Here is a 144,179-nt window from a genome sequence, read left to right on the forward strand (position 1 = left end):
AGCAGATGTTTTAAATTTTAATAAAGTCTAATTTTTAAATTATTTTATGGATTGTACCTTTGGTGTTACATCTAAAAGTTTTTGTTATACCTGAGGTCATCTAGGTTTTCACCTATGTCTTCTTCTAGAGGTTTTATAATTTTGCATTTTATATATAGGTCTGCAACTTATTTTGAGTTAACTTTTATAAAGGGTATAAGGTCTGTGTGTAGATTTGTTTTTGTTTTTGGTTTTTTTTCGTTTTTGTTTTTGTTTTTTGGCTTTTGGATGTACAGTTTTTCCAGCACCATTTGTTGAAAAGACTCTCTTTGTTCTGTTGTATTGCCTTTGCTCCTTTGCCAAAGATTAGTTGACTTTATTTATGTGGATATATTTCTGGACTTTCCATTCTGTTCCATTTATCTATTTCCTATTCTTTCACAGTTACTATAATGTCTTGATTACTCTAGGTTTATAGAAAGTCTTGAAGTCAGGGTGTCAGTTATCCAATTTTGTTCTTCTCCTTTAATATTGAGTTGGCTATTCTGAGTCTTTTGCCTCATGTAAAATTTGAATCTGTATGTGAATATCCACATAATTTACTTGGATTTTGATTGTGATTGCATAGAATCTATAGATCAAGTTGGGGAGAACCGACATCTTGACAATATTATGTCTTCTTATCCACAAACATATACTATTTCTCCAATTATTTAGTTCTTTGATGTCTTTTATCAGAGTTTTATCGTTTTCCTCATATAGATCTTATACATACATATTTCATTAGATTTAAACCTAAATATTTCACTTCTGAGGGAGTTAATATAAATGGTAATGTGCTTTTTATTTCAAATTTCACTTGTTCATTGCCAATATATAGGAAAGTGATGAACTTTTACATATTAACCTTGTATCCTGTGACCTTATTAAAATCAATTATAAGTTCCAAGAGTCTCTTTGTCTATTCTTTCAGATTTCCTGTATCGATGAGCAGGTCCTCTGCAAACTAGGACAGTTTTATTTTTTCCTTCTCAGTTGGCATACCTTTTATTTCATTTTCTCATCTTACTGCATTAGCTAGATTTTGCAGTAGAATGTTAATAGGCAATGGTGAGAAGAGATATCCTTACCTTGTTCCTGATCTTAACAGGAAAGCTTCTAGTTTCTCATTATTAGTAGGGCATTAACAATTTTCATAGATTTTACTCGTCAAGTTGAGGAAGGTCCTCTGTATTTCTAGTTTTCTAGGAGTTCTTATTATGAGGGAGTGTTCGATTTTTGGCAAATGCTTTTTCTGCGCTATTGATAGGATCATGTGATTTTTCTTCTTCAGTCTGTAAATGTGATAGATTACGTTCCTTGATTTTCAAATTTTGAAATGGACTTGCATACTTGAGATAAATCTCACTTAGTGTATACTTCTTTTTACACATTGCTGGATTCAATTTGCTAGTATTTGATGGAGAATTTTTGCATCTATTTTCATGAGAGATACTGGCCTGTAGTTTTCTCTCTTTATAATGTCTTTGGTTTTGATATTAGGGTAATGCTAGCCTGATGGAATGAGTTAGAAAGTATTTTATCTGATTTTATATTCTGAAATAGATTGTAGAGAATAGGTTTAATTTCTTCCTTAAATGTTTGGTAGAATTCACCAGTGAATGCATCTGAGCCTGATGCTTTCTATTTAGGAAGATTATTTGACTACTGTTATTTTATCAATTTCTTTAATAGATATAGACCTATTCGTATTGTCTATTTCTTCTTGTGTGAGTTTTGGCAAGTTGTATATTTCATGGAATTTGTCAAATTTGTAGGCATAGAGTTTTAATAATATTTCTTTATTATTTTTATTGTCCATAGTATCTTTGGTAATAGCTTTTCTTTTGTATCTTATAATAGTAATTTGTATCCCTTTTTGTTAGTTAGCCTTACTAGAGACCTATTAATTTTATTGAAATATTTTAACGGCAGCTTTTGATTTTATTGATATTCTCCATTGATTTCTGCTCTAATTTTTATTTATTTCCTTCTCGTTACTTTAAATTTAGTATCCTCCTGTCTTTCTGTTATACTATGGTAACAGCTTAGATGATTAATTTTAAATTTTTCTTCTTTTCTAATACTGTATTTAATGCTGTAAATCTCCCTCTAAGCAATGCTTTCCCTGCGTTCCACAAATTCTGATCAGTTGTATTTCATTTCCACTTAGTTCAAATCGTTTTTAATTTTCTTGAGATATTTTCTTTGACTTATGTTTTATTTATAAGTGTGTTGCTTAATCTACACATATTTCAAGCTTTTCCAGCTATCCTTCTGTTATAAATTTATACTTTAATTCCATTATGGTCTTAGAGCAGACATTGTAAGATTCCTGTTCTGTTAGATTTGTTAAGTTGTCTTGTATCGCCTAGAATGTGGTCTATCTTGATGAAAGTTCCATATAAGCCTCAGAAAAACATGCTTTCTGCTGTTGTTGGATACAGTAGCCTATAGATGTCAATTATATACAGTTAATTAATGGTGCCATTGAGTTTAAGTGGTAAAGTGATTATTGATACAGATGGAGTAATATTACCTTATATTTTCCTGTTTTCTGTGTGTTGCCCTTACTTTTTGTTCTTAATTTTGTCTCCCACTGTTTTCTGCCTTTTATAGTTTCAGTTAACCATTATATGTTTCCATTTTCTCTCTTTGCTTAGCATATCAATTTTACCTTTTAAAAAACTTATTTTTTCCTTTTTGCCATTTTTAGTGGGTGTTAAAGGGTTTGCAGTATACGTTTACAATTAATCCAAGTCCATTTTCAAGTAACACGGTACCACTTCATGGGTAATATGAGTAACTTGTAATAAAATGTTCTTAATTTTTTCTTCTTCCTGTCCCTGTATCATTGTTTTCAGTCATTTTACTTATCTAAGCATATATTTGCATATAAATATACACAGCATACTTAATCAAATACATTGTTGATGCTGTTATCTTGAACAAACTGGTATCTGTTAAATTGATGAAAATTTTTTTAAACAAAGTTTTTATTTGTTCTTCACTCATTCCTTCTTCTCTGCACTTCCTTTCTAAAAAATGTATATCTAAGTTTCTGTCCTGTATCATTTTTCTTCTCTCTGAAGCACTTTTTTCTTTAACATTTCTTACAAAGCAAGTGTACTGGCAAGGAATTTCTTCAGCTTTTGTTGGTCTAAGAAAGTTTATTTCACATTCACTTTTGAAGAATAATTTCATAATGTACAGGATTCTAAGTTGGTGAAGATTTTTGTTCTCAACACTTTAAATATTTCAGTCCACTTTGTTCTTGTTTGCATGGTTTCTGAGCAGTCAGGTATTACTTCAACTATTTCTTCTGTTCCATATTTTCTTTATTCTCCCACTGTTGTGTGGTTTTTGTTTTTGTTTTTGTTTTTTTCATTTTCTTATATTTCTTGGATATTGTGGGGTTTTTCTCCAGTTTTTTTTTCCTTTGCTTTTCAATTTTGAAAGTTTCTAATGCCATATCATCAAACTCAGAGATTCTTTCCTCAGCTATGCTCATAATGAGCCATCTAAATCACTCTTCACTTCTGTTACAGTGTTTTTGATCTCTAGAACTTAATGACATTTTCTCTTAGAATTTCTACCTCTCTTGTATTATCTATTCTTAGATGCTGTTTACTTTTTCCATAAATCCCTTAAAATATTAATTATAATTGTTTAGAAATTGTGGTTGAACAATTCCAACATTTCTGCTATATCTGACTCTGATTCTGATGTTTGTTCAGTCTCTTCAAATTATATTTTCGCCATTTAGTAAATGTCATTTTTGGTTGAGAAATGGATGTGATGTGCTAGGTAAAATAAACTGCTGTTATTAGGACTTTAGTAATGTAGCAGCAAGGTTTGTGGGGGAGGGGAAGAAGTCTATATTATTACGACTAGGTCTCAGTGTTTTGGAGAGCCTCTGCCTCAGACCGTGAATTTCACTAGCACTTCTTGATTTTCTCCCCCTTAGGTGTGATAGGATGGTAGAACCAGCTGGAGACAAATATTCCCCTTCTTCTGGTGAAATTAGGCCCTGATAAAACCCCAATGGGTTAGATTCTGGTAAAATGGCTTCTCTTGACGGCAGACCTTGTTTAAGAACAACAGAAAGCACTGTTATATTTCAAAATAGTTACTTCTCTCCTCTTCCTTCTGGAAGCATTGTGGAACTTTTCTCCCCAAAACTATGAGAACTGGTACTATGAGAAGCTGGTAGAGCTCCCAGAGGTAAAACTCTTAAAAGTGTGGGGGCCCTCCATGACTGGGTTCCCTGAGAGTTTTTAACTCTCAAACTTGTTCACCCATAGCCTCCAGCAATTCATGAATTATAGTTCGGGTTTTCCTATCCTGATACTGGTTCCTATGAAGGCTTCTTCTCATGGGTTTCTCCTGTGGTGAGCTGTCATTCTTTGCATTTGTCTGTTTCTCCAGTTTGAGGAACAGAAGTTTGCCCTGTGACCTCACTCCTCTGATGGATCTAAGAACTGTTGATTTTTCAGTTTGTTCAGGTTTGACTTCTTAGAACGGGGTGGCAACCTCTAAGCTCCTTACGTGCCAGACCAAAGGCAGAAGTCACCGTGCCTCCTTTTAAAATATTCACATTTATCTGCAGTATCGGTGGAGTCCCATCAATTTTGGCTATTGATGACTTACAGTAGACAAGGTTTGGGTTTTCCCATTTTGCAAAGAAAAAATAAAAGGATCATCAGGGATATTTTTGTTATATTCTAGTACATCTGGTTCTCACTCTGTCCTACAAACTAAAATAGCGAAATCCTGATTGTCAGCCTCTGAGACAGCAGAGGTTTCATTGTGAGGCATGACTCTGCCTTGCCTGTCCCTCCCAATAAACAATTGCTCACTGTGGGCTTGGGGTCCACACCCAAGGTAAATGACTCAGTTGCAATTTCAAAAATACCATAAACAAGCACAGAATATTTGTACAAGGCAATAGAACAATAAAGCTTACTTTAACCAAGTTGTCTCATTTAATTACTATGGCATTGAATGGCATTGAGCAGAAAGCTAAGAGCAGTAAGAATAAGTATTGCCATAACCACTGGAGATACTGTTGAGAGTTGAATTTTTGCCTTTAGCACTTATTTTTATTTCCTTCCTCTACAGATTTGGTCCCAGCACTGGTTAGCCTGTGCAATTATTTATTCCACAGACATTGCTTAGCTTCAATCTGTCCCCTCTGAGCTGTAGGAGCTCTAATAAACACTTCTTTTGTTTTGGATTTCAATGTTCACCACTGAATTTCTGAATCATAGAACCTCTGGAGTTTCATCCTTCTAGTTCCAAAAATATTTAATTAACTATGGATTATTGAACAAGAGAGTCATTTAGAGTGATGTTAGTCAGAGGAAGCAACTTCAGAGGAGGCTCATACCTGGAAGGCCCATCTTTCACCTTCCCTCTCCCACCTTAGCAAACATCTGCAATGCCTTCCAGACTTGGTTCCAAGGTCACCTACTCTTTGAGAATGTTCTAAACTTCCCCTGTAAATGGCTTCTCTCTGGCCCACAAGTCTCTGCATATGACATAGTGTAGCTTACCTGCACACATGTCTGCCTTCTTCCATATACTGTGAGCTACACAAGAACAAGAGCCATCTCACCCACCTTTGAGCAAACAGAGGTATCCTTCCTATAATAAAAATATCACTTGTTTATATCAGAAGCTTTCAATAGTTGATAAATCTTATATTTTATGAATGTTCCATATATATTATATATATGTTCCAAACAAGACTGTAAGTGTCCTCAGTGAACACACAATGTGTGTGCCTTCTTTTGGTGTTTTCCTCAGCTGTGGATATACGTGCTCAGAAAATAGATGCTATAATTCCCTGTATTGGAATAAGATAGATGGCAATATTTCTGATGAGCCTTTTCTTAAGAATTCCCCTGTTTATCACCACTGAAAAGCATTTATTAATTTACTTATACTTAGCTCGTATATAGAAGTTTAAATGGTTTAATCTTTGATTTTAGACAGCTAAATACAGGCACACAATTGTTAGCTCCTGGAGGGCAAGGAAGTTGCTAGTTTATCTTGCCTTACAGAGTACATTAAACAGTACAAAGTATTATAGCTATTTTAAAAAAATACTCTTTTATGACAGGGCTGAGTCATGGGGCCACGGAACTGATGTGAACAAGCAGTGTTCAGACTCAGAGGGTACAATGCAGAAATACTTTTAGTGTCATTGCACATTTTCCATTCCAGACTCTACTGCAAGCTCTTTCTTTGTGATTTGGCCAGCCCAACAGAGAAGAACGTTGAGAGGATTTCTTTCTGCATGTTCATTGGCAGTAAGTCCAGTGTTAATCCATCCTCAGGCTAATGGCCAGATGGGACCAGAGGTAAACTACTAGTGGCTAACTATTCAAATGCAAAAAATGGTTTGCGACATTGTAAATTCTCAGGTAAATTCATTTACGCAAATACAGGCTAAGTTTCTTTTTTTCCTAGAAAACCATAACAAGGATTGTAATCAAATCATTCAGGTAATTGCCTTAATATATTTTGCCTTTGTGGGAAGCTTTTGACTTTTTACTTCTTGCCTATTTGCTGATGATATGGTAGTAAACTCTTAGAAGACCTAGGCACCTGGCTGGCAGTCATTCTGTCCACCCTCTGGCCTGACATCATCCTGGGTGACTCCCACTGACAACTTCACCTCAAGGTTCCTTGCCTGCTTCAGCTTCCAGAACTTTCCTCCACCCCAGGCACCCACTCCATGGTCACACCCTAGACCTTATCACATCCAGATTGCACCACTTCTCAAATAAAGTAGTCAGAGGCATTGTTAACCATGCATTCCTCACCATCTCTCTCACTTTCTTGTTCCCAACACCATTTCTTTGACTTTAGTGCTTTATTTTATACAGTCCCTTGTCCCTCTCCCCATTAGGTCCCTCCTGTCCTTACTTAGCTCCTTATTTGTTTCATTACTTCATCCTTGTGTTTACCAGTTTGTTAAAACCTCTTATTCTGTGGTCATTCCACCATTCCTCATTGGAGAAAACCCTACAAACCTTAAAACATTCGACTGCTACATTTCCTGCTTTTGCATGCAGCTCACTGACATTTCGAGAGAAAAATCATACAGTGGTCAGAATTGGTCCACTACGTATTTGTGTCTTTCATTTTGATGGGGCACTTGTGGCTCTCTAATGCACTACTATATTTTTCCTGGTCAACACACAATGATTCCATGTAGTATTTCAACAATACCTATGCCTCTCAAAAGTCCATCACCTACCCCAGCGGCCCCCCCAGCTATTAGCCCGTGATCTTCTATTTAATAGAGAAAACAAATACAGTAATTTTCTCAATTTACTTTTATACAATTCAATAGTTTCCTTCTCTTCCCTGTCAAAATGAAAAATATTTTCTTCCTTTTCCTTCTTCTTACAGGCTGAAATCTGATTATTCCCTCTCACTCTTTATTTTTAACATCTTTCTTTACTGGCATATTTAAATATACATATGTATTTCCAGTGGGGGTGGGCAACTCCCTCCCCCTCCACTATTTCTCCTTCTAGTTTTCTGTACCTGTTTGGAACACATCTTCTGAAAAGAATTGTCTTACTATCTCAACTGTCCACGCTCCTATCCATGAGTCAACTTAGCCTTTCATTCTAATTCCTATACTTCAGCAGATATTTAAAAGACCACAAATGATTTCTGTGAGCATTTGTAAGTCTTTGTCTTACCTAATCTCTCACTAATAGAAACCCAACTGATTGCTCCCTTAAAAATACTTTCTTTCCATATTTTTATGTCACCACACTGCCCAGTTTCCTCCATGTTCTATGTTCTTTCTATGTTCATTCTTTCTATGTTCATTCATGGTTCTATGTTCATTCATGGTTACCTTGCTGTTTTCTCTTCCTCTGTCAATACCTTTTAAGTTGATGTGACTCCACAAGTGTTTCAGATGCTTTTCCTATGTCATTCCACACTCATGTAGGAGGCAGAGGAAGAGCTCCTTTCCTAAAGATGTGCTCATTCTAACTGCCAGAATCTGTGAATATGTTGCCTTACATGGAAAAAGGAACTGTGCACATGTGATTTTGTTAAGGACCTTGAGGTGGTAAGATTATCCTGGATTATCCAGGAGAGTCCAATGTAATCACGCGAGTCCTTATAAGAGAAAGATAAAGGCCAGATAGTCAGCAAAGGAGATGTGATGATGGAAGCAGAGGTCACAGTGATGAAGGCGCCTCTAGAAGCTGCAAAAGTCAAAGACTGAGATCTTCTCCCCAAGCTTCTGGAAGGAATGCAGCTTTGCTGACACTTGACACTGTTGAGATCCACTTCAAACTCCTAACCCCCAGTACTGTAATAGAACACATCTGTTATTTTAAGTCACTGAGTTTGTGGTAATTGGTTAAAGCAACAATGGATACTAGAACAACCATTTATCTAGACAATCTCTTCTGAGGCTTCAGATTTTATTCTTTTTCCATCTTTGTTCAGAAAGCTAGTTATGGTAACCTCATTGTGTTAACAAACTCACCCCCTAGACATAATGGCACATTCATAATATGGTTTAGATATCGCTTCTATAGCAATATTGGAGAGATGAAAAAGCCAGTGGAATGGCTCTTCTTTCATCATTCAGTAACTCTGGCAAACAGAGGTCCTACCTATCTTCAACATTTGATTTAAAGACAGAAAACAAGCATGGAAAAAAGACCATGAAACCATGAACATGGAAGGTTTTTACAGATATGGCCCATAAGTGGGGTGTTTTCCTTCTTCCCATCATATTCCACTGACAGATTTTAGTCATATGGCATCTACCATCCAATTAGAAAATGTACAGGGAAATGTAGTCTACTCGTGAGCCTATGCTAACAGAAAATGTGGGTTTTGTTCAGCAGCTTTTTGAAATACCTCCCAAATCTATAATTCTAAGTCTGATCTATTTTCAGACAACTGGAGCCCCATAGCCAACTTCTTACTGAATAGCTTTGCTCTGAGGCGTCTAAGAACCTTGAACTCAACATTTCAGAATTTGAACTCATCATCTTCCCAATATTGTGTCTCCTCCAGTGTTGTTATGTCAGTGAAAGGTGGCTCTGTTACCCAAACCAGAAACCTGGGGCCATCCGTGACTTCTCTCTCACTGCTTAATCAATGATCAGGTCAATAAACAGTGAATAGAAGAATTACGTTTCAATTCTGTCCATCTTTCCATCATTATTACCGCAACCCTAATCCATTCTGTCACTGACACTCACCTGGACCATTAAAAATACCTCATTATTTAGATTCTTCCCTTCATTCTTAATCTCACAAATTCGTTTTTCACACTGTACCTCAAATGATTTTCCACAAATGCCAAAACCACAGTTCATATCATTCTTTAGTTCCAAACATTTCTAAACTTTCCCAGTATTATTGACATCAAAATATAATACGATGTGCAAGACCCTCCATGACCTATCTTCTACCTGTGTCTCCTGCCTCACCTCTAGTCCCCATACGCCACTGTGTACTGTTGTCACACCAAACCTTGCTGTTCCATCAAGGCTCCATGCTGCCTCTTGTTTCTAGATCTTCATACATCCTGTTCCCCTTCCTGGCTCCTTCTCTGTCTCTCCTGAAACTTTACCAGTCAAGTCCAATTTGTTTTTCAGATTTCAGCTCAAATGGCCTCTTCTCCGAGAAACTTTCTCTAATATCTCACAAGAACATATGGCCTATAGCACAATCCATTGTCTGTCTTTCCTGAGGTTCTGCAAGTTATGTGAAGTCTAGGAAAGAGTCTGCCTTATTTTTATTCTGAAGGTCTGCTCTACCATCTAGAACATGGTAGTGCTGAGTAAATATTTGTTGAAAGAAAGAAAAGATCATCATGTATGTTTATCTAGGGCTTATAAAGCTAGGTAAAGAATAAAACATTTATATTCTCATTACTGAGGTCCAATTCCCACTTTTACTTCTAATTTCTTCACTGGTTAAAATTAACATTAATAAAAATAATAACTGCGATGATGGCATAATCCTCAATCACAAAGAGCGGTTACATTTTATATGTACAGATATAGTTAGCAAATTAACTCATTGCTAGTGCTTCCAAGGGACACAACAGTAACAAAAGCCACCACTCAATATAAGACTACTTTGTGAATAAACGCCAAAGCAAAAGTTGTTTTCTAATTCAAGAAAATGCTTGCGTGTGTGTGTTTGTGTGTGTGTGTGCTGGCAGGGGGCTATCTTAGTCTGTGCTGCTATAACAAAATACCTGAGATTGGGTAGTTTATAAAGATCAGAAATTTATTTATCGTACTTCTAGAGTGCAGATAGTCCAAGATCAAGGTGCCAACAGATTCAGTGTCTGGCGAGGGCTGTTTTGTGCTTCCAAGATGAATCAGTGCTGCAGCGACCTCGCACAGCAAAAAGGCATATGCTGTGTCTTCACATGTTAGAGGACTGAATGGCAGAAAGGGCCTACCTAGTTTGGTCTAGTTCTTTTATGAGGTTGCTAATTCCACTCATGAGGGCTTCACCCTCATCATTTAACTTAAAGCCCCCACCTCTTAATATTATCACATTTGGTTTTAAGTTCCAACATACGAATTTTGGAAGGACATATACACACAAGCCATAGCACATGTATATCTATGTATATATACACATATTTTCTTTGTATATAATTTCCTCTTAACCCAACCTCATGAGTTTATAGCAGCAGAAAAAATATATAAATTTTATGATTCCTAAATTACTACCTAAACTTGAGCCATCTTTTAATTCAGAAAAGACCTAACATAGTACCAGTAAAGAATTTGGTCCAACACTCTTCTATGTGACTAAAGGAGAATAATTATTTGTGAAATCATCATGGTCAATATGCTCGGCGTTTTACTAACTGAAAGTAGATTACATCATCTGTAATTATGGGGGATAAAGTGCATTTTTATCTAACTTCAAGCTTGCAAGCATTTGTTATGTGGGAATTCTTTAAAGAATGCTTAATAAATAATTAAATATATTTTAATGCCTCTAAGTATTTTAATATCAGGTTAAGAATAGGATTTCAATTACACCAAAGTCCAAAAGCTCAGAATTATTATTCCCAAGGAAATTATAATCTATCTCCCTGGTGTACAATTCTGTTTTCATAAGAAGTTCTTTTAACAAAAGACAATGCAATCTTATTTTACAGATGAAGCAATTCAATAAAATATTATAGAAGAGAATAAATCTATGTAAGATTTAGGGGCTTTGATTTGCATTTAAATGGCATAATTCCTGAAAACTTGTCTGATGCCATTTCCAATGGAGAGTTTAATAAATGATGGAAAAATATTACTGACTGTAAAAATATGTATACAATAAGTCTTCAATGGAAAATGTAGAAAATTTTTTATTGGCAGATGAATAGAAAACATTTTTCTGATGAGGTCAACCCAGCTAGTACCCCCGAGTCAATTTCTCCTCCAAGTAATTTGGTGAGTAGTTTGATGTTCTTGTCTATGGTAACATTCTCACAATTTTCTTTGCGTTTGGGACAGTAAATTGTTTAATAATAATAATCAGATTTTTAAAATTTGTTCTGACTTGGCACCTCTGAACTGCTTAAGGGAGCCACAGAAAGATCTATTCACAAAGAAGGCAAGAGCAAACAAATGAAAATTAAAAAGTGGGAAAAAAGGCTTTTAGGAAATGAGGAGAAAGAATGAAAGAAGTAGAAAGACCAAAAGAAAAAAATGGAACACTGCACTTGAGTAGGGTAAAAGTCCACCTAGAACCTCTTTTGATTTTTCTTAGTAGCAGTAGTTCTAAAGATTAACTACTTTGGATCTGGCATATCAAATACAGCTTTGGAAGATTCTTGGCTCTGCCTAGGCTCTCTGCAGTGAGGTAAGGAATGGCTATCTACTTCACCATTGCAGGTCTAATCCAACAGACCCTTGGCTGAGCTAATCAGCTCTGTTCCATCAATGTGGGGACAGAAAGTCGACTGAGTATGAGTATTGCTGAACTTGCACTGAGGAATTATCCTAAAAATTATAGTGAAAATATTCATTTGCTTAACCATGATTTTTGAGTTTCCAACATGTACCAGGAGTATAATAGATTTTTGGAATTCAAATAAAAATAATAAACACATACATAGCATTCACACTTGCCTAATATTCTTCTGAACACTTAGTATAACTCACATAATTCTTGCAATAACCTAAAGAAGTAGCTGTTGTTATTGTCCCCATTTTATAGATGAAGAAACTGAAGCACAGAATGGTTCCACGACTTATTGAAGGTAACACAAATAGTTGAATGGTGGAGGCCTTACCAAGTGGGACCAACCAGAGAGACACAGAATATCACATGCAGTGTGATGGCGGATATAATACCAATATGCGTAGGTGGTGACAGAGAGGCAGAGATAATGCCCCTAACACAGAATGAGGGCGTCAGAGAAGACTTCTTGGAAATAAAGTGCCTGATCTAAGTCCTAAAGAATGGAGAGGAGTTCGATAAGTGAAGAATGAAGAGAAGACTTTCAAGGCAGACAAAGAGCGTGAGGAAAATCCCAGAAACCAGAAAGAACACAGGTGTTTGAAGAAAAGCACAAGTGACTCTGGAACAAGAATATATGGTGAGAAGTGGGGGTGGAGGTAAGAAATGTGGTAGTGAAGTGACTACCACCCAAGCCCTGAAAAGCCTTGTTCACCATTCAGACCACTGGGAGCCATCAAATGAATTCAAACTGAGAAAAACATATTTGGCTCTTAATATTAACATAAATACTCAATATTACTGTTGCTTATTTGTTAAAAGAAGTTTTAAAGCATTTAGTCAGATCTTGGTTTTAAATCCTGCCTCCTACTTAATCTCTGACAGTGGGTGAATCACTCCCCTGGGCTTCTACTGCCTTTTTGTAGAGGCTAATTATACAGCTCACGGCAGGATGTTAGGATGAGGTGAGATCATGCTTAGAAATGGCTTAAGAAATGGAGATGCCCATGATGTGTATGACACATCATAGGAAGAAAGGATAAAAGTAAAGAGTTTATTTCAGTTACTCAGCTGTGACACAATGATGGCCTAAACAAGTGATTCTCAATGAGTTGTAGGTGGGGTTTATTTTTCCCCTTGTAGGGGACACTTGGCTATATTTGAAAGCAGTTTTGGTTGTCACAACTAGGGGTGGGTGATACAGCCAGTGGGTAGAGTGCAGGAATTCTGCTAAGCCTTCTACAGTATATAGGGACATCTCCACACAAAAAAAGAATTATCCAATTTAATATACCAATAGTGCCAATGTTGAGAAACTCTGTTCTAAGCTAAGGGAGTAGGAGTGAAGATGGGATGAAGTAAGGAGCTATTGAAGTATAACGAAGCTAATTCAAAAGGCCTTTGTAATTGTCTTGATGGGGAAGATGCCATAGTTCTAAGAATGCAGTCTAAGTAGTTTATCCTAGCACCTGTATGCCTTACACCTAGGTGTTACTTTAAAGGATTTATTGAGTGAAAGATGGAAGGAATACATGAATGAACAAAGAAACAACAATAAGGAATGACCTCCAGTTTTTTGGCTTGGATCATTCAGTTAATGGTGATGACAGCCCCTGCAACATAGGACTTAGGAAGAGGAGATGGTCTTGAGAAAAAAATGGTGAGTTATGGACTGAATTTGAGATGTTTTAGACAATGATTTAAAAGCACATATGGACCCATATGTTCAATTGTTCAATGCCTCAACTGTTGAACTTACCAAATGAGATACAAATAAATTTAATAGAAATCTTCATTCAAAAGAGCCTTTGAAAATAGTATTGGATATTTAAACGATATAACCAAGAATAAATTCAAGTTGTTTTTATAGTTAGAGAAATCTACATTTTTACATTTATTAATTTTCCTAAGGAAACCACATTTTAAAATGCAATTTGTGGTCTTTGGGTGCTAAGTATTTTCTCTCATCACTCTTTCTTGTCTAACCTCACTATTTTGGCTCTGAAGTGAAGTTTAAAAACCTATTTATGCCATTTAAACACTAGAGACAGTGTAATTTCTCTCACCCACAGATGTGTTTACTTGTGACATCTCTATGCTAATTCTTTCCCCAAAGTCATGTTGTCCTCAAGGACCTATATGCCATTGACCAATGGCCCCTACAATCAGAGTAGAGACATTTGTCACAAGCACTCTTTTTGCCCACACTCAGAGGCTGCCACTCAATGACCTCGTTGAATAGTTTCTACATCACTGATAAAGCACAAGAAATCTACAGATTCTAGTGACATTGAGGTCAGTGCCACTGCTCTGTCCATATCCTTGTCACTTCCACTGTGGTCATATGCTGTTCTTTACACTTGGCTTTGCCATAAAGCGAATGTAGCTCTTTCTAAGCCTCTTTTTACTCCAAAAGCCACCTTGCTCTTTCAATTTATAAAGCATTACCTAAAACCATTTAGGGAAGGTTCTGTAGAGCCTGGATCAGAGTGAACTTGCAAAATGATGCATACCACATCCAGAAAAGAACTCATGAATCTTGAGTCTTCATATCTCAAAGTGGGTTCCTTGCAGGCTGGGCACCTGCTGTTGGGTGGATTTTACCTCTCCTTTCTGTTCAATGGTGTTAATCTCATGACTTTTATGTGGCCAGAGATCTCAGTGATCATCAGTTCCTTCTTATTACACTTTCTAGAAATTTTTGGAGTCTGTTTTTCTTCTGTAGACATAGCGCATGCAGCTTGTGTAACAGTTAAACTTATTCCACATACACATCTTCCAGAACAAACAAATGAGCAGATCCAAGCAAGCTCTGTCCTGGCCCCTAGCTGCTGAACCAATTGTTTATCCATATGGTGACAGAATAGAGGAAGTAGCTTGCTTGGAAAGTCTGAGGATTCTGCCAGGAGGCTGTAGGCATTTGGGCTATGGCCTAGACAATCAGAACTAGTATGTCTGCCCAAGCTGTTTGGTCACTGTTGGGTTTCTCTAGGGAAGAATCCAGGGACAAAAAGTTTTAAAGTTGTAATGCAAACAGGACATAGGAGAGACTGGTGATATCTCAGCCTGGTGAAGGTGGACATCCAGCACACCTGAAAGTTCAGCACACTGAAAGTCCAGCACACCTGAACTTTCCTATGTAACTTTTAAATTAATTATATTTTATTCTTCCATTGGTATTGGCTAGAATTTTATTCATGAGCTATCTGCATCCACTGACTCTTTTTTTTTTTTTTTAATTATACTTTAAGTTCTAGGGTACATGTGCACAACGTGCAGGTTTGTTACATATGTATACGTGTGCCGTGTTGGTGTGCTGTACACCTTAACTCATCATTTACATTGGGTATATCTCCTAATGCTATCCCTCTCCCCAACCCATGACAGGCCCTGGTGTGTGATGTTCCCTACCCTGTGTCCAAGTGTTCTCATTGTTCAATTCCCACCCATGAGTGAGAACATGTGGTGTTTGGTTTTCTGTCCTTGTGATAGTTTGCTCAGAATGATGGTTTCCAGCTTCATCCATGTCCCTACAAAGGACATGAACTTATCCTTTTTATGGCTGCATAGTATTCCGTGGTGTATATGTGCCACATTTTCTTAATCCAGTCTATCACTGACGGACATTTGGGTTGGTTTCAGGTCTTTGCTATTCACTGACTCTTAAATCCAACAGAATTAGCTATTTAAAACATAGCCATAGGGTCACTATACATCTTACTTTCCATTGTCTGTATTACGTACCTTTAGGACACTAAGTGCTGTCTAGCAGAATCTTCACAAACACATTTGAAAGGGAGTAGTGATCAGACCACATTCTTTCATTATGGACTAAAATTATTCTTGGTCAGACTTTTAAATCCTAAATCCATCGTGTGATTTCTGTGGTCAGAGGATTTAACAATCTTGCTTTTCAAAAATATTGAGGCATCAAGGAAGAAGGCCCTGAAACTCATACAGATGTCAGCACCTTTATTTATAAGAACTCACACTGCCGTCATGGAAAACATGCTAATGCCAGAAAGAGGGAGGAAGAGATTAAAGGAGCTCGGAACAACAAGTTGGAGCTGGATTTCTTGGTGGTAGTGTGTGCATGCACACATAGAAGGATGTCAAAAGCATTTTTCAAGTTTTTAAAAAATCTAGCAAAAGAACATTTTATCCATTTGTCAGGACTGGGAGCTCTGCTGCCTCAATTGCATTAGCTTTTGTTCATTTGTAAGTGACTGAAATGATGCAAACAAGTTCCTTGTGAAGTCTCGCCAAGAAGCATCAGGGAAAACAGTATCTGTTCATGTATTGGATCAGAGTTCACTTTCTGGTGGAGTATTTTCATGTCAAAACGAGTATCTCTGTGGTTATGAAGTCTTCTTTTTGTCAGCTATTCAACTGCTACCAAGGACTACAGGTTTATTTTTTTCTGTTTTCCTTTTTCATTTTAATAATGTCTTTCATTGAAAGAAAGTAAACAAAACAAGTCATTGGTTTAACAGAAATCCTAACACGATACTGAGAAAAAGATGTTTTTTGTGATCACATGATTGAAGTTCTTCCCATGAAGGATTAATCTGGTTCTGGGAATAATTCTGGGTTTTTATATTCACTTTTGTGATGTTTAAAGAGGCTTTGGTATAACATTGTGCCTCAAGAGGCCTGTAAAGTTGTTAAAATATTAAGAAGGACACAATTGTTAAAAGACTAGTTCTTAAACGAAATCCCTCTGGAATATGCAGCTCTTTAAAGGCTACAAGGCCACAGTGATGCATTGAGGACTGATGTAGCTCAGTTCATTTAGAACACACCATGAACATCTTAATTATGGGAATTTAGTAAAAAATCTTATAATAATAGAAAATATTTGGCTTTATACTGCAAATAAGGTGATTTTTATCCAATTTGTTAAGATCCTTCAGAGATTCAATATCCTGCTCAGCCTTAATGTGAGTACTATAGTAAATACGTGATTTGAAAGAAAAAAAAAAACCGTGACGTGTAGTTGAATGTAATGTGATCTCTCATTTTGCGTTGGACTCTTTGTTGCTCACTGGATTAATTTGATGTCATTAGGGAACACAATCCAAATCCCAACCCTGAGCTGGTGCGACATGGATAGTCTTTGTAGTGAATGTTGATAAAATGAGATTTGTCTGCATTCTGAATCCCCAAATGCAAAAAGAGGAATCTGCTGTGGCATATGCAGCAGGAACATTTCAGTCAAACACACAATCAATTAGTGTGGACTTTGACTCCAAAGTCCAGTGAAATCCTGAACTTGCTACACTTGACTGGACCACGTGTCAACCTTTGAACTATCTAGAAGCCCCTAGCTTTGAACCTAGATTGTGAGCTAATCCAACCAGCCTGGTTTATTGCTTTTGCCTGAGAACTGCCCAGTTTTAACTGGTATTTTAAAAACTCCACCTGTGTCCTTGGCTTATCTTAAAATCTTTTTTTCCTGAGAGGTGTGTTCCATTGGAATAGAACAGAAATGGTGAAGAGCTAGGTATGATGCAGAAACACTGAGCAATCTCTAGAGTTTAGAGTCTATAGCCACACGCCTCTCAATCTAAGACAAGATAATCAAATTGAACTTTGAGCATTGATGGGCACTGGGTTGACCTTTGGTGTGCCAGTGCTGGGGCAGGGAATTCAATGTACATTGAGTTGGTCAAGGCTTCCTTTCTCTCCTTGGCCCCTTGGACTCTGCTTGCTTCCTCTGAATCTACATGGGAGCCAAGATTTTATCCTGTAAGTCAGGAGAGTGACATGATGAGATATGCATTTCAGGAAAAGGACCTAGAAGTTTTCTGAGTGACAAATTAGAAGGGGAAAAGACTGGAGCCAATGCAATCAAGGCCATTAAAATATTTCAGGTGAGAGACCCAAAAACATCAACCAGGCAAGAGAAGGAGATAAAAGAAGAGTTAGCAAAAAATGACTCTCAAAACGTGGTGGGATATCTTCAAACATGGGGAGAAGGGCTTTTATTTTCTGATGTTATCAAATGGCATGGAACAAAAATGCATAGGAATGCAGTACACCAAATATCTAATGTTAAAAATGTTTCAAAGTACAGCAAAAGATGGTAATAAGATGTAGAATAATCCAAAATATAAGGAGTTTGCTGATGCCTCTTTATACTCTCCCTAAAAACTCAACTGTGACAAGTATTGATTTTACATTACATAGCGATAACTCTTCCCTTTGCACATATTTTGATAAAGTTCCTCCTGTAACATACTATATCTAAATTATTCATTAGGTTGCTTTGGTTCTCCCTGCAGCATTTGCTCTTCCGTGGTGGTTTCTACCATCTGAGATGGTGGTTCCCTGGCACATAAAAGCAAGAGATCGTTATCACCATTCCCCCAGGTTCATTATTATTTCACAGGATGGACTGCCAAAGATAAAGTATAAATATCCCTTTCTTACTGTTTATTACCAGTCATATTTTTTCTCATATTCAATTTTCTTCTTCCCTTCCAAGAAATCTGAATAGAAGTAGAAATTGATTTTGGAAAAATGTTCCTTAAACGGTAAGAAATAGAAAACTATTCCCTGAAATATGACATCTAAATCTTCATTTGATGTTTTTTAGATAAAACAAAGATCTATGATTTGTCTTTAGGGGAACAAAACAGGAGATGAGTATTTTGCGTTTAGCAGGAAAAACAATTCACCATTTTTCAGTGCCTAAAATGAATAAAACATCTAAGATTTCTGGCTTTGCAAGACCCCTTTACAGTTTAGCAGAATCAAGAGAGGAAAACTTCACCTGTAATTTTTGATACTCAACCTGACAGGACATGGGCTGCAACTCACCAAAAAAAAAAAAGTCTGATTGAAAGATTTATCTTCTGGAAGAAATCCATGCAGATAAAGTGGTTAGATAAAGCAGGATGGAATAGCACACAGTTGAAACCAGATCTTATATTTTTCACGTAATGGCATTCTTTTGTTCTTTGTATTAAATATTCTAAATAGTCAGTTTCACTCTCTTTATTAATTGATGGAATTAAAGCAGGCTAGATTTTTTTGTGCCCACATGTCATTTCTGATTGGCCTACTTTGAAAGCTTACTGGGGCATGAAAAAAAAATCATCACACACACAATGCTTTCTTTCTGGGCAGTCTAAGGAACACAAGACTGGAAACAGAAAATGGGAAAGTATTCTGAAAATCACATTAACAAACTATCATTTTCAGAAGTAAAAGCCTAGAGTTTAGACTCAGTATCTCCTGTTTAACCTCATACAGAAAGCACATCATATTGAAGCTCTCTGTGGTCACAGAGAACGTTGCTGATGGTGTGATACTTCCTATCGGCAAGCCTGAAAGGAAAGCCTGATTTTTGTGATTCAGTCTTTGCCTGCAGACAGGGCCAGCTTCATGGAGTAGTCACTCATGGCCCAGCAGCTAGAAGGGCCCTTTTCCTGGTTTAATGCTCTGATGTTGCTGAGTATTAAAATTCTGAGCAATTTTTGAACAAGTCCTGCATTTTTATTTTGCTCTCGGCCCCATGAATTATGTAGCAAGCCTGCTATGATTTTGCAGCTTAGTCCTTTGCTTCATAATGGCACGACATCTTTTCGTTTTTACCTTTTTAATTGCACAGTATCACTTTTTGGGCTGATTTATTTGTACATATGAACTTGAACCACTCATGGCTTCTGGATACCAGGGTGTTGTTTTTTATTCTATTTTTTTTTAATTGGAAATAGCTTTCCCTCCCCTCAACATATACACAGTTTAATAACGTGGCATATTAGCTGTAGGTAGTGATGTGAAATAGAATTCTAAAGCTGACTTCTATCATAAATACTGAATACATTCCTGTGACTTTAGTCCTCTGATTAAGATAGAGTCTCTGTGCATATTTCATATATTCTAACTTGCTTTTTACCTGATGATCTCTCAGTGCTTACTTGCTTCGACTTTTAGGCTGTGTCTCAATGAGCTAGTTCTATCAAAACTGTGCTTCAGAAAAGACTTAAGGAGAGAAGCCAGATGCTCAGAGACATTACGATTAACTTCTTTTTCCTTTTAAACCACTTTTCAATTTTAAAATGCTTTCTGTGAAACAGACTTAATTCTTTACCCAATAATGCATCATTTGAAACAAGATGAACTGAATTAAAATCAAGTAATTGTCTCTTGTATATCTATTCAGGGACTTCCTGTTGCTGAAATGGTTAATGCTTTGGAATTTTCTTAGATTACAAGGTTTCTGCTAATTAGATATAGTTAATTTACCTGTATATTGGTTTTTTAGAAACTGAAATAGCCTTTTACATTTTGACATTGATTTAAATCAGCTTCTGAAACTCCATAAAAATACCCATTGGGATTCTGATTAGGAGTACAGGAAATATATAGATGAGTATGTGGAGAAATGATCCTCCTACCCTAGCGAGTTATCTAATTCATGAACACAGTATACTATGTTTCTCAGTTTCACCTCTTTTATACTATTGTTAGATACAACCCTAGATATTTGAAATTTTAATATTATTGTAAATAACATTACATTGATTTAAACTTTTATTTTCTAATTATTTGTTGTTATTTTATAAGAGTACAACACATTTTTATACATTGACTTTGTATCCATTTGCTTTGATATGTTCACTTATAGACTAATATTTGTCTTTTGGATTTTCTATGTCCACTATCATGTCTTTTAAAATAGAGCCCCCTTATCTGTGGAAAATACATTCTTAGACTCTCGGGGAAGCCTGAAATTGCAGATAGTACCAATCCCTATTTATACTATGTTTTTTCCTCTATCTGTATACCTATGCTAGAGTTTAAATTATAAACTAGGCACAGTAAGTGATTAACAACACTAGCTCATAATAAAATAGAATAATTATAACAGTATACTGTAATAAAAGTCAATGAGGTTTCTCTCTCTCTCAAAATATTGTACTATACTCGCCTATTAGGTACGTGAAAAAGCAATTTTGACGTTAAACATAATGACAAAAACCACAATTTTGCATCAACCTAACAGTCAACTATGGCTAACTGAAATCTTGGAAAGCAAAATCACAGAGCACAAGGGAATACTGTGTATTTTATTTTATTTTTCTTCACTTGATTGCATTGACAGGACTTCCAGGACAATGTTAGATAGAAATTGTGATGGGGCTATCCTTACCTCCTCAGATATCCATATCTTGCAAGAAAATTTTCTGATATTTTATCAACTATACTATAAGTTTTCTTTGAACATATTCTTTATTACATTAAATTTTTTTAAATTTTTTGTTTTGATAAGGGAGATTGTTCCTGTTTTGTTTTGTTTCAATCATGAATATATGGTTCCTTTTCTGTTTTTGCATTATTACTATGGCTGCATGCTTAATTCTGTTAATGTAGTTAATTACACTGATTCAGAATGCAATCAATTTGCATTCCGATTTAAACTCAATTTTGTGGGGATGTATTAGCCCTTTTCCATATTGTTGGGTTCGATTTGCTACTATTTTAATTCATATGTTTTTGACTATATTCACAAGAGAGACTGATATATAATTTCCCTTTTTTATGTTTTTGTCAGATGTTGGTGGCAAAATTATAATAGCTTCTTAATAAGTTGAGAAATATTCCCCCTTTTCCGGACTCTAAAATAGTTTGTACAGAACTGAAATTATTTCTTCCTAAATTTTTTGGATATATTCTCTTTTGAAGAATCTGGGCCAAGAGTTTTCTTTGAAGAAAGGTTTTTAATTTTTAATTCAATCTCTTTCACAGATAATAGCATCATTCAGATTTTCTATATTTTTTTGTATCAATTTAGTAAGTTGTTTTTTTAAGGAAATTTATCTAATTATAAAAATTGATATAAAGTTGTTGATAAACTCTTACTATATTTTAATGTGTGTAACACTGTTTTCTTTTTATTCCTGATATTAATAATTTGTTCTGTCCAGGTGTGGTAGCTCAGGCCTGTAATTCCAGCTCTTTGGGAGGCCAAGGCAAGCCAATCACCTGAGGCCAAGAGTTTGAGACCAGCCTGGCCAACATGGAGAAACCCTGTCTCTACTGAAAAATACAAAAATTAGCTGGGTGTGGTGGCATACGCCTCTAATCACCCCCTATTCAGGAGACTGAGGCATGAGAATTGCTTGAGCTTGGGAGATGGAGGTTGCAGTGAGCCAAGATTGTACCACTGCACTCTAGGCTGGTCAACAGAGTGAGACTCTATCTCAAAAAAAATATATATGCTAATAATAATTTGTTTCTAATATTTTTCTTACCATTTTCTTGATCAGTACTGCAGCGGAATTATAGATTATATTAATGTTTTCAAAAAACAACTTTTGGCTTTTTTACTTTCCCAGTTGAATATTTTTTTATTTTTTCAAGTACTGTTCTTTAAAAAAAAAAAAAAAAAAAAAAAATATTTTTTTTTTTTTTAAAATTTTTTTTTTAAAAAAAAAAAAAAAAAAAAAAAGTATATTTCCTTTCTTCCTCCTATTTGTGCTTAATTTGTTCTTTTTTTCCAGATTGCTGAACTGGATGCTTAGATCATTGGTTATTATCTTTTCTCTGCTCTTCTAGTACATGTATTTAAGGCTTTAAAAATTCTCCTCTAAGCACGACATTTTCTATATTGCACAAATGCCTTTCAGTTACAAATATTTTCTAATTTCCTCAATTAAAACTTTGATTTTTATCTCTGCAGTGCAAGGAGAATACTACAAACTCTATGCCACTGTTTTCTGTTTTGCTTCTGCGTTCTGTGCCAGAAACTAGCCTGTTCCTCAAAGGCTCATGGGGCTTACCTTGAAGTATCTCCCTCTTCTCTAAAATCTTGGCTCATTCCGTAAGGATTCAGGATCTTGAATCCTTAAGTACTGGCTGCATTGGTTTCTTTCTGTAACCATCAAATAACTATTTATTTTATTTTATTTAGAACAGATTTTACAGCTGTTGAAACAGGAGTTCCTCTCCAATGTGTTAAAATGTTACCAGTAAGATCTATTTCACCTCTGCTTATGTTACAGTACATATTTGTTCAACTCATTATTATCTAGAGAATGGCAATCTAGAAATAGCAAGATTATTTTTGAAAATGTTTTGCTTGAAAATTAGATTAGTTGTACTATTTTCCCTTTTTGCGTTGTGTACATGTGTGTATTCCTTTAATATCTGGTCTTCTCACTTACAAAATTGTAACATTTTTGAAGTATTGCCATGGCAAAAACTGTGTTTTGGAGAGGTCTCAACCACTAATCATTTTGGGATTTCATCAAACCTGTGTATTCCTTTTTTGGTATATCAATATGTGAATTGCTGTGTAAGGGGTGACAATTGAGAATTCCAACTAAGGAGGTTAAAATTTCAGTGAAATGTTCTCTGCTTCATAGCTGTAGGTCAGCACCTTTAAGATGTTTTTATTTGTTATACTGCAAATTTTTTCTTCCTACTGAAAACATTTCAGATTGCTGTTGGTTGGTGAGTAGCATTATCTTTGCATAGAACGAATAATCCTTAAAAATTTTCAGTACTGTAATGCTACTTTTGGGAATGTCTCAATCATAAAACAGGTCATTTATCCATCATGTACAAATCAGTGAATTATGATGTGGTCACTTGGATTTCGGGTCCATTTGTGATTATTTCCTTTATTCATTAATTCAATAACCAGGAAACAAGACTTTTGCTGCCAATGTTTTATGCTCTTTCTAAGAAGCAGCAAGCTTGTATTTTCTCTTCTGTCCTGGCTGGTATAATTTCTGTCTTTTAAATCACGTCAAATGACTCTTTGTTTATTAAGTTTTGCAGACTACTTTTTCTCCCTGGAAGACCCTAGATTCAGGATAGCAACCCTCTGAGTGCCTTCTAAGCCATGTTTTTGTCCAAGTGTGTTCAGGTTATACATACTGAACGTCAAGGACAGTCTTGAAAGAGAAAGGCCACAAAAAATAATATCATGGTGTCTGAGGAGTAGAACTGGGAAGAGCCAGGTATCTTGTCAGTTTGTCTTGGGCCTGAGGAAGGACTTATGTTCTGGCTATGTATGTTGAAACTACAGAGTGATGAGACGTATTCAAGAGGTCACTCAAGAAAATCATATTTTTCTTGCCACGTCAAATAGCTTTAGGTCCTTCTTAGGAATGGACATCAGCGGCAATTTCTTCTTCTTCATTCTGGAAGACTGACTCCCTGGGCCAGCTATGATGGCCCCCATCATTTTCCACCCAGCTGGAGCTATGAATGGAGGATCACTGTGGGAACAAGGTGCATGCAGATCTGGTTAGGTACGGCTGGACAGAGAAGGCTTAGAAACTGAGGATAGGCATGGCATAGAGAAGCTTCCATGGCATAACTTTGACAATTATACTATTTTATTCTCTAAAATCATTATCATTCTCCTATTGAAACAGATCCAAAAGAGACTTCATTCGTTTCTTCAAAAGCTTTTCCACTCTTGTCACTATACAACCCAAAAACAAAACTGGTGATCACGCCGTAGAGCAACTGGGGAAAATCGATTGTCAGGATGAAGACAGGGGAGAAAACATTATGAGAAAAACACAGGTTGCCTTGTTGGGACTGTTTTTGGAAGAAAAATTGTTTTGGAAGGTTATAGTCAGTGATGACAGTGTGAAGGATGAATCAGAGGAGCCAGTGAACAATTGCATCTGACCAGGATGTGGCTAAAGTAATAAAGGAAAGCCAGGGATGCTGCATTTTGTTAATATTACCCCTACTGCTTTCCAACATTTCTAAAGGCTGGGATACTTATATATGAAGTAAAGCCTAAATAGTTTGGATTTTTATGGAAAAACATAAACATGCATTTAGCAAATGCATAGTGCCTCTAGTGAGGTTGCTGTTCATCAAGTATCTGTTTACTTCTATAGTTCCCTTCAAAATAACTAATGAAGATGCTCGCTCCAAGTCCTTCTTCCTCTGCTCACACAAATGGTGACAAATTTCTTCTATTATAAAATAAAGTTTTTAAACTAGACAATCTCTGAAGACCTGACAGCTTTGATAGTTGAGGCTCTGCTTTTGTGAAACCTGAGGTTTTGTGATTTCTCATGCAGTTTAAGTATCGAGTGACATTTTCACCGTGCTCAGAGACAGCTCGGGTGACTTCTGGATCTTTGTTAATTCCAGCAATGATGAAAACTGCCAGATGCTTAACATTAAGCTCCACTTTTTCCGAGTGGATGCCAATGCCTTACAGTTCGAGATCACAATTGCTTTTTGGAATATTGTGTGATAACTGATACCATAGCAGTGCCAGCCATTTCCAAAGAAATGTGACACTTGTTACTTGCCTCAAGAGGGCAATTCAGGGACAGGCGGGGTGGAACTTACTGGATTAAAATGAAGCTTACTGATGAAGGGTAACTCACAAAGCTTATGCCAACTGTTTTATTTTGGCAGGTCACCAGTGCCACTTAGCTCTCAGTTTAGCAATTATAGATGGTAATTGCTTTGAAGTTTATCAATCTACCTAAAGGCAAAAGCAATCATCTGATTAGTTACATTATTACTCACATCAAGATCATTAATGTGTCTTTGCCCATCAGAATAATGTGTCGTTTGGTAAAATGAAAAGAAACTCGTGTTAGGAGTCAAAGATCTGGGACCTAGAATTTCATCAGTTATTTGCTGGATATCCTTGGAAGAAATTATTTGTTTTCTCTGAGCCCTTGTCACACTTAAAATTTAGCATAATCCCTATGCAACTTTATTTCTATTTTCTAAGATTATTAAAAGAATACATTACTTACAGCTACATGTAATAGGTTATTTAATGTTTTAACAAATTAATAAATAAATATACTTTAAATTTTTTTCACACAAAAAGCAAGATTGTTAAAAGAGCCAGAGAGAACACCTAGTTTTACCCTCTAGTTTTATAGGTAACTGAACTGAGACTGAAAGAATTTCATTAACTTAAGCAATGTCTTCACGTTAGTGGAAATAGAAATCCAATGTGCTTTCCATTAGGTCATATTTGTTCTATTTTGAAGCTCAAAAGAGATAATAGATGAAATCTATAATATAGAAATGATAATATACTATACTGAGTATTTGAATAGCACATTGGCAAAGACGAGTAGGTAATGGCATCTCTATTTTCCAAATATAAAGCAAATTCATAGGTCAATTGAAAGATTACTGGGGTCAGCTATCAAGGGATAGAAGTAATGGGTTTTTGTTGCCTCTCCCTGATAATATACAGTTTGCTTTCAGTAGGGACTAAAGTTACTAGTCACTAAGTGGCAGCACAGAATAATGAAAAGAGCATAAGCTCTCGAGGCAAGCAAAGTTAGGTTGCAAACCTGGACCCATCCCCTACTAGCTATATCACTTTGGGTAAACATTTAGCATCCCTGAATATGGGATTCCTCAGGAAAAAAAAAAAAAAAAAGACATATCTTATTAGCAATGATACTACTAAATATTTATGGAATATGTATCATGTGATAGTTACTGCTTTAATAGTTTACTATTACTGTTTTAAGAGTTTTAAGTGTATTAGCTCATTGAATCCCCAGAATAGAATTATTGTGAAAACTTTGTGAGAAGATTAAATATATAAAGCACCTGTTATAATCTTCTTTCCTCTTACATACTACCGGTAAGTTTGATATTCATGCTAGTGAACATGGTATGAATATCAAACTTACCTAATTTGAGTCCCTGTTGAAAGAGTAGGGGACCCATATGTCGCAAGCATATGGCATGGCAAATGGGTCCCCTACTCTTTCCACAATGACTCAAATTAGGATGCATAAGAATGGGAAGAGAAAATATAAAGATGGTGATTGTTTCCTATATATCACAATTTGGAGACAAATAATTGGCCTTTAGTGTTTTTCCCGAGCATTAATGACAGTAATGCCCTGGCATTGCTCTGCTGTAACATCATGGTCATCTCTACTTGATCTGAAAGAAAAACATCATTTCCATGTATGTGTTTTTAAATTTGTGTTGTTGTTGTTTGTCCATGAGTAAGCAAAAGTATCTCTCCTCTAACAAATGTCTTCTAATTAAATATAGGCAAACCACATTCATTATATAAGCATATATCATCTGATTCCTGCAATTTGATCTTTTCTTTAAAAAAAAAAGTATAAAGAGAAGGATCAAATTTTAAAAAAATATATTTTTGTCAAGAAATTATATCCTATAATCAAAATCAAAATTGACTTTCCAATTAGGAAAGGAATTCAGGTCAAGTATGTGACCTAGCAGTTTCAAAACACGACCACATATATGGTTTAGAACAAATATTAAAAACAAACTCTTTTTTGCTGTCCTATTTACCAGAAGGTCTTTTCAGCAGTTTCTGTAAATTCTTACCTTGTTGCCAAAGAGTGATTTGAGGTTCAAAAGCAACTAGAGAATAGAGCTATTATTTCTTTGACTTTTCATTAATTCTGGGCCTTATGGTGACTGAACATCTTTCTTTCCAGAAGCTCAGAGACATTGTTTACTGAGCTGCTATGCTAATTTGTACTTTGGAACAAAGCTTGAGCTAGTACTTATTTCAGAGATGGTGCAAATGAATTGAGTAGAAGCAGTGGTACCCAGACCTTGTAGTTTTGGAGATTGCCAAAACCTCAACAACAAACTATTTGATGATTACTCTTAAATCTATACCTTTAGTCATAATCGTTCTTCTGAATTCTAAATATATTAACTGTGCATAACATCCTCACCTAGAGGTTCCAGAGACACCTAAAATTCAACTTGTCCCATATGTATTTGTAATATTCTACTCCGAACCTGCTAACCCTTTGGTATTCTACATCTTGGTTAATAATTTACTTATCCACATAGAAATCCCAGCCAGAAACCTGCCATCATTGTTGATTCTTCCTTTTGTTCAGCATTTATACCCAACGAGTCTCTCCTGACCATCAGTTCTCCTTCCAGAGAGTCATTGAATCTGCCCGTTCTTCCAACCACTATCCTCATTTTCTCTCTCCTGGATTATTGTCATAGCTTCCTAATGGGTCTGCCTGTCTCCAGGGTAACCACTTTCCATTCCACCCACTGAACTGTGCCAGAGTGTGCTTTCTGAATAACAAATCTGATCTTGTCACTCACACAATTAAAATCCTCCAGTGGATCCCAGCCACTTACAGCATGAAAATTCAAACTCCGGAGCACAGCCTACAAAGACTGTTTTTGATCTGGCTCCTAGGTCTTTCATCAGCAACCCAGGACCATCCTTCCTGAACTTCTCACAGTTTGGCCCCCTGTAATGCTCTCTTGTGTTTCTCTGGCTTTGCACGTGCAGTGTTCATGCCTGGAACAGCCTTTCTCTTTTCCACCCCCTAAACACCTACTCATCTTCTAGATGTAGTTCAGTGGCACCTGTTCTGTGTAGCTCTTCCTATGCTCCTCTGTGCATATTCTCAGCAGCAATCACACGCACATCCATATAATAGGTTTTACTTCATTGTATTTTAATTCTGTTTATATATTTGTTTCCCCCTCCTTTCTGTGAATTCATCTGAGCATTGTCTTTGTATTCCCAGCATCTAGCAGAGCGCCTGGCAGTAGTGTAGGGACTCAGTGCATGTTTGCTGAATATGAATGAATACGGAGGCAGCTGGTCTCAGTCAAACCGCGGCAACCCTGGGCATGCGGCTCAGCATCCTCTGAAACTCTGTCCTCATTTTGCAAATTTAGGGACGACCAGACCTATCTTCCTGTCCTATCATAAGGATTAAAGAAGACATGGGAGTACTCTGTGTACAGTAAGTTGATACTTGTGTAAATATATTATATGTAAGATCCTGTAATTGTTGTGACCCATTACACACTGAACAAGATACTTTTAGAAACTGATTTATCAATACACATGGCACGTAAGGACCCTTCACAAAATAGACATACAATGTACCTGCCTTCTACTTTCATCTTGGTGGACTTATCCTCCAAAGTCTCGCTTCAGGGTTCGAGAGTCTCCCAAGCCTGTCCTGTCTCCTCCCCAGCAGAACTTATCATGGTCCTCTCTAGGCTCCCTGTATATCTGATATATGTTTCTCTTATAGCTTGCACCACGGCATACAGCTTTTGTTTATGTGTTTGTCTTTTTCCTATTCTACTGGACCTCCTCAAGATGCTATCTAATTTTCCCAGAGCTGTTACATCCCTTTTCTCAGTGATTACTCCTCTGCAAAGTGGCTCTCATTCCAAATCCCAGAACAAACTGAGGACAATATCCCACCACAGTTCCCCGGATTGTCCCTCCCCTGGATGAAGGGTATGCTGCTCGGGGAGGTACCCCTGGGTTCAGGGGTTATTCTCTGAATTCCCCTTGATGGCTGCCTAACTTGTACTTCGGGCTCCAGGGTGTATTGGAGGTTTCCCAGGCATTTTGCAGCATGATTTATTTCAGAGCTTTAAATGGATGTGTTGTCCTTGCTTTCCCTCTCAGTATCAACTCAAGTCTCTGTATGAGGTTTGGCACATTCTCTTTACTCCCCGGTTTACTCTCTGCTAATATGCTGAGCTTTGCTCAGGAACCCTGAGCTATTCAGGGGCATATCTCCTGGACGACAACCAACAGCCGTCCTGGATCTCCTCCCATTCCTCCCCTCCTCTGCTCTCCTTCCTTCACTTCCTCCTCTCTGTCTTTTTTTCCCTCCTCCTCTTTCTATATTAAAATCGTTTTTTAAAAGCAGCCAATTGTCTTTGAAGATTTGCTCAGTGCCAGGCCTTGTGCCAAGTGCTGTACATGCATTATATCACTTTTCCTTGCAATAAATCTATGAGGAATTCCTATCAATGTCCTTTAAAAAAAAAAAAAGAAAGAAAGAAAAAGAAAAAAAGATAGGACACTAAAGCTTAGAGAGATAAGCTGACTTGGCAGACATTTCAAACCAATTGGGTCTGCTCGAGTCTAAAACTCTTGCTCTTGATGCCGATGATATTGTGCCTCTGAGTCATCACTGACCCCACCTCTCCCACTCTTTTCTGACTCCCATACCTTCCTCTGAGGCCTCTGCCCTACCACTGGTGGCACAGTTTTGCCTGCCTGTGACTTGGAGGTTTATGGTCAGCTGCACATCCATGGTCAACCCCCATTGCATCTGCTGTAAAAATCTCCATCCACCTCCATAGCCTGCCTTTCTTTAAGTACCACATCTTGTTAACCTCACCTCCTGACATATAGCAAAAGTCAGGAACTGTGACTTCTTTACTTTATAGTCCTAAATTCTCCCGCAAGTGGGCCCCAAACAAATCTATTCAACAAATAAATATATCTTTAACATGAAAATAGTAGGTAATATGTGAATAAAAATAATATCCAAAATTCTTAGGGCCACTAATTATTTTAAACATTGTCCATTTTATATAGAAATACTCGATATGTTAATTTGCATTTTTTTTCCAAGAAGATTCCTCACAGCTGACTAGTAGGCAATTTTGTTGGTTTGGATTGAATTAAGGCAATATATTTAAATTTAAATGTGGAAAACTGGTTGCTATGGTTTGGATATGGTTTGTCCCCACCCAAACTCATGTCAAAATGGGAATCTCAGTGCAGCAGTGTTGGAAAGTGGGGCCTAGTGAAGGTGTTTAGGTCAGGGGAGTGGATCCCTTGTGTGTACATTAATAGCCTCCCATGGGGTGAACTCTTGCTCTCAAGAAAGTGGGTTATTAAAAAGTGTCTGGCATCCTCAATTGCTTTATTTTGCTTCTTTTTCTTACCATGGGATCTCTTTCCACACAACTGCTCCCATTCTCCTTTCTGCCATGAGTGGAAGCAGCATGGGGCCCTTACCAGGTGCAGCTGCCCAATTCTGGACTTTTCAGCCACCAGAATTGAGAACTAAATAAACATTTTTTCTTGATGAATTCCAGTCTCAGGTATCTGTTACAGCAATACAAACTGGACTAGGAGACTAAGTTTTTTTAAAACTGGAAAGAAAGATTTAGCCCCACAAAAATATTTATGTAACTTCTTCCAAATCTTAACTTCAGTGTTTCATTATAAGAAGCAGCAATCATATTGTTTGTAATTTCTCATGATTTTGATCATGGGCAAATCCTAGTCCAGTTTTGGACTTTCAAGGAGCTACTTATAAAATCAGATAGTTGGTAGAGCAAAGCTAGTTTAAAGTCAGACATTCAACTTTGTGATCATGAGCTGAAAAGTGAATGCCTTTTGTTTTGTGTAAAGTAACCTAAATCAGGAGTTTTATTCCTTGAGCTCTGAGCATATATGAGGAACAAAAGAAATAAGTATTCTTTATTAGTCAAGAAAGATATTACTTTAAAAATAATTTTTGGATCCATGAACCAAATTCTGCAAATTTCTATTTACAGGTTTGCTGTCTATTATGTTAATCCTATATAATATGTCAGAAAAAGTGAACACTTATCTGTCTAAAAATAGAGTAGCAGTCTAGGCATACCTCACTTCATTCATTGTACTTCACTTTATTGCACTTTGCTGATATTACATTTTTTATAAATTGAAGGATTGTGGCAACCCTGCATCTATCAAGTCTATAAGCACCATTTTTCCAACAGCATATGCCCACGTTGTATCTCTGTTTCACATTTGGTAATTCTCACAATGTTTCAAACTTTTTCATTATTATTACATATATTATGGTGATCTGTGATGAGTGATTTTTGATGCTATATTGTTATCATTTTGGGGGTGCCACAAACCACACTATATAAGTTTACAAATTCTATTGATAAATGTATGCGTTCTGACTTCACCCATTGGCCATTCCCTCATCTCTCTCCCTCTCCTTTGGCCTCCCTCTTCCCTAAGACACAACAATATTGAAATTAGGTGAATTAGTACCCTTCAATGGTGTATAAGTGTTCAAATAAAAGGAAGAGTTACACATCTCTCACTTTAAATCAAAAGCAAGAAAGGATCAAGCGTAGTAAGGAAGGCATGTCAAATGCCAAGATATGCCAAAAACTAGGCCTCTTGCAGCAAACAGCCAACTTGTGACTTCAAAGGAAAAGTTCTTAAAATCAAAAGTGCTACTCTAGTGAACACATAAGAAACAAGAAATAATAAGAATAAGAAAGTGAAATAATCTAATTACTAATAGGGAGCAAGTTACAGTGCTCTGGATAGAAGATCAAACCAGCCACAACATTCACTTAAGTCAAAGCCTAATCCAAAGCAAGACCCTGATCTCTTCAATTCTATAAAGGTTGAGAGAGGTGAGGAAGCTGCAGAAGAAAAGTTTGAAGCTAGCAGAAGCTGGTTTATGAGGTTTAAGAAAAGAAGCCTTCTCCATAAGTAAAAGTGCAAAGTATGTATTGATGTAGAAGCTGCAGTAAGTTATCAAGAAGATTCAGCCAAGATCATTGATGAAGGTGGCTACACTAAACAATAGGTTTCTCATATAGATGAAACAGCGTTATGTTGGAGGAAGAGGCTGTCTAGGCCTTTTATAGCTAGAAAGGAAAAGTTAATGCCTGGCTTCAAAGCTTCAAGGAACAGGCTGACTCTCTCGATATGGGCTAAGGGCAGCTGGTGACTTTAAGTTGAGCCAGTGCTCATGTATCATTCTGAAAATCCTGAAGTTCTTAAGAGTTATACCAAATCTATCCTTGCTGTACTCTAGAAATGGAAAATTAAAACTGGATGGCAACATATTTGTTTACAGCATAGTTTACTGATTATTTTAAGTCCACTAGTTGAGACACACTGCTCAAAGATTCCTTTCAAAATACTATTGCTCATTGACAATGCACCTGGTCACCTAAGAGCTCTTGATGGAGATTTACAAGGATATTAATGTTGTTTTCATGCCTGCTAATTCAACATGCATTATGCGGTCCATGTATCAATGAGTCATTTCAACTTTCAAGTCTCATAATTTATGAAATACCTTTTGTAAGGTTATAGCTGCCACAGACAGTAAATCCTTTCATGGATCTGAACAAAGTAAATCAAAAACCTTTTGGAAAGGGCTCACCATTCTATATGCCATTAAGAACATTCATGACTCACGGTAAGAGGTCAAAATGTCAACATTAACAGGAATTTAGAAGAAGTTGATTCCAATCCTAATGGATGACTTGAAGGGGTTCAAGACTTCAGTGGAGGAAGGAACTGCAGATGTCCTGAAAATAACAAGAGAACTAGAATTAGAGGTGGAGCCTGAAAATGTGACTGAATTGCTGCAATCTCATTACAAAACTTGAATGGATGAGGAGTCGCTTCTTAAGGATGAGCAAAGACGGTGATTTTCTGAGATGGAATCTACTCCTGGTGAAGATGCCGTGAGCATTGTTGAAATGACAAGAAAAGATTTATAATATTACATAAATTGAGTTGATAAAATAGTGGTGGGGTTTGAGAGGACTGACTCTAATTTTGAAACAAGTTCTACTGTGGGTAAAATGCTATCAAACAGCATTGCATGCTACAGAGAAATTTTTCATAAACGGAAGAGTCAATCAACGTGACAAATATCATTGTTGTCATATATTTTAAAATTCTCACAGCCACCTCAACCTTCAGCAACCACTATCCTGATCAATTAGAAGCCATCAACATTGAAGCAAGAACCTCTACCAGCAAACGTGACAACTTGCTAAAGGCTCAGATATTAAACAATAAGGTATTTTTAAATTAAGGTATGTACTTTTTTAGATATAATGCTATTGCACACTTATTACAGTATGGTGGAAACATAACTTTTATATGCAGTGGGAAACCAAAAAATATCATGTGACTTTATTGTGATATTTACTTTATTGGAGTGGCCTAGAACTGAACCTGCAATGTATGCCTGTATTTATTCGCCCCACTGTACTGTTATAATGGCTCTACCAATTCATCTAGACTAAGATTAGCAGTGACGAGATGCAAAGGCAAGGATTGAATTAGAGGGAGAAATAGTTCCACACTAAAGGTTATTAGATAGTTCAGTCTCTAGAGCAAAATGAATTGTCTCTTCTTGTCATTCATAAGATGATCAAAAATGGCTTCTACCCAGATCTATAGTCTAATCTTTACTGTTCAACTAAGTGAATTTTTTTGAGAAACTACTTTAAGGTTTAACATCACATGGCAAATGTGATAATCATGCAGTTCTTTTATTTAATATTCACAAATACACTGAATGTATATACTTACATAAAGCTATAGAATCCACCATTATTTTAATTTTTGTGCATATTATAACTGATCTTTTCCAGTTAGTTTTGTAGATTAAGCAGCTAATACAAAAGATGACTTAAAAAAATCCACATCTCAAATATAAATTAGTACAATCATTATGGAAGACATATGATGATTCCTCAAAGATCTAGAAGCAGAACTACCATTTGACCCAGCAATCCCATTACTGGGTATATACCCAAAGGGATATAAATCATTTAATTACAAAGATACATGCACACATATGTTCATTGCAGCACTATTCACAATAGCAAAGACATGGAATCAACCCAAATGCCCATCAATAATAGAATAGATAAAGAAAATGTGGTACATATACACCATGGAATATTATGCAGCCATAAAAAGGAATGAGATCATGTCCTTTGGAGAGACATGGATGGAACTGGAAGCCATTAGCCTCAGCAAACTAACACAGGAACAGAAAACCAAACACTGAATATTCTCACTTATAAGTGGGAGCTGAACAATGAAAACACATTGACACAGGGAGGGGAACAACACATACTGGGGCCAGTTGGGGGTGGGGGCAGGGTTAGGGAAGGGAGAGGCTCAGGAAAAATAGCCAATGCATGCTGGGCTTGATACCTAGGTGATGGATTGATAGGTGCAGCAAACCACCATAGCACACATTTACTATGTAACAAATCTGCACATCCCGCATATATACCCTGGAACTTAAAATAACAATAAACACCCACTAGCTAGTCAGTATGTATTTATGGGTGCATTTGAAATGCACTTTTAAGATAAATAGAATTTTAAAAGGTAGGTTTGCCAAAAAAGATGAGTTTAAACCAATGAATGAAATGTATTTTGGTCTTTATAAAAATGTAATTTTATCATTTTTTAAAATTCATGCAAGAACAATCTGTCTACTCTGCCAAATCTGCCACCTGAGATTTCCTCATTCATTCATTTAGCACATCATTACTGATTAGCTGTTTTAAACCATATGTTATTCAACCCTGGAGATGTTTATTAAAGAGTAATGTCTATGATTTATCACCCAGTGAGGACAACGTTTATGTCCTTTTAGTAATTCTATATGTCAAGTCTCCAAGCCCCTACTTTCCTGAATAATAGAGAACTTTCAGGGTTGTATATGTGGAACCAGAAAGTAGTCTAGAAGACACCAATATTCATGTTCTTGGTAAGATTAATTTCCAATTTGTCCACAGATCCATTGAATTCATTGCCAAATGCTAAGAGGCAGTGTGTCTCTCCTTTCTTAACTCTGGGAATCCTGTAGAGGGTGGGGTGTGGTTTTATATGAGCTGCTCAGGTATAGCCACAAACCACTTGTTCTCTGCTTTACAACCTCTTTTTCTGGTTCTTGCTCTCACCATCCATTTGCAGCTGATGGTCCTCCAAGGTGTCTCTCTGCCTTTGTGCCACAGCCAGGCCCTGTCCAGACAGTCATTCATTTTTCCATGTTATTACCGCTCTTGCCTTTTGCATACACTGTACTCTGCTAAGTCATCTGTAGTAGGCAGAATAATGTTCCTCCTCCCTCCAAAATACATGTCCACTATCAAATCAAATCCCTAAAACTTGCGACCATTAGGTTACATGGCAAAGAGGAATTTAGTTTGCAGATCGGATTAAGGTGGCTCATCAGCTGATCTTAAAACAGGGAGCGTATTCTAGCTTATCCCAATGGCCTAATGTAATTATAAGGGTCCTTAAATGAAAGAAGAAGGCAAAAGAGGATATCAGAGTGAAGCAATGGAAGGACCTGATGCACCTTTGCTGGCTTTAGATGGGGCCACGGTCTAAGGGATGTGGGCAGCCTCTAGGAGCTGGAACCCTAGAGCCTGTTTTAGTGTTGTTTTAAGCCACCAAGTTAGAGGTAATTTGTTACAATAGCCACAGAAGTAAAATGCAGCATCCCTCTGATGGAGATGTCTTGTACAACTTCTGGAAAATGGGACATCCACACTCTCCTAGAGCATTCATATATTGATCTTTAAGTTTTGGTGACTGTCTATCCCCAGACAGGAGGACATCTCCTACCTTTCTCAAATCAATGCCTCTTCAAAGGCAGGGTCCTGCGGAGAAATGCCTGCACCTCTGGTGATACGCTAATTTTATTTATTAAATGGTCTTTTCCCATTTGCGGCACAGATATTCCAGACTTGTTGGAGAATACTGAGTGAGGAACTGGTCAAGCTCACCTCACTGGTACTTTAAGTGACTGTTTCCTTTTATGCATATGCCAAGCAGAGGTGACAGGCCCGGCATGCCAGACATGATGTTCTTGCGGTGATTTGTCTGGTAAAGGCCCATGGATTTTTAGTGAGTCTGGCTCCTGCTCCATCCCCACCCCCTGTATCAGATATGCCGGCATCTACCAAACATGAATGGCAAGCAGGTCCCATGCTCTTCCCTGTGGATATTTGGACCCCCAAGAAAGTCACACATGTGCATAAAAAAAGAATGAGATCACACCCTTAGCAGCAACATAGACGAAGCCGGAGGCCATTATCCTCAACAAACTAACACGGGGACAGAACACCACTACCACATTTGCTCAGTTATAAATGGGAGCTAAACTTGGAGTATGTATGGACACAAAGAAGGCAACAACAAACACTGGGGCCTACTTGAGGGTGGAGGGTTGGAGGAGGGTGAGAATCAAAAAACTACCTATCAGGTACTATGCTTATTACCTGGGTAACAAAATAATCTGCACACAAAACCCCTGTGATGTGCAATTTACCTACGTATAAAACCTGCACATGGACTCTTGAACCTAAAAGTTAAAAAAATAGAAGTAATAAATAAATAAAAAGAAAAGCAGGCATGCAGCCAGATTATTGTTTTTGTGCATCACCTCATAATCTGTGATGGGTAAGGAGTCTCCTGAGCATTCTAGAACAAAGAAAGAGGTGTATATGCATGAGCATTGGTCTGCTGTTCTAATTCAGCTCCAACATAACCAATATGTGCTGTCACATAAATCAAATATCTGTTAGCCCCTGTCCTCAAGATATTCTCTCAATACCTATTGCAGAGATCGACACAGTATCTTCTTCGCAGCAGTAGATACTCAGCCTGTGTGCACTGGTGCTGCTGCAAGGCTCAGGTCTGCTCTGATCTGGCAGGGCCCCTGGCATATTGGCTGTTAAGTGTTTTGAATGTGGGAGAACAGTGAAATTGAGCTTAAGTCCTCTTCAAGGTGGAATGGAAGGCTATTAACAGAGAAGAGGCAGGATCTTGAAGACTTATAAGAACTACTAAAAGGTGGGAGGAGAATTCCAGAGCATGAGCAAGGGTCAAGATCCAAGTAATCATTTGCTGTGTGTGGAGAGGATTAAGTTGTCCAAACTGGCCAGGGTACTAAGAAAGATGCCAAGGGAGCCAGAGAACCCTAGGTAATCTGTCTCTAAAGCAACGTAGTTACAAAACTTTTTAAAAGCTGATCAGTGTACTGATTTGCTTTAAAATTTTTGTTGTTGAAAGTGAGTGTCTTCAGTCACTTTCCTCCCACCCAAGTTTGGTCATTTTGGTAAACTATGAAATAGTCTCTTGCCGGGCGTGGTGACTAATGCCTGTAATCCTAGCACTTTGGGAGGCCGAGGTGGGTGGATCACCTGAGGTCAGGAGTTCGAGATCAGCCTGGCCAACATGGTGAAACCCAGTCTCTACTAAAAATACAAAAATTAGCAGGGCATGGTGGTGGGCGCCTGTAATCCTAGCTACTCAGGAGACTGAGGCAGGAGAATCGCTTGAACCCGGGAGACGGAGGTGCAGTGAGCTGAGATCGTGCCACTGCACTCCAGCCTGGGTGACCAGAGTGAGACTCCATCTCAAAAAAAAGAAAGAAAGAAAGAGTCTCTCACATGGCTTTAAGCATTTTGATTTGTTAAGTGCCTTTTTAACTTTATTTTCTTTAATGTCATATTAATTGCATAACCATTTATTTCTTCTTCGTGCTGTTTGTAATAGAAACATAGCTTTAAAATCTACCAGTAACGGCGGGGCACGGTGGCTCAAACCTGTAATCCCAGCACTTTGGGAGGCCCAGACGGGTGGATCACGAGGTCAGGAGATCAAGACCATCCTGGCTAACACGGTGAAACCCCGTCTCTATTTAAAAAAAAAGTACAAAAAACTAGCCAGGTGAGGTGGCGGGCGCCTGTAGTCCCAGTTACTCAGGAGGCTGAGGCAGGAGAATGGCGTGAACCCGGGAGGCGGAGCTTGCAGTGAGCTGAGATCCAGCCACTGCACTCCAGCCTGGGTGACAGAGCGAGACTCCGTCTCAAAAAAACAAAACAAAACAAAACAAAACAAAACAAAAAAAACACAAAAAACAAATCTACCAGTAACAAGGGAGTAGCATAACGACTTCTTAGAAACTCCTACAAAGTCTGTGTTCAAATGTGTTCAAATGCCATATCTAGATCCAGGCATAATGTGGCCTTGAACATTACTTAACATCTCTAAGTTTTTACTTTTGCATTTATAAAATGTCATTCATGGTATCTGTCTCCCAGAAAGTTTAAGGATTAAAACACGCAATTAAAACTAAAATTTGCCACAGTGCCCTAAACGCAGTAAGCCTTCACTTATTAAAATGTAGATACTTCCATCATTACCTTCTTCTAATACCTTTTCCTTATTAGAAAAAAAAAAAAAGCAAAGAAATTATTACTGCAGAAAAGAAAAAAATCTCAATATGACAAACACAAAGAATGTCATAATCCCACTCATTCAGAGATAACTGTTATTAATATCTTGCTGAATATTTTCCATATTCTTTTATCTGGTTTCCATATACTCTTATATATTATTGAATTTTTTCTTTTGTAAAATGAGATTATGCCGTTTATGCCATTATAACCTATTTGAGCAAACCGTTTGGTGGACATTTACACTATTCCAAGTTTTTGCGATATGGCGGTGTAAAACCAACTAAAAACGATGTGCAAATTAAAAAGCACTAATGGTTCCAGAAATTGACAAAAATACTTAAAGACACAAAAAGAGTAACAAAACAGCGTACAATTGCCAATACTTAAAAAGCCCATTTGGTCATCACTGACACTTCATTTTCATGTGGACCTGCTTTCTTTCCAATAAAATAATTTTGAAAATATTATATTACATGTTTTTCTAGCCAAGTCATATACTGCCAGGGCAAACATGAAACTTTGGCAGCAGGAAGAGGTGAAGGCACGAAGTGTGTGCGACACATTAAAAGACTTGACGATGGAGGATGAGGAGCCTTTGAAGGGTTTTAAAGTAGAGACTGAGCAGATTCCATCCCAGTTTTAGACTCTGTAAAACAGACACCTTGAAAGAGTTACTTGGGTAACTGAATCTTCCTTAGATAGTGGTAAGGGTTGTGAGTTAAACCGAAAGTTTCAGTGAGTTAGCTCAAACCCTTTCTGGACAAGGTTAAGAACAAGTGCACAAAAACATAAATAAATAGGAATCATTTCAAATGAATCATGTTTCTTTTCTGACCTGTAGGAACTTACAGGAATTGTTGTTGTTGTTGTTGTTGTTGTAAAATGTGTTACACTAATAAACTCTGAACACCTGTTCCCACGTTAGTATTCTAAACATGAAGGGAAAAAATAAATTAGCTGTTACTCCATTTAGGAACTGGGCTGACTGCAAGAGGATAGGGTTAATTCCTCACGGCTGCAGGGAAGCACTTTATCTCGAGTGACGTGTGTCAGAGTTGCTGTCCAGAGCAGATGCTTTCTTCGGCTGGTTCCTGCTTCCACTTCTATTGCGTCTGAAACAGAGCACTATGCAGAATGTTTGTTCTCAGACTTGCTTAGGGTTCTTATAAAATTTGCTTAATCTCTAGCCCCAAAATATGTGTCTATATATGTATTTTTTTAGGTGGCCAGGGTTTTTAAAAAATATGCCTATCTGGCAATATGTCTGATTGACCAACACTTGGGACACAGTGACACAAGAAAATTGTCAGTAATCAGCGCTGTGAATATACACGCCTACCTGATTCATCCGCTGGGCTCAGCTTGGTACCAGTGCTTTTGTTTTATGTTCATTAAAATTCCCATCAGGACACAAAATGCTGAACATCACCCAAAACAAAACCAAACAAAACCAACCAACCAAAAAAATAAAATAACACTTAGGCACAGATACAGCAATGTTGTTTGATGAAGAATTAAACAAACCATGTATATATTGCTTATTCTTCTTTAGCTCACTGGTAATGTTTTCTAAGGTTGAAGTTTTGTGTCAGGTATAAAACCCCAAATATCGAATTTTTGCTTATTTAATTCCCTCTTTTCTTCATGAAGAGAGACTGATAAATATTTTTTAATGGAAGATATGCAGTCTTTCATACTCCCTCTCTATGTTCAAATATGATAGAAAATCCTGTGTTTCATTTCAGCTCAAACATTTGGGTCATTATACCCTCTAAAAATATAACTTTGCTATATACAAGTTGAGGAAGCATGTAAGGGTTAAAATAGGTGTTTTGATAGGTTAAAATAGGCACTCTATCTATAAAACAAGCCTATACCAGTCATATGTTACACATATGCAAATATTTTGATCTTCATTTTTAAAAACTACAAATGAAAGTTAATTCCCAATTCTAGGAAATGGAATTCCTATATTTTAAGAAATAAAAACTAGTCCAGGATAGAATTTTCATTTGATATAAGCTACTGGGTTTCATTTTATTTTTTGTTGAATACATATGCACCCAGAGGTTTTACTTTTTTGTAGCAGGGAAAGTAGACATTGAGTAGGTTACATGCTATGCATTACTTTCAACAGACATTGCGTTAAACTAGAGAAACAACAATTTTCAGTGAATGGCAGAGACTTCTGGTTGTCTCTCTAGGGCCTGTTCTCATTCTCTTCAGTGATCGCAGAAAGCCTGAGCTTTGGTTTGGCACACTGACACTAAATCAAGACCTCATTTCCCAAACTCCCTTGCTAGGTATGGCCTAGTGACAAGTTTTGGGTATGTGGGTATGTGTGATCAACTTCCGGAATATATCCTTTCTCCCTTTTCTCCTTTCTACTCCTTGGATGTAGGTGTGATGGCTGGCTCTTCATTCTGAACTGGGACAGTAAGGAAGCCTCCTAGTGATGTCGACATGGAACACTGGAGGCAACCTGTGTCTCAGATCTGACTGTGGAATCATCACACTGTCTCCAAACTACCTCAATTCAGACTGTCATGCAAAAAGAAATGAAGATTCATCAGGCTTACACTTTAGGTATTTTGGATCTCTGTTACGAACAAATATAAAGCCTAATGAATACAGAATTTGACGCCTAAAAGTGAAGTGTTGGCCATGGCAAAACCTGAAAGATTGGTGCTGTGGGTGCAGGTAATAGAAGCCAAAAAACTAGCAACTCTTGTTATGCTGTGGAAAAACATATGATGAAACTATTACTAGGATCACTTGGAAAGCAGACCACATGCTATGGTCATAGCATCAGGGAAAATTGTAGAAACAATTCAAGATGTTGTCTTATGTTGGTTACTTCTTGGTGCTTCAGCAGAGAATACGAAAGAAGTAAACTTAGGTGTGAGCTAATCAGTCTAGTACCAGACTGCATCCTGCAATACAAGTTGATAGAGTCTAGTAATATCACATCAGTAAGTTAATGCTAACTACACATATGTGGTGCTTACTATGGGCCAGACACCATTCTAGTGCTTTATGTATTTTAAGCAACTTACTCCTCAAAAAACACAATGAAGTATATACTGTTTTTAACTGCATTTTACCGATGAAGACCAGATAGGCTAAGGAGCTTGCCAGTTTTACAACTAATAAGTGAGAAACCTGGTTTGTGCTAAGCAATCTGGCCCCAAAGTCTGTATTCCTAATTGTTACACTAAACGGTCAGTTATTTGGACCTTATGGAATTGACAAAGCTAGTTGCTTTGTACTACAGATTGAAGCAATTCTAAGTAAAGGGTGCAAAGGGTCAGATTTATCAGAAGACAAAACAGTGCCTCTGAGCTTTTTCCAGCACCTGTAGTTAAGAGTTCTCTGACAGACAATGGGAGCCAGCTGAGTGCAAAAATTAGGTGAAGAGAGCTGTGTCCTCACCCCAGCTCTTTGTTTCAGTGACTTTAAGAGAGCCCCTCTGAAACATGAGAGGAGGGGGCTAGGCAGAGCCCAGAGGTAATAAGTTAAAGTCTCTATCGTCAGTCTTGAAAACTCTTACTCCACAAGATTTTTATCCGTGACTATTGACACATGGAACTGACCTGAAGCAAATAAACTGGAAGACCACTAGGTGTTTGACAAAATTATATTACTAAGAAAACAAAAACCTACTCAACCCCCAAGGCATTCCCTTGGCCACCAAAGCAGGACCAGCAAAAGGCAGCCTACAAAAGCTGGGCAGGGCCGGATGCAGTGGCTCATGCATGTAATCCCAGCAGTTTGGGAGGCCTAGGCAGATGGATCATCTGAGATCAGGAGTTTGAGACCAGCCTGGCCAACATGGTGAAACCCCATCTCTACTAAAAATACAAAAATTAGCCAGGCGTGGTGGTGGGTGCCTGTAATCCCAGCTTCTTGGGAGGCTGAGACAGGAGAATCACTTGAGCCTGGGAGGCGGACGTTGCAGTGAGCCGAGATCGTGCAACTGCATTGCAGCCTGGGTGACACAGCGAGACTCTGTCTCACAAAAAAAAAAAAAAGGCTAGGCAGGTCCAAAAAACACACCTTCTCCAATGTCCACCTCAGATGACCCATATAGGATAGTGAGCCAGGAAGGTCCACTGGAAGGCATTTTCAGTTTTTCAGTTGGGATGACCTAGGAACTCGTGCTACTGACAAGAAGAGAGTCGTCATTCTTCCTGCCCCCCAGGATGGGATAACTTCTAAGATTGCTCTGCTTTCTGTGATCTTTTGTCCAAATGGGAGATTTTTCTGTTGTGGTTACCTTGTTTTCTGGTGCCCCAAGGTATGCTGCTGTAGGGGCAGATGACTGGCCACGTTGAGGAGCCATATTTGTACCTGTTAGAGATGAGTGCCCATCAATCAGAGATTCAAGACTTGCTAGGCTTTGAATAACACCCTCGTGAGGATACCCTGAGTAGCAGGAGCTCGTGAAAAGAAAGATGCATATGGTATTTGGGTGGCCACGGTGGCAGGTGGTAACAGATACTGCTAGTTGTCCTATACCTGTTCTGCTTTTCTTCTATGTAAAGCTGAGATCATGATAAATAAATTAAATACTTTAATTCCCAACCTAACTCACAGCTAAATGTAACCATGTAACTGAGTTCAGGCTAAGGGAATGTGAGAGGGGAAATTATGTGTGCAGTTTTTGAAATATGTTCTAAAGAATGTGGATGTCCCCCTTTTTCTCCCCTTCATCTGTCCTATTTCTTGGAACAGGGATATATTGGCTAGGTATCTATGGTGGCGGCCTGAAGCATGCCCCTTCCTCTGCCATCAAAAAATGTCCAGGTTCCAGTCCCTGGAACTTGTGAATGTTACTTGATGTGGCAAACAAGGATTTTGCCAGGTGGTTAAAGATCCTGAGAAAGGGAGATTGTATTGGATCATCCAGGTGGGTCCTAAATGTGATGAGATGTATCCTTGTAGGAGGAAAGCAGAGGGAGTCTTGACACAGACAGAAGAGGAGACAGTAGTGTGATCATAGAGGCAGAGATTGGAACAATGTGGCCACGCCACAAGGATTGCCCACAGCACCAGAAGCTGAAAGAGGCAAGAAATGGCTTCTCCCTAAGAGCCTCTGGAAGGAACACAGCCTTCTTGGTTTGGCCCCAGTGAAACTGACTATAGAAACCTCTGGCCTCCAGAACTGTGAGAGCATACATTTCTGTTGGTTTAAATCAGCAAGTCTGTGGTAATTTGTTACACTCTAAGGTGGTCTAATACACCACCTTAGATGAGGAGAATGAGAACTCCATTATGGGAAAGGTAAAATGAAAATTTAGAAGTGGCTAAGTTGCCAGATAACTACGAAACTGTAACAGCTCTGAGCTTCCTTCATCAGATTTTTTTAAATGAGAAAGGGATAAACTTCTGTCTTTCAGTCACTGTTATTTGGAGTTTCTTTTATAGGTAGTCAAACCTATAAATAACCAGGAAATACATTATTTAACCCTCTATCTCTAAGCCAAGATATAACTAAACAATGTGAAATAAATAGATGTCCACCCAAGGAATATGATTTAGTATCACATTTTAAATATACTAATAGGAAGTACATAAAGAAAATCTCTTCACTGAGCTTGGTACCACTTATTTCCATGACTGGACTCAAGATATGTGGAAGTGATACTTTTACTGCCAAAGGCTTTATAGGTTATAGGAATGGTTTCATTGGTGTTAAATATGTTACACCAATAATGACATGCTTTATGGATAATAGAAATTCTAGGTGGGTAGGGGGTAGTTCTTGGACACATTGAAGCATGGTTTAAAATAACTCAGTCTTTGACCAAGATTTTCTTCTGTTCATTGGGAATTATTTCGTTGCCCACTCTCTGTTATGTTTGTTTATGAACATGGGCTTTGCTTTGATTTCAGATCCAACATTCACCCTCGGAGGCAAGCTGTGTAATCTCTACAAGCCTCAGTTTCCTTGAAGGTAGAATGGAACTACTTCATAAGCTCTCGGATAAATGAGGTAAGGCCTTCACAGAGTGCCTGTCACAGCGCAAGAGTTTAAGAATAGGAAAGTCATCATCGCTATTGCTATCTGGATGAGACAGGCCTATTAAGGAACCAAGAAAAGGATTAACAAATATAGTTTTTTGTTTGTTTTTGTTTTGCCTACTGTTGCTACCTCTGAAGAACAAATATAGATTTTGACACTATTAACAGAAAGCAATTTGGAAGATCAAGTTTAAGTTTTTTAGTAATCCATTCCTACCAAAAGTTTGTTTCATACAAAATTTTAGTTTGTATGAAGTGTTTTTTTGGTACAACTTTTTAGTCACCATGGGAATTTTATTTCAACAAAGTGTTGAACCATGAGGCATTTATTTTGATATAGTTAGCAAAAAGAGTGATTGGGGGCTGAAGAGAAATAAGGAAAGTGGAATGAAAGGCAGAGAGAAGAAAAGATTTGAGCAACGCAGCTTCAGGCAAGATGGGGAAGGAAGAAGAGTTGAAACAAGTATGAAAGGGGCTAAGAGAGTAAAACAAAGTAGTTTGTGGGATACTATGGGAAATACTGAACTATATAGCCTTTGTACTGGCACCGAGTCACAGAAATACCTATTCACATAGCTGCTGATAACTGAAAGTTTTTTGTTGTTGTTGTTCATCTCAAATATCAAAACTATTCTGTAGGTCTGGGATTATGGTCAGACTCAGGTGAATGTCAACAACTCTGGGCCAAAAAATCAGAAAGCCATTTAAATCAACCAAGGACCAGGAAAGTAGGATAGAAAACCAGCATAGCTGAGATTGTACTGCAAGTGGTTATTGTGCTAAGTGCATGAATATACTTCTCTCATTTAATTCATACAAAAATCCTGCACCACTATTTTACATAAGAAATGTGAAATAAATTTTTTATTTAAGATGAAATAATGATATTGATATATTAGGGGTTCTATTAATGAGTATGTTAAAATGAATGTTATATTAAAATCCATGTTCCATTCATTACATCATGCTGCCAATAATTTTACTTCTGGTACTGTGGTCCTTCCTGATAGATTTTGGCCTTTCTTTCCCTTGGCGTTGTCTTTATAGAAGAATGATATAAGTATTTAACTGTAATAAATCGTCAGAACTACAAAGACAATTGTGAAGCTTCTGCTCAATATTATCTCCTCCTCTGTGTCATAATATTTCTCCTGAGTGTCTATTTAAGATCCTTCTAACATTCTTTTCCTCTACAAAGGACATTTTATGATGATACCACTATTGTAAAATAATGGTGACTTCCAACTGGGAAGACAATTTCTGTAAAGGCTGAGGCTAATGCTAGATAAAGTTCTATGCAGATCAGGAATAACTTTAATCTCTTTCACTTTGACATGTCAAAGATGGGAATGAGTTCCAAAATAAAGAGTAAAGCAATGTCTATGTAATCTGAGAGAAGAAAACATGACACATTTCCAGCAATTCCAGGCTGTTTGGGAAGATAAAATATTATCGATGAAGAAGAGATTAACCTGTAGCTTAGAAATGGTTTTATGTATCTTTGAACTCTGATGAGATTTGTTATTTCTGAACTCCAAGAAATATCTTTATAACAGGATAATGTTTTTACTCATTTAATTTATATAATATGTCCCAGTGCCTCAAGAAGTAAACGGGAGCATTATCAAAGAGTTAGCCATAAGCAGTGATGCTTTGGGGAAGGATACCCAATCCCGATGTAAGTTTGTTGGAAGGAAACCAGAGTAGATGTCACTATTAGTTAGTCTCAAGTCAACTTGTATTTATGGCAGCTGAGTATAGTAACAAGGACTGTCTGATAAGTAATTATCCTTACTGAGGAAAGAAGAGAATTTCCAGGTTTTCTTCTTAACATTTAGTCTCCAATGAGAGAAAAGGATTCACAGAACGGTTTAGAGAAAGCAAATAAACAAATTGGTACCTGAAAGAGAGAGACAAGACCCACCCCACCCACAGGAGCAGCTTGCCCCCAAAGAGGACAGTGGAGTAGATGTGCTGTGGAAACAAAGCCTTCCTCTCGCTTTGGGTTGGGGCACAAACATTGGATTGTTGCCGGGCTGGCAGCAGGTGTTCCTCTGTCAACACACGTCCTTCTCCTTTGATAATGGTGTCCAGAATTCTTGATGAACAGTTGGGTAAATTCCCTAGGTTTCTGGGTGAAGACTCAAATCAATAGAACTGTGACACCCTTGAAAGATAATACTGACTTTAGTTAAAAAAGGTGTCTGTGCTGGGCTGTTACATAATCTTGCATTTCTTTTTTTTATTATTTTTTAAGACCAGCCAGACCAAATACTCAAAAGCTATGCTTATCACACCAGATAATGACTTTTTTTACAACTAAGTTTTCCTTAATATTATGACAGTTTGGTATTTGAAATGTGTTTGAACCAGATATTTTATACTCAGTTAGCCCTGGGTTTAAACCCACTAGATGGTCTTCAGTTATGTCACTAGGCCCTGATACACACACACACACACACACACACACACACACACACACACACACAAAGAGTAGCATTATAAAATCCTTTTGGCGATGGAAGAGGAGGGATCACAAAATCAAACACCATTTCACTTCGAAGGTTTAATACCTGTTCTAACACAATGTAACAGAATGAAAAAGAAAATTGTTTTCGATTGAGTTAAGACAGACACGTATTTAAAATTTATTTGGACAATTTGGATAAGAACTACTTGCAGCATGCACTAATCTCAGACCACAGTCTCTGAAATGTAAGCCATACACTTAATAAATCAAATTTGCTTCAGCCTCCCTTACCTGGGACCAGGGGAAAGCCAATTTTGTCAGCTCCCCTTCTCCAGGGTTGTATCCATGATCAAGGAGCATTACAGAGGTACCTAGGTACTCAGGTAGGATCCCATTTAATCCTCAGTCACTGGCTCACACAGGTAGCCTCTGAGGTATCTCTCGTTCCCGTCCACAAGTCCCTTTTAGAAATGACATTCTCTAAACTTGTTCCAAACCAGGCCTGGGTAACTCATACCTTTTTGTTGCTTCTGTGCTGAGGCACAGTAATCATCATCTCCTTGTGATCCTATCTGACTACACAAAACACAACCATCCTCTCTCTTTCTGATACCCCAACCTGGCAGACAGGGAAGGAGATGGAGGGAGGACACTTCACCTCGGAACTCCAAGGCTATCTCTGTCCAATTTGCTTCCTCCTATTTGTCCTGTCTCCCTTTCCACCCAAATGGATTGTTTTCTAGACTGTGGCAGGGGAGTGGTCAACCGTCTAATGATTTTCCTTTCATTTGTTTTGTCTTTTCACAGAGTCCTCACTGTGGCTCCTGCACTGGGTTTTTCAGCTTCATCACTATTGACATTTTGGGCTGGATATGCTGTCGTTGTGGGGCTGTCCTGTGTACTGTAGGATGTTGAGCAGCATTCCTGGCCTCTGCCCACTAGGTGCCAGTCACAACCCCATAGACCATAAAAAATTGTTTCCAGATCTCGCCAAATGCCCCTGGGGGCAAAATTGCCTTTGGGGAAGAGCTGCTGCCTTAAAGGCATAGGCTTTTGGAAACCAATGCTGGCCAGAAACTACTAGTAAACAGGAGAGCTGGCAGAAGGGATGGCCAAACGAGAAGTCAGAGTTTCTATTTTAAATTTTTGTTTACCTCCTACTTGTCATGCTAGAAAAGGGGATAGAAATGTTAGGATAGCTACACACAAACACTTCTATACTACACGTAGATAGTTGAATGTTAGCAGAGTTCTGGCTTTGTATTTTTTGTGAAGTAATTGTTTTCTCCTTATTAGGCACAGGTTTCACCTTTCTAAGGGAAACATTATACCACTGATACAAACAAAACAGATACAGAAACATGGACATTAAATTTGTACATGATAAAATTGCTTTTTTCTAAAATGTATTTTTTTCTAATATAAATTAGAGTGTCATATAGAACATCATCATGCCATCTTATTTTACATACACACACAGACACACAGACACACACACACACACACACACACACACACACAACACACCAAGTATTCATAGGTCTGTTTAGCATCAATTATCCCACAGTTCTTGAGAAAGAACAGCAAAAGTACAAAATTGTCAAGAAATTCAATTTCTAGGCATCTAGCATTTCTGAACTTTAGGGAAAGGGAGTCATTTACTTTATGTTTCTCCGTGGTTGACCTGTGATTAGTCATACAGAGATGTCAAAAGCTGTTGACAGAACAAGAATAATGAGCATACATTTATGGCCTTCATCAATAGCCTAGGACATCAACTGTCCCGTTAACCAAGACCTGGCACTTCCTCCAACGGATAAATCTTGAAAAAAGGGGTTTCCAGATACAGTTTATATCCAGGTAGTTCTTTGATCTTTTTGACACTTCCTTTGTCAATCACGTTTTCCAAGACGAAGGAAATTTGAAAACCTACAAAGATCACCAAACTTGCTTTCTTTGAGTGAAACTTGCTTTACTTAACTATGGACTGGCGGATGTGTCCACTCCAGTGGTCAGTAAATACTTGGGAAATGGTGAAGCAGTTATTTAGCACGTTTGCCACTAAACATGTTGCTCCTCTTCCCATTTACAGGTTGATCACTTGAGGAAAAAACCCAAACTTTTTGACGTTGACCATATATCTTCCATTTGAGGGTAATTGTCTTCAAACAGGCCACATCTTTGATGTTGCGCTTACCCTGGGAAAGATTTAGGTTAAATGATGTTATTTACCCTAATGTTATGATTGTTTTACTTTGGAATTATTTTTCTCAAACACAATACTGAACTGTCTGGGCTCCAAAAGGTGAAAATTAGAAAGCATAAGTTACTCTGTATCTATGACACTTGGTTCTCCCAGACCAACTAAGATGTTTTATGTTTCTAGGTTTTATTTTGTTTTATTAATTCTCAGAAATGCATGTTCATATTTTTCATAAATAAATGTAAATATCTGAATTGAAAGTGAACAGAATTGAAAGTCAAATGCATATAAGAGAAAATACATTTCATCAGCCAACATGAAAAAAATTTATTAGTAAACAACAAAATGCAAATTAAAACAAGATCTAAATTTTTACTTATCCAATTGGCAGAGATTAAATTTAGGATATTCAATACTGGAGATAGTGTATTGTTAGCAGGAAAGAGAAGTGTTATAGCTTCTTTGGAAAATAATTTGACAATGTGTAGAAAGCATCTTAAATTTCCAAGTCTGAGACAGGTAATTTTAAATCCAAGAATCTATTCAAAGAAAATCATGTTAAATACAGGGAAATTTTTGTGTACAAATGTGCTCATTGTAGTGCTATTTAGAATATGGAGGAAAGGCAGAAACAAAGGATTTGACCATAAAAAGAAATTCAAGTAAATTGTACATTCAGTCCATGTAGATATTAAATATACTAATGGTTATTTCTAATAATGGAAAAACACTCATAATATTTAGTAAAATGAGCACTGTAAAAATTATATGTAAAATTTATGTATCAAAATTATATAGAAGATGCTTAAAAGACTAAAAATGCAATGAAATATTATTTATTGTCTTTCTACTGTGAGACTGAGTAAATGTTTTAAGTCAAATTTTCCAAATTTTCAGAAAATTCTACATTAACCATTACTCTTGTATATTTGAAATAAAATAAATTTTATTTTTAAAAAACATATGTACATTTTCTTACTTTTTTGAGACAAAGTCTCACTCTGTCACCCAGGCTGGAATGCAGCAGCATGGTCTCTGCTCACTGCAGCCTCCGCCTCCGGGTTCAAGTGATTCTCCTGCCTCAGCCTGCTGAGTAGCTGGTATTACAGGCATGTGCCACCACACCCAGCTAATTTTTGTATTTTTAGTAGAGATGAGGTTTCATCATGTTGACCAGGCTGGTCTCAAACTATTGACCTCAAGTGATCCATCCACCTTGGCCTCCCAACATGCTGGGATTACAGGTGTGAGCCACTGTGCCTGGTCTATGTATATTTTTAAATGGTTACTCTGCAATACTAATCTTCACATGTAGAGTTGATGGACTAACTACTATGTTTTTGTTTTAAGTATAAAACTTCAGAATCACAACACTTAAAAAATTACTGTAACTTTATATCCTAGTCACAACATGATATGGTTTGGCCATGTCCCAACCAAAAATCTCATCTTGAATTATAATCCCCATAATCTCCACGTGTTAATGGAGAGACCAGGTGGAGGTAATTGAATCTTGGTGGTGATTTGTCCCCTGCCGTTCTCATGATAGTGAGTCAGTTCTCACGAGATCTGATGGTGTTTATAAGTATTTGGCAAATTCCTCCTTGGCACATTCTCTCTCCTGCAGCATTGGGAAGAGGTGCCTTACACCATGATTGTAAATTTCCTGAGGCTTCCCCAGCCATGTGGAACTGTGAATCAATTAGACCTCTTTTTAGAAGTAAGTTACCAAGTCTCAGGTATTTCTTCATAGCAGTGTGAGAATGGACTAATACATACTATATTTTTTTTCAGCTAGTCCAGCTTCAGCTGTCTTTGGTAAATTAATCATTCTTCTTAAAATAATGATAGACTTATGTCTCGTAACTTATTTTTATATATTATAAAGTTATGCCTCGTGTCTAATTCTAATATACTAGTAGTCAACTTTATGTTCAGGATTTCATGCATTCAAACTTCTCTGTTAGAGGTACATGACATTCTCTAAAACTATTAGCAAACTAATTTTTGGCTATACCTTGTTCTTTTTTTCCTTATTTCCTTCCTAATATAATACTTACATTCTATCTAGAATTCCAAGAGACTTTCATTCCTCTGTTTGGTAAATGAAAACGAAAAGTTACACTTGCAGAACTTCCTCCTCTGCCCTTCTAATGTTGTAAGTGTCTTGAGTAATCAACATGAGAGGTACCAAACGTAGTGTTATTCTACCTGTCTTCAGTCACCAGTAATCCCATGTTCCTGGACTATGAAGCAAGTTCTATGTCTTGTCAGAGGGCTGTGTTTGTGTGTGTGTGTGTGTTTGTGTGTGTGTGTGTGTCAGCAAAAATGAAAAGTAGAAAATATTAAAAAATACAAAAAAAAAAACTTCAAAAATCTTAACTAAGTTGTTGTCAATGTGTGGTCCTCAAACTGCATTTCTGACTTCTTAGACATGCACAATCTCAGGCCCTCCACAGACCTACTGAGTTGAAACCTGTATTTTAGCAAACTGTCTGGGTAATTCTGATACACATTACAATTTGAGAACCACTGCTTGAGAAGAAACCCTCCAAAAACTTCAAAGTAGTATGCAAACTCATTGTGTACAAGTACCTTTCGAACAAGGTTGAGGCTAGCCAGGGTGCTTTTTGGAGGTGATTATTCTCATGGCTTGATGTCTAGCTTGTTTTTCTCTTTTACCTCCTAAGTGTTAACATGTCTGCTTCCAGTCCTCTTGTGAATCTGTTTCGCCCTTTTCTTCTCTTCTAAAGGAAGTCTTTTATGGTTAGATTCAGTTGGCCATGATGTTGGGATATGCCAAGGCAGCAGAAATCCACGCATTTCCTTTTCCAGACGATGTGCTTAGGATGGTCTTTGTGGACTCTGTTCTACTCTTTTGTACACTTTTTATTTTGAAAACAATTCAGCCTGTTATAAGTCAGACTTATGTGTTTCCTTGAGCAACATCTGTAGCAGGTGTGTGGCTTCCACATGTACTCATACAAATAAAAAATAATACATGAAAACTTTTATCTCCACTCCCACAATTCAGATTCACAAAAGTATTCCCCATGTAGATTGTAAATTTCCATATAGATTTACTAGCTGGCAGTTTGCAGCTGTATCAAGTGTTCTTTGATCAGCATCTGGGAATGTCCAGAGAAAGAACCTATAATTGTTATTCTGGATCTGTAAAATAGCATGCCTTCCAGTCACTCCATGTTTTCATTTCCATATTTATGTCCCAGAATGTATTATCTATTTTCCAAATTCTGAACTTACTCAAATTCTTTTGTGCCTAGCATTATTCCCAGTGAATTATTTATCATGCTTTCTTCATATAGTTTTTGTAGAATATTTTCTTATCTTTACACCATTTGTCTTATTCTGGCAGCCAAGATGGTTCTACCAGTAGATAAGAAAGATAATATGATTCAGAGGATGGTAAATGACTTTCTTGTAAAATATCTCCATTATTAGCATGATACAAGGCCTGTGTTTTAATTGATTAGTCAAATTTCCTAGCTCTGATCCCTCTCCCCCAGCTCTGATCCATGTTTTCAACTCCTTGCTTGGTATCATTCAACCTTCTGAAACACGTTTTGACTCGAGCAATGATTCTTAAACTATTCTCTCCATCACTGTCACTTACTGAACCTAAAACACAGATTTCTGGGCCCACCCTCAAACATTCTGATTCAGTGGTTCCTGAGTAGGGCCAGAGGATTAACATTTCTCACACATTGACAGGTAATGTTGATGCTGCAAGCTGACATGACACTTTGAGTAGCGTTCATTTGCTTGACTGTTTTTGTGATTTACCTTTCATTTTTATATGTGAAGCAGACACCACTGATGTCTCAGCCATCCAAAAGCCATTCCCCCTTTCTCCTTAATAATAAATCTTAATTTTCTATAGAGACTCGGCAAGGCCTTTTGCTTCAAGAAAGCCTGCCTTAAATTTCAGTCCCAGGATGAGAGTTGTAATAACTCTAAGACAATTGAGTTAATAAATTCAAAATAATAGGCATTTTATTCCCTTGTGAATTGCCTAGTATGAAACATGAATAAGGTTGGCTGAGGAGCTTCTAAGACAGGATTCTTATCTCTCAAGAATACACCTGGAAGAGCTAAACCCTTTTCAGAACTCTGGATTGATGGGGTGTGATTGCAAGACAACAGCAACCAGCTTGTGACCATCAAGATTTATATGAAAACATTACATTATACCCCACAAACATATATGCAATTTAAAAAAGGAGAGAGATTGTCAAATGCTGAGGATAGTCAGGTAGAAATAAAGAAAATAATTAGGTTCTTAAAACGATGATGAATCAACAAATTCACTAATCTGGAACCGCTTTGCCTCAAGACTTATTATTATGTGGAATTTCTGTTTTCTGCAGCTAAAAGCATATTAATTGATATTATCTATCTATCCACACATTCATCTATTTATCTTCTTATCTATCTTTCACCTATCTATATATCTATGTATTCATCCAACTATCTTCAACTTATCTCTACAATTAGATTTTATTTTCTTAGTAAATATTTAATGAAGAGAAAAGATAGTTATAATACTATTAGAATATAGCTATGTTAGTTGGGGAGGCTAGCTTACCACCTATCACCATCAGGTCAAGAAATAATCACATTTTATCTTATCATGCAGAGATTTAGAAAGAATAGAATATAAGAACATTACATGTGGTTTGATGTGCATAAAAGGACAAAAAGTCAGGATCTATTCAAGTGCACCAGAACAGTGGCCCTGGATTCCTGGTACACAGCAGGAAGGAACTGGGTAGACTCCATTTTCTAAATGTCCTTTTGGGTGTCCTTTTATGTACTCTCATGCTTCAGTAATTCATTTTCCACCCAGCATTCAGTGTAATTATAAAAAAAGGTGTGATGAAGCCATTCTCATTAGAACTCTGTAAAGTCTCTTTTACTTCCTACAATAACCATTGGGAGCCCTTCACTTGGCATACAAGGCCCCAAGTGAGCTGGTTCGCAGTGGTACCTCAGCACCATGTAGTACCACACCCGCTGCCCCTAGTCCCGAAGCCTTGCTTTCAATTCTATGTTCCTGCCACGTGCGATTGCCTCACAAACCTTTACATATAACACTTCCTCTTTTTAAAAAGGCATCTCCCACATCTTTGCCACTTCCCAATTTACCCTTCTTCTCTCACAATTCAACTTAAATGTCATTCCCATACAGAACCTTTTCTTGAGACTAGACTTCTTCTGTTCTTATACTCTTATACATAATTCTCTTGTGTGATACTTATCACAATTTTAATTGTATAATTAAATGTGCAATTAATTATCTAGTCTCTGTTTCCTAAATTACCACATGAGCCCTTAAGGGCAAGAACACATCTGTTTACTCCCATATCCCTAGCACCAGACACTAAACATTGGTTGAAACAATCTCTTTTTTCTTCAGGCATATTCTCTGATGACATGTACGCTTCTTTCATGAAACATTCAATAAATAAGAGTCAACCTGATTTTACACGTGACCTTTCCTGCCACTGTAGTCAAATGGGGAAAAATAGCCATTAATTTTTCTGCTTCACAAATGAGAAACTGAGGCCCAAAGAGTTTAACTAACCTGCTTATTTTTGTTCCATCTATGCTGACATTTGAAGTCAGAGAGTCTGACTCCTACTCGCTTTTCCTTGGACTAGTCACTCACAGAACATCATTACTCAGCCTGCTCACAACACAACACTCATGCTTAAACAGAGTGCAGCTTTCTTCCGGCCGCTGCACCAGAATTTTATGCAGCTTACCATGGCCTGAGTCATTCATGGAAAGCATCTGGGAACACATTATGTAAAATACACCAGCTCACCTAAAAATGTTCTTTCATCACTAAGGCACAAAGGGTCAGTGGGGTGTTCTGGGAGAGTTATCTGAAAGGAAAGCATACATTTGGGGAGAACATTGCTCCCCAATTATGACCCCATGACTTGCCTGTAGAACAGCTGGCGGGTGCTCAAGTGTAAAGACCTGGGAAAGCTTGACACTGAGTAAAAGACTTTCAATTCCTTCTCTAAGGAGATACATTAATGCAGTCGTGGAAATGAATATCCATTCTGTGGTTTTGAACCTCTGAAAGTAGCACTTGGGCAACTAAAAAGTCTCATACCATGCCCCAGGGCTATAGAGAAAACTTGCAGAGTAATTGGTATTATTTGCCTAAGAGATAAGTGGCTTCTGAGAAGTTCCTATATGGTTGTGGACTTGCCTCCTCCTCTTGTTTTTCCTTCTAACACTCTTCTGACCCCCCTATCCTAGGAGTGAGATTCTTCAACATGGTCAGTATTGGTGGCCTATAGTTTACATGCTTTTGTTTTCAAATAAGCAGGCAGTTTATCTCTGCCTCAGGAAGTATAAAGACAGAGAAATGTCAACGGGCCAAGTTAAAGAAGTATAAAGCCCAGTTTAGGCGCTATTAAAGTGTTTGGAAAATCTGCATTAAAATTTTAACATCAAAGTGATATGCCTCTCTCAATCAATAAACAATTGTTGAGTGTCTGCTCTGTGTTTATTTGTGATGGGAGCAGTCAGGAAATTCAAAAGAGCACTCAGGGAAGTAGAAAGGCAGAGTAGATAGAACAAAGGCCTTAGAGTCAGAAGAATGGATATGGTATCAGATTTTCGATTTATTGGGTCAACTTCCTTTGGGCCTGTATCTTATTTGTATAGCTCTAATAGCCTTACCAGCTTCACAAGGCTGTTGTCAGAATTGGGGAAGAAAAGTGTATTAAAACAAGCTCTCCACCACCAAAACTCATTTAGCATTTTGCTAGCTCTTTCAACAAATATTTTTGAAGGCCTATACTAGACATAAAAAAACTTACCAGACAAAATCCAAATCTCATGGTAGACTCCTGTTTATTCTTCAAGATTCAAATCGACTGCAGCCTCTTCTGTTATGTCATTCCCTAAAATAAATCCCTTCCTTAAGTAATCTTGAATGCCCTTACTTCATTGCGTTACTTTATATATTTGGTTAAATGTCCATGTTCAACCCTAAACTATGAGTTCCTCAAAGACAGAGACTGTGCCTTATTCACCTTTCTGCTGTCATGATGCCCAGCGTAGCACCTGGTCCAGAAAGTATGCTTTCTTTGGAATCTTAGACTGGATGTATAAAAAGATGAATGGGTATGGGACAGCCTGGGCTCTGAGAGGGAAATCAGCATGAATGCAGGAAGAAGGCCTTGCCTGAAAGAGAAGGTAGGTTTTGATTTGCAGGAGGAAGTAAAAGGAAGACAGTAAGTCCCATGATGAGAACCTGGTGAACTATGTTGAGGAATTTGGACTTAAATTTATAAGGTGTCAGAGTCTGTTAGGAATCCTTTGGCAAAAATATGGTATGATCAAACTATTATCCAGACAAGAAAGAAAAGCTCTTATAACTGGAGAATTCTGCCCGTAATCAATGTCTTGCTACACGTTGAATAGAAAAATTTCCTGGAGCCAAAGATGGTCTTGCAATCCTGGGAGGTGCCCTTCTGCTCATGTCCAACAGGAAGTCATCAGAACACAACAGTATATCTATCAGACACAAAAGGTGGTTAATGAAAATCTATTATAAACACAAAATGTTGTTGAACAATGCTTGTATCAGAAGGGTTCAAAATGGGCTTATTTAAAAATGTAGACCTGAATTTTTTCAATAACTTTTTTTGTGTGTTTTTACTTGCAGCAAGAAAAGTCTCTTGGGCAAAAAACAATATATGCAATTTTAGTATGACTCACCTTTAATGTCATTTATTCTTCAGAGATAAATATATAAAGAAGAAAAACATGACCTAACAATGTTAATCCAAATGATAAAGGGTATATTTTGTTACCAAAATTCTATTTAATATTTACTATTGCAATACTAAAACATTCTCCGAAACTTAAAGATCAAAGAAGTTTCTGAAACTAACCAGCATTTCAAGGAGTAATTTAAATAACAAGATAATCTAATCTATCAGATATTTTGTTATAGACCCAACCTTTACAAAGTTGAGTAGAAATTTTCACCTTCCTTGCTTTGAAGAATCTGAGTCCTTCAAAATTGTATCAGATGTTTTCAGTTTTATTGTGTAAGCTTTCCCAGAAAGCTTCAAGTCAAATATTTTTAAGGAAATCCTTTAAAATGTAAAAGGGACACTAGAAATAAAATCACCAATAAATTCTTTATGACATGAACAAGTCTTTATGTCACATGTGTTATGGGATCAACATTTCTTGTGTCAGATATTCGTAAAGTAGGATGTCAATGTTCACCTGACTAGGCTTTTTTTCTTAATATTATAAATAAGGTTGCAAGATGCTGTTCTCAAGTACCATATGTCTTCCTTTCCATTGTTAAGAACCATTTCTAAAGATCTAACACAACACCAGATGAGCCACACTGACTAGATTTGGGGGTAATTGGATTTTCTTTTCTCTTCACAAAAATTATGCATGCCTGGAAAGAACAGCAAGAATAAACTGCAACCAATGCCTACTAATTACCATCAGCTAGTGCCTGGCTTTTGAAATCTGATTTAAGAAAAAAAAAAAAAATGAAAAAAAAATGAAAAAGAAAACCAAAACAAAACAAAACAAAAAAACCACAGGCTTGGCTGATAGAAAACTGTATAATGTTTAAGCAATGATGGGGGAAGCCCAATCTTAGGCAGGCTAGGCTTTGGACCAAACCCAACTGATGTTTCTCATCCTTGTTTATTTTGTTACTTGACATGATTCAACTCATTAAGGATTTCAAAGGTCCAAGGGAAAGTACTTCTACTTTGCCAAGGCATCCTTAGTTGGAATTCCATTATCTCCCATGATCCGAGACAAGGATTTCCTCCTACTCAGTTCTGAGTAATTATGTGTAAGCAAACCCTTGGTGTTCTTGCAGAGTGACTGTACTGAGTTGATGGTTCAATATGAATCATTCATGTGGCAGGCATCTTCAATGGAGAGGGTAAGGAGGGCTAACTTTGTTTGCAGTGTTTATATGAAGTATGACTTTCTCATTCATTTCATTTGATTCATTCAGTTGATGTTTGTCCCTGTAAACCATTCCTTCTCCTAAAATGATTATAGGAAAAGAAGAGAGAACAAGCACATTTGATCAGTCCGTCCTGCTCTACCAAGTTTAACTTAGGCTGTGTCTTAAGAAATATTGTTTCCTCCTTGAAGAAATTGAGAATGAGTCGCTCCACCACCGCCCTGGTCTGCCTGCCTTAACCCAGCCTTTTTCCTCTCTTCACTTCTCTCCCGATCAGTGAAACAAAATAAGTGTAAACTAGGAAATGAGATTTTTTTTAATGACACTTTTTTTATTTTTTTATTTTTTATTTTTTTTTGTGAGCAACATGGCTGTTTATTTCACCTGGGTGCAGGCAGGCTGAGTCCGAAAAGAGAGTCAGCGAAGGGAGATAAGGGTGGGGCTGTTTTACAGGATTTGGGTAGGTAAAGGAAAATTACAGTCAAAGAGGGGTTGTTCTCCGGTGGGCAGGAGTGGGGGTCACAAGGTGCTCAGTGGGGGAGCTTTTTGAGCCAGGATGAGCCAGGAAAAGGAATTTCACAAGGCAATATCATTGCTTAAGGCAAGAACCGACCATTTTCACTTCTTTTGTGGTGGAATGTCATCGGTTAAGGCGAGGCAGGGCATTTGCACTTCTTTTGTGATTCTTCAGTTACTTCAGGACATCTGGGTGTACACGTACAGGTCTTCGGGGATGCAATGGCTTGGCTTGGGCTCAGAGGCCTGACATTCCTGCCTTCCACTGTAAGAGTTACCCAAAGTGTCTATGATGGTCCAGGAGGCTTCCGAGGAGATGTGGCAGCGTCAGTCTTCAGTCGCTAAGCCCAGAAGGTCTGGAAAGGAGTCAGTCAGAGAGCCTTGGGCCAGAGCTCCAGGGGCTCTGGCAGTGGCTACCGGGCGAGTTGGACAGTCTGATTTCCAGTGGGGTCCCGATTTAAAATTGATGAGATGTTCCTTGGGCTCGTTGGTCTGAGGACCAGAGGTCATAGGTGGATCTTTCTCACGGAGCAAAGAGCAGGAGGACAGGGGATTGATCTTCCAAGGGAGGTCCCCTGATCCAAGTCACGGCACCAAAATGTTATGTGCGTCCGTGTGAAGAGACCACCAAACACGCTTTGTGTGAGCAACATGGCTGTTTATTTCACCTGGGTGCAGGCGGGCTGAGTCCGAAAAGAGAGTCAGCCAATGACGCATTTTATACTTCACATTTTTAAAGCTTCCCTCTTTTGGAGATGGAGGTGGGAGAAGCAATAAATTCCTCTGAGACTATGATAAAAATGCATCCTCCCAGAATAATTCAACAAGGCACATATTTACAACTGGCATACACCTTTAGGGAGGTTAAACTCTAAGGTGGATCTCCCCTCACACCTCCTCCCTCCCTCCCATGCCCAAGGACATCACGTTAAACTTCTGATCTGAAAGTCTCAGATTTGAGGGCAGTAGGACCTGAAGCCATTCTTTTCCTTACTTTTTTTGATAACATACCTGACAAGGCATGCTACAAGTTTCAAGAGACAACAGCTCAAAACAGAGCCTGGTACTATTCAGGACTCTGAACCATAATGATTCTTGTGTGTCTTTAAAAACTTTGTTAAGAGCTTCAAAGAAAAAACAACAACACATTTGAGAGACCACCTTGGCAAATACTTGGTCTTTCTTATTCTTTTTTAACAGCTTTATTGGGATATAACTCATATACGATACCATTTACCTAAAGTGTACAATAGCACAATTCACTGCTATTCACAGAGTTATGCAACCATCACCACAATCAATTTTAGAAAATTTTCATCACCCCAAAAAGAAACCCAGTCCCATTAGTAATCCATTCGTTATCCCCACCCTCCTCCAGCTCTAGGCAACCACTAGTCTACTTCTTGTCTGTATGGATTTGCCTCCTCCAAATGACAGCACACCTGGAATCCGCCCATTGTGTCAACTCTTCTGTAAGACTGTTTCCCCAAATGCAGTTACCATAAAACTACTTGCTTGAGTAAAACAATTGGGTGTGAGTGAAGCATTGTATTAGGCATACAGAAGTTTCAAAGGTGAGCTTTCTACATAGTTATGAGAATTATTCTAAAAAGAAGCAGTAACTACCACAAAAGCCATATACAATGATATGACATTTCAAAGTATCCCACCCAGTCTTGCTCTTTATAGCTGGCTGACTTCATCCCCAACTCTAAAAGCCAGGGCTCACTGGGAATTATCCCAGGCATCATTTCTCGTTTATGATCAACATTCCATTCACTGGAATCCCAAATAATTTCTGACTTCCGCCTGATCCCTGGAGCTTTTTAGTATGTTTATAGTCTCACAATATTGTTTCAGATCTTGTAGCAGAGATGGATAGTTGCCTCTCCAAATATATGTTCTCCTCATCTACCTTAGTAAGAGAATCCCAATTTTTAACTAAGCACATAGCTACCTTATAGCTTCCTTTGCAACTGTATGTAACTCTATGACAAAGTTCTGCCCAATTATATGAGGGCAGAAATGTTGTATACAACTTCAGAGACATGGTCCTAAGGGGTAAAGGCATGCCTTTTTAAATCTTCTTCCTCCTTCCTTCTGGCTTAATTCAGACAGTGCCAAACAGCCATCTTCAATCATCTATTGAAAGTCACACATCGATAGAGACAAACAGTCATCTTCAACCATCTAATGGAAGTCACACATTGAGTTTGACTGAGCAAAACATAGATCGAGTGTAGGTTTCTAGAATTACCTTAGGTGTCTAGACTATCTGCCTCTAGACTTTTTACAAGAAGGAGAAATCAACTTTTAAGGTACTGTTATTTGGGGGCTTTCTGTTAGTCACAGAGGAACCTAATTCTAGCTGGGAATCCTTTACCGTTTCTCAGGCCCTGACCCTTTTGTGCCTTCCACTATTGGCATATTCATCTTGTAGAATTTTCTCTACGGAGTAATTGTACTATCCAGCTACTGGTATGCTAAAACCCTGGAAAGGTCTCTGAGTCATGTACCCTCAACATTTTTTATCTCATATTCTTAAAAAAAAGAAATCCTTGGACACTAATAAAGGAAAATTAGATTAACTAATGAGAGCCAATAAAGTCTTCATGGAAAAAAAAATACTTCAAGATAGTGGATGAAAACTAACTAATAAAGCTGGAAGCAGAGATCTTTCCAAACATAGGGAGCAAAGTGCTTGGAGACTACAAGCCCTCAAATGTGTTTGGGAAAAAACAATCATCTAATTTCTCTATGTAATTTCCCTATTCAGTAAATAGAAATTTGGCTGGAAACATTGATTGAGCCCCTATTCTTGAAAGCCTTTATGAGGCTTGTACCTCTCTGCCTGGGTTATTATCAAACTATCTGAAGACTTTCCAGTCATCTCAATCTTCTCCTCCAAATAGCAACTGTGACCTTCCTAAAATGCCAATCTGACCGTATCTCTCCCTATTGAACTTCCCTCAATGACTTCCCCTTGCTCTTAAGGTAAAGTCACAATTATCAACATAGCCTCCAAGGTCTATAGCACCTGGCCTCTGCCCACATTTCAGCTGAGCTCCCCCTCACCACCTCTTGGCCATGTCATTTTCTTTTTGTTCCTTCATCATGTCAAATTTCTTCTCAGCTGAGTGTCTTTCCTTATGCTGCTCCCCTTACTAAATCTTCTCTCACTGCTATAATTTCCTGAGTTTCAATGAACCAGCATTCAAGTCTAGGCTTTAAACATGACTTCCTAGTCCTCCTAGACCAGATGGGGCCAGGTTCAGCCCGGTATATGCTCTCAGAGAAACCTTATACTTATCCATTATCTCTTGTATCACAATCGTAAGTTATTTTTGTGATTATCCCTTAAATGTCTATTTTCCCTACTGAGCCGTGACACCAGTAATTATGTCTGTCTTTCTCTTGATTGTATTTCTAGAACCTAAAATAGTTCCTGGACCAGATTAAATTCTGAAAAATATTTGTGAATAAATGAAGGGCAGAAATATGATCAGAACTGTTCTCTCTCTAGATCTATCTATCTATCCTGCCATAATCCTTGGTTATATAGTTTGGCTGCTTCCCCACCCAAATCTCAGCTTGAATTGTAATCCCCATGTGTCAGGATAGGGGCCTGATGGGAGGTGATTGAATCATGAGGGCAGATTTCTTTCTTGCTCATCATGATAGTGAGTGAGTTCTCACAAGATCTAGGTGTTTGAAAGTGTCTGGCACTTCCCCCTTGACTCTCTCTCCTGGTCCACCATGGTAAGACATGCCTACTTCCCCTTTGCCTTCTGCCATGATTGTAAGTTTCCTGAGGCCTCTCAATCATACCTCCCATTAAGCCTACAGAACTGTGAGTCAATTAAACCTCTTTTCTTCAAAAATTACCTAGTCTTAGGTAGTTTTTTATAGCAGTGTAAAAAGAGACTAATTCACATGGGGACTAGAGACAGCTCATTCCCTAAATTAAAAAAGAAGTACCTAAATAAGCTACACTAAAATTATCTGAAACTATCTATTTATGCTTCTATTTCCATCATGGGATAGTGAGTTTCTCAAGGGCAAGAGCATGTGTATTTAACTGTCTGGTACATAGTCATCATTTACTGCAATATACAAAGCAACTTATGTCTTGAGAAAGTATGTTGGCCCTTTATCCACATCTATTTGACCTCTCAGCTCTCTGTCCCTGGTCCTCTCCACCAGTGACAGTACTCAGGCCTATGGACTTGAAGACCACCTAAAGACTGATGATTTACCAGACTGGAACTCTAATTTCAATGCTTAGCACCTATAGTAGCATCTCAAATGTCAGAGAACTAGTAGTTCTGTCTTTTCCTCTGTCCCTCAAAAGCTGTTTGTTCCATGTATCCTTCGTTTCAGAAAATGGCATCACCATTTTCTAAGTTCTTGCTATAGCTTGAATATTTGTGCCTCCCCACAAATTTATATATTGAAGCCCTTATTCCCAATGGATGCTGTTTGTATGCAGAACTTTTGGAGGTAATTAGGTCATGGGGGTAGAGCCCTCATGAATGAGATTAGTGTCCTTATAAGAAGGGACACAAGAGATGATTTCTCTATCCACCATGTGAGGATACAGCAAGAAGGCAGTCATATGTAAACCAGAAAGGGAGTCCTCTCCAGGAAATGAATTGACTGGCACCTTGATCGTGGCCTTCTCAGCCTCCAGACTGTGAGGAATAATTTCTGTTGTTTAAGCCCTGCAGTCTATTATACTTGTTATGGCAGCTGATGAAGCTAATGCCAAGATAAAATCCTGGTTATTTACCTTGCTATTATGCATCATGTCTAAATCATAAGCAGGATCTTCAGTCCTACTTAAGCAGCATATCCAGAATCCATTGAACGGATTTCATCTTTACTGTCATTGTCCTCATCACAGCCCCATCATCCTCCATTCCTCCAGTGGCAGCCACACTGGTTTCTCTGCCCTCTCTAGTGACCCTTCTACCTATTTCCACACAGAAAACAGGGTAATCTCCTAAAATTGCAAATTAGATCGTATCATAGATTAGAACACTTTAATTGTTCTCAATGGACTTTGGGAAAAAATAAAAAACAAAAAAACAAAAAACACCCAAACATCGGCACAGTGTTTCAGAGTGTATGACACGGCCTATGACATTCTAGAAGATCTGACTTCCTCACTAGTCTCTAGTCTCATCTGGGATGCTTTCCCATCACCTGTTTTGTTCCAGCCACATTGGTCATTGTTCTTTCCTTCAAATACACTATTATCTAATTTACTTATTTTCTACTTTTATTGTTGCTTTTTTTCTTTTTCTGAAACAGGAGCTCACTCTGTCACCCAGGCTGGAGTGCAGTGGTGCAATTGTAGCTCACTGCTTGAACTTGAACTTCTGAGCTCAGGCAATCCTCCCACCTCAGTCTCCTGAGCAGCTGGGGCTACCGGCAAACTCCGCCATGCCTGGTTTATCTTTTTTACTTTGAGTATAGATGAGGTCTTGCTATATAGCCCAGGTTGGTGTTTTCTAGATTTTTGTTGTTGTTTGTTTGTTTTTTGAGATGGAGTCTCGCTCTGTCATCCAGGCTGGAGTGCAGCAGCGTGATCTAGGCTCACTGCAACCTCCACCTCCTGGGTTCAAGCGATTCTCCTGCGTCAGCCTCTTGAGTAGCTGGGATTACAGGTACACGCCACCATGCCCAGCTAATTTTTGTATTTTTAGTGGAGATGGGGTTTCACCATATTGGCCAGGCTGGTCTCAAACTCCTGACCTTGTGATCCACCCACCTCAGCCTCCCAAAGTGCTGGGATTACAGGTGTGAGCCACCGTAATTTTTTACTACACCCCCTCTAGTTTTTTACTACGCCCCCTCACTAGACCATTAGCTTCTTGAGGCAATGGATCTGTTTTTCATTTCACTATCCTTTCTCCAGCACTTAGACCAGGACCTGGACTGTAAGAGGCCCTTAGCAGACATTTGTTAAATGAATTAATTACTAGAAAATGAGAGCTTGTGAAAGCAGGTTGAATCGAATGAGAAAGGTAATGACAGTAGGAGAAATAATAGCACACCCTTGGAAAAGAAATTCGTGAGGCAAGAAATCACACAACAAAAGGTAAAACTTAAAGATATTCTGGATGTTAGGTTTTAATAAGTTTGGATCATGCAACCCTTTACAAATGTTATGACATTGATCAGCCTATATTTTCAGAGTGTTCCTGGGATACTCTGAATCTCAATCAAGATCCTCTCAGCAAGGGTCATGGATGCCAGAATAACAATGTCTAGAAGGTGATCAGTGACAGCTTTACCCTCTGGGGGAACACTTCATTCTGAAGTTTAGCTTCCATTTTACATTGCCACTTTTTTGACATGTCAACCATTATCTCAAATTCTCCCTTTAGACAGACAGAAATGAGAGTACTTGGCTGGTGCTGTATTTACCTTGAGAAATTTTAGATTAGGTAAGGTTGTGTAGGATAAAATACGAAACAAAAAAATTACCTTAAGAATTTGTTTCCCACAGTGGAGTTCCTCCAGATACAGCCAACTTTGCTAGGTTTCACTTAATGATAATTAAAATATCGTTATTAAAATTTCTCAGGAATTACACTGTGCTCATAGCTTCCAGAAAGAAGTAAATTATTGTCAAACTGTGTGGATACAGATCCATGGGTTGAATATAGTTTTTCCATTGGATTAGTCTAAAAGGTAAAAGAAAATGCATGTCTTTAGAGCATTTCCTCTTGTGCACATCAAATATACAGTGTGTTGAAGGCCTGGGAGGCCATCCAACCTCCTACCTGTTGGATTACACTAGGATAATGTCACATTTTACTAACGCTCCCTAGAATATCTTATTTTAGAAACATATTCCGCCTCATTTTATCTGAGTTTGCTCAAGGAACTGAAGTCGTCATGTCCTGAGCTCAATGCCCTGTGCAAGGTCTCTGGTTAGCACACAGAAAACTCTAAGGAATCGTAATTCAGTGATTCTTGCCATCTGCAAGCCTGTGGAATTCAGGTGCCCACAGGAAGGAATGGAGAGGTTTTTCCAGCCTGACCGTATCACCCATCTCACCACAAGAACCTTCTGTTTTGGCTGTCGTCCCTCTATCAGACTCAGGCTGTTCTTTATGGTCAAGTGTGAGTTTTTTTTTTTTTTTTTTTTTTTGAGAGGGAGTCTCGCACTGTCGCCCAGGCTGGAGTGCAGTGGCCGGATCTCAGCTCACTGCAAGCTCCGCCTCCCAGGTTTACGCCATTCTCCTGCCTCAGCCTCCCTATAGCTGGGACTACAGGCGCCCGCCACCTCGCCCGGCTATTTTTTTTGTATTTTTTAGTAGAGACGGGGTTTCACTGTGTTAGCCAGGATGGTCTCGATCTCCTGACCTCGTGATCCGCCCGTCTCGGCCTCCCAAAGTGCTGGGATTACAGGCTTGAGCCACCGCGCCCGGCCAAGTGTGAGTTTAATGTGTCTGGTTTACATTCTGTTGGTGAAGTGTTTCTCTCAGTTCCAAGCTCCTTTCCTTCCATCCGATGGCTTGACTGCTTTGTATTCATGTTTGTTTTTTAAGAGGAGGTAGGATGGGTGGATGTTAGGGACCGTAAAACAACTCTAGAAGTTTAAATTCACAAAGTAGTGAAATTAATAATAATAATAAGGAGAAAGAGAGGCACTGTTAGTGCAGAGAAAATCCAGCAAGTAGGATTGGTGGTGTAAGGATGTGGTAGATGATTAAGTAACTATGTGAGTGTGGAGTAGGCAGTAACAGTAACCATTTTTTTATTTTTATTTTTTGGTGAATTAAGCAGAAGTTTTAATGACTATCCCTTTTTCATATTTGTGAGGTGTGGGATGCTATAAGCTATAGTACTGTAGCACAGGGCTTAGTGGGGAGGAACACAGTTTTAAAATTTCTCTTAGAACTCAGCCCACTGGAATTATGAAAGCAGCCTCAATAAGTAAGATAGACTTGCATGCGTCTAGTTACTGAGGTGTAGGAAAAGGAATGACTCTACTTACTGGAAACTAGTATTTGCATTGGACAACATTATTATTTGAATTGGATGGTGGAGGCAAAGGTACATCTTAACTTTATCAAACACGTTACAGATGCAATTCGTAATTCCTCCACTTAAGGCCATTATGCTTGTGGATACAGGATGACAGTTAATACTTTTAAAACACATTTTTAAAAATTACCTTTAAGCTCCTCAAGTATTCTAAGGATATTCTTAAGCTCCTTAAGAATTCCACCAATAATTTGTTTGCAGGTCAAAGACTGACACCTGCTATATCCTATTGTTGATTATTTTACAGAAGTAATTTAGTTATAGACGCTGCTATAAAAGCCTGCCTCACTAATTTTGTGTGCCTAAAAGAATCAGAGAAACATGCTTGGAAAAATATTTTCTCTCCCCAGGGAGTAAAACAGGTTGAGCTGTGCCCATCTAACAAAGTAGCTTGCATTTTAAGGTTACATTCACTGGGATGAAAAAAAAAAATATTTTAGTTCAGGTAATTTCTGAAGATAACTCAGTTCAAGGTAAATGAAATATCTTCCTCAGAATAAGAGGAGCTCAGCGTTTAAGCGGCTTGCTTTTCTAAGTTCTCCTTCCCTTCCATTTTTATCAGCTGGATTGAGAGTGGGTGGTTCTCACTGATCACCACCAGGGATAGCTCAGAGCGCTGAGCCTTTGCAGCTTAGTAACTTGCAGGAAGCGCTTCCCTGTTCACTCACAGGCACATCACGCTTCATTCTCCCTAGGGAGGGTGCCCTCGAGGTTTGAGCGTGGGGGTGGAAATGGAGGCGTTTCCGTTCTATTTTGATTTCTCCTACTGACTGGCTGCTCAGCTGTTCATGAGTCATCCTAACCTCAAAATCTGTCATTAAAACAGAAATAATGATACCTATTTTCTGTGCCTTACATGAATTGCATGAAGACATTATTCATATTTCTGAAATACATGTGAGAATTAGTCAAGGTTAGCTGTAAGAAAAAGTACAATGGAATTGTTTTTAATCCATGATAGCTATGCTTTTATCATTTAGATTTTGAGAATTCTCTATACTGAAAAATGAAGAATGAGAAGAGATCCTAATAAGGATTACATTTGACGAAACACTTATTTGATGAACTGGATTAAGATAAATACAGTTTTTTAAAATATATGGCATAAGAATTTATTTATTCAAATGTTCACTTAATAACATTTTACGGAGCATCCTGACACTGACTTAGACACTGGAATTACCACTATGACACAGAACCTCTACTAAAGGAGACCACTAGAAACAAGACTACATGATTCGAGGTGACTGCATATGCAAATATGGTGATATTTGAGAGATGGGCATTTTCATATCATCTATACTAGTGATTCTTAAAGCAGAGATTAGGAACTTCAGAGAGAAAGAATTCAGCTTCATAGGAAGAAAAAAATCTACATTTATCGTGAATATGTTTTTCTACAGTTTATTTTATATTACTTAGTTGTTCTTTTTCTAAGCTTGTAAGTTTAATGTTTATATTTTACTCATTCATATTTAGAAATAAAAACATTAAAAGACATGCATTTGTCTCCGGATAGCATTTTGTCCATATTCTATATATTGCTTTTCCTATTTAGTGCTGTCAGTATTGTATAATAAATACTCTGTAATTATAACTTTTATTAGGTGATCCTATTAACATTTCTAAATGATAACATGCCTATGCTTTAGTTTTTGCTCTCAGCATCCAGCAAGCTTACATAAGCAGATTTGTTTGCAATAGCAGTTTCTTTTGTCTTTGTTGTGAAGTGCAAGTCCCTCATGTGAATTGTTATATACTTGACCTCTGGCTAGGAAGAGTGTTTTATGGCAGCCCCATTTAATTCTTCCTGGTCCGGCCATGCACAGGTTTCTACTGCATTAAGCATCTTCACCACACACTCCTGTAACCAGACTTCTGCCAAACTGAGCAGTCTTTATAGCAGGCCCCTACAAACAATAAAAGCAAGTTTCTTTATTTGAGCTTGGAGAATAAAAAAAGAAACGGAACCAACTACCCGCTCTTTATTATCTCATTCTAGGTCCAAGAGAAGATACCCTCACGAATTGGCATTCTCTCCTTGGGATAGATGGGAGAACTCTGTGTGTGATGTTATTGACCTCTCTTGGACTTGAGCTCAGTTATGTGGTTTCCTCTATTTCCTGTCCTGGGAAGAGATGAAAGAGTAGCCCTGAGCCTCTGTGCAGCAGCATCCAGACACCATGGCTAGAATCCCAAATTCTTAGCCTCAGTCTATGAGCTGGGCTTAGATCTTTGATTATGTTGCCCTTTCCTCCCAAACAGGGCTGCCTCCTCAGTGGTTCCTCTCTCCCAGTCTTGTCACATGACATATGTGGTTCCTTTCTTAGTGCTTTATTTCCTCTACCAAACATCCATTCAGAAAGAAGTAGGATTCTAATTATTATTGTCACAATGGTTTTAGCTCATTTAGGAGAAATAAAATTTTAAAAATATTTCTAAATAAATAAATTTATTCTTTTAGCTAGCTTATGCTGACCAATATATAAGATATTTTCTGATTCATCATATATTTTAAGCCAAAATACACTTGCCATCTGAACCCTAAACACATAAGTAGAATGTTTCCCTTTCTTTCGCTAAGGGACAAATTTCATAATATTTTGTGCAAAATGCACATACACAGGTGAGCATTTTCCTTCCCTTCTCACCTCCCAAAGTCAGGTAATGAAAAAACCTTAGAAACTTGTACAAGAATTTAATTGAAATTAGATCTTTAAAAAATTAGATAATTCTCAATTCTCTGCTTCTAGTTCACCAGATTTTGCATGCTCCTTTGGGCATTCTCTCTTTCTCCTCACAGTTTCCTGGTTGCCATCACACAAAATGATCCTTGCTAAAGGTATCAGCATCAATCCCTAACCTCTCATTCTTCAACTATCCATTTAAATTCCATCAATAGGCTCACGCAAATTATAGATGTTGTGAATAATTCTTTTATTGGGAGAAATTGAAAGAACACTATTTTAACAGTTTAAAGTAATCAGCATCAAATTAACCTTGCTTAGTCTTGTTCTCAACTAGCAGCTAGTCTTCTGACCAGTCCCATGACCAAGTGCCCACATTTGTCACCAATAGCTGAATATCTGACATAGCCATCTTTGAGTATTTACCTGGAAAACCTACTCATCCTTTTCATTCTATTCCTTTGTCTTCATTCTCTCATCCATTCTCTTATGCTGTGGCATCCTACCCACTACCTCTTCATTAGTTAAGTGGTTGTTTCTTTCTGTCTACCCAGACTTCCTGGTGCCAATTCATGTCCTGCCCAAATTTTTGCTGCTTGCCTCCTGCTTCCCTTTCCTCCATAGTCATGTTTACACTGACTTTCTTCTGAGACATCATCTGTAACCTCTTTAAGAACCTTCCTTATGTTGATGACCTATCTAAGGGGCCATCTGTCACCCACATGGTACTATTTTAGCACTAGGAAAGGTGGAAACTGCTCAGAATATTTATCACATGTCTTTAACAGGATCCTAACTTTCATGTACGACTTCTGAAGATACATTATAAGAGAAATCCAAACTGCAGAACAAAGGGTAAGTCTACAAAGATGGTCAGTGTCTTCATTTGTAACAGAAAAATAATTAGAATATGCCAGCCACAAAAGAGTATTTAATAAAGAATAATAAACCATCCAATATACCTTAATGCAACTATTAAAATTATGTTTCTAAAGAGTAAGCACTGTAATTATATGGAAATATCACTACAATATTACAGTATTTTTTTTAAAAAAAATATAAGATTTACTTTATAGAGCATAACTAAGTCTTGTTTGCCTGTCTGTTTAACTTAGTCATAGAAGCCAAGACTGGAAAGAATAGAAGCAAGATAAATGCGAGTAACTATCACATCGAAAGCCTACTTTCACCTTTTCTTCATTTTCCTTCTATTTTTCTTCATTTTCTAAATGTCTCTAATGATTAGTATGGTAGACAACCTCTAACATGGCCTCTTGTTGTACTCACCTTGTGCAGTTCACACCTGGATAGTCTCTCCTCTTGTTGAGGGTGAGCTATACTTGTTTCTAACCAATAGATTGTGGTCAAGATGACGGGATGTCACTTTCATAATTAGATTACAAAAGATTGTGACTTATATCTTACTAGCAGACTTTATCACCTTCTTGGCTTTCATGCTTTGATAAACAAGCTGCCATCTGGGAGAAGCCCACCTGGCAAGGAATTGAGGGCAGCCTCTGGTCAACAGCCAACAAGGAACAGGGGGCTTTATCCCAACAACCTGCAAGAAAATGAATGCTGCCAAAACCACCTATTGAGCTTGGAAATGGCATCAATCAAGCCTTCCTCAGCCAAGCCTTCTGATGACGCTGCAGATTTTGATTGAAGCCTTGTTAGAGAACATAAAGCAGAAGATCCAGTTAAGCTGTACTCAGATTCCTGACCCTTGGAAACTGTGAGACAATGAAAATGTGCTGTTTTCAACTACTAAATATTGGAGTTATTTGTTACGGAGCAATAACCAACTAGCATATGAAGGTATTGTTTTTATAACACAGTAGTAAACTTCTTTTAAAAAGGATATTCAAATAAAATGAATTTGAAATGGTAAATGACTTTGTCAACATTGTATTAGTCCATTTTCACACTGCTATGAAGAAATACCCATGACTGGGCAATTTATAAAGGAAAGAGGTTTAATTGATGCACAGTTCCACACGGCTGGTGAGGTTTCAGGAAACTTGCAATCATAGCAGAAGACAAAGGGGAAGCAAGGCACTTTCTTTGGGAGGCTGAGGTGGGTGGATCACGAAGTCAGGAGTTCGAGACCAGCCTGGCCAACCTAGTGAAACCCTGTCTCTACTAAAAATACAAAAACATTACCCTGGTGGACAGTACATCCCAGCTACCTGGGAGGCTGAGGCAAGGAGAATCACTTGAATCTGGGAGGCGGAGGTTGCAGTGAGCTGAGATCATGCCACTGCACTCCAGCCTGGGCGACAGTGCAAGACTCCATCTCAAAAAACTAACAAACAAACTGCTGCACTTTCTTCACAAAGCAGCAGGAAGGAGAATTGTAGAGCGAATGGTGAAAAAACCCGTTAGAAAGCCATCAGATCTCGGCCGGGCGTGGTGGCTCCCGCCTGTAATCCCAACACTTTGGGAGGCCAAGGTGGGTGGATCACCTGAGGTAGGAGTTTAAGACCTGCCTGGCCAACATGGTGAAACCCCATCTCTACTAAAAATACAAAAATTAGCCAGGTGTGGAGGCGTGCACCTGTAATCCCATCTACTCCAGAGGCTGAGACAGGAGAAACGCTTGAACTTGGAAGGCAGAGGTTGCAGTGACCCGAGATCACACCAGTGCACTCCAGCCTGGGCGACAGAGCAAAACTGTCTTAATAAATAAATGAATAAATAAATGAGAGAGAGAAAAGAAAACCATCAGATCTCACCAGAATTCACTCACTTTCGTGAAAACAGCATGAGGGAAACTCCTCCATGATCTAATCATGCGGTCCCTCCCCCAGTGCATAGGGATTACAATTCAGATTATAATTCAAGATGAGATTTGGGTGTGGACACAGGGCCAGACCATATCAAACATCTCCTACACAAGGTGACCCTTAGAAGCCGACTCCCTGACTGGAAGAGAGAGAAAGGGAGAGTGTGGGTGTCATCACTGCATAGCACAGAATATTCACACAAGCCCACAGGGGTATGGGGTTATTGTGGGTGCTTCAATATTTGAGTTTTTATCCTTCTGCTCTCCCAGAAGACTCAGTGATCTGGAAAGTAGAAGATGCATCCTGGAATTTAAAACCTGTCACAAATGTATTTGGGAGAAAACTTCATGCTCCTATAAGGGTTTGCCTTCCAGGAAAGAAGGAACATGAGACTATAATACCAATGAGACTGCAAAATGAGACTGTAGTGATGGAACATAAGGACTCTAGTGTTGACCATGATGTTATCTGAGGAGGTCATACAGAGGAGCCTTCAGAAAGGAGCTGCAGGGGAGCTTTCCAACCTCCACCTCTGGGTGCTGACCCAGGAGGGTTCCCCTAAGGGTGAGTTCCTGGACCTATAGATTGTGGTGGAGGGGGCATGAAATTGTTCATCCTTGACCACTGAATCCTTCTTTAACCAGTCTTATCGGAAGGAAAGACACAATTAGAGTTTGGGAAAGGGGTGAGAAATGGCATTCAAGAGAGCATGTCTGTATGATTTTGTATGTCAGAACTTTCTATAACCAGGCATTTTGAACTTTTAAAACTATGTATGTATATAGGTATGCAATGGAATCAGGAAGGAGCTCAAGGAAGAGGGAGAAGGACTCAGCTAAGTGGCTGAATAGACCCAGACAAGGATGTAGAGTGGGTTCTTGTTCCTTGTAAATTAATTCTGCTCCCTTTTCCTCCCACTCTTGGCTCTACCCCATGTAAGTATCTCCATCCAGCTGAGCATTACCCCTTTTTAGCACTGTGTCCACTTCAACTTCTGGCTCTCACCTTGAGGCCAAGTCCATTTCCTACTGGAGAATCCAGTCTCATTCACATCATCATTTGGCCACAATTCCTGAAGCATTGCTGCACGTACCTTCTAGTAAAAGGAAAACAGCTAATATAGCTCTTTCTAAAGACATGACTTGAGTTCTGGAGACACAATTTGTTCTAATATACAAGACAGATGGGAAATACACACTCTTAGTGATTGCCTGAGTCACCAACATTTAGAATGTTTCCTTTCAGCAATTGTCACTATGGGGAAAATGCATCACCATTCAGGAGTGTGTGAAGGACAAGCAGTCACAGAGTAATAGTCAGACACTCTCAGAGCCCAGTCATGGATTAAAACCAAAAGGCACAGATACAATCTCATTACTACAAATTTTGCTTATAAATGACATCTGTTAATTTTTTCCCCATTAGTTCTATATTAGTCACCTTGGGCTACCATAACGAAAAGTCATAGTTTAAACAACAGAAATGTATTTTCTCACAGTTTTGGAGGCTGAGACTATGAGATCAGGGTATCCACATGGTTGCATTCTGGTGAGGGCTCTTTCTGGCTTGCAGATGGCTGTCTTCTCACCATGTCGTCCTATGATGGAGAAAAAGAGAGAGCAAGCTTTCCAGTGTCTCTTTTTATAAAGCGCTAAGCCCATTGTGGCAGTCCTGACCTCATGACTTAATAGAACCCTAATTATCTCCCAAAGACCACATCTCCAAATAATATAACATTGGGGATTTCAGGACTTTAACACGTGAATTTTGGGGAGACATACATTCAGCCTATAGCAAGCTTGTTATATATCCCATATGCATTTTTTTAACAACAAATTTTAACTGCATGTTTTCTAGAGAACAACATTTAAGCCATTCTTTATAGAGTATCTTCTCTGTGTCACAGAATTTTGCCATTTAATGAATGGTTTCAGGTGATCGTGACTATATTTAAACTTTACCTTATACATGGAAGCAAAAAAAAGAGTATGTTGTATTATCATTGTGTCTTTTAAAATAATTTCTATTTTTAATAACTAGTAAAAAATGCTGCAATACAGGCATGGAAGGTGGAATCAAATATGTTTTTAAGTAAAACAAAATGTATTTTACACATGGTAACATCAAACTGTTAAGCTACACTTACAAATTTCAGTTACCTTATATACGAAAACTTACGCTGAGTGGCCTGAAATAAGGTCATTATACCCTGATGCTTTCACAACCTTCTCCTTTTCTCTATAACAAGTGCTCACTATTATGGGAAGAATGCCTGCCTTTTCTTTGCAGCTTTGCAGAGCTTTAAGGAAGCAGGGTTTTTAATCACACTCTTCTTTTCTTGCTTGCACTTCTGACTTCTCGGAGTTGGCAGCAGAATTTTAAGTTCATCTCAGAGATAGCACTGCTTTTTAACCTTGGACAGTTTAAAAGTCTCTACCAGGGCATTTCTAGGCATTTTATTGCTTCATTCCTTTATTCTCATGTCAAAGACAAGTGGACTTGAGCCAAAAAACAAAATTAGAGCAGAACCCTTACTCTATTTCCAGATCAGCTAAACCAATTAATACAATTTAATTAAAACTTATTTTCTTTCTTTTCTACAGAAGGGGCTCAGAGAGCAGCTGTTGTGATCGGGTTTTCAGTATGTGGCTCCAGATAGATTTAACTCTTACAGGGACACTTTCCGAATGAGATATACAGCATGTGACACTACTAATTGACTTCACCTTAAATTTCCCATGTGGTACGCTAGCAAACTGCCTCTTGAAATTATATATATTCTTAATCTGTGAAGGGGAGAAATTGATTGCATTCCCACTTTTTTCCTTGGGATTTAGTATTTCATAGGACCAGTGCTTACAATAACCTTTTCATATTTAGCAGGTGTCAACCAATTCACTTGGAGAAATGCAAAGTACTTAAGCTACAATGAAAACTGTCCTCTACGAATGTCACAGGATGTGTTTTTACCTTGAACTTGAGTAAAAATTTGCAAGACTAATGATCCTCATTTTCTCTCCCATTATGTTTAACTTTGAGCATTCTCATAAGTTGAACATAATAGTACTGACAAAATAATCTCTGATTCATTGGGGTACAAAGAAACCCAGCAAGAACTTCCCTGTCAGCTGCTTTCCCATGTTTACCTCGGGGTTTCTAGAGGTTCCTCCTGGGATTCAGCCAGCTGTAGGGACAGAGTTCAACGTTCTTTCTCAAAAGCACCCAGTTGTAATTTACTTCAATGCTCTCTTTCACCCCTCTTTGCCCTTCCCTAGTCCATGAAATCTTTACTGAAACTAGAGTAGGGAGAGATGCTCTTTGTGTCAGTTAGAACTGAGTTTGGCTGCCAGCAACAGACACTCCCAAACAGAGGCTTAAACAATTAAGTGACTTATTTGCTCACGTAGAAGTCTGGAGATGGATAGACTGGGCTGATGCCACAGCCAAGGACACCATGGGGGCTCAGGTACTGCGTGTACTTTTCTGCTGAATTGATGGCCTTCAACTCATGGATACAGGACAGTTCTAGAAACTCCACATATCCCATCCATGTTCCAGGCAGGAAGAAGGAGGACAGGAAAGATAAAGAGAAAGGACAGAGGTCTCATGACAGAAGAGTCTGTACTATATTTGAAAGATTTCCAGGAAGCCTCATCTAGTAATTTCTGTATACCGTCTTTGGGCTTCAGCTAAGTACAGTGTAATCTGGGAAGGTGGGCAGTTCATCTTGACACAATTGTTCACCCAAATAAAGGTGGGGTTCTTATAGTAGCAAAGATGAAAACATTTATATTTAGTATGAAATTAGTTATCTCTGTCACAGTTCACCACTTTGGCTACCCAATGTTCACTCATACACACGTTTATTCTAGTATCCTGCCACTTTGTAAATATTATAAAATGTATGGAGACATACTTGTCATAATGACTGAGGAGCATTTAGTGTATAGGGGCTAGTGATGTATGATTCCACTAGCATTTAGTGTATAGGAGCTAGTGATGTCAATGATTCTGAATAACAAGTTATCTCATCTAGAATCCCAATATTGACTGCCGTTGAGAAACACTGTCAAACATAGGAATACTATTTCTGTCCCCAAAGGAGGTGATATCCTAAATTCATAACCATTTCTCTTCTAGGTCAAATTGTGAGTTTCTGGGACAGTGTAACTTTTACCATATGTAATTTCTCCTTATCCAATAATCTAGTTATCTCCTTGCAAAATATACAAAATATCCAATGTACAATGGTGGAGTGAAAATAGCATTAGCTGCAATAAAAAAAATACCCTCTGGGAAATAGAGAAGCCAATGGTTACCACAAATATCAGATCCTGCTGACAAGAGTAGCTATAACTCTTTATTGACCAACCTGGTAGCTTCAGTTCAGGTACCTTGGAGATTCCCTCTGGTCTAATAATCCTCCACCCCTACATCTTAATTGAACACTGGGGTGGGAGCACACCTTCAAGACTGCATGTGTTCCTGGTACAATTTGGAGTCTAAGAACTGTTTTGGGGGATTGAAAAGTCACAAGCAGATGATGTCCTTTCCTGAAATTTTTTGTTTATTTAGTCAATATAGTTCCCTCAAAACTTAGCAGGTTTTAAGGCTATTTGCTGCAGCCAATTCTCTGAGTAACTATAGCCAAGGATCTCACGTGGACATAGTTTTATTCATTAAAGTATTTTAAAGTATTTTATCTGTTGACATCTGTGACTTGACTATTTTCCTAAACTCCTGCTGGTCAGTGCCTTGAAGTAGTTAGAAACAATCTCGTGTGCAGATACAAACATTGAATGCGACATTCTTTTTTTTTTTTTTTTTTCCAACAGGGAATTTTTGTAGACGAGGTGTGGGAAAGGCTGAAGATATCAATCTAAAACCATCTCTTCTAAGCTGTCCCCTATTTTGGAAAGAGAATAACTTACCTTGTTCAACCTATCGAGGCAAAAACCATGATAGTTTCACGCAACTTGGTTTCTGGGTCATATGCATATGCGTCTCAGTCGATTTACTCTCCTAATCTTCTGCTTGCAGATGTCTAATGGTAGTCTCAGTTGATTTATCTCTTATAGAATTTGGCTCAAAGAGGAAAGAAGAAAGAGGAAGAAAGAGCAGATTCTACCATCCTGAATTGTTTCCATCATTTTTCCTATCACAGCAGCCTTGGTTTGTACATGGTCAATACACAATGTGCTGACAGATTAAGCAAATGTTCTACTACTGAAAAATTAGAGTCACCAGTGGCATTTAATTGGATCCCATGTGGATTAAGGAAATTACTGTGTATTTTTCTTGTAGAAAGGTTTGGAGGTAAGCAGCCCAGTGGCTTCATGAGATCAGCAGTGATCCAGGTTCCTTCTTTCTTTTTGTTCCATCAAAATTAGTATGTGATTTTTGTCCTCCGGTTTGTTGCCATGTGGTTACAAAATGGCTGTTCTATTTCCATCTTCATTACTTATTGTGTAACCTAGAATATACTATTAATCTATTTAGGTTCAATTTTCTTAACTATAAAATGGGGATACTAATAAATGAACCAACTGTCACTCCCCTAGGTGTTCTCAACAATTTCAGCCTGCTGTGACACATGTTCTTTAAGACTCAAATAAAGCTGGATGATATCCCTCTCATATATGATGGAAAATCTACTTTCCAACTTATCATACATATTTATGAATTTTGGGGTGCCTTGTGTTTCTGCTAGATACTCTAGATCTAGTTTCCTCTTTCCTCTGAATTCTAAATTCTTGAACTGCATCAGAAGATTCCATACTTGAGTCCAACCAAAAAGACATCTTTCAATGTAATGTTCAATATTTCTCTTTCTTGAAGCCCTTCAAACATTTTCTTTACCAGAAACTTGTCTCTAGTTATTGATTCTTGCAGAGCCCCAGTTTTCATCTTTTTTTAATATATCTTTTCTCTTATCTCTCTCTCTCTGCCAACTTTATCTCCTGCTTTTAAGCTCTCTTGTCCATATAATATTTCCAGTTTGGGTTTTTTTTTGTTTTTTGGGTTTTTTTTTTTTTTTGAATTTATCTATTTACTTTACTCCAAATCATCCTGATTATATTCAAGGCTTCTCCTCTTTCATAACCAAGGGGATTTTAAATATATTTTTCTGAACAAGAGTGCTCTTTCCCTGAAGATTTCTACTTTTGAACATGAAGCTTTTAAACTTTCTTCCCTCCCTTTTGTAAATTCTCCAGTAAAAATACCTATAAGATTATTGTAAAGATTACATGATACAACAGACGTAAAAGTGACTGGAACATCATATGCATTTAGTAAATGTTTAACTCATTTCTATCTCATGCTCAGTAAATTAGGCTGTTAAAAGTTGCATCGCTATTTCTAAAGTTTTGTCTGAAATAATAAAGTATTACCTACTTAAGTACTCTAAAATATTTAAGTAATTAGTTTGAAATTGAAGGTTTAGAAAATATATTTTTAAACTCCAGAATTGAAAAAGCCTTTTAAAATATATTATTGTAACTAAGATTTTTGCAAGTAGAACAATCTGAAGTTAAAGAAATCTAGGCCGGGCATGGTGGCTCATGCCTGTAATCCCAGCACTTTGGGAGGCCGAGGAGGGCGGATCACAAGGTCAGGAATTCAAGACCAGTCTAGCCAACATAGTGAAACCCCGTCTCTACTAAAAATACAAAAATTTTACTGGGTGTGGTTGTGTGCACCTGTAATCCCAGCTACTCAGGAGGCTGAGGCAGGAGAATCGCATGAACCCAGGAGGCGGAGGTTGCAGTGAGCAGAGATCACACGACTGCACTCCAACCCAGGCAACAGTGCGAGACTCCGTCTCAAAGGAAAAAGAAAAAGAAAAAGAAAAAGAAAAAGAAAAAAAAAGTCTGTAAGGGCTAGCTTAAGTTTTTTGGTAAATTTTTAATGTGAACTTCATTTTTCCTTGTATATTTTTGTGGATATATATTAATTTGATTCATCCTAGAGTATTATACACACTACCCCTAGCTAGGTGAAAATTTATTTATCACAAGCTCTCATGAAATCTGCTCCTTGCTTTCAGAGCACTTATTTCCGTTTGCAATTATATATTCACCAATGGAGTTATTTGTCTAATGTCTGCCTCTCCCACTGGACTGGACTGTAAGCCCAGTAAGAGGAGGATCATTTCCCATTTTTGCCTTACTTTGTGTTTCTAGCACCTAGCACCATGTTTAAATCATTGAGTGCACAATGTCCTCCTACACTCTGTACTCTACAACTGATATGGGCAATTCTGACCGTGTCCCTCTACTACTTAATTATTCAGCAGTCCCCCAATGACACTGAATATATCCAGGATCTCAGCAAAACATTTAAGGCTCTTATACTCTGGTGTGTGCCCAGCTTTCAAATGTCACCTCCCACTACTCCCCACAAAAATCCCAGGTTCCTGCAGTACCCAGTGGTCAGCCAAGTTCTCTGAACATCTGTCTGGAATGTCAGTCTTTCCTCAAAATGATCTTCTCAACAAATATTTACTCTTACTTCCAGACTCAGATAAAAGTTTCCTTTCTCTTTTATTAAGCCTTCTTTGACTTACTTTTAGGGAAAGTTGGAGGTTTATTCTTCTTTTTCTGCATAATGCTCTCTTCACATACCTCTATTAAAGTACTTACAGTATGTTTCAAGGGCAAGGGCTCTGTTCTCTTAAACTTTATATCTCCAGTCCATAGACCAATGATTCTTAGGAGGTTTTCAATAAATGTTTCTTGAATGAATGAATCATAAATAAATAGGTAAACATTTTTTAAACTGAATGAATTCGTGCTGCTTCAGATATTTTATTCCAATTTAAATATGTGTCTGTATATGTATACACACACATTATCCAACAAATGTTGCTGTTTTCTGAAAATGTAAAATATTTGATGGGGGTTGAGTAGAGGAAGAATCTATTCCTTCATGGTTTCTTCAGTTTTTCATTAAATTTCTTTCTTTAGGTAATATTCTCAAATCTTGTCAAATCTTGTGAGTTTAACCTGACTTCTAAAGATTTCATCAGATTGTTTGATGCTAGTTTACACAGAAGAAGAATATGACAACATGCAACAATTATTAAATGAGCATTTGTGTATTAGTCAGGGTTCTCTAGAGGGACAGAACTAATAGAATATATATATACACACACACACACACATATACATACATACACACACTCATATATATACACACACATACAGGAGTTTACTAAGCATTAACTTACACGATCACAAGGTCCCACAATAGGCTGTCTGTAAGCTTGAGGAGCAAGGAAAGTCAGTCCAAGTTCCAAAACTGAAGAACTTAGAGTTTGATGTTCGAGGGCAGGAAGCATCTAGCATGGGAGAAAGATGTAGGCTGGGAGGCTAAGCCAGTCTCCTTTTTTCATGTTTTTCTGTCGGCCTTATATTCACTGGCAGCTAATTAGGTGGTGCTCACCAGATTACGGGTGAGTCTGTCTTCCGCAGTCCATGGACTCAAATGTTAATTTCCTTTGGCAACACCCTCACAGACACACCCAGGATCAATATTTTGTATCCTTCAAGACAATCAAATTGACACTCAGTATTAACCATCACAAGTCTACCCCTTGTCAACTTGAACCCATACACATCTCCTGACATCATACATAATCTTCAAATAAAGATAATAATAAAGTCATAATTACACCTAACATAATACAATTAACCTTCCTACAACTGGAAACGCACCAACCCCCAACCCAAATAATATTACACAAAGCTAACTAAAATGCTGATATGAAATCAATAAATCTTATGTCACAAAATAAAGGAAAAGAAAATAAAGTGAAGACATTTTCTTAGTACAAGTGTATACATGCACAAACATGTTTTTAACAAAAGAAGGAGAAAATACTCATGTCATTTACAGTCCTCATTTCTGCAGCTGCTCACATGATCATAGCTGGTATTGATGACTACCTTCTTCTGCTACCCATTCTGTATTCCCTTTGCCTTCAGCAAGCACCTCAGTAGGTAGTGGCTTTTTTCCTGGTGGAGTGACCGAAACCTTCATTTTTGAAGGGTCTGAGCCATTCGTAGTCCTGCCTGTATTGGGATGTTGTGATTTCCCATTGACCTTAATCACAGGACATGGCAATACTAACAGATGCCCTAATGGATTTGCTGTATTTCATGCATACTCTTCCTTGCCTCCATTGTGAACTAGTAGACTGACTTCATGTTGCTAGTCTGGGTCAATCACCCCAGCCAACACTGTAACTCCCTTCTTAGCTTATGGACTTAAAGGTAGGAGGAGTCCAAAGTGTCCAGGTGGCAATCTTAACTTCCAGTTTAATGGAATCATTGTGTCTTCTGCTGGCAGCGTTCCTCCCTCTGGAACTAAAACTTCTAGGCCAGCAGAACATAATGTCACAGGAACAGGAAGCAAAAATTTTGCTAGTAGATCACTAGAGGTGATGGTAAGTGGTGCTACTTCCACTTCCACCCCTTGATTTTTGTGAATCCTGGCTGTTGGAGCAACAGTACAATATATTGGACGCTGATTCAGAGCATACACGGCCTTCTGGAGAACTTTGCCCTAGCCCTGCAAAGTATTGTCACCCAGTTGGTGGTGTAATTGTGACTTCAAAAGGCCATTCCACCGTTCTATCAATCCAGCTGCTTCAGGATGATGGGGAATGTGGTAAGACCAGTGATTTCCATGAGCGTGAGCCCATTGCCACACTTTTTTTGGCTATGAAGTGAGTTCCTTGATCAGAAACAATGCTATGTGGAATACCATGGTGGCGGATGAGGCATGCTGTGAATGCACGGATGGTAGTCTTGGCAGAAGCATAGCATGCAGTGTAGGCAGACCTATATCTGGAGTAAGTGTCTATTCTAGTGAGGACAAACCTCTGCCTTTTCCATGATGCAAGAGGTCCAATATAATCCACTTGCCACCTGGTAGCTGGCTGATCACCCAAGGAATGCTGTCATATCAAGGTCCCAGTGTTGGTCTCTGCTACTGGCGAATTGGGCACTCAGCAGTGGCTGTAGTCAGGTCAGCCATGGTGAGTGGAATTCCATGTTGCTGAGCCCATGTGTAACCTCCATCCCTGCCACCATGGTGACTTTGTTCGTGGGCCCATTGGGCAATGATGGGGTGGCTGGGGAAAGAGGCTGAGTGGTGTCCACATAACAAGTCATCCTATCCACTTGATTATTAAAATCCTCCTCTGCTGAGGTCACCTGTTGGTGAACACTCACAAGAGATACAAATATCTTCACAGTTTTTGACCACTGAAAGAGGTCCATCCACATACCTCTTCCCCAAATTTCTTTGTACCAATTTTCCAATCATGCTTCTTCCAAGTCCCTGACCATCCAGCCAAACCATTGGCTACAGCACATGAATCAATACATAATCACACATCTGGCCATTTCTCCTTCCATGCAAAGTGCACAACTAGGTGCGCTACTTGAAGTTCTGCCCACTGGGAAGATTCCCTTCACTGTTGTCCTTCAAGGATGTCCTAGAAAGGGGCTGGAGTGCTGCTGCTGTCCACTTTCGGGTGGTGCCTGCATATCATGCAGAACCATCTGTGAACCAGGCACTAGTCTTCTCTTCCTTTGTCAACTGATCACAGGGAACTCCCCATGAGGCCATGGGTGCAGACTGGCAGAGAGAAGGCAAGGTGACAGTAGTGGAGACCATGGACATTTGAATCACTTCCTTATGTAACATACTTTCACCTTCAGGACCTGTTGAGCCCAATCATGTATATACCACTTCCATTTGATGATGGAATGGTGCTGTGCATAACTCACCTTATGGCTAGATGGTTCAGAAAGCACTTAGTTCATGATAGGCAGTTCAGGTCTCATGGTGACTTGATGACCTATAGTCAAACGTTTAGTCTCCACCAAAGCCCAGTAACAGGCCAAGAGCTGTCTCTCAAAAGGAGAGTTGTTATCTGCAGAAGATGGCAGGGCCTTGCTCCAAAATCCTAGAGGCTTCTGCTGTGATTCACCTATGGGGGCCTATCAGAGGCTCCAGACAGCAACCCTATCTGCCACTGACACCTTAAGCACCATTGGATCTGCTGGGTCATATGGCCCAAGTGGCAGGGCAGCTTGCACAGTAGCCTAGACCTGTTGCAGAGCCTTCTCTTGTTCTGAACCCCACTCAGAACTGGCAGCCTTTTGGGTCACTCAGTAAATGGACTGGAATAACACAGTCAAATGAAGAATGTGTTGCCTCTAAAATCCAAATAGGCCCACTAGGCATTGTGCCTCTTTCTTGGTTGTAGGAGGGCCAAACGCAGCAACTCATCCTTCACCTTAAAAGGAGTATCTCGACAGGCCCCTTGCCGCTGGACCCCTATAAATTTTATTGAGGTAGAAGTCCCCTGAATTTTGGATGGATTTATTTCCCATCTTCTAGCATGCAAATGTCTCACCAATAAGTCCAGTGTGTTTGCTACTTCTTGTTCACTGGATCCAATCAGCATAATGTCATCAATGTAATGGGCCAGTGTGATATCTTGCAGAAGCAAAAGGTGATCCAGGTCTCTTAGAAGAAAATTATGACACAAAGTTGATATACCCTTGAGGTAGGACAGTAAAGGTATATTACTGACCTTGGCAGCTCCAGGCAATATCTCTCACAGACACATCCAGGATCAATACTTTGTATCCTTCATTCTTATCAAGTTGACACTCAGAATTAACCATCACAATTTGTGAAGCATAAGAGAAGAATTAGAAAACCATATTCCCAGGATATATATCTTTGTTTTCAATATAGGTGTTTCAACATTACACAATTAGCTTATTTCTACATCATCTGTGAAGAAAATTTCTTTAGATCACCTCATATATCTCCACTGATTTAATTTTCTTATCTGTCCTAATTACTTACTTGATTGTTCAAATATACATACTTATACAAAATTCAAACATAAAGAAGTAGATGACCACACAATATTTCCTATTCACTGCTCCTTAAAGACAAGTGGGATTCATATATTTTCCAAATATATAACCAAGAATAATATCACCAGGGGAGCAAGAAGTAGCAAACACACTGGACTTATTGGTTGAGACATTTGCATGCTAGAGGATGGGAAATGAATCTGACTAAAATTCAGGGAACTTCTATCTCGATAAAATTTCTAGGGGTCCAGTGGCGAGGGGCCTGTTGAGATATTCCTTTTAAGGTGAAGGATGAGTTGCTGCATTTGGCCCTCCTACAACCAAGAAAGAGGCACAATGCCTAGCATGCTGACTTGTTTACCAGGGGTTGCCAGAGATAGCTGACTAAATGACTATTCTACACAGAGGCTTGACTAAAAGGGGAGATGAACTATAAAGTGATAATTAAAGAAAAGAAAACAATGGAGTGTATGTTGAGGCTTTTGGAAGAATATTATTTGTTTTGTTTGTTTTTCATTAAGATAGTAAAGTTTTGAAAATCTTTACCAGGCTGAGGAGAAAATCCAGTAGAAGTAAGATACTTATGAGAATGGAGCCTAATGGGGATAATGTCTCTAGTAGATGAAGTGGAATGTGATTTATCTGACATTTAGCTTATAGGAAATTGAATTCACAAAATATCAAGTACAGAGGGATTTTGAAAATCATTAAATCTCCTCTCATTGGGTAAATTTTTAAAACTACAGCACATATAGCTAAATGGCTTTTCCAGATTCACTCCTCTGACTCCAATTTTAATTGTGAATCTCAACTCAAATATTGATTGAGGTTGTGAGGAAATTTATAGAGATACTTATCCCTGGAAACTCTCCGGATAGGGCCTGCAAGCAGAAAAGAAAGAGAGAAAAAAGAGAGAGAGAGAGAAGGAGGGAGAGAGGGAAAGAAAGAAAGAGGGAGGGAGGGAGGGAGGGAGGGAGGAAGGAAGGAAGGAAGGAAGGAAGGAAGGAAGGAAGGAAGGAAGGAAGGAAGGAAGGAAGGAAAGAAGAAAGGAAGGAAGGAAGGAAGGAAGGAAGGAAGGAAGGGAGGGAGGGAGGGAGGGAGGGAGGGAGGAAGGGAAAGAGAAATCCTTTAACTTGCACCAAATTTCAATTTCTTCTTATCCAGTTCTCTCAAGACTTCCTGACATATTGGATAAATTAATGAAGAATAGATGAATATTGTATTAGTATTAGTCCATTCTTTTTTTTTTTTTTTTTTTTTTTGAGATGGAGTCGCTCTGTCGCCTAGACTGGAGTGCAGTGGTGCGATCACCGCTCTCTGCAAGCTCCACCTCCTGGGTTCACGCCATTCTCCTGCCTCAGCCTCCCGAGTAGCTGGGACTATGGGCGCCAGCCACCACGACTGGCTAATTTTTTGTATTTTTTTTAGTAGAGATGGAGTTTCACCGTGTTAGCCAGGATGGTCTCAATCTGCTGACCTCGTGATCCGCCCGCCTCGGCTTCCCAAAGTGCTGGGATTACAGGCATGAACAACCATGCCCAGCATATTAGTCCACTACTATAAAAAACTACCAAAGACTGCGTAATTTATGAAGAAAAGAGGTTTCAATGATTCACAGTTCTGCAGCCTGTACTGGAAGCATGGCTGGGAGGCCCAGGAAACTTATAATATGGTGGAAGGCAAAGGGGAAGCAAGCACATCTTACCATGGCAGAGTATGAAGAGGGAAGTGCCAAACACTTTTAAACAATCACTTCTTGTGAGAACCCACTCACTATCATGAGACCAGTAAAGGGGAAGTCTGCCACCAACATTGGAAATTACAATTCGATATGAGATTTGGGTGGGAACAGAGCCAAACCATGTCAAATATCATATGCTTTTCACACAAAACTTCATTCAATTTTCAAAACAGTATTAATATATTTCTGCATTATCAATGTAGAACTAGGACTCAAAGAAGATACTAAAATTTTCTAAGTTCGCACAGCTTAGAGTTGGAGTTAAGATTTGGAACCAAGTTTTGAACTCCTACTGTAGATCAACTTCCCTTATCCTCAATATTTTACTGTAGGTGCTAACTTATGCTTAACATTGTAAGGGAGATAGCTAATATTTTAAAGAAATTAATTCATTTTTACATTTGAAAAATATTAACTTTTCTAATTATCAAATAATCAATAAGGTTTTGGGATACTCAAATAAGATATGGCCAGCATTATGCTAGATTCTAGTAGCTAGGCGCTGAAAATAAGCAGCAAAAATATAAGATATATTTTCTGTCCTTAGGAGTGTATTGCCTAATTATAAAAATTGATCCAGAACATACAACAGCAAAATATATGTAGTCTTTTGTTAAATAGCATCTCTACCAGGGTTAAGAAGGCAGACAGCCCTGTGGGCCAGATGTGTTATGGCCAATTTACTGAAGATGAGCCTTGAAGGATGAATAGGATTGAGAGAAATGAAGAGTAATAGTAAGAAAAGCATAACCTTCAAGGTTGGGAAACCATCTAAAGTGGGCCTACTAAAGATGTACCAGCAGAAGAGTGGGAATAGACTGGTTTAACCAGATTGAGTGTACATATGGTAGCAAGTGTTGAGAAATAGGACTGGATGAGGCCTGGCCATGGGGGGGTCTTGAAAACTGAACAGATACTAAGTGTCAAGTTCACGTTCCAAATTCTACAGTCTTGGTACTCTTTTTTAATTTTTTGAGACAAGAGTCTTGCTATGCTGCCCAGGCTGGAGTGCAGTGGCTATTCAGAGGTGCAACTGTGTTGCAACTGTGTTGACTGCAGCCTCAACTTCCTGGTCTCAAGCAATCCTCCTGACTCAGCCTCCAGAGTACCTAGGACTACAGGTGCATGCCATTGTGCTGGGCTTTTGTACTCTTGATATGCCTCCTTTAAGGAAGCTGCACTAGATGGGTACTTATTATTAAATACTTATTTCTGATGTTATAACCTTTGAGTAATACAAAATTATCTTCCAAATATCTATCTCTCCATAATCTCTGGGCTGATCCAGGTATCATGGGAAGATCCAGATTTTATGGGGCCTGAAGCTATATAATGTAATTGATAGGCCCCTTTTTAAGAAGATGAATATAAAATTAGATAATAAAAATCAATTATAAAAGTAGATATTTAGAATATTTAAAAATTCTAAATATTTATTTAGAATATTTGTTATGTAGAATTTTTAAAAATACCAATTACAAATTGTTTTAAGATCACAAATACCTCAAATGTGCAAAATCTAGAAAAGCAACCTATGATCTTTATTAGTTATCTACCTGTCCTATTTCTGCAATACATTTTTCCTGTACTTTTGGGCTACACGCTCTTTGATGGCCTTTTCATATGACAATAATTTTGTAATATTTTCTATAGCAACATCAGGAGGATATTTCAAGCAATCCTTCTTAGAAAAAATTTATTATTGATATTTGTGATAATTTTGGAAAGATTTTAGTTTCACAGCCTCATATTGATAATATTATTTAATATGTAGGTTTGTGTCAATTTTGGAAAATTTCAATTTTCTGTCTTATATGAACTGTAGGATTAGAGGCATTTCAAGTTTTCCTGCATAGTGGCTTAACTGGGGACATGTTTAGTGACAAGCTATGGATTTTGTGTTATTCTAACTAGCACAGTAGGCAGTAGTGGTGTTCCTACACTAGCACAGCTAGCAGTAACTTAACTACTATGGAAGTAACCACAAACCATAACATTATATCCCCAATTTCACTTCCCCTTAGTCTGGCCCCCAAAATGCCACTGTCATCAGTGTTACATACTTGACAGGGGATGATGGGTGGAAAAGGACAGCCAGTCAGGATTGAAATATATTTTTGCAAATTTTGCAAGCCTTAGAGGTATGGTGTTATAGCTTGCAGTTATTTCAATGTGCAGTTAAGTTATTGCTAGCGGTCATGGTTTAGGAGCACCCATTCTTCCCAATGTGCTAGTTCACCTAGAGTAATGACATCATGACATCTATGGCTATCACTTATGTGTCCGCAGTTAAATGAATCTTTACCAAAGAAAAGTTCAAATGCCCTCTAATGGCTTGCTAAGGCATCTCACAAAGTTGGGTAAGGCCTAAACTTAAGATCCATTAGTGGCATTTAAAATAAATCATTCTCTGGATCTTACTATCAGAGTAGAATCTGTAAATCACTAAGTAAAATCAATCAGAAAGTCATACCTCTGGATGGCTCTGCAGTCACTCTGCTTGTGGCAGCCGAAATAAAGGAAGACAAACAATGTACATTTTTATATATTTCTCTTATAAAATGTTCTTTATCTAACTTAATTCATAGCGGAAATTTTGTTTTCAAATTTTGTTACTTTAGCTAAAATCAGTGTTTATTTTTTCATTTTTAATTTCCTTTATTATATCATAGAAACAAGAGAGAACAAGTGGTAAAAACAGTGTTACAGTAATTCACAGAAGCAATCAGGAAGAGACAAAGCTCAACAAACGAATTGAACCTCAAGGGGGAGAAAGCTTTATTACACCCAATGAAGCTAAGCTTTGGGGGAAGTTAATACTTCTTCAACAGCTGTACTAAGAACATTAAAAATACTTTTGCCAAAGAAGGGTATCAACATTTTAATCTACCTTACACTGATAAAAAGGAAAACACACAGCAAGGAGGAGGTGGAGCAGGTTTTCACGGAGCCCAGACAGTAGAAACAAAATGTCCTTTGTTTGCAGAATATTGCACCTGCATTAAATTTACCGCTGACATCTCTTCGTAGAAATTTGATTTTTCTCTCATTCCTCCTCCTTTTATTGTTTTCAACACTGAGGAATGTGAGGCATGCCAGTTGTCCTTGTCGCTGCAACGTCTCTGTCTTCAGCTGTGAAAGAGAACAGGGCTTCCTCACCTTGCTTGCCATCAGCCCGTCATCTCCGCAATGCACCTGCACCGTAACACTACACTGTACCTTGCAGAGCTTCATACTTCTGTGACAGAGGCCAGAGATCAATTTCCTGCCGATCTGAGTCTAGGCCCTGTTCTGACAAGGAAGGTCTCTTTCAAATAATCCTAACTGCTAAGAGCAACGCAAATACAGACTCAGAACCATTATCGGAACAGCAATATCAATATCATAAAAGAAGGAACCATGGCCATAGGCACAGTGGTTGTGAGAATTTCTTTTTTGGGGGGACAGGGGGAAGAGGTATTCATAATCTCAGTGTCAATATGATGAGTTGACTATGACATTTTATATGTTTTCTAAAAATTCCACGTTGTTGTTAAAGGAGAGACTATGAGTGTAACAGACAGCACATATTATGAATTTTGTTCAGAAGTTATTTTACCTATGAAAGTTTTCTATTTTATAGATTCGTTCAGCTTTGGTACTCATGTTTAGGCCCTTGGAACTTTTTCAGAGTCATTATAAAGGCAGACTCTATCTCATCTTTGTATAGTGTGCTCACCTCTATAATTGCACCTGTAATTCAGCCTGGCAGTTATTTATTTATTGAGCTATCATCTCGTCTCCTACATCTTGAGTCTCCTTGGATAGAGCTGGGCTGTATTCCCTGGTTCCCACTGCCTGATCCTGCATCTTCATCTCCACAGATCCCTACTATATGTTTGTTTCTTTGTGTGAGTGTGTGTGTGTGTATGTGTGTGCACACATTTTGGGTTTTATTTTTTTAATTTTTTTATTTTTTTGAGATAAGATCTCACTTTGTCACCCAAGCTGGAGTGCAGTGGCACAATCATAGCTCACTACCACCTTGAATTCCTGGGTTCAAGCATTTCTCCTGCCCCAGCCTCTCCAGTAGCTGGGACTACAGGTATGCAATACCACGACTGGCTAATTTTTAATTTACTTTTTATTTATTTATTTTATTTTTTTTGTAGAGATGGATCATGCCATCTTGCTCAGACTGGTCTTGAACTCCTGGGCTCAAGCCATTCTCCTGTCTCAGCCTCTGAAAGTCCTGGGATTACAGGCATGAGCCACAGTATCTGGTTTAATTTTTTTTTTTTTTTCTTGAGATAGAGTCTCGTTCAGTTGCCAGGCTGGAGTGCAGTGGCACGCTCTCAGCTCACCGCAACCTCTGTCTCCCAGGTTCAAGCGATTCTCTTGCCTCAGCCTCTAGAGTAGCTGGGACTACAGGCATGCACCACCATGCCCAACTAATTTTTGTATTTTTAGTAGAGACGGGGTTTCACCATGTTGGCCAGGATGATCTCGAGCTCCTGTCCTCATGATCCGCCTGCCTCGACCTCCCAAAGTGATGGGAATACAGGCGTGAGCCACCACACCCTGTCTGGTGGGTTGTCAATTTTATTAGTCACCTCCTAAGGTAAACTGGGGGTACAATAACACTTCTTGCCAAAATTATGTCACTTTGGCTTTGACTTAGAACTCAGAAATTTGTCTTGAATAAGGAAAGAAGAGAAGAAAGAGGAGAAATGAAGATAGGGAGCAGAGAAAGATGCAGTGTTTTATCTTCTAGTCAGAATGCATGGTTCCCACTGTGGCTGTTAACACCTACCCGCTGGGTGACTTTCACAACTTATTTAACACCTATCATGCTCTTTACAGTAAAATGGAGATACTAATAGAATGTAGCAGATGAAATGAGAAAATAAATGTAAAATGCTTTCCAGGGCTTGCTCCAGAGGAAGAAGTCAATAAAAATTAGCAATTAGGACTATGAAGGTGAGAAGAAACATTGACTTAAGTTTATTGAGGTGTTATCTTCAGATCATAACTTGAATGAAAGTTTCAGAAAGACAGAGGCACAATTAGGAAGCCTTAAATTAGAAGTCATGCCTTAAGCCATCCAGTCTTCCTATTCATCCAGAAACCACCAGGCAAGGCCTGCTCTCTACATTATTGTTTGCTTTAGAAATACCTACAAACCTCTCTCTCACACTGCAGATGTGCCAAGGGTTGACTGATTTTTGACAAGAAGGCAGAATTACAATGGTAGCCTTTTGGACGTCTTTTCTCATATTAAGACTATAACCTCCATTTTCTATTTTACTCTTTGAAACGTTAACATGAGAGTACCTGAGGTCATTTTAAGCACCATGCATGAACTTGACTATAATCATCCAGTTTACAGTGGCCTAAAAGGATCCTATCTCTCCACCTTCCATGACCATGTCCAACTTGCACCTAATCTGTGAGATGCAAATTTAACGTCAGCTCACAAATGAGACATTCTTTTGTGGATATTTCAATCCTTTTCCCTATTTCCCCAAGACTCTTGTTTAGTAGGAAGTCTGGAAAGGAAAACCAATATTTTGTCCTAAAAATGTTGTGTGTTTTTATGTAACTTTTAATGGGAGACTTATAAATGAGATCTAAGTATTCCCCATTTCTTTAGTTTATGAGGTCACTCTATTATATATATATAAAAAATAGTGTTTGACCCTGATCACAGATGAGTTTTGGAACTTCAGTCATTTTGTCTGGTTTCTTATTTGCTAAGTCCCAAATGTTTCCGGCCTGTGAAGACCTGCATATTCCCCAAATCCACTCTGATTGTTGAGTGCCCTTTGGTCAGCTGTCCTTTCCACTCTTGGTTTGGGGTTCTCCTGCCATCTAGAGCCCAGCTTCCCTGCCTTCCCCTCCACCAGTTCATTTCAACTTGGTGCAAAGACCTTCTGCTCAGACCCCAGAGTAGTAGCTGAGACTTGACCATGACTTACTTAAAGTCTTGAGAATAACAAAAGGATCTTTACACTGGTCATCAGATATGGTTTTTCTAAGAATCAACAGACCATATCTCTCCATAGGAACCCATCGTTCAACACTTATCTCTGCCGAGATGCGGTCTTGCCACATGTTACTGGGCTGGGCTTCTCCCCAGCACATCTTCCAATGGTAGTGCCTCAAACACGTCTCCATTATTCCATTCTAAGTTGTCTACTGTGGACCGTCTATTTATCAACTTTGGAAAAGGAAGGGGCATTTCTGCCTTCATACCAGTCCAGAGCCTGACTCCCAAGTCACCATTTTCTCTCAGGAAAAATATCTTCTGAAATGTTCAACACCGAAACTCGCCATTTCTTTCCAGGGAAAGCCATCCTTAGGGACATTATCTTGCCTTTATGCCCCGTTAGTACACAATGGTCAGTCATATGTAATTTTGCACATAATGGTTGTTCTTCAACTTCAATAATTTGACCTAGCGTGGGGAGATCATGTCTCTGTGTCTCCTCAGCCATCTGATACTCTACTCCATACCAGGACACAGACAAGAACAGAAGTGCAAAACTTTCATGAATGAGCAATACGTTTCAGAGCCAGTGCATTGTAAATCCATATGTAGAAAAGGATTTTCTAAAGTTAATTTCCTAAAGTAAACAATTCAGATTCAGCTTTGTCTACCTGGAAGACAACTTTCCATATGCGGCAAAGCTGTTTAACTTTTGGAGTCACATTGTCATTGATCTATCCATTCCAGAAGAAAGTTGCTTGTTACATTTGCATAACCAAAAGGCAAAGGCAAATATTATTTTTCTTAAAATAAAGGAGTCATTTGCACTTAAAAGTAAAAAAATAAGTTTCCACCTCTATAGAAGCAAAACAAAATAGAAACACTGTTTCACCTTTAGAATTGATTTTTCCCATTTCTAGTCATGTGCACATTTTCAACATTTTGGGAGTTTAATCTCAGCTGAAATATTTGCACAACTGATATGGGAGTGCTGGGAAGGGAAGAGCGTGGTCCCTTTAAACGATAGGGAAGGGGGAACCAAAGCGCTGGGCAGAGGAGGGCGCCATCCCTGGCTAGGGCTCCACCCCCACTGACCTGGGTGAGGACAGCACTCCTGCCTTCCCCCCAAATGTTGCATTTTTCAAGACAACCCTGGCCCGCCACACCCCTATAAAAACCAGAGACCCTAATGGGCAGACACACAGGTGGCCAGAGTGAGAGGAGCACATACGCGGAAGAGACCAGCGGCTGGTAATCAGAGGGCTTCCAGAGGAGCACACTGGCAGAAAAGCACACCGACAGGCACTGGCAGGCCAGCAAGCCATTGACCCAGCAGGCTATCCACCCTGCAAGCCATCGACCCAGCAGGCCATCGACCAGCAGGATGAGGCAGAGTTTGGCCGGGGCAGTTGGAGAAGAGCCACAGCCGCTGAGCACTGCAAGTCCAGGGGAAAACTATCTCCCTTCTGGCTCCCCCTTTGGCAGAGAGCTACTTCCACTGGATAAAACTTTGAACTCATTCTCCCACGTGTGATCTGATTTTTCCAGTACACCAAGGCAAGAACCCAGGATACAGAAAACTCTCTGTCTTTGCAACAAGGTAAAGGGTCTAATTGTGCTGGTTAACCCAAGCTGCCTATAGACAGCAAACTAACAAACGACCCTGTAACACACGCCCACTGGGGCTTCAGGAGCTGTAAACATTCACCCCTAGACAATGCCATGGGGTCAGAGCCCCACAACTGGCCCGTGTGTATGCTCCCCTAGAGGTGTGAGCAGAAGGACACTGAAGAATCGGAGCCACACCCACATCGCATGCACTGGGAAGGGGACAAGGGAAACTTTCCTGTTTCATAACCACATAAAAGGATATCGTGTTAAAATCATTTTTTGAGCTATGAATTTTTTTTTTTTCTCTGTATTCCCCAAGGTAGCAAGGCCCTTTGCATTCTTTACCTCTGGATACCTACAATATGGAAGTTAGAGACTTTGGTAAAAATCTAAACTCATTGATTATTTAAGGATTCTGGGCATATGAGTAGAGAGACAGATAAATTTTTTGTGTGTTTTTTTGTTTGGTTGGTTGGTTTTTGGTGAATTGTTTTGTTTTCTGTTTTTTGTTTGTTTGTTTGTTTATTTGTTTTTTGAGACAGAGTCTTGCTCTGTCAACCAGGCTGGAGTGCAGTGGTGTGATTTCAGCTCATTGCAACCTCCGCCTCCTTGGTTATAGTGATTCTCATGCCTCAGCCCCCCAAGTAGCTGGGACTACAGGCATGTGCCACCACGCCTGGCTCATTTTTGTATTTTTAGTAATGACGGAATTTCTCTATGTTGGCCAGGCTGTTCTTGAACTCCTGACCTGAACTGATCTACCCACCTTGGCCTTTTAAAGTGCTGGGATTACAGTCATGAGCCATCGCACCTGGCCCAGGTGTATACTTTTGATGGGGAAAAATAGGAAAGAGATAGATTTTTCTCTGAAAATACTGGTGGATCCCTAACGCAGTGGGACTCTTCACACCACTTCCACACAAGGCCTCAGAGAAATGAAAACCATAGAGTAGATAACTTCTGCCAATTGTAGAAGCTCCCTGCCTCACCAGAGATGCCCAAGATTGAGTAAAGTCCAGTGCAGCCAGGCCACCAAATCTGATGGGAACCCTTGCCCTGGGAGAGTATGGAACTCCAAGGTAACCAATGTGAACCAGTGATAGATGTGGCGGTGCCTTTGTCTGGGATGTGGCACTCTGAGACCTTTGCCAATTTATGTAGATTTAAAGGGATTTCTACATATGAGAATGTGAACTAAGATTCATATTTCCCTCATGAGAAGGGTACTTGCAGAATTCCCATTTCACAACTGAAGAAGTTGAGACCCAGAGTGAGATTCACTTATCTGTGTTCTAATTTCTCACAGACAGGAGGCAAAGAACTGAGCATTGCATCCAAACCGGCTTAACCTCAAATTTGTGTCTTTTTAACCAAAACTCTCTGACTTTCAGTTTGATCAAAAACTGGGGAAGATAATGTCTAGTGGAGAAAACTAGCAGACACTAACTCTACCAAATGATTAAAATAAACCCTATGACACGGCAACATCGTTAACCCCTTGACACAATGCACTAAGAAAGACAAAACATAACTTATTTTTATGCTCTTACCAAAAATGTATAACCTGTGTTCAAACACAAGTACATATCAGAAAAACCCAAATTAAGGGACATTCTGCAAAATAAATGATCGCTCTTCTTCCAAAGTGTGAAAGTCATGAAAGTCAATGAAAGACTAAGGAACTATTACAGACAGGAGAAGACTAAGAGAAACAGCAACTACCTGCAATGGGAGATTCTGGATTGGATCAAAGAACAGAAAAAAAGGACATCAATAAAAATTGGTGAAGTTCAAATAAGATCTGTAGTTTAATAGATAATATTGTAATAATGTTAATATCCTCTTCTGGACAATTACATTATGAGAAATTATACTATGAGAGACAAAAAAAGGTAATACTTTAGGCAGAAGAAAAAAAAGACTCACCAAGAACCCTTATTTTTCTTATGCTTTTTCACAACCTTATCTTGGCCACGTGTGAAAGACTGCTGCATACCCAGATAGCCACCATCATAATTCTCTATATTAGTCCCAGGCATTAACCTCAGTTCGAATACAACTTAGACACTTCAAGACTCTATCGCTCCTTTTTTTTTTTTTTTTTTTTTGAGAAAGTTATCAGGAAACAGTTCCCGTCTTTATTTACAAGATGTTTATAGGAACTCAGATATACTCAGGCACTCATAAACCCAAAAACAAAATGAAAGAGGCTAAGTTATACTGATACGGGTTGAACTCATGTTACAATGTTGCTGCAACATTAGTGATGGCCATGAAGCATATTACTAATAAAGATCAGTCTAGGTGGATTCCATCGGTGCCCACAGTAAAGATTAAGAACATAGAACGCGCATTCATTCATTCATTCATTCATTATTTGTTATTCATTTGAGAAATGTTTATTAAGCCCTATTATCTATCAGGCATACTCTAGATTATAGGGATATCATGTGGAATAAGACAGAATCATTGCCAAAAAATTGTTTGTGCTACTATAAATATTGTGTCAAAAATAAAACAGAGTAGTAGAACTTGACCTGCTGGGGAGATGGGGTGGAGTGAGAAATGCTACTTGACTCAGATGATCAGTGACTAGTTGTCTGAGGAACTGTCCTTTGAGCTGTGACCTGACAGAGAATAAATGGTGTCCATGCAGAGTTCTAGAAAGAGTAGGGAGGAATGCTCCAGAGAGAAGCAAACTGGAGAGGTCATGAAACAAAATCTGGAGACAGACTCTGAGTTTGAGTCATGGTTCTTCCAGTTATTAGTTGTGTGATCTAAGTTCCTTAACCTTTTTGTCCCTCAGTTTTCTCATCTGTGAAATGGGACCAATAAGAAGACTAAATGTGTAGAATACTTCGAATAAAGTGCTTTTTGTGTTTGATAAATAAATATTTTCACTTGGAAGCAATTGGTAAAGGATGTGTATAATAATTGCAGTTAATTTCAAGGTTTGGAGCAGAAACTCTATGTGGAGTGACGAGTAGATGGAAAAGCTGCTTAGAAACAGCTCAGTCTCCTTGGGTAACTTCAAGTAATCTGGAAGGGATGGGAGCACAGAAATGTTCACGGGGGTGTTCTGGTTTTCTATGGCTATATGACAAACTAGCCCAAAACTCACTGCTTTAAATAACAATTCATTATTGTATCTCACAATTCTGGGAATGATGGGCTCAGCTGATGACTCTCACGTGATTGTAGTAAGATGGTAGTGGGAGCTGGATTCCTCTGAAGACTTCTCACCTCACAGCCTGACTGCCAGGATGGAATGGCTGGAGCAGTTAGAGGATAGATAGGCACCTTTCTCTACCAGGCCTCTCCACATGGCCTGCTTGGAGTCTTTCACAGAATGGTGGTCTCAGGGTAGTCATACTTATTACCTGGCAATTTCTCCTAGAGCAAAAGTTCCAAGAGGCAGGAAGCAGAAACAGCTAGTCTCACAGGCCTGGACTTGGAATCTGGCACAGTGAGACCCTCCACCACACTCTGTTGGTTGAGGGAACCACAAACCAGTTGAGTCAGAGGAGAAGACATAGACTGTAGCTTTGGATTGGAGAAGGGTCAAAGAATGCATGGACATTTTTAATGAGTTTCAAGGGATGATGAGAGGCAGGGTTCTGAGGGTACGAGGGGGGATGCCTATATTCTGGAGGGCCTTGTATGACATTCAGTCATATTTGAACTTTATTCAGTAGGTAATTTTGGAATCATTTTGAATTTTAACTATGGATATACCAAATCTCTAGATGCTATAAGTGAAGATGAGATAAAATGGATTCTTTTCTTCTAAATATGTAGTGAACACATGCATAAGGGAGAGTGGAGAGTAATGTATTATCCTTCAATTCTGAAAGGTTATACTTTCCTTTCTGTACTGCTTCCTTGCAGAGAAATTATCTAATGGCCACAAGTTGGCCCTGAGGGGTAGAGAGATGCAATTGTGACCAGGTTGCATTATAGAGAAGACGTAGGTTTAGAGATGATTCTCTGTCTGCCTACTATTCAGAATTTCTCATCAGTTTTATTGCTTTGATGTACAAGAGAATATTTTGGGGTGGGAGAATTAACCAATATTGGCTGGGTAGATGTTGCCTTGCTTATACAGCCCACCTTAGAGCAGTTAATCTGATTTTGTAGCAATTCCATAGCAGCTAGTTCTACGAGCAGTGTAGACACAGTTCATTTTCTGCACACATTTATGCAATCACTAATTAAAATTTTCTTCTCCCAAGTGTTTATTTTTAAAATTAAGGCCCAATAATTTAGAAAGTTGCTCAAGAAAAGAACATTTATACAGTTCTAAAACCTAAAACAATCTGAGTTTAGTCAACAAAATCCTATGTTGGATGGCAGGGATTAAGATTTCTTATTTTATATACAGGTTTCCAGCAATAATGGAATAAGTTCCTGACATGGATAATATGTTACCTCTTCACCATGAAAAATTGTGTACTTCAAAATAGTTTCTTCTTCCCTGATTATTTTCCCAAGCCACAGGGCTTTATTTAACAAACACATACTTCCCACTCATGCACCAGTCATGTTTCTAAGTTCTGTATGAATAATAACTCATTTTCTCATCGTGACTACTCTAGGAGGTGATTGCTGTTATTATCACCCTTTGTTTTACCCATGAGGCACAAACCAATCAGAAACACAGCTAATAGACCAGGCTCGGTGGCTCACGCCTGTAATCCCAGCACTTTGGGAGGCCAAGGCGGGCAGATCGCAAGGTCAGGAGATCGAGACCATCCTGGCTAACATGGTGAAACCCCGTCTCTACTAAAAATACAAAAAATTAGCTGGGCGTGGTGGCGCACTCCTGTAGTCCCAGCTACTTGGGAGGCTGAGGCAGGAGAATAGTGTGAATCCAGGAGGTGGAGCTTGCAGTGAGCCGAGATCAAGCCACTGCACTCTAGCCTGGGAGACAGAGTGAGACTCCGTTTCAAAAAAAAAAAAAAAAAAAAATTAAAAAAAGAAACACAGCGAATAAGTGACAGAGCTAGGATTCAAACCCATGCACCTGGGATCCAGATTTCATACCTTCAAACCCTATGTGCTGCTGCCTCTATTTTAGCCTCTATATCATCTATTTTAGCCCTGGACACTATTATACCTTTACTGCAAGCTCCTTGAGAGCACACGTTCTGACTTTCAGTGCATCCACAGTATCTAGCTTTGTACTTAGCAAATAGAAAGTATCAAATAAATGGGTTTGCCTAAACTGGGTTAACAATAGGACATATAAATGATTCTAAGGCCTTCTGGCCTGTCTTTCAATAGGATAGTATTACCCAACAATTATGATGTCTACACATACTTTTCATTTTCAATCACTTTGGGATAAATTTTTGTCTTTATCCCATTTCATCCCATTTCTGCTTTCTCCTGTATATAAAAGTGCTGATATTTCACTGCTCTCTATGAAGAGTGAAGTCTATTATGGTCTTACAACTTAAATTTGATACCAAGACAAAGGTTAATTGGTAAAGATTATTGCCCAAGCATTAATATTTTACGTGAATCAGAAGGTCAGATGGCATTTCTGGATCTGACAGCTCTTATCATAATGAAAGTTTGAAAGAAATGTCTGCCGGGCGCGGTGGCTCAAGCCTGTAATCCCAGCACTTTGGGAGGCCGAGACGGGTGGATCACCAGGTCAGGAGTTTGAGACCAGCCTGGCTAACACGGTGAAACCCCGTCTCTACTAAAAAATACAAAAAACTAGCCGGGCGAGGTGGCGGGCGCCTGTAGTCCCAGCTACTTGGGAGGCTGAGGCAGGAGAATGGCGTGAACCCGGGAGGCGGAGCTTGCAGTGAGCTGAGATCCGGCCACTGCACTCCAGCCTGGGCGACAGAGCAAGACTCCGTCTCAAAAAAAAAAAAAAGAAATGTCATCCTGCCTATTAATGAATGGTTTTAGCCCTAGTGAGAGATCATTTCTTTAACACCAGTAAGTTAATCACAGTTGACGTCTGTGAACTATCAACTCTCAAGCTATGCATCTGTTTGAGGTCGTTGCTGACAAAACCCCTATTTTACAGGCAAGGTCACTGATACATCACTTTCTAATGTATCATAGACTTTTGAAAACATATAGAATTTAGCAAATGTGGTTCATTTCATTTATTCATTTTTAAATAGTGATTACAAACTATGAATGGAAAAAGCTATAATTCAATCATTGGACTACAAACATTCGATTTTTTAAAAAGACTCTGCTAAATAGAAAAGGGTTTAAAGTGTTTATTTTTCCCTAAGTAAAAAAGTAATTTTGTGATACACTCACAATTATAATCATAATTTCTAAAGTTTATTAATTTGAAATCTTCATTAGAAGAATTGAGACATTTTTTCTTCTCAAAACAAGAAACATAGGCAAATATATATATATATATGAAAAACTTCCAATATTTAAAAAGTATTTCTTCTGAACATTCTTAGTTACAAATACTGCTTTTAATTTTTTTCTGAAGTGAGTTTATTTAGATGAGATTGGGCACGTTCAGGGTGGTATGGCCACAGACTGAAATGAGTTTATTTAGAAATCTAGATCATTTATACTCCAGGCTTCATGTATATGATATTTCTTATATTTCTTACAAAAAATAAAATCTTTTTTTACAAAAATCAAACCCAAAGTCTCTGAAAAAGTAAACACATGAAAAGATAGAAAGATAATTTCAATATTGTTTATGGGATGAGTTTAAGATGCAAAAAATGCACCAAGGATATTATAATTAGGATATCACACAGTCTGGAAATCTAACAAAACTGCAGACCCCAGCCTCCATTTCCTTTTAGGACAATGTTATCTGATCTCCAATGTCTAGCTATTAGTCTGCCTTGTCAGCTGTCTCCATTGGACTGAGAAAAGACCATCCTTTACCTCACTTCTCATTTTTAAGTATCTGTGGGGTTGGGAGTAGATTAGGAAAAGCACACAATATGCCAAATGAAATGGTGTGTTTTAGCAAGAGTTTTGTAATTTTATCTTTCCTCTTCAACTAGGGAATAACCCTAATTACAACAGAGGTTTTGATAGTAACCAAGACAGATCAGATAGTACCTGGGGAAGCTAGGTAGTTAGATACTAAAGGCAGCAGATTTACTTAAAAGACCAGAGGCTTTAGAATATACCAAGAAGTTAGCAGCTATATGCTTATGAACTAAAGTCCTCTAATGTTGAGATGACCTCTCACATGGTAATTGATCAATGAAAATGTATACTTTAAGGAAAAATCAATTATACAATAACTTGTTTTCCTGCTATTAATTCTAAGAGTTCCAGTTTCCAGGTTTGAGGCAAACCTGTGTCATGCTAAAGACATAGTTTAGCTCTTAATCATCTTATATTTGCTTTCATTGACTTTCCCAAAGGCACCAGGCTGAGGATAGGCATCATTTATGGGATAACAGACAAAGAGATCTTGGCGACCATGAAATCGATCTCTTTTCTTTGTTTTTCAGGTAAGAAAAATAAGTGAGCTATTGAGGTCTCACAGTTATTTAAGATCTAGTTCATACCAAAGCCAGAGGTGAAGTCCCAAACTCCCAATGTAATCTTTTGATTAACATGCATGCAGTAAAGTCATTGCTACAAAAGTATCATAAAGGCAAGCAGGGCATTATTTATATAGGAGGAATTGACATCCACTCTATTTCAACAATACCAATTGCAATTAACGCGATATTTTTTCAGTTTTAGGCTTAAGAATTCAGCCACTGTTTCTGTTATTAAATCATGGACTGTAACCTCTTACTTGATTACTTGAATAAATTGAAGGCTTGGGAGGTGGAATCATTTGCTCAAGGGCATGCAGTTAGTTGCCAAGCAAACACCAGGTAACTGAGTCCTAGGCTGTGACTTTTTCCCACACCATCATGCTTTGTTCAGAGCCTTCCTCTTAAATCCGAGAAGTGATTAACTTTGGAGACATGCAGGAGAAGAAGGTTGGAGGCGGGTGCTGTAAGGCAGGGAAACTAACATCTTTCTTTGCTCTACTAGCTCCCAGGACCTCAGAAGTTTGAGAGAGGACACAGTTATGGAAGCCCTTCCAGAGCTAAGGGCTTACAACTGTTTACAAGGCATTATTTAGGACACTGCCTGGTGCTAGGATGTTTTGCCAAAAGGCCATGTTGTCACACTGCATGAAGTCCAAAGATTGTGTCCCTTGTGCTTGCTGAATTTTAGGATATGAGACAGCCTGCATAAGGAAAATAAAACAAGATGAGTTTTCACCAAAGATTCAAATGTAAGGATTTGTTTATTCAAATATCTTCTGAGCAGGAATCTATAAACTCATTTCTCTTGTTTTAAAGCAAAAACTACACTGGAATGCCTTTTAACCCAGTGCCAGAATTTGACATGAAATGGAAGAATGAATTTGATAACTGCAGTAGAGTATGAGACAAGTCACACAAGCATGTCACCACAACTCCTCGACAATGCTGCTTTTGCAGGAGTGAGGGTTAAGGATGTGGTTGCTGTACACATTGGTGAACACAAATGCATTGACTCACAAGAAGTCCATGTTTCTGAATCAAAAGATTTCAGCCCTCCAAGAGCTGAAATAATAATAATACATGACAGGCCACACTCATCTATTATAGTTTTAAGGATAGTTTGTGGACATGAAGTATTATGAACCATAAGGGTTTGCAGTATTCTGTCTCAAGTTAGTGCTATAGTACATCTTAGCACCATTGACATTGGCATGCACTGTTCCTGCCTGAGGCATTAGACACCTAATTTGATCAAATTCAGACCCTATAATTTGAATTCAAGCCAAACCACAATCAAATCATAAATTTCCAAAGCTGCCACCATCTTGGAAATGTCAAATGTTGGGTGAGGGGAGCAGGAAATGACTATACAGGGAATAAACAGAGCCCATGGTAATGAATTTTGCATCTGGTCCTTATATGAGGCCATCAATCCATTAGCTGTAATTTAAATATCTTGATTAACATTTCATTAGCATAGGTGACTGCTGCAGAATAAATTGAATCTCCATGCACCATGCATACCAAAATATTCTCAACTCCTCTGAGTTTTAAGGTGCTAAATATAGTACTCTCTGGCCACTTAGAAAGTCTCTGAAGTCTGTTCGGTATTAAGCATAAAAAATAAACCTGAGAAAAAGGGATGTTTTTATATGCTCAGATATTACGGCCCGCTAAAAGCATGGACTGTTTTGGCAGTCACTGTCAGACCTCCCGGTGTCTGAGGAATTGTATGCTCCTTTCTAAATCCTTTCGGAAATTGCCAGTTTGATAGAATAACATTGCAGGAAACCACTCAAATTGAACATATTTGTTGTTTTATGTTCTGCCAGGCAAATGTCAGAACAATGCCAGGAGACCACAGTGGGTCAGAATTGGAAGGAGCAGGAGGGGAGGAGAAGGAAGGGAACCAGGAGCAAAAGAGACAATGAGAATATAATCAGAAGTTATTTTAATGGGGAATTTTTAAAGCATAAAACAAACTGTTGCTTTTGAGAATCAAAAGCAAAATAGATTGTGTCTTCTCACTTGTCTTACGGTCAACAACATGACGTCCAATCTGTGAATTTTTGTTGCAGAATTTGATTATTGTGGTCAACAATTTTCTGGTAAATCCCTGTTCACTGGTCAATGATGCTGCCAAATATGAAGGCTAAATAGATGGCTCAGTTGTAGAACTCACTCATGGAAGCTTATTCTTATGCTTTTATTCCACTCACACAAATCTACTTTACTACAAAGACTTTCTTTTTTTTCACCTTTTGCATTCTTCAGTTACACAGCATGCCATATAAATCATTTTAATTAATTAGGAACAACAATTTGCCATAATCATTTATTCAGTCTCATGTTTGAAGTCCTAGTGAAATAACTTTTTGCTAGGTCTGACAGTATAATAGAATTTACTGGTAGTAATTCCGAAAAATAATCCTGCAGGAATTTATCTTTCCAGAAAGACCAGCATGGGAAAGGCAGTTGGAACGAGTGTGTTAGCTTTGCCTCTTTTTTTTTTTTTTTTTTTTTTTTTAAGTGGCTGACTCATAAATTAGGAACTTGATTCTCTCTTCCGGGCTTTGGATGGCTTCCTAACGAGCAGAAGGGCTGCTTTATTTATTTATTTACTAACCTTTGTGGATTCAAACCCTTGATAGCACTTAACACTTTAGTTACTGTGGTTATATCAAATTAATATTGCAAGCACACAGTGCTGGTTTGATTACTAGGAAAATCTTTTTGCCTCATCGCCACTCAAGTATTGAACCCAGCACCAAATACACGCTCACTATTTTTTGCTAGATAATCATTGCATTTTAGCACATGGAACAAATTTGATATTGATTAAAATTGAATGTTATTAATCTACTTTATTTTCCACATCAGTTTAAAAAGAAACTGAAAAAACCATGGCTTCCTTGTAAAATATCTAAATGCATGTGTTTTGAGAGCAGCCAAATAGTGAAAACTATATCATATTTTCAAATATACAACACCACACTCAGTAACTTTTAATTTTTTAATTTAATTTAATTTAATTTTTTAGACACAGGATCTCACTCTGTTGCCCAGGCTAGAATTCAGTGGCTCGATCATAGCTCATAGTTTCATACACCTAGGATCAAGTGATTCTCCTGCCTCAACCTCCTGTGTAGCTAGGACTACAGGCACATGCCCTCATGCCTGGCTAATTTTTTATTTTTATTTTTTGTAGAGATGGGAGTCTTACTATGATGCCAATGCTGATCTCAAACTCCCGGCATCAAGCCTTCCTCCAGTAACTTTTTTAAAATCAGAATTTGAATTAATTTATTCTTTGTACAATATGAATGTTTACTCTTAGATACATAGTTATCTAGTGTCTCTAAAATTGAGGATTTTCTTTTGATACGCATGGCAGAATATGTTGTGTGCTTTAGGATAACTATGGTGGACTTGATGGTAGATATTGGTTTTACTTACGGGGTACAAATGGAGACGTACAGGAAGGAAAGTGACTTTTCCAATGTTACGAAGAATTGTACCAATGGAGCTAAAGGACAACTGGAACTTATTGCCAAAGCATTGTTAAATGAATACACACTTGTGATCTCATATTTTCTGCACTAATATATCTGCTTTGCCAGAGTAGCAAGAAAATAAGGTAATCATTTGTGGCTTTCACAAGCCTTCAGGCAAATGCAATGCAAGTCAGTGCAGTCTTCCTGGTAGTCAGCGTAGGTGGTCACATGTGTTGTGTGATTTGAAAGTTACAAAAAGGTTCCCCTTGCTACATATATCCTGAACTGCTTTTATTAAGGGTAGATAGCTTCAACAGAGTGAACTTTGTCTTGTTTGTTTTTATAGGGAGACTTGCTGCGTCCCTCGGGCTGGAGTGCAGTGACATGATCTCAGCTCACTGCAACCTCTGCCTCCTGGGTTCATGCAATTCTCCTGCTTCAGCCTCCCGAGTAGCTGGGATTACAGGTGTGTACCACCACGCCTGGCTACTTTTTGTATTTTTAGAGATGGGATTTTGTCATGTTGACTACACTGGTCTCAAACTCCTGACCTCAAGCTATCCACCCACCTCTGCCTCCCAAAGTGCTGGGATTACAGGCGTGAGCCACCACACCCAGTCTTTCGTGCAAATTTTTCTATTACTCCTCAGCAAACTTCAACTAGGAGTATGCTCTAGTTCACCCCTCCTCCAAACTTGCCCTTGATTAATTTTACTTGTCCCCGGCTCTCAGTTTAGATGCTGTTTCCTTTGATCTTCTCTAATGCCCTGTGACCACCATCAAAGCATGATTTTTGCATTTTTAAATGGTTGAAAAGAATCTGAAGGAAAAGATTTTATGACATATGCAGACTACAGTCATGCATCTCTTAACAATAAGAATGTATTCTGAGAAATGCATCCTTAGGTGATCTCACCATTGAGCAAACACTGGGGTGTGTACTTACATAAACCTACATGGGATAGCCTCCTACACACCTATACTACAAACCTGTACAGTATGTTATTGTACTAAATACTGTAGGCAACCATAATATAGTAAGTATTTGTGTATCTAAATATATCTAAACATAAGAGAGGTACAGTAAAAATACAGTATAAAAGGTAAAAGATAATACACCTATATAGGACACTTACTGGAAATGGAGCTTGCGGAACTGGAGGGTGCTCTGGATGAGTCAGTGAATGGTGAGTGAATGTGAAGGCCTACGACATTACTGTACACTACGATAGACTTTATACACACTGTATACAGAAACTACACTAAATTTATACATAAGTAGTTTTCTTTCTTCAATAATAATTGACCTTTGCTTACTGTAATTATTTTATTTGATAAACTTTTTACACTTATTGACTCTTCCGTAATAACACTTAGCTTAAAACACAAACACATTGCACAGTTGAACAAGAATAGTTTTATTCTTTATATCCCTTTTGTATAAGCGTTTTCCTATTTTTAACTTTTTATGATTTTTGTTAAAAACTATGACACAAACACATACATTAGCCTGGGCCTGCCCAGGGTCAGGATCATCACTATCACTGCCTTCCACTTCTACATCTTGTTCCACTAAAGGCCTTCAGAGACAATGACATGCATGGAGCTGTCATCTCCTAGGATAACAATGCCTTCCTCTAGAATACTTTCTCCTGAACGACCTGCTTAGGACTGTTTACAGTTAACTTTTTCAATTAGTAAAAGGAATTAACTGTAAAATAAATTTAAAAAGCATGGTAAATACTGGTGATAAGAATTTTTCAACTTCATTATAATCTTATGAGATCACTGTTGTATAATACAGTCCATTGTTGACCCAAACATTGTTATTCGGCACAAAACTGTATACGAAATTCAAAGCTCAGTGTCCATAAAGTTTTATTGGAATGTGCCATTTGTTTACACATTGCCTATGAGTGCTTTCAGAATATGAAGGTAGAGTTGAGTAGTTGTCATAGTCTATGTGGCACCAAATAGACTATAATACAATATTTACTATCCAGCTTTTTATGGAAAGAAAGTCTAGTTTGCTGACCCCTCTCCTAGACTTTTTGATTAAATAAGTGGAGGCCCTTAAGTGTCCATACCACCTTGTGATGGCTAAATGTGTCTTCTCTAATGGGGTTTAAAGCTTCATGGCGCAAACCTATCTTTTGCTGCATAGTATCTCCAGCACCTACAAGAAAATGCCAGGGTGTACAGTAAGCCTTCAATAATGCAATATCAAATGTATTAACCCTTTCAAAGTATGTCTTATTTTATAAATTATTTTTAAAATAGTAATATTATAGTGATATATTACTTCATCTATAGGTTTTTTGTTTGCTTGTTTTTACTTTAAGTTCTAGGATACATGTGCAGAATATGCAGGTTCGTTACATAGCTATATGTGTGCCATGATGGTTTGTTGGACCTATCAACCTGTCACCTAGGTTTTAAGCCCCGTATGCATTAGCTATTTGTCCTGATGCTCCCCTGCCCCTCATCCCCACCCTGATAGGCCCCAGTGTGTGTCATTCCCCTTCTTGTGTCCATGTGTTCTCATTGATCAACTCCCACTTATGACTGAGAACATGTGGTGTTTGGTTTTCTGTTCCTGTGCTAGTTTGCTGAGGATGATGGCTTCCAGTTCCATCCATGTTCCTGCAAAGGACATGATCTCATTCCTTTTTGTGGCTGCACAGTATTCCATGGTGTATATGTACTACATATTCTTTTTTTTTTTTTTTTTTTTTTTTGAGATGGAGTTTCACTCTTGTTGCCCAGCCTGGAGTGCAGTGGTGCGATCTTGACTCACTGCAACCTCAGCCTTCTGGGTTCAAGTGATTCTCTTCCCTCAGCCTCCCGAATAGGTGTGATAACAGACGCCTGCCACTGCACCCAACTAATTTTTGTATTTTTAGTAGAGACAGGGTTTCATCATGTTGGCCAGGCTGGTCTCCAAGTCCTGACCTCAGGTGATCAGCCTGCCTCAGCCTTTCAAAGTGCTGGGATTACAGGCGTGAGCCACCGCACCCAGCTTTTTGCCACATCTTCTTTATCCAGTCTATCGTTGATGGGCATTTGGGTTGGTTCCATGTATTTGCTATTGTGAAGTGTGTTGCAATAAACATATGTATACATATATCTTTATAATAGGATGATTTCTATTCCTTTGGGTATATAACAAGTAATGGGATTGCTGGGTCAAATGGTATTTCTGGTTCTAGATCCTTGAGAAATTGCCACACTGTCTTCCACAATGATTGCACTAATTTACATTCCCACTAACAAAGTAAAAGTGTTCCTATTTCTCCATAGCCTTGCCAGCATCTATTGTTTCTTGACTTTTTAATAATCGCCATTCTGACAGGTGTGAGATGATATTTCACTGTGGGTTTTGATTTGCATTTCTCTAATGATCAGTAATGTTGAGCTTTCTTTCATATGTTTGTTGGCCACATAAATGTCTTCTTTTGAGAAGTGTCTGCTTATGTCATTTGCTCACTTTTCCATGGGGTTGTTTTTTTCTTATAAATTTGTTTAAGTTCCTTGTAAATTCTGGATATTAGACCTTTGTCAGATAGGTAGATTGTAAAGATTTTCTCTGCAGGTTGCCTGTTTACTCTGATGATAGCTTCTTTTGCTGTGCAGAAGCTCTTTAGTTTAATTAGATCCCATTTGTCAATTTTAGCTTTTGTTGCATTTGCTTTCGGTGATTTCATCATAAAATCTTTGCCCGTGCCTATGTCCTGAATGGTATTGCCAAGGTTTTCTTCCAGGGTTTTTATAGTATGGGGCTTTACATTTAAGTCTTTAATCTATCTTGAGTTAATTTTGTAAAAGGTGTCAGAAAGAGGTCCAGTTTCAGTTCCCTGCATGTGACTACCAGTTTTCTTAGCACCATTTATTCAATAGGAAATCCTTTCCCCATTGCTTGTTTTTGTCCAGTTGTACAAGATCAGGTGGTTGTAGATGTGTGGCCTTATTTCATTTCTGAGGTCTCTATTCTTTTCCATTGATCTGTATGTCTGTTTTGATACCAGTACTATGCTGTTTTGGTTACTGTAGTCTTATAGTATAGTTTGAAGTCAAGTATTGTGATGCCTCCAGCTTTGCTCTTTTTGCTTAGGATTATCTTGGCTATGTGGGCTCTTTTTTGGTTCCATGTGAATTTTAAAGTAGTCTTTTTCTAATTCTGTGAAGAAAGTCAATGGTAGTTTGATGGGAATAGCATTGAATCTGTGAATTACTTTGGGTAGCATGGCCATTTTCACGATATTGATTCTTCCTATCCATAAGTATGGAATGTTTTTCCATTTGTTCGTGTCCTCTCTTATTTCCTGGAGTCTGTGGTCCTCCTTGAAAAAGTCCTTCACATCCTTTGTTGGCTGTATTCCTAGGTATTTTATTCTCTTTGTAGCAATTGTGAATGAAAATGCATTCATAATTTGGCTCTCTGCTTGTCTATTGTTGGTGTATGGGAATGCTTGTGATTTTTGCACATCGATTTTGTATCCTGAGATTTGCTGAAGTGATCAGCTTAAGGAGTTTTGGGGCTGAGAAGATGGGGTTTTCTAAATAGACAATCGTGTCATCTACAAACAGAGACAACTTGACTTCCTCTCTTCCTATTTGAATACCCTTTATTACTTTCTCTTGCGTGATTGCCCTGGCCAGAATTTCCAATACCAAGTTGAATAGGAGAGGTGAGAGAGGGCATCCTTGTCTTGTGCCAGTTTTCAGAGGGAATGCTTCTAGTTTTTGCCCATTCAGTATGATATTGGCTGTGATTTTGCCATTAATAGCTCCTATTATTTTGATATATGGTCCATCAATACCTAGCTTATTGAGAGTTTTTCACATGAAGGGGTATTGAATTTTATTGAAGGCCTTTTCTTCATCGATTGAGATAATCATGTGGTTTTTGTCATTGGTTCTGTTTATGTGATGGATTACATTTATTGATTTATGTATGTTGAACAAGCCTTGCATCCCAGCAATGAAGCCAACTTGATTGTCATGGATAAGCTTTTTGATGTGCTGCTAGATTCAGTTTGCCAGTTTGTTGTTGTTGTTGTTGTTGTTGTTTTTTGAGGATTTTTGCATCAATGTTCATCAGGGATATTGGCCTGACATTTTCTTTTTTTGATGTGTCTCTGCCTGGTCTTAGTGTCAGGATGATGCTGGCCTCATAAAATAATTTAGGGAGGATTCCCTCCCTTTCAATTGTTTGAAATAGTTTCTGTAGGAATGGTACCAGCTCCTCTTTGTACCTCTGGTAGAATTTGGCGTGAATTCATCTGTCCTGGGTTTTTATTGGTTGGTAGGCTATTTGTTACTGCCTTAGTTTCAGAACTTGTTATTGGTCTATTCAGGGATTCGATTTCTCCCTGGTTTAGTCTTGGGAGGGTGTATGTGTCCAAGAATTTATCCATTTCTTCTAGATTTTCTAGTTTATTTGCATAGAGGTGTTTGTAGTATTCTCCAATGGTAGTTCGTATTTCTGTAGAGTCAATGGTGATATCCCCTTTATCATTTGTTTATTGTGTCTATTTGTTTCTTCTCTCTTTTCTTCATTAGTCTGGCTAGCATCTATCTATTTTATTAATTTTTTCAAAAACTAGCTCCAGAATTCATTGATTTCTTTGAAGGGTTTTTTGTGTCTCTAACTCCTTCAGTTCTACTCTGACTTTAGTGATTCCTTGTCTTGTGCTAGCTTTTGGGTTTGTTTCCTCTTGCTTCTCTAGTTCTTTTAATCATAATGTTAGGGTGACAATTTGAGATCTTTCTAGCTTTCTGATGTGGGCATTTAGAGCTACCAATTCCCTTCTTAACACTGCTTTAGCTGCATCCCAGAGATTCTGGTATATTGCCTCTTTGTTCTCACTGGTTTCAAGGAACTTCTTGATTTCTGCCTTAATTTCACTATTTACCCAGTAGTCATTCAGGAGCAGGTTGTTCAATTTCCATGTAGTTGCGTGCTTTTGGGTGAGTTTCTTAATCCTGGGGTCTAATTTGATTGCACTGTGGTCTGAGAAACTGTTTGTTATGATTTCAGTCCTTTTGCATTTGCTGAGGAGTGTTTTACTTCCAGTTATGTGGTCGATTTTAGAGTAAGTTCCATGTGGCACTGAGAAGAATGTATATTCTGTTGTTTTGGGGTGGAGGGTTCTGTAGATCTTTATTAGGTCCATTTTATCCAGAGCCTAGTTCAAGTCCTGAATATCCTTGTTAATTTTCTGTCTCATTGATTTGTCTAATATTGATAGAGGGGTGTTAGTCTCCCAATATTATCATGTGGGAGTCCAAGTCTCTTTGTTGGTCTCTAAGAACTTGTTTTATGAATCTGGGTGATCCTGTATTGGGTGCATATATATTTAGGATAATTAGCTCTTCTTGTTGAATTGATCCTTTTATCATTATGTAATACCCTTCTTTGTCTTTTTTTATTTTTGTGGGCTTAAAGTCTGTTTTGTCAGAGTCTAGGATTGCAAAACCTGCTTTTTTCTGCTTTCCATTTACTTGGTAAATTTTCCTCCATCCCTTTATTTTGAGCTCATGTGTCTTTGCACAAGAGATTGGTCTCTTGAGTATAGCACACTGATGGGTCTTGACTCTTTATTCAATTTGCCTGTCTGTGTCTTTTAATTGGAGCATTTAGCCCATATACATTTAAGGTTAGTATTGTTATGTGTGAATTTGATCCTGTTATCACAATGTTAGTTGGTTATTTTCCACACTAGTTGATGCTATTTCTTCATGGTGTCATTGGTCTTCATATTTTCATGTGTTTTGCAATAGCTGGCACCAGTTTTTCTTTTCCATATTTAGTGCTTCCTTTGGGAACTCTTGCAAGTCAGCCCTGGTGGTGACGAATTTCCTCAGCATTTGCTTGCCTATAAAGGATTTTATTTCTCCTTCACTTATGAAGCTTAGTTTGGCTGGATATAAAAATTCTGGGTTAAAAATTCTTTTCTTTAAGAACGTTGAATATTGGTCCCCACTCTCTTCTGGCTTGCAGGGTTTCTGCTGAGAGATTTTCTGTTAGTCTGATGGGCCTCCCTTTGTAGGTAACCTGGCCGTTTTCTTTAGCTATCCTTAACATTTCATTCATTTCAACCTTGGAGAATCTGATGATTATGTGTCTTGGGATTGATCTTCTCAGGGAGTATCTTAGTGGTGTTCTCTTATTTCCTGAATTTGAATGTTGGCCTGTCTTGCTAGGTTGGGGAAGTTCTCTTGGATAATATCCTGAAGTGTGTTTTCCAAGTTGGTTCCAGCCTCCCCATCTCTTTTAGGTACTCCAATCCATCGCAGGTTCAGTCTTTTTACATAGTCCCACATTTCTCGGAGGTTTTGTTCATTCCTTTTCATTCTTTTTTCTCTAATCTTGTCTACCTACCATATTTCAAATCATCTGCTTGATCAATTTGGCTATTGATACTTGTGTATGCTTCCCAAAGTTCTCATGCTGCATTTTTCATCCTCATCAGGTCATTTATGTTCCTCCCTAAACTGGTTATTCTAGTTAGCAGCTCCTCTAACCTTTTGTCAAGGTTCTTAGCTTCTTTGCAGTGGGTTAGAACATGTTCCTTTAGCTCAGTGAAGTTTTTTATTACCCACCTTCTGAAGCCTACTTCTGTCAATTCGTCTATCTCATCCTCCATCCAGTTCTGTGCCCTTGCTGGAAAGGCGTTACGGTCATTTGGAGGAGAAGAGGCACTCTGGCCTTTTGGGTTTTCAGCATTTTTTTCTTTGATTCTTTCTCATCTTCATGAGTTTGTCTAGTTTCAGTCTTTGAGGTTGCTGACCCATGCATGAAGTTTTTGTGAGGACTTTTTTTGTTGATGCTGTTGTTGTTGCTTTCTGTTTGTTTTTCTTTCAATACTCAAGTCCCTCTTCTGTAAGACTGCTGCTGTTTGCTGGGGGTTCACTTCAGGCCCTAATTATCTGGTTTGCTCCTGCCTCTGGAGATATTACTGAAGGAGACTGGGGCACAGCAATGATGAGCGCCTCCTCCTTCCTCTGGGATCTCTGACCTGGAGTGGCACCAAACTGATGTTAGTAGGAACACTCCTGTATAGGGTGTCTGACAACCCCTGTTATGGGGGTCTCACCCAGTCAGTTGGCACAGGAAGCGGATTCATTTAACAAGACACTTTGGCTGTCCTATGGTGGAGGGGGTGCCCTGTGCTGGGGGAAACCCACTCGTCTGGGCTGCCCGGACTCCTCAGAGCTAGCAGGAGGAAAGAGTAAGTCTGTTGGTTTGCAGAGACTACGGCTACCCCTCCCTCTAGGAACTCATGCCCAGGGAGATGAGAGTTCCGTCCCCGAGCCTCTGGCTGGAGTTGAAGTTCCTGCACGGAGGCCAGGCAGCCGCAGTGTTGGCTGCCACTCATCCTCCAAGAATCTCAGACAGCCACAGCAGTGGTTATGACCGCCCCTCCCCCTGAAAAGGTGGCAGACTTAGGCCGATTCTAGTCGAGTGGGTATTGAAAATGTATGCGGCTCCATGGTTGGGGCCCAAGGTCCCGGTGGCCTGGGCTCCCGAGTGGGATCTTTGATCTGTTGGTTGCACAGTTCCATGGAGAAAGCACGGTTTCCCAGGCTGGGTAGCACGGTCACTCACTGCCTCCCTTGGCTGGAGGTGGGGGCTCCCTTACCCCTGTGGCTCTCAGGTGAGCCGCTGCACCACACTACTCTTCCTCTCCATGGGTCGTGTCAGCCACCTAGTCAGTCCTAATGACAGAACCTGAATATCTTGGTTGCTAGCACAGGATTCACACACTGTTTCAATGGAATTCTCCAATCACTGCAGCTTCTAGTCGACCATCTTGGCCCCGCCCCTCAGGTTAATGTCATGTTGCGAGCTTACTCTTCCTTTTCTAAACCAAACACAAAACCAACACAAAGAAACATAAATAAGAAAGCAGGTGGTGATTGAGAAAGAACCATTACCTAAGAATGAATCTATTTCCTTTCTTATCAATGATCAAGTAAACAGATCAATGATCAAGTAAGCAGATCATTGGTAAGAAATGAAATAGAGTTTTATTAGCTAATAAAACCTAATAAAGAGTTATTATTAAGTCTAGGATTTCCTTTTTCCATGTATTTTAATCATCACTATTTGAGTATTGAAGAAAGAACTAGAACTTAGTGTCAGAATTGATTTCTTGCTATTTGGGGAAGTCTTCTAATAATAGCATTGTTTTAGTCCTTAATAGCCATGGAGACTGCAACTTGTTTAGATTTGTGGCATTGTTGTTAAGACAAACGTGGAAGAATTTGTATGTGGTCTGTAACTAACTTGTAGAGATGGTTGTGGCCAAAAACTATGAAACCTAAGGTGACAGAGACCTAGCAAACTAAGGACTCAGCCTGGGTAGCTTAAAAAACAGAAATGTATTTTCTCGCAGTTCTGTAGACTAGAAGTCTGAGACCAAAGTGTTGGCAGGGCAGATGTTTTGCCCCAGTTTATTCAATCCTTTATTTATTATAACATATTTATATGTGAGATCTCTCTGGTGACAGATTTACTGAATAACTGCCCACACTAGTTCCTTATTCCTATTGGAATTAGCCCTTTGTAGAGTATTTTTCCTAGAGGAAAATTTCCTATCCTTTTCTCACTGATTTGCAGTCCTTTGAGGTTCAAGTTGGGCTTAAGTGATCTGGGGGCCCAGCCTGAATTTGACTAAAAAATACTGTAGTATAAACTCAGAACAGTCTGAACAATTTTATTTTCTGTTTTCTTCTTCTTCTTCTTCTCCTTTTTTTTTTTTTTTTTTTTGAGATAAGATTTTGCTCTGTTTCCCAGGCTGGATGCAGTGGCATGATCATAGTTCACTGCAGCCTCAACATCCCAGACTCAAGCAATCTTCCCAACTCAGCCTCCTGAGTAGTTAGAACCACAGGCATGCACTATCATGCCCAGCTGATTTCTTTTTATTATTATTTTTTGCAGGAACAGGGGTCTCGCTATGTTGCCCAAGCTGATCTTGAACTCCTGGGCTCAAGTGATCCTCTTGCCTTGACCTCCCAGAGTTGTGTGATTTATCTCACTGGGTCACTAATTTTCAATTTATTAGAATTGCCTCTTGTGCTGCCTTTAAGTTTACACTGATATCTAGAAGTTAACCTTCAAGTTTCCCATAGTTTGCAATTATTTTTTAAATGGCGTAACTAAACTTCAAACCTGTATCCAAATATTTTGTGTTTTCAAGACCCTGAAATTTTGAAGTTTTTTTTCTGTCTACTTCCTTTCTCAGCACCCCCCACCCACCCCCCCCCCCCCCACCCACACAGCTCCTCTATGTTTCCCCTTTCTCTTTATGTTTCAATCTCTCTTCTCAGTTTGGAGACCCTAAAATAGTTCGTAGAGAGAGGAATTCTGAAGTGCAGATGTTTTAGCAGGCCTCTATGATTGACATATCTCTCATTACATTCAGAACCCACCCACCAGTGTGTCACTGATCCAATTTTGTTTTCTGCCTCCCTCATTTCTGTTCTCTTGCTCCTCATTCTTATTTTTAAAATGTTTTTTAAAAGAACTCACATTTCTTATTTCAGACAATTGCTATTTCACTTACTGACTCCAATATGTAATTAAAATAAATAAAGAGAAAAATAAACATCCTCACAAGCCTGTGTAGGATAGAGACCAGTATTAGAATGTTGGAAATCAATGTGGTGAAGGGTTAGGGGTGGGGTTTGAGCTCTGTTTGATTTTACCTTTTTATTTTAATAAGAGTGATCTGACTTAAGTACAACAATATATGATATTACTTAAAGTTATGTGCCTACTATATCTTCACTTTCTCTATATTTGAGATCTTCAGAGTAGAAGAGTTCAGTTGTCTTCTCCATTCTGTTTCCTTGACTTGGAGCGTCTCTAAAACCTATCCATCTATATTGGCAACTGGAGCACCATTCAGTGTTGCTACTGGACTGAATGAGTGGCCAGTCTGTTTGGGCTTTCCTGCAACTTGCACTTTTTTTTCCCTTTTGGTCATCAATAATTCTGCCAATGATAACGTTTTGTTTTTTAAATAGAGAGTGATGAATTTACCAGCAGGAACCTGGTGGTATTCGTGAAGGCAAACATGAGGATGAGGCAATTATGTTTTATAGAGTCAAGACTGGCCACCAACAGTTATCTTCAGTTCTTGGGTGAATCATGAAGTTTTTCTAACATTGATTCAAGAATAAATTTGATTTGTTACACAATATTTGAGGTGCAAACTGCTAGCATGAGGTTCATTCCACAAAAAAGAAAAAAAACAAACAAAAAACATTTCTCACTCCAGCTACCTACAGAAACCCTGTCTTTGTGGCTTTACATGGAACTTTCCTTGCAGTCTTTGGTTTTTTCCCGTTCTTTGACATTCCACTCTCAATGGCCCTCAATGGAGGTTATTTTACATAATGTCTTTCTTCTCCCCTAATAGCTATGATTATTTTTGCCTTAATATATGGCTGCAATTTGTTGCTAACTTATTTATACCTAAAGAACAAGAAGTCTGTGAATATGATGTCAATGATTAAAGAAGAGGTTTTTTTCAGATTTTTATTTTAATAAATCAGACATCTAGTTGATTAGCAGACAACTGGTTGAAAATAGCTCTAGGCTTTACAACTTGGGTTTAGCACACTGAACTTTAACTGGCTGTTTTTTTTAACTATTATTTCATAATTCTGGGTAGATAGTAGGTACCCATTAAATATTGGTTAAGTGATAGATACAATTTCATAAGTGTATGTATTCCTTCCTAAGCAATCACTGATATTTCTTTAACATTTTGACTAAGATAATATTGAACATAAATGTCATCTAAGTATGTTTTACATATATAATTTAATTTTAAATTTCTTCTATATTCAAAGTTTCAAATATGATTAAAACAGAAGTACTAATAGAAAGCAAACAAAATCTCAAAATAGAATTTAAAATGTTGTTCATGAATAATTTTAATTTGTATAAGTATCATATTAAGTGCTAAAAATCAATGAGTAATCATGTAGTATTTATTTACCTGGAAGTTTTCAATTATTATTTCAGTGGTTGTTCTAAAAGGAAAGTTTCTTTTTATTGGGAAATCAGAAGATAAAATATGAAGAAAATATGTACTTTTAAATAACTATTTTCAAGAAAGCATAAAATAAAAAACTCATACAGATTTCATAATTGCATTTTAATATATATCCCCAGCTGGGATTAAATGTTATATTCTCTGAATCTCAGTCCCCTTGAGATTCAGGCCATAGAAATTATAGTAAAGACTTTACTTTTTTTTTCTTTTAATGGAGCATGGAACGTGGAAACTGAATTAAAAGCTTTCCTTCAAAATCCTTGAAGCATGAAGCTATAATAGAATCCAATCTTACTTACTGAAGACTGTCTCAATGCTGATTTATAGGAGATTACATTCATTCACCTTATAAAATTACGATTTTAATGAACTTGAGCTTTTCAAGAACTTTTCAAAATCTATGTCTATTTGAATGGAAAACTTGTCACATGATTGCGCTTTCACTATGTAGCTTCTTAACATTCTTAGTGCAGGTTGAATATTCCTTATCTGAAATGCTTGGGACCAGAATTGTTTGGGATTTTCGATATTTTTCAGATTTTTAAATATTTGCATGTATATAATGAGATAACTTGGGAATGGTACTCAAATTGAAATACAAAAATAATTTATGTTTCATATATATCTCACACATATATCCTGAACATTATTTTACATAATACTTTCAACAATTTTGTGCGTGAAGCAAAGCTTTGACTGCATTTTGACCATGACTTGTCAAGAGGTAAGGTGTGGAATTTTCCACTTGTGGCATCATGTTGAACTCAAAAAGCTTTCCATTTTTAAGTATTTTAGATTTTCAAATTAGGGATGCTCAAACTGTAGTGTGAGTAATTGATATTATGCTACCCTATTTATGAACGGTAGTCCTCTCCAAGCACTCTTCCAATTTCACGCATACATGCTAGCTCATATCATCATGTCTCATGTATCTAAAATATTCCTCTTAATGAGCCAAAACACAGTCATCTTTATTTTGCTTTTTTTTTTTTTTTTTTTTTTTTTTTGAGACGGAGTCTTGCTCTGTCGCCCAGGCTGGAGTGCACTGGCCGGATCTCAGCTCACTGAAACCTCCGCCTCCCGGGTTCACGCCATTCTCCTGCCTCAGCCTCCTGAGTAGCTGGGATTACAGGCGTCCCCCACCACGCCCGGCTAATTTTTTGTGTTTTTAGTAGAGACGGGGTTTCACCGGGTTAGCCAGGATGGTCTCGATCTCCTGACCTCGTGATCCGCCCGTCTGGGCCTCCCAAAGTGCTAGGATTACAGTATTTTGCTTTTTCTATTGCATTTTAAAATTATGAAATACTAGGAAAGTTAAGTATAGAAATAAATATAACACGGGAGACTGAGGCAGGAGAATCACTTGCACCTGGATGGCGGGGTTTGCAGTGAGTGGAGATCACACCACTAGACTCCAGCCTGGGCGACAGAGCGAGACTATGTCTCAAAAAAAGAAAAAAAAAAAAGAAAAAAAAAAGGAAGAAGAAAGAGAAAGAAAAGAAAAGAAAAGAACTTGTAAACTCGCCACTTAGTTTCAAAAAAACCTAAACATTTAGAAATATTTGCTTCAGAAAATGTTTTTAGATTTTCATGTATGTTTTTGTGATTTACTATGTAGATACATCAGTAAAAGCAATATGTATGATAGTTTTTCAAGTTTTGAAACTTTATATAAGAGATTAACATTGTTTATACCTTCCTATGACCTGATTTTTTTTTAATGTCTATCTGATAGATAGGACTCCAGTTCATTCATTTCCACTTTGTAACACTGCATTTATATTAAAGCAAATTATTGAAGTTATTTTTCTACTGATAGACATTTAGGTCATTTATAATTTTATAATTAAATCAATACCATTACCAAAACTATTTGTAGATGTCTGCTTTGCACATGTCAGAGTGGTTTTTTGGGGGGAGGAGTGGGGACACACATGCACACACACATCTTCGTCTTTATTAAATATTGTCAAATAGTTTCCAAAGTAATTATAATAATTTCAATTCCAAGCAGCAACTTGGGAGACTTACTGTTGTTAAATAGTCTTACCAATATTCCATACTGACGGATTTAAAATCTTGCTAATTTGAAGACTAGTGCCTTTATATTCCTTTCATTTATTTGCATTGGCCTGATTACTTATGATTTTGAGAATCATTTCGTGTGTGTGTATGTGTGTGTTTTATACATATATCTTAGACAACAAGGTTTTTTCTTCTTTTAGAGATGGGGATCCCACTCTGTCACTGGAGTGCAGTGGTGCAATCATAGCTCACTACAGACTCTGAACTCCTGCGTTCCAGCAAACCTCCCACCTCAGTCTCCCAAGTAGCTGGTACTACAGAGCACACTCCCACACCCAACTAATTTTTTTTAACTGTAAAATAGGGTCTCACTTCATTGCCCAGTTTCCAGGTACTTATTTGTATGAATTACACCTATTCAGAACTTTGTCCATTTTACAGGGTGTTTTGGGTATTTTATATATTCCTTATATATTCAATGTACAAGTCTTTCATTTTTATGCTTGTAATTATTTTTTCACAATTTTTTTCCACATTGCTGATAATTTAATGTTCTAAATACTTTTATTTCAATGCTATCAAAGTTATTAATATTTTCCATTAATCTTTGTGCTTTTGTGAATTGTCCAAGAAATCTTTCCTTAATCCAATATCATATTAATATTTTTTATTTTTTCTTCTAAAAGATTTAAAGTTTAGCTTTTTACTTTCATATGCTTAATTCACTTTGAATTGATTTTTTACATTGTGTGATGTTTTAATTTATATTTTTTACATAGAGAAATTTTGTTCCAGTATCATTTACTTAAAAGTTTTCAATGACTATTCATGTCATGCTTGCCATGCACCAAGCTACACATATTACTCCATGTATGGATGTGTTTCTGAATTTTCAAAAAGTAGTTTCTGGTCAGGCGCAGTGGCTTACGCCTGTAATCCCAGCACTTTGGGAGGCCAAGGTGGGCGGATCACCTGAGGTCAGGAGTTCAAGACCAGCCTGGCCAACATGGTGAAACGCTGTCTCTACTAAAAATACAAAAAATTAGCCGGGCATGGTGGCAGGCGCCTGTAATCCCAGCTACTTAGAAGGCTGAGGCAGGAGAATCGCTTGAACCTGGGAGGCAGAGGTTGCAGTGAGCCGAGATCGCGCCACTGCACTCCAGCTTAGGAGACAAGAGTGAGACTTCATCTCAAATTAAAAAAAAAAAAAAGTAGTTTCTATCAGCTAAGGTCCTTAATATGCCTGAAAATTTATAATTAATTTACTTTCATATTGCTGATTTGTGACTGTATTACTTGGATTGCTTTCTTCATGTGTTTCTCAGTTCCGGCTTTTTCTGTTTCTGGCCCGTTTTGTTCAATTTAATTCTGAATTCAATTAAGGCTACTTAATGTTTTCATTCATTACTATGAGTCAGGACTCTTACATTCACTGTTAGAACTCACATTATTATAACTGAGGGCTGACCCCCAGATGAGCACTGTCCTCTCTTAACCCCAGCTCTTTCTGCAAGAACATCCAAAAAATGTCCAGAAACTCCTGAGTGATCTCCTGCCCATCCTCCCTGTCTCATTTCTATGTGATTGCTGCAACTGCACATTCTTCTTGTGGTATCAGTGCTTCGCTTGACATGCTCTTTGCTGATGACTGCCATCACGGTCGCCACTCTTTTCCTGGGGAGAGGCACAAAAAAACAAAACCCATTGTGTTCTCTTTAACGAGCACAGCAAAGACTAATTAGTCATGATTCATGAAACTCTTTTAAAGTTACTGTGATAAAGAAAGGAACCTTCACACACCTATGACCATGGCTTAGGGTCTCTTTCCAGGTCACTTCTGTGCCTCATCCTGGCCCTGACTCTGTAAGGCAAGGAGTGGTTTATTCTCCACCATACAGTGTGCTCCGCTTATCTCCGTGGAATCCAAGATAAGAGCTCCTACTGCAAGGAAGAGGGAAATTTGCAACTTTAGGCTTGTCCCTTAAATCTATTTTGCTCCTTCTTTGAGTTTCCTTCAAGATGATTGACCTTTGGTACATCCATGGCAATTGAGATTTTATTAGTTTCCTATTGTTGTGACAAATGCCACAAACTCGGTGGCTTAAAACAACAGGAATGTATTATCACAGTTCTGGTGGTCAGAAAGCCAAAACAGGTCCCAGTGGACTAAAACGTAGGTGTTGGCAGGGCTGCATTTCTTCTGGTGGCTCAACAGAGAATCTATTTCCTTGCCTTTTTCAGTTCCTAGAGGCTGCCCACAGACCTTGACTTGCAGTCCCTTCCTCCATTTTCAAAGCCAGCAAAGACTGGTTGAGTGTTTCTCCCATTGCCTCACTCCAATATTGCTTCCATTGCCACATCTTCTCAGGCTCTTCTGCCTCCCGCTTCTACATTGAAAGGTCTTTGTGATTTCACTGGATCTACTCTAATAATCCAGGATAACTCGCCTTATTTTAAAGTCAGATGATTAGCAACCTTAATTCCATTTGGAATTTTAATTCCCCCTTGCCATGCAACATGACATATTCCCAGGGTCTAAAGATTAGGACATGGACATCTTGGGGAACCATTATTCTGCCTACCACAGTAATAAATCCTTCTGTGCCCAGGGTTGTCATTGTTCCAAAAGCCATCAGAAGATAAGAGTTTAGTATTAATAAATTCACTAAATTCCAGGTGGTTTTTCTTAAATATCTTTACATGTGAGACCTCCCTACCTCTGTCTAGGGTGGGGCTACATAAACTTCAGTCTACTTCCTATAGCACATGGTCATAAGATGAAAGGAACATCATCAGGTTTTCCTCCCTTGCCTTCAGATTTCAGGGTCTACTTGTCCATCACCTATAGGCAGCTATTTAAGCAAGGGCACACACACATGATTCCTAAGTGCAAGAGCCAATATTCAAGTAAAAGCAATCAAGACTCACTGTTGGGGAAAAAAATGTACCTTTATCAGAAATTTGCGGAGACATCAGAGAAGATTTGCAGAGACAAAATTCCTAAACAAACACCCAATTTTCAGTGCTAAACTACACAAATAGCCATCTGTCTGTAGTATTACGTTTGATTTAATTCCTTGCATTCAGCTCTTCTCTAAGGACATGAATGGTTACTTGGATACATAGACATTCTAAAATGTCCACTTCCAATGTTATACTTTTTATAATACAATGGGAAAATCTCCTCCAAAATTAATTTTGTCTCCATTTTAGAAGATAGATAACAACTTGCAGCATTAAATTCCAATGCTTTAGTTTTAAAAATTAGTTTAAAAAAAACTTAGTTTTAAAAATTCTGTTTTACAGAGTACCCATTGCATGTAGTAGTTTAGTGCCTACAACTTTGATATCCATGTATGAATGGATTTTCTAAGATTTTCTACATATTAAAATATTTGCTTTTCTTGTCTATGTTCAGAGTTTAGGCTCTTAAAATGTTATCTATTTCTATCTTACCATACACTCCTGTATCTTAAATATTGCTGAAAGAACTTGCCAATGAGTTAAGACAATTTCTGCCATAAATTTTTTCCAAACCCCTGTTTAATTTCTTCTGAAGTATCTAAGTTTCTGCCTCATACTACAATATTCTTTCTTATTTTCAACTTCTAGCCAAGTAAATTTATGTATCTCATTTAAGGCATTTATTTCCTTAATGACTAGCCCAGGGTATTATCTTTTGTCATATTAAAACTAATATTGGAGCCTCTCCCTAATGAGACCAAAAATATATTTGATCTATCTACCATTTGCCTTTGTCTTTTTCTTCCATGTATTACAAATTATAAAGAACAATTTATCTTAGTTGTCTAAAAATATAATCCCATAGAGTCAAGGATTGAATCTTTCTTGCATTCTGTAACTTTCAAACAATTGTGTATAGAAAATGTTGAAGTGCTTAATTAACAAATGAATCAAGGCACTACCATTTCTTTCTTAAATGTCACATATTTTTACCCAGCTAAAAATATTTTTCTGTGTTCTTGGCATTTTGCATGTGACATGGCATATGCTCTGAAAGTAACAATAGAATTATAACAGACCCCTCAACTGCTATTTTGAGTAAACTATTTTGTCATTGTAAAATCTTTTGTTAAAATGCAAGAGAAGATAATTATTCCTTTTTTTCTTTATGCCACTGTGAATAAAAATGCAATGTACTTACAATAGAAAAATTATCATTGAACTGTCTAATGAGGTTGATATGGAGTCATTTTAGTAATACATTAATACTCTTGGGGACACTTCATAATTTTTACCCATGCTACTTCTGCCTCAGTAACTTAAACATTGCTACTCTGATCAAAATCTGTTCATCAGGCTTTTCTTTTAAGGGAGACAAGTGCACAATCACTCCTTTTCTGTTTAAATAGAGACTGGGCAATGCCGATATATCAGGAGAGCAGATTCCCTAAGCTGCCATTAAAAAGCCTAACTCGATGGAATCAGACCTAGGAACAAGCGATGACATTTGCTCAGAGAATTTACAAGATTAAAACCCAGATTCCTCAAATATTTTAACATCTCAGTTGCAGATCACCAAATTCAATAAAAATCAAACAATTAAAAGAAATCAACTTCATTTGTATAAAATGCCAAATAAATGCCTGGATTACTTTTCCTCCCATAAAATTAATGAGTTGGTTAGTTAGTTGGTAGATTATTTGCCAAACTGTAGAAACAGAATATAATCGACCTCCAAATTAAGATTATAAAAATAAGAAAACTAAAGAGAAAATGAAGTGAAAAAATTAAGTAATTATGCATATTAAAATTCTGGTGGAAAAGCAATGTTTTATATCTGAATCCTGAGAATGCCTCAATATCAATATAGTTTATAATAAAAATTCTTTTTCTGTTTTATACAATGTTTCATAATTCATCTAATTTTTCTCTTTTTAAGTGATAAAACTAAAAGGGAGAATCAATAATTCCCATTTTCTACATTTCAGAATTACGCATTTTTATCCTTGAATTTCTGTATTTCTAAAGCATTACACACACAATTATGTTTCTTTGTATAGTAACTTTTGTGGGCTTATTTCATTTTTAAAATCCATGCAACCATTTCACTCTACCCCATAACATATCTGTATTTGCATTTCTATGAAAACACTGCGTTCTCCTCAAACCGTGAGTAAAACTGATTCTCAAGGAGACACTCCAGGTTTATGCTGTGGTCCTGCTCTCTCCACCCTTACAGAACCTAGGGCAAGTGTGATCCTCACTGGGCTCTTTCTCAGCAGAGCCTTCAACAAAGGAGTCTCTTTTCTCACTCAAGGACAGCAGCAGACCAGGTGGACCTGCTAAGGGTTGACTTCCTCTGGAAAATGGAGCCATCACAACTAAGGAAGCTGTGATGAAGGTTTGCTGCTTTCTTTGTGGATATCTAATCGATAGTTAAATTTTTATCTCATAAATAAATTCTTTTTTCAGCTTTATTGAGGTATAATTGAGAAATAAAATTGTACGCTTTTACAGTGTACACGTTGATTTGGTATACGTATACACTGCAAAATGATTACCACAATTGAGTTAATTAACACATTTATTTCCTTGCTTAGTTACCTTTTGTAGGAGGTGGGGCATGAAAAAAAACTTTAGATCTCCTCTTTCAGCAAATTTCAAACATATAATATGGTATTATTGTTAACTATGGTCAATCATGCTGTTTATTAGATTTTCAGAATTTATTCATCTTATAACTGAGAGTTTGTTTCCTTTGACCAACATTTCTTCATTACCTACACCTCTCAGCCCCTGGCAATTACCATTCTAATATCTATTTCTATGAGTTCAACTTCCTTTTCCCTCTGGATTCCACATATTCCACATATAACTGATACCATATAGTCTTTCTCTGCCTGGCTTATTTCACTTAGCGTAATGCTTTCCAGGTTCATCCACGTTGTTGCTGATGACAGGATTTCCTTTCTTCATGTCTAAATAATCTATCTGTGTCACATTTTCTGTATTCGTTCCTCGTGATGCACAGGTTGTTGACATATCTTGGCTTTTGTGAATAATGCCTCCATGAACATGAGGCAGCAGCTATTTCTTTGAGATACTGACTTGTTTCCTTTGGCTATCTACACAGCAGTGAGATTGCTGGATCATATGGTAGTTCTATTTTTCGTTTTTTGAGTAAGGTCTCTACTGCTTTCCATAATGGTTGTACTAACTTACATTCCCATCCAGTTTGCAAGGGTCCCCTTTTCTCCACATTCTCACCTAATTTGTTATCTCTTGTCTTTTTCATAATACCCATCCTTACAGGTGTGAAGTGATAGCTTATTGTGGTTTTGATGTTAATTTTCCTGATGATTAGTGGCGTTGAGTACCTTTTCATATACCTGTTAGCCATTTGCACACCTTTATTTTGGAAAAATGTCTATTCAGAGCTGGGCATGATGACTCATCCCGGTAATTTTAGCACTTTGGGAGGCCAAGGTGGATAGATAACTTAAGCCCAGGAATTCCAGGTTACAGTGAGCTATGATTGTGCCACTGTACTTCAGCCTCAGCAACAGAGCAAGACCCTGTTGAAAGAAAGAGAGAGAAAGAGAGAAAAGGAAAGAAAGAAGGAAGGAAGGAAGGAAGGAAGGAAGGAAGGAAGGAAGGAAGGAAAGAAGGAAGGAAAGAAGGAAGGAAGGAAGGGAGGGAGGGAGGAAGAGTGGAAGGAAGGAAGGAAGGTAGGGAGGGAGGGAGGAAGGAGAGAAGGAGGAAAATGTCTATTCGGGTCCTTTTCCCTTTTTTAATTGGATTTTTTTTTTTTTTAATGTACTCATCCTTTCAAAAATCACCTTTGCTAGATTTCTATATCTGAGTCAGTGGAACCACTATTTATGCATTTACTCAAGGCTTAGGATTTATCTCTTTCCATAACACCCACACACACATCCAATCCATCTGCAGATATTGTCACCTCTGCATCCTTCATCCATCTGTTTCTCTTTATCCGTCCTGTTACTGCCTAATCCAGGAAGCTAAAATGCATTTCCTCCTCACTTAACTTGGTTCCTTCTCAAATGTCAAATCTTCCTCAGAGATGTCTTCCCTGACCACCATTTCTGGAGTAGCACCCACCCTTCATCCTTTTCTCTTCTCTTACCTTTATTGCTTTTTCTTGATAACTAGCAGCTTCCTAATTCATCTTTTAGTTTCCATCTTTGCCCTTCACAAAACATTGTCTTCTTAGCTTCCTGAGTGATCTTGCACAAAATAAATACCATCCAAAACCTTTACTGTGGCCTCAAAGGCCTTATCTGATCAGACCCTGTCTCTCTGCCTGATTTCCCACCACCTCTCCCTTGTCATGCACTCCATGCAAACTTGATCTCTAGACTTCTTTGGTTTCTGCCCCTCAGGCTCATACCTGTCCAGCTTTTCCTTTTGCCTTGATTTCTTTTCTCCCTAAAACTTCATGAAGCCCACTCCTTATCCTGCTTTTAATTTGTCCTAGAGATGTCTTCTCTAAGTCTTCCCTAAGACTGGTGTCCCTAAAATACAAGTATATTTATGCCCCAAGTTACTCTGTAACTCATTGCGTTGTTTTATTTTTATTATAGCCCAAATCCTAATCCAGGTATCTAAATTTTTTATTGAGTTATTTAATTTCATAGTTTTTGGCACTCCCAAAAGAATACAAGCTTTGCCTGTCTCATTCAACACTGTAAGTCCAATGCCTAGAATAGTGTCTGCCATAAAAGAGGGGTTGAATGAATGAATCAATGACCAAATGATCTATGATTCAGTAAAGCAGAAAGAGCATGTCCTTCACAAGATTCAATCATAAGAGTTGAAAACAAAGCAGAGAAAATGGCATATTACATGAATATATAATATGTTTTTACATGAAAAATCTGGGAGTATATTAAAAGACCACTGAGCTCCGTCAGAAACTTATGTTCTAGTCACATGATATTAAGAATGTATAAAGTACCCACATTCCAAAATTACAACATCTTTAGATTTTTCACTTAAACATTGGCATTTAGTCTTGTGGGACTAACTCCATTTTACAGATGAGAAAACTAAGGCTTAGAGATTTGCAAAGACATAAAACCAGTTGCACGGCTGAGAACTGAACCAAATTAAATATATGTGTGTGTGTGTGTATTCTTTCTATTACATTGCACACCAACTAGTCTTTGACTCCTGTAGCCATGAGGAAGCCAAGGATGTTTGGGGTCACAGCTTCAATAACAAAGAGTGAAAACTGACATTAGTTTACAGGATGGTACAAAGTTAATCAAGATGACATGCCTGCAGTGCACAGTTTATGGCTGCCTATCCTACAGACACAATGAATACAAAGTTTCTTTGAAATCCACAAGATATCAATACAAAATAATTATTACATTCAAAATAATCAAAATAATATAAGATGAAAAGTTCTATGTTACCATCTACTTAGAACTGTAATTTAATGTATTATAAAATCTAGTATAGATGCTGATGCAACAAAATAATGTGAAAATGGAAAGCTTAGGTTTTTTTCTTTTGAGTCAGATTATATGGTAGAGACACACAAAAGCATTCTGGCCTTGCAAAAGCCCACAGGTGTCTTTTTTTTTTTTTTTTTGAGACGGAGTCTCGCGCTGTGTCACCCAGGCTGGAGTGCAGTGGCGCGATCTCGGCTCACTGCAAGCTCCGCCTCCCAGGTTCACGCCATTCTCCTGCCTCAGCCTCCGAGTAGCTGGGACTACAGTCGCCCGCCACCACGCCCGGCTAGTTTTTTGTATTTTTAGTAGAGACGGGGTTTCACCATGTTAGCCAGGATGGTCTCGATCTCCTGACCTCGTGATCCACCCGCCTCGGCCTCCCAAAGTGCTGGGATTACAGGCTTGAGCCACCGCGCCCGGCCATGGTGTCTTATAACTGCCCTCCCACCTTGCATTCTGGAGTGGAATGGGAAGAGCTAACTTGGAGAGATTTTTGGATGGCTTTGAAATACTCCTTGCTTAGGAATGTTTAAAATCCTTTCATAGCATTCCTAATAAGTTTGGTAGATATTATGATATTCCATTAAAGATACTTGACTCTGCTGATAACAACAGGGTATGCACCCTAGAATTTCACTTCATTCGTTGTTAAGAAGTACACAAAAACAATCTCAGTCAGGACTAAGAAAATTGATCTCCATTAATAATTTTTATAAATCTTTAACTATGAAAGCAAATGACATAGTTACAGCCAACATTTCTGGAACATTTAGTGAGTGCCAGGCATTTTATATATACTATTGCCAATATCCCACCACCCATGCAAGACAGATAATATTAGACATTGAATGATTTCTTTGAGTCGAGGTAGCTAAAAAAAATTGGAGAATTACTATTTTAATCCAGCCCTCTCTTATCCCAAAGTCTTACTTTTTCTCTCATTTCACACTATCTTCTTCATTCTTTGATCTATTAAACAAATATTTGCTTAATGCCTATTATGTGGCAGGCACTGTTAGAGCTATTCAATAAGGCAACATGGCTGCTCTTGTGGGCTTATAGTTCATTTAGACAGAAAGGAAAAAAACCAACATATAATGTAGCAAACATAACATTAGTATAATGTTAAGTATATAGTTATACCCACTGTAAAATAAAAACAAAACAGGAGAAAGAGCTAGAAATGAGTATTTGATAATCAGATCAGAGAAGTGTCCTGACACTGGACAGTTTAGGATCTCATTGGCCACTGGAAAGGCTCTGGATTTTCATATCAAAGGTTCCCTTTAAAAATTGAGAGCTAATAGGCCAAAGAATCTGTTTATAGTTACATGAGCATTTCCAATAACATATTCTGCCTTTGACAGAAATATGTAAATAATTAATATGCCTTTTCTTAATGAAAAATTTATGGAGAATATTCTGTATATCAGACATGGGAGACAAAGCTGGGGTTAAAAAGATGAGTAAGACAATTCCTTCTCTTAGAGGAAGAAAGTAACAGAGAAATTCATTTATGAATTTCATTCAAAACATGAGATTCATTCAGAAACATCTCATGAGGTCCCATTATGCTCCAAATCCAAATACTATGTGGGACATTGGAAATACATCATGAGAAGGCATCGCATTAGGAGAAGGGAGTCTGAAGAGGCACAGAAAACTTTCCTCAGAGGAAGAGACGTAGGAAGTTGTCTTCAAGCATGAGTAAGAGTTTACCACACAATCACTGGAAAGGTCAGCTAGGTAGAGGAGATGGCAAATAGAAGAAAGGAGAATTATGCGGGGCATTGCTACTCAAGAACAATAAGAAGACCTGGCAGGGTACAAGCAGGGCAGTGACAAGTGATAAGGCCAGAGTAGCGGGTGGGGCTGGACTCTGAAACATATGATTTTTAAAGCATGCGCACAGTCCAGAGACTGTGATAAGAGAACACCTTTAGTCTCCATGTCTCATGTTTCCCTGCAAAGGAACTTCCAACGTTCTTTCACTCCACCCTGGTCACACTCCTCTCCAGAAGAGAAGCTTACAGGAAGATAGATTTGGGGAAGGAATTGAGGATGTGCAGCTCAAACACACATCTCATTTACAGGTGAAGCTCACAGGATCATGTTCTGTCTGCCCCTATTGCCAGTGACTGGGTGGTAAAGTCTAACTCAGAGGTGAGCTATTAGAAAGACCATTTACCCTGAATCTAAAGTTAAATTCCTCGATCAGCCTTATCAGTAATAAAACTTGACAGTTCTGTCCTTCAGTCTGTCTGACTTGTGCATACTTTCTCTTCCCATCGGTTCCTGACTTAGAAGGGGAAGGTTCCTAACTTACTGGCTTTCCTAAAACTCAATCACACCTGTGGAAGACGGAATAAATGGTCCCCAAAGATGGGGGAGTATTTACATCCTAATCCCCTGATGTTTACATCCTAATCCCCTGAACTTGTGAATATGTTACCTTATGTGGAAAAGGGAACTTTGCAGATGTGATTACGATTGAGAATTTTGAGATGGGGAGATTACCCTAGATTATCTTTGATTACCCCAGTCTACTCATAGGAATCTTTAAAAGTGGAGAGTCTTTCCTGGCTAAGGCAAACAGAGATGCAACAATAAACAAATGATTAGAGAGATGCAGCATGGGCAGGATTCAATCAACCATTGCTGGCTTGGAAGATGGAGTAAGGGAGCCACAAACTAAGGAAATGGGCAGCCTCTGGTTGCACAGAACAGTCCCTTGACCAATAGTCAGTAAGGAAATGAGGACCTTGGCCCTAACACCATAGGGAATTGAATTCTCCCAACAACCTGAGTGAGCAGGAAGTCGATTCTCCCCTAGATTCTCCAGGAAAGAATGTAGCCTGACTAACACCTTGATTTTAGCTCAGTGTAGTTTTAACCTACTGAATTTGAGGTAATCTGTTATGGCAGCTATAGAAAATTGATACAACAACATAAGGAGCCAATGGAGGTTTTAACCCAAGAGGGATGACATGCTTAGATGGAGATAGCAATTATAGTGACCAATAGCATCTGAGTTTGAAAACATTTGTGAGAGCAAGTCGAGAGCATTTGGTGATGAGATTCAGAGCTAGATGAAGGAGAGAGGTCAGTTTAGGGATTGAGTGGATGTTAATACCATTATCCAAGACTGAGACCTGTGGAGGACAAACACTTTTGCAAGAGCAAATCCTAAACTTGATTATGACATGCTAAAATTGGTATATAAGGCCTCTAAGACATTCTGGTGAAGGTTTTCAACAAGTTGTTGGAAACAAGTGCCTAAAGGCAAGCAGAGACATTGTATAGATCATAGTGGGTAAGACAATGCGAAGTGAGAAAGATAACTGCATATCTAGTCATGACTGGATCATGAAAAAATTATTTTAAGCAAATTGTTTATTTACTTATTTATTTTTTACTACTATACCAGGCATCTACAGCTCTACATAAGGAAAATGTGACCAGGGTAAATTTTGTAAATATATAGATATTTTTCTAGAAGTCACTACAGTAGTCTGTTCAGTTTCATGCCATATCCTAGACATAGCTTGCCATTTTTGTTTTTTATCAACACTGTAGTTTTAGACCTTGAAGTCACCAGTAAGAAATTAAGATTTTTCGCGATTCCTCAAGGATCTAGAACTAGATGTACCATATGACCCAGCCATCCCATTACTGGGTATATACCCAAAGGATTATAAATTATGCTGCTATAAAGACACATGCACACGTATGTTTATTGCAGCACTATTCACAATAGCAAAGACTTGGAATCAACCCAAATGTCCATCAGTGACAGATTGGATTAAGAAAATGTGGCACATATACACCGTGGAATACTATGCAGCCATAAAAAAGGATGAGTTTGTGTCCTTTGTAGGGACATGGATGCAGCTGGAAACCATCATTCTTAGCAAACTATCACAAGAACAGAAAACCAAACACCACATGTTCTCACTCATAGGTGGGAACTGAACAATGAGATCACTTGGACTCAGGAAGGGGAACATCACACACCAGGGCCTATCATGGGGAGGGAGGAGGCTGGAGGGATTGCACTGGGAGCTATACTTGATGTAAATGACGAGTTGATGGGTGCTGTCGAGTTGATGGGTGCAGCACACCAACATGGCACAAGTATACATATGTAACAAACTTGCACGTTATGCACATGTACCCTAGAACTTAAAGTATAATAATAATAAATAAATTAGGAAAAAAAAAAAAAGTCACCCAGCCCAGGCCCTTAATCCCCTTTGTAGTTTTTAATGTTTATATGTTTTCACCAGAAGTACCTTGGTTACTCTTGGAAGTTTAATTTTCCATATGCATTTTAAAATTTGAATGAGAAGTTATATGAAAAAATAAAATTAATAAAATTGTGATTGTAATCGACTGAATGTAGAGATTAATTGGGGGACATTTATAATATGAATCTTCTCATTAATATATACTGGATTTTGGGGGTCTAGCTATTTGTTTTGGATTTCTTCAACACTTTTTGACAAAATTATTTTTAATTACTACATATTTTTATGGTACTATAAATGTATGCTTAAAATATTTCCTCTGTTGTTTTTATATAATGGTACTCTTTTTGATATTGGTATTACAGTAAAACGTCTGGATTACTTATAATAAAATTGAATATTTGTCTTTTTAGAGGATTATCTTATAAGCAGCTTATAACTGAATTTTTTTCAGTTTGAAAATGTGTATCTTTCACTGGAGAGATTCGTATTTTAATATTCACTCTGATTATTGAAATATTTGGATATGTTTATACATTTAATTTTGTGTTATTAGTCTTGATTTTCTAGGCTTACTGATTGAGCACATTATTTTCTCACTTGATTATTTTTCTGTGCTATAATTGAAAAATATTTTTTCATTTTTCATTCCAGATTTAACTTATATACCAAAATAAATTTCTTAAAATCAAATATCTTTATAACTGTTTTAAATATTGTAATTTCAGTTGACCCTGAACAACATGGGTTTAAACTTCACTAGTCCTCTTATACATGTATTTACTTCTATCTCTGCCACCTTGAGAAAGTAAGACCAAACCCTTCTCTTCCTTCTCCTCCTTCTCACATTATGCACAGGTGGTAAGGAGGAAAACCTTTATGATGAACCATTTCTAATTAATAAATAGTAAATATCTACTTCTTTTCCTTATGATTTTAATAACAACATTTTATTTTCTCTAGCTTACTTTATTGTAAGAATACAGTATGTAATTCATATGACATACAAAATGTCTGTTAATTGACTGTTTATGTCATCAGTAATGTGCTGGTCAACAGTAGGTTATTACTAGTTAAGTTTTTGTGGAATCAAAAGTTATACCTGGATTTTCGACATTGTAGAAGTTGAGCTTCCCTAACTCGTGAGTTGTTCAAAGGTCAAGTGTGCCTTAGTATGCTCTAAATTCAGCTATCTTTTCTCATCTCAATGAGTATGCTGAATTTGTTAAGCTATATGCTACTATCTTAATTTACTAAATCTACATTATTTTAATTGCCTTGTAGAATTTATTTTAGATTCAGGCACATTTTTATTATTTCCTTTGTTCATCATTTCTTCTCACATCTTGTAATTTCTTATTTATGTTTCTCTTTCCTTAAGTATAAAATATAACATTTTTAGCAAAAATAATTTTTAAATAGTCTCAGTCTTTTGTTTCTGAAAATATTTTAATTCTATGTAACACTTGAAATCTATTTTATTGGGCCTACATTTCCAGAGTTTTAGATAATTCTTATGACATTCTGATTGTATTATTTCACAGTCTTAGAGCTTTCATGGTAGCTACTGAGAAGGTAAAAATCTATTTGATGTTTCTTTTATGTAATCTGTTTTATTCTTTCTGGTGCTTTAAAAGGTATCTAGGCACATATTTTAAAAACTTACACTGTCAAGATTAATTTGGCTGTGCAAAATTTGTAATTCATATTTCATATAAGTTCTGGAAATATCTTTTCTTATCCTGCCTCTATCTCAAATTTTTATAAAGTCTCCCTCTGAAAATCCAATTAGCAGATTAACCTTTTGTCTTTATCATCACCTTTTAACTTTTCTTTTACGAACTTAATTGCAGTGGAAGCTGAGATATGTATTATTTGCTTGTCCTAAGAAGAAAAACAGAATTGATAGGCATCTACCTATCTCTAACACAATTTTCTATCTTGGTCTAGGTAAAACTGAAATTGTAAGTCACTATTGATGATCAGGTGGCAACTAATGACTTTCAGTCCCTTTTTACTTCTATAAACTTGTGCTTTCTAAGGATTTTTAGCCTCTCAGAATTTCATTTACTTTATTGTCTTCTGAGCTATATAGAAAGATACTAAAATGTATTTTTTCATTTTCTCAATTTATAGTTCAGTTTTTCAATTTTTAAACTTAGTGCAGTATAAGTTTTTAAATACATATAATCATCTGAATTCCTTAAAGAGAATTCCTGAGAAGGTTCTTAGACCTTATTGAATCTTATGAAGATGAGATGGATGTGTGACCGCAAAGATTATATTATTGCTACAATGGAATTTATATATAAATCATAAAGTGACCATGAATTTTGCTAAAATATTTCCATTATTATTTGGACTTTTATTAAGTCATATTTTCTTTTACAAATGAAAAAAAATTCTTTTTATCTTTATCTTCATCAACCTTGTTATTGAAAAGCTTTAATCTTACTTTGTCTGGTATATGACTTTCTAAGACACACTTTAGTCTTCCAAATTGTCTGTGATATTTACATTACTAATATATTAGTCTGTTCTCACCCTGCTAATAAAGGCATACCTGACACTGGGTAATTTATTAAAAAAAAAAAAAAAAAGAAGTTGAATTGACTCACAGTTTAGCATTGCTGGGAGACCTCAGGAAACTTACAATCATAGTGAAAGCTGAAGCAAACATGCCCTTCATCACATGGCAGCAGGAAAAGAGAAGAATGAGGACCGAGCAAAGGTGGAAGTCATCAGATCTTGTGAGAACTTACTATCATGAGGATAGCATGGGGGAAACCATCCCCATGATTCAATTACCTCCGGTAATTGGGTCCCTTCCAATACATATGGGAATTATGGGAACTACAATTCAAGATGAGCTTTGGGTGGAGACACAGTCAAACCATATAAACTATTAAGTCTGGAGAAAACATTAATTCAACTATCATTAAACATAACTGTATATTGAATAAAACAAATATATTTTCGAAATCAACACACTTGATTAATGTCCAATAAAAGTATAGAAGAATGCACAGAAACAAGCATAAAAAAGAAAAATTAGTATATGTGACGATACATTTATATATTCAATAAAATATTTAAAAATCATTGACACACACTATTTATTTATTTATTTATTTACTTATTTATTTATCTGAGACATGGTCTCATTTTCACCCAGGCTAGAGTGCAGCGGCACAATATCGGATCACTGCAACTTCTGCCTCCCGGGCTCAAGTGATCCTTCCACTTCAGCCTCCAGTGTAGCTGGCACCACAGGCACACACCACCATGCTTTGCTAATTTTTGTTTTGTATTTTTTGTCCAGAGGTTTTGGACATGTTGCCCAGGCTGGTCTCGAGCTCCTTTGCTCAGGCAATCCACCTGCCTTGGCCTCCCAATGTGCAACACATACTTTATAATAAGACGAACACACATTTTGGTGGAGAATGAAGAAAGAATAGCTAATAATTGCAGAGTAAAATATTGGCTAGCAAGGCAAGAAAAAAGGAGAAGAGCTTGAAAATAGGTTAATTGTATTGATTTTCCTTAGGCTCATAGAAGATTTTAAATAAGATTAATAAAGTAAAACCCACAAGACAGTTTCCTGAGTGTCTTTTGGTCCTCAGCCTTTTGTAGTCACAAGTTCCTTTCCTTTTTAAGCAACATTGCTCAAAGTTACGCATGCTTCCTTGATTCTTAAGATTTTTTTCCCCAATTGTTTTTCTGTAGGCTGAATGCCATCCCTATTCCTTCACTTCCCCAAAGTATTACCAACACAAGGCTACTATGTACAGGAAAATACAGGGGGGTTATATAATATAGAACATGGGCAGTATATTCTAAAGAGCACTCTTTTCTTTTTTTCACTATAGCTGCTAGAATCCAAAATCCTAAAACAGTATCATTTTATGTATAAAGAAGTTTAGTCTCCATGCCTATCTACAATCTCCTTAAAGTGTCCTGGTTAACAAAAGGCCATCTTATAGATATATGCCTTTAGGTAGAAAAAAAAAAAAAACACAGTTGTTTTACCTTTGTTTGCTTGTTTATTTTGAGGAAGCCTTCCTCTTATGCATAGTCTCTTATGCATAGGTATAGTATATAAATATTCATTCTTTTCTAGTCCTTTGTACGATTAGGGGAATTATGTGGTGTGTGAGTGTGAATGTGTGTAGAATTTTTTCCTCTTCCAAGTATGTGAAGCTAATTCAACATGTGGAAATTCATAAATATATGATTTTCTACCTATTATTTATATAGAACATAATTGTCAGAAAAATCCAGTGTTTTTAATGTATTTGTTTAAATGCTCAATAATCTACACTAATGTGTAATCAACAAAGGCTTTGTTAACATCCTTTATATTTGTAAATCTTATATGTCATGACAAATAGTCAGTTTTTGTAATAAGAAAGGCTAGTATTTAGTCCAGTGTGGATAATTTAACAGATTAGTGACTTATGAAGTTCACAACATAGAGTTCTGTAATTGCATGTAATACCAAATCATCAGATTTAAATGTGCACAAAATATAAACAAAAATATTTTATCAAATTATTTTATAAGTATAGACAATGCCTTTTTCATAAAAATTACATGTTTGCATTATTCATGATTATTTATGTATACTGTGCATTCAACAAAATTTCATGTTTATGAGAATGTATAATTTCATCCTACATTAATTAATGACCATATTTCAGGGCAGTGGACAAAGTGTTGGATGATATATACAGTTAAATAGGACATGTATCTTATTTTTTCAAGATAATTATAATTTATTAGAGTAGATAAACTATACATGCACCTGAACAACTATTGTGCAATGTCAAAGGTAGATGAAAAACTGTAGGATAAGGACACACAAGAGCAGAAGTCCAAAGCATAACAAATAGGCTATCTAATTCCCAACATATTTATGGAAGATAAAAGGGTTATAACAGCATTTTCCTATTGAGACAAAAAATACCTTATACAATTCTATATTTGTATATACATAGAAAACATTTAACTATTTCCTAAGAAAACATTTGAGTTATAATTTAGTTAACAATTATTCTGACATGTTTGGAAATAACTAGCAAAAATAATTGCTGAAAATATACTGCTTCTTATAACAGTGGTATAAAATATGTATTTTAATCATCAACAGATTTAAGAAACTGTTCCAGACAAGAATTTGAAATACAAATCTCTCACACCGCTGGCAGTTATGGTGCCTTATCTCCCTAAAGCAGTGCCATCATAGGTAAATGAAGAAAACAGGCTTTTTTATGTTTTAGATTAACCACAAGAGGGAACTCATAGAGACCTGTTAATGTAAGTAAAACATATTAACAATGATAAAAAATGTTAGTCTGCAGAGTTCAAACAAAGTTCAGTTTCTGCTATTATGTTTTAGTCCTATGATGCTTGAAAGTAAGCTTTGAATGAAACTAATTTCTTTCCTTACAACTCCTGTACTCATTTCATGACTATTAAAGATTTTTGTGTGTCCTAATATAATATTTAGTTATATAATTAATTATACTTTTTTAATAAGGCAAGGAATGGAGGTCCAATAATAGACAAAGTTTTGAACTGACTGAACTTTTTACACTACAGTGTCACTCTGGGATTTTGGACATCATTTAACTCCTCTGTTCATGGTTCTCTTTTCACTAATCTCAGAGAAATGACAACAAATATATTAATTGATTAATGTTCACAATACTTTTCAAAAAATGCTTCAAGGTCTGTAAATAATGTATGATAAATCCAGAAAGAAATAGTATAATTGTATTATAATATTGGCACTTTAAGTTTTACAGCAAATTTGGCCCTGGAAAGAGATTAAAAGGAATTGTTTCCCCTCCAAATGTAGTTAGAATAATAAGAAGATTGAATCTGAAGGTGCCTTATATTTTGACATTTCTTTCCTCTGGGACAATCATTATTTCAAATGAAAAGGGGGATTTAAGGTTGCAAATGAAATAAAGGTTGCTAATGAACTAATCATAAAATAGGGAGATTATTCTGGATTATCTAGGGAAGCCCAATATAATCACAGATTTCCTTAAACTGTAAGCGGGAGGCAAAAGAAGAGAAACAAGAATATTTGACCATGGTCACAGAAATTAGATATTTTCTGGCTTTGAAGATGGAGAAAGAGGCTCATAATCCAGTGAATGCAAAATGTAGGTAGACTATAGAAAATGGACAAGACAAAAAAACCTTCAAAAGGGAATGTAGCTTTTCTAAGACCTTGAATTTGTTCCTGGAGAACCACATCAGACTTCTGACCTACAGAACTGTGAAATACTGAATTTATGTTGTCCTAAGCCACTAAGTTTGTGGCAATTTGCTACAACAGCTAGAGGAAAGTACTACAGATTTTGGTACCTGGAAGTGGAATGGAACTATAATAAATACCTAAAAACTACAGAAGTGGCATTAGAATTCGGCAGTGGAAAGAAGCTGGAAGAATTCTGAGGAGCACAATAGTAAAAGCCTAAACTGCTTTGAGAAAATTTTTAGTAGTAATATGGATATTAAAAACTTTGCTAGGGAAGATATAGAAGAAAATGAGCGTCATGGCAGAGGAAACATATACTGCTTTAGATAATGCCTAAATAATAATTAACTGACGGTAGAAATATGGACATTAAGGGAACTGCTGGTGAAGGTTCAGAAGGAAATATGGAATGTGTTTGTGGAAATTTGAGTAGAAGAGATCATTGTTATGCACAGATAGAAAGCTTAGTAGAATTATTTACCACAGTTATATGAGAAGCAGGACTTGCCTATGAGGTAAATTGACTTTTAACTGAAAAGATGTCAAGAAAAGTGTGAAAGTTACAGCCTGGTTTCTTCTTACTGCTCATAATAAAATGATGGAGGAAACAGATAAACAGTGTTAAACAAAAATGAAGCAAAACCTGATGATTTGTTAAATCCTCAGCCTTCCCAGATGACAAAAGACAAAAATTGGATTTACTCTTAGGAAATAAATGCTCAGGATGTGATGGTACAACCTATTGTGCAATCAATGGTTGAATGGTCAATTAGAAGTAGCAATCAAACCTTTATTCACATACTGTTAGGTTGAAAATAAGAGCAATATATAGGCACTAGCTTGTTAATATTCAATTTTTCCCATGAAATAGCACTCATAGTGAGTTAAGTGGATAAAGAACAGACAAGGAGAATCACCTCATTATCAAAGAGCTCTGAAAAAAAGGTTCTTGGCCTATTTTTGAAGTGCTGGGCTTGGATGTGGGAAGAGAAGGCAAAGTTAGGAGAGAAAAAGTACTGAGTCAAAGTTGAGAATACTGCCTCAGTCAAAGCCTCCAATAATGAAATATCAACAGTATTCGGGAATTTCCTCAGCCAAGGCTCCTACTGATAAGGGGGTTTCTGAATAGAGGCACGGGGGTTGGAATGCAGATATGCATATGAGCATGGTTGACTTGAGGAAAAGAGGCTCACAGCTGACTTCGACTGTCTCCAGAAAACTGGAGTGCATTGATTGTTCACAAAGTCTTGTGTGAGAGGACAGCCTACCCTCATGAGGCCTGCCAGACAAAGCCCTGTAACTGCCTGTACTTGGACCCAAAAGATCTCATGTAGGATACTGGGCTGTAATCAGCCCATGGGATGAAATGATCCCATTTAAGACACATCACAGCACAGACATTCCCTGACTGTGAGATTCAGACAGGGCAACTGCCCCCAGTTTAGAAGTTGTAAGGAAGAAATGAACATAGCTGGCCTGACTGCTATCTTTTGATAGGCCTGATTCCAAGATTGACCCTTGGTTGGCATTTGGGAATTTGGATTTCAGGAGGGCTCTCACCACCCCAATTGATAAAGAGTGGCTCATTGTCCCTAAACTGTGCACACAATATGGTTTCTTCCCAACACTTGCTTTCCTTCTGGGAATCTGGAATTTTGGTACATGCTAGGCACAGAATGCATTAGTGACTAGTTCTCAATAAAATCCCTGGGCACTAGGTCTTAATTCCTCAGAAGGATCAAAAGTTCAGAATACGTAGTCAACAAAAAGGCAATTTGAAGAGATTAAGTGTGTGATTCATTGATCCTCTAAATCATTTCAGCTGAGGCCACAAGTAGCTATGGGGTTATCTAACAAAGATCCGTCTTGTCTAATGGAGTAAATTCCCCTGACACTCAGGAGAGCCACAAAATTCTTGAGAATTGTATACCAGCAGAAATGTTACCATTATGAACCTGAATGGACTGAAAGAATATAAAATGAAGAAAGGTTGTTACACTTCCAAAAGTGTAAAGGCAGGAAAGTCTGGTAATACTGCCCAGCTGCAAACATGGGATACCTTTCAGGAAAAAGAACAAAAAGGTCCACAGAGTGGAGTCATGGATCCCCAAGGGCAGAGCAGCACCATGTCATCCCCAGGCCTTGAAACCAAATGGAGTTTGCCCAGCTAGATTTCGATAATGCTTAGAACTAGCAATTCCTTTTTCCTTCCATTTTCTCAAGTTCCAATAAGGAACATCTATCCTATTCCTTTCTCACCATTGTATTTTAGGAGTAGATAGCTTGTTTTCTAGTTTTTCGGGTTTACAAGTAAAAAAGAATTTTGCTCTAGGATGAGTTATATCCAAAGCCTCACCCAAACTCAATTTAGATGATTTAGATGATGAAATTCAGGACTTTTTAACTGCTGAGAATAAATACTAGAGTTTGGATTTTGAATTTATACTCTAGTGAGTAAAGACTTTTTGGAGACCTTAGTGAAGATGAATATATTTTGCATGTGACATGGACATGAATCTCTGGAGTCTAGAGGGCATATTGTGATAGGGACAGTAATGCTTCTACTCACTCCCCTAAAAAGATGTTCACAGCCTAATCCTTGGAACACATAAATATGATAAATTTTATGGTGAAGATGGAATTTAGGTTGCAAATAAGATGATCTTAATTAAGGAGATTTTTCTAAATTAGGAGGGCTCCAAATAATCGGTTTGGTTTAAAAATGGAAGAGGGAGGCAGAAGAGGAGAGTCAGAGAAAGCCGTGACTGTATGGGAATAATCAGAAAGATGCAAAGTTGCTGGCTTTGAAGATGGAAGAAGGAGACTGTGAGTTCAGGTAGGCTCTAGAAGATAGAAAAAGCGAGAAAACAGATTCTTCCCTAGAACCTTCAGGAAAGAATGCAGCTCTGAGTACATGCTGATTTTAGCTCAGTTAGATCTATGTGCACGTTCTAACCCACAGAAATGTAAAATCATGAATTTCTGCTGTTTTAAGCCACTGTTCGTGGTAATTTATAACTATAATAATAGAAATAAAAAAGTAATACATCTAGGATTCTAAAAGACTAGGTTTATTATTATTAATCAAATTGTGTTTACAGTTTAGTCAAAAATGCTACTACCCCATTGAATTAACCCAACTTAATGTGTGACTTTTATTTCTTATGCATTAATTACCCATTTAAAAAAATCCCTCCCCACGAGGTCGACCTATCTCTATTATGAAAATATTTTGAATAAAAGCCTAAGTCTAATTAAAATCACCATTTGCATCTTTAGAATACCAAATCATTTAAGACATCAATGTAGATATCATTTTGTTCTACACTATATCTATACAATTGCACAAAAGGAAATAAATAATATAGACTCTTTGAATAACAGGATTGAATAAGCGTCTAAAGGCCAGGGTATCTAACATCTTTCATGGTTGTATCCTTTCCATAGCATCCCTTTCAATTTGTTTCTAGTCTCTTTTGTAACATTCTACATTCTGAAGCATCTTATTTTATCCCTGGATTCTTCAAATCAATGAAATTTTTTTATTGTTGTTGCCTGTAGCTGTCGTAGTGTTAAAAGTATGATTAACTCATATAGTAAGTGCAAAAAACCTTAGCTAAGAAGCAATGCCTTATTTTTAATAGCAGAATAGGTGAATTTTAGAACATTTTTGCTCTCTTGGCCTTCTACTCAAGCCTTTTGTAAATGATTCTGCCACACTGAGACTTGGCACTTCCTGCTTCTGTCCATCTGTTATAATGGAATTTTGCCATTTTTTTAAATGTGATAAGACAACTACATTTGAACATAAGTGCCAGCAAAACATAGACATAATTTTTCACTCTGCATAGCATTTCTAACACTATCCTTTGGGCAATATGCCATGAAGTCTGTAGCAGATTTGGTCTTCAATGGGGGGAAAAATCTGTTTCAAACTCCATGTTCTGAAGAATTACATGTTTTGTTCATGTCAGATTTTATTTTGATCCTAAGCCATGTTCAGCAAAGGGAAAAAAATGAATCATTATTGGCATTGTTAAAGATCCATCTTCCATATAAAGATGCAGAAATCAAATCAAATGTTACATGTGAAAGTAGAATGCACCACTCAGATGTGAGGCATTATTATTTTATAACTAACATATATTATTGTGTTTCATACAATAAAATGAATAAATAAGTTATTATAAAATGTTTCCCTGTGTCTTCATTTTAAATAACTGTTTTTTGAGTTATTTGGCATAGGAAGTAATATTCTAAAGAATAGAATATGTTCTTTAGCATTCAAAGATTAACTTGAGTATTTGGCAATTCTGCATTTCCAAAGCAAAGTGACTACTATTTGCATAAGAAGTTTAGCATGCACAGAGCAGTGAGAAGTTGCTAGAGAATAAAGTAGAACATGCTTAATATTTGTTTTTCCTCATTTCCTAGACTGTTAGAGAAACACTGAACGCTGAATGAATATTTAGGTTAATGATAAAATAAAAATGGTTAAAAATTATACATGAAGAACAAAGCATGTATTTATAATCATATGATGAACACATTTTATATAGTACACACACATTCTTCTCATATTTTTATTTTTTTAGGTAGGCTAATGTATACTAAAAGTGAAATAGACAATTTTCAGTTGAATACAGTTTTCAACAACAATCAACGTGTTGCTTTAATCCTAAACCAAAATAGACAGGGACTAAGTAGGTGAGATAAAAGAATATTTTTATAAACTAAAGTGATTGGCTTTATTCAACATATATTTGTAAAATAATCCATCTCAACTGCTAAGACTTTTAAACTTGTACATTAAATTGCCTTTATTTATGACCTTTCTGAAGAGTCAAGAAGAAAAGGGAAACAGGTATTTTATTTAGTTTTCAACATCATTTATTCATCTTTGTATTGATAATACATCCCCATAGCTCATAATCTAAAAGGACACAAACAACATTCTTTTTCTCACTTTGGGCAAATTCACTCAGTTCTCTCCAGAGGTAACTAGCAATATCAAGTTTCTCATGTATCATTCCCAGGGATAATTTTAATTGTGTACTTGTTTCATATATATGTACATGAGTGTGTGTGTATAATGTGTTTGTGTGTATATATGCCATATATCTTATCACTTTTCAAACAAATAAGAGCATAAAATGTACACTATTCTTGTATTGTCCATCTAATAGTATATCAGTTCATGAGAAGCTTCTATATTCATTATAGTAGCTATAAGATATTTATATATAAATACAACAGTCTATTTTGTTTATAATTAAATAGTATTTGATAAATATTATGTGGTTTCCAATATATTATCTCATACAATTTTTAAATAATTCTATGAAAGAATAATCATTTCATTTTACACTAAGTATTTTAAGAATCAGAATTAAGTAATACTCGGTTATGGGACTGGCATTCTCTAGGCCCAAATCCCAAGATATGACAAATATTCCAATCCATTTCCGTCTAAGTCCAATTTCATGCCATCATCTGTTTCAATATGATAAAACTGTGCCTTGACTTTTCAAATTTTCGTCATGTTTCAATAATTATTTATATTTTAAATAATTCTTTAATAAAAGTAGAAGTTGAACAAAACAGTAAAACTGAACTGGTTAAGCTATGGCAAAAATTCAAAGTAAGTGTTTTTTTTTTTTTTTCTATTGTCAGTTAAATGATCCATACTAGAGAAAATATAGAGAAACTACTCTTGAACATTGATGTCAAGACTACGTTTGTGGAAGACAGTGTAGTGATTCTGCAAAAACCTAAAGACAGAAATACCATTCAACCTAGCAATCTCATTACTGGGAATATACCCAAAGGAAAATAAGTCATTCTATTACAAAGACACATGCACAAATATGTTCACTGCAGCACTATTCGCAATAGCAAAGACACGGAATCAACCTAAATGCCATCAATAATAGACTGAATAAAGAAAAAGAGGTACATATACACCCTGGAGTACTATGTAGCCATAGAAAAGAATGAGATCATGTCCTTGGTCAGGACACAGATAGAGCTGTGATGAAATAATCTGTACAAACTGCCATGACACAAGTTTACCTATGTAACAAAGCTGCTCTTGTACCCCTGAACTTAAGATAGAAGTTAAAAAAAAAGAGGATGTGAACTATTTCAGTTAAATAACATACAAAAAAGGTGAAAAAGAAACCCACAGAAATAAAGGCTTCATATACCTCTTTTTATCTTATGAAAAATATTATTTGATATTGAATTTCTTTTATTACCCTCTGTATTCTAAAGCTGTTTTTCTACTCTCTCTTTTATAAGCATCAAAAAGTACTAAAATATATGCTTAGCTCTCTTTCAACAGTATTCACTT

Source organism: Papio anubis, chromosome 15 (genome assembly GCF_008728515.1).
Source record: "Papio anubis isolate 15944 chromosome 15, Panubis1.0, whole genome shotgun sequence".
In the NCBI taxonomy this organism is placed as follows: domain Eukaryota; kingdom Metazoa; phylum Chordata; class Mammalia; order Primates; family Cercopithecidae; genus Papio; species Papio anubis.